General features: G+C 41.6%; 3 protein-coding genes and 1 long non-coding RNA gene across 14 annotated transcripts in view; 1 reads left to right on the forward strand and 3 right to left on the reverse strand.

Moving 5' to 3' along the window:
• Positions 1-5,315: 5,315 nt before the first annotated feature.
• On the reverse strand, positions 5,316-37,187 carry chrne (cholinergic receptor, nicotinic, epsilon). 2 transcript variants are annotated; one of them, XM_043683434.2, is made up of 12 exons: positions 37,039-37,187; positions 35,394-35,527; positions 34,664-34,708; positions 34,315-34,424; positions 34,033-34,188; positions 29,004-29,101; positions 28,069-28,269; positions 25,839-25,953; positions 20,970-21,084; positions 17,908-18,115; positions 7,650-7,783; positions 5,316-5,972 (listed from the first exon to the last, which is right to left on the reverse strand). In XM_043683434.2, exons 1-12 carry the CDS (start codon positions 37,079-37,081, stop codon positions 5,805-5,807), a joined length of 1,527 nt encoding a protein of 508 aa, XP_043539369.1. In that variant the 5' UTR covers positions 37,082-37,187; the 3' UTR covers positions 5,316-5,804. The 2 variants fall into 2 exon arrangements, with proteins under 2 accessions (XP_043539369.1, XP_043539370.1); XM_043683435.2 differs by having other exon boundaries at positions 5,819-5,986.
• Positions 37,188-41,586: 4,399 nt separating this feature from the next.
• On the reverse strand, positions 41,587-51,471 carry LOC122544303 (sperm-egg fusion protein TMEM95-like). Of its 9 annotated transcripts, none has more exons than XM_087982981.1 (7): positions 51,332-51,471; positions 48,416-48,472; positions 48,240-48,320; positions 46,991-47,011; positions 45,327-45,407; positions 44,050-44,137; positions 41,587-41,926 (listed from the first exon to the last, which is right to left on the reverse strand). In XM_087982981.1, the coding sequence occupies exons 2-7, from the start codon at positions 48,453-48,455 to the stop codon at positions 41,884-41,886; spliced, it is 354 nt and encodes a 117-aa protein (XP_087839107.1). In that variant the 5' UTR covers positions 48,456-48,472; positions 51,332-51,471; the 3' UTR covers positions 41,587-41,883. The 9 variants fall into 9 exon arrangements, with proteins under 9 accessions (XP_087839107.1, XP_087839106.1, XP_087839112.1 ...); XM_087982980.1 differs by lacking the exon at positions 51,332-51,471 and adding an exon at positions 51,163-51,301; XM_087982986.1 differs by lacking the exon at positions 51,332-51,471 and adding an exon at positions 51,159-51,274.
• LOC122544302 (RPA-related protein RADX-like) lies at positions 51,164-92,639 on the forward strand. Its single transcript, XM_043683436.2, has 15 exons — positions 51,164-51,797; positions 56,069-56,214; positions 57,253-57,436; positions 61,767-61,875; positions 68,842-68,933; positions 69,332-69,475; positions 70,523-70,639; positions 72,315-72,488; positions 73,815-73,951; positions 74,779-74,894; positions 75,711-75,797; positions 78,379-78,479; positions 79,719-80,033; positions 82,250-82,435; positions 84,768-92,639. The coding sequence occupies exons 1-15, from the start codon at positions 51,203-51,205 to the stop codon at positions 84,896-84,898; spliced, it is 2,634 nt and encodes an 877-aa protein (XP_043539371.2). The 5' UTR covers positions 51,164-51,202; the 3' UTR covers positions 84,899-92,639.
• An 18,101-nt stretch (positions 92,640-110,740) lies between these two features.
• LOC148136871 (uncharacterized) overlaps positions 110,741-144,179 on the reverse strand; it is a 45,828-nt gene continuing 12,389 nt past the window's right edge. The window contains exons 1-3 of one of the 2 annotated variants that reach the window (XR_015754360.1): positions 113,517-113,848; positions 111,965-111,996; positions 110,741-110,885 (exon numbers count right to left, since the gene is read on the reverse strand). This is a non-coding gene — a long non-coding RNA (uncharacterized LOC148136871). Of the gene's footprint in view, positions 110,886-111,964; positions 111,997-113,516; positions 113,849-144,179 lie in introns of those variants that run through there. The other variant, XR_015754359.1, reaches the window with a different exon arrangement.

Below are 144,179 nucleotides of genomic sequence, written 5' to 3' on the forward strand. Positions count from 1 at the left end.
TGTGTTTGTTGATAGAGTTCCAGTTGAAATGCATGCTTGTAGGAATTCTCGTGCGTGTCTCTGTTTGGCTTGTTCTAGGATGGACGTGTTGTCCCATTGAAGTGGTGTCCTTCATCCATATGTAAGGATTCTAGTGAGAGTGGGTCATACCGTTTTGTGGTAAGATGATGTTAATGTGTCCTGGTGGCTAGTTTTCTGCCTGTTTGTCCAATGTAGTGTTTGTTACAGATCTTGCAAGGTATTTTGTAGATGACATTAATTTTGTTTGTTGTCTGTATAACGTCTTTCAAGTTCATTAGCTGCTGTTTTAATGTGTTGATGGGTTTATGGGCTACCATGATGCCAAGAGGTCTGAGTAGTGTGGCAGTCATTTCCGAGATGTCTTTGATGTAGGTGAGAGGGGCTAGGGTTTCTGGACATGTTTTGTCTGCTTGTTTGGGTTTGTTGCTCAGAAATCGGCGGACTGTGTTCATTGGATACCTGTTCTTTTTGAATACACTGTGTAGGTGGTTTTCCTCTGCTTTGCGTAGTTCCTCTGTGGTGCAGTGTGTGGGGGTTCATTGAAATGATGTTCTAATGCAGCTTCGTTTGTGGATGATGGGATGATTGCTTCTGTAGTTCAATATATGGTTTGTATATGTTGTTTTCCTGTAGATGCTAGTTTGAAGTTCCCCATTGGCTGTTCATTCTACTGCGACATCTAGGAATGGCAGTTGGTTGTTGTTTTCCTCCTCTTTAGTGAATTTTATGCCAGTAAGGGTATTATTGATGGTCTTGAAGGCTTTGTTTCGTTTAGTGATGACAAACATGTCATCCATGTAGCAGACCCAAAATTTGGGTTTGATGTTTGATAGAAGAGGATGAAATAATGGTCTCCTTTGACATAACAGCCCTGTTCACATCCATCAACATCAACTGGCCAAGGAAACACTGACTATATTATTAGAAGAACCAAAGACACATACCCAAACACCACCAACTTCAGTAAGGACAGTATCGTCAAGCTAGTGGACCTATGCCTTACCACCCACTTCACCTTCAACAACAAAACCTACAGACAAACCAACGGACCACCCGGGATCTCCGATATCAGGGTTCTTAGCAGAGGCAGTAATGCAGAGACTCGAACAAACAGCTCTGCTAACCATCCAACCCAAACTTTGGGTCCGCTACGTGGATGACACCTTTGTCATCAGTAAACGGAATAAATTAGAGTAAACCTTCAAGACCCTTACTGATATAAAAAGGGGCCTCAGATTTATTAGAGAGAGTCATATATCCATGATTACTGATAATATTATGCTTGGGGTGTAAGTCATACAGAGAGAAGCATTAAATTACAAAGATTGTTAGAGTAAGTGGGTGGACAAAGCTATGGATTTCAATGCAAGTGGATGATCAGAGTAATATTTAAATGGGTAAGAGCTAGAAACAAAGGATAAAGAAACTTGTCGGACCATGTCCTCAAATAATAAGATGTAGTTGTACAAAATGCAAACCTATTGGAATGATACCTTTTATGTAAAGGTGTTAATGATGGAATGGCGTTTACTACGAATGGTTAGGTCACATCGAGAGGCTGCTGTACACTAAAGGGAACTGCAACTTAAAAAGGATATTTAACATGGAATTGGGTATAACACAGACTCATGAGAATGTAAAAAGGGCTCCCCTGATTAGATTGTGAGAAGAAAGTACATAAACTGCCTATATTCCCTGTCATTTTGAAGATCAAACAATGATTTTATTGAGGTTTATAAGATTTTGAAGATGATTAGTGGGCTAAAGAGAAATTTTTCCATTGGTATTAGAATCTAGTATTAAATTCACGCCAGGTCATTTACAAATTAGGTTGGGAGAATTTCCATGCAAATCTTGGTGCAAGCATTGAAATTTTTTCTCATAAACAACAAGCAAGACAGAAATTCATTGACACTTGGTTCCAATAGATGTGAGCTGGGTGCAGTGATCATTCATTGACAGTAGATTTGCTGTTCCACATAAGGCAAGTGGTCCCTGTTAGTCACCAGAAGCAAATGCAGCTTTTTGTTTTGTTTTGTTTGTTTCCTGTTTGCTTTTGCTGGCATTCAATTAATGTTGATACTTCAACCCATTGAGTCTGTGCTGGTCAAAATCAAGAACTTAACTATTCTAATTCTGTTTTCTAGCACTTGGCCCATAGCCTTGTATATCCTGACTTCTTAAATGTTGTTTCTGCCCCTATCGCCTGTGCAGACAATTATTTCTAGATTCCCACCATGCCCTGGGTGAAAAAACTTTTCCCCACATCCCTCTCAACCTGTAAATCTATGCCTCCGTGCCATTGATTCCTCCACCAAAGAGAAAGGTCGTTTCAAGTCTTCCCCACCTATACCTCCTCACAATTTTATTCATCTCAATCATGTCCCCCTTGAGCCTTCTGTGCTCCAAGGAAAACAACCCACTTTATCCAATCCCTCTTCGTAATTAAAACTTTGCAGCCCAGGCAACATCCAAGTGAACCTCCTCTGCACCCTCTCCAGTGCAATCATATCTCTCCTCCAATGTGGATTCCAGACTCCACAAAATACTGTCACCGCACCCTAACCAACATTTTATATAGTTCTAGCATAACCTCTGTGCTGTTAAATTCCATGCCTTAGTTAATAAAGTCAAAATGTCCCGTATGTCTTCTTAGCCTTGCTCCTACTACTGTAAGGTTACTTTGATCCTCAGTGCTTCCCAGGACCTAACTGTTCATCCTGTGTTCTCTTGCTTTGTTTGTCCTTCCCATGTTCATCACCTCATATGCTTTGGACTGAATTCCATTTGCCACTGATCAGTCTATCTGTCCATCTGTATTCTCCTATAACCTAAGGCTATCCTCCTCACTGTCTGCCAACCTAAGAATTTAATGATTAACCTTCCTACATTAAAGTCTAAATTGCTCTTAAATGGTACAAATAAATGAGGGCCCCAATTCTAGTCCTTGCTGAATCCCATTGGACAAGGGTTCCAGTCATAGTCCTTGACCATCACTCTCTGCTTTCTGCTAGTCACCCAGTTCTGGATCCAATTAATCAAGTTTCCTTGGATCCCATGGGCTCTTACCTTTGCTGTCATTCCCCCATGAGGGATCTTATCAGAAGCCTTCCTGAAGTCAAAGTAGATTATGTCAAATGTATTGCCTTCATCTACATGTCATTGTCTCTTTGAAAAATTCAGTCAAGTATATCAGACATGACCTCCCCTTAACAAAACCGTGCTGACTGTTCTTGATTAATCCCTGCCTCTCCTGTCCTTCAGAGTCACTTTCAATAGTCTCCTGACCACTGAGATTAGACAGATTGGCCCATAGTCTCCTTGTTTATCACTTCTTCCTTCTTGAGTAATGGTATCACATTAGCTGTCCTCTAGTCCAGTGCCACCTAGCCTATTGTCTGAGAAGAATTGAAAATTACTGCCAACACTCCTGTTACTTCCTCCCTTGCCTCATTCAACAACCAGAGATACATTTCACCCAGCCCTGGAAATTTATCTACTTATAATTCTTCCAGACCATTCAGAACTTATTGCTAATTTCTTTAATTATGTCACTGTCCTCCCCCCAGTTTCTGTACTCACATTGTCCCCCCTCACTAGTAGTAATTTTAAATCCTATGTCCTCTGCCTCCACGCATAAATAACCATGTAGTCTTTCTCTAGTTATCCTCTTACTGTAAATATATTTGTAAAATAACTTAGGATTTTCCTTTATTTTATCTGCTATTAATCTTTCATGTCTCCCTCCCCCACTCTGTTTTGCTGTCCTGATTTTCTTTTTCAGTTCCTCTCATGCACATTCTTTGAGGGCTTATGCTGTCAGTGTCTGCCATAAGCCTCCCTTTCTGTCTTTATCCAATTCTGTATATCCCTCACTATCCAGGAGTTACTGGATTTGTTGGACCCTACATTTATTGGAATGTGTTGGCCCTCTGCTCTCCCTATTCAATCTTGAATGCATCCCACTACACTGACTCATATTTACCCACAAGTAAATTTGGCAAAATGATATCTCATGGTATTAAAACAGCCTTCCCCCTAGCCTTTCCGACTGTGACTGCATTTCAAAGGTTGAAAGTTGTCACAACCTTTGGTGAGAATTGAGAGAGTAGGGTGGGAGTGATGGAGATCACTGATGAGAGCAGCTGTTGTGGGATAGAAGATTAGTAAGGCTGGGCAGGAGGTGATGCAAAGCCCTGTGGTGGCCATGTGCTGCCTAGAGTTTACAACTTTAAAATCTCAGCTTGTGACCCACTTTAGGTCCCAATCTCCAGTTAGGAAGCCTTGACATAAAATATACACCATTTGGCCCCACCAATCAATGCTAATTTCTTCTGAATAGTGAATTTCCTCACCTCAATCTTTTATCAATAGTTATGCTTTTTCCCACAAGTGGAAGCATTCTTTGTATCCACTCAGTCAAAATATTTTGTCATTTTAAACATCTCTATTAGGTCTCTCCTCTCCTGCTTTATTCAAGAATAAGAAACCTAGCCTGTCATCTTTTCTAATATACAATTGTAACTTCTGGCTGCCAAACCATCTGCCAGTGGAAACAGTTTCTCATCTACTCAGAAACAGAAATCCCCTTATAGAGTCATACAGCATGGAAACAGAACCTTCAATCCAACCAGTCCATGCCAAACTAAGTGAGTCCCACCTGCCTGCTCCTGGCCCATATCCCTCCAAACCTTTCCTATTCATGTACTTATCCAAATGTCCTTTAAACATTGCAATTGTACCCTCATGCCTTTTTTAAAACCTTTCTTCTCTCACTTTAAAAATGTGTCCCCTAATCTTGAAATTCCCCACTCCAGGGAAAAGACAACTACCATTAACTCTATCCGTACCCCTCATTATTTTATCAACTTCTATCAAACTGCCTCTCAAGCTCTGATGCTCCAGTGAAAAAGGTCCCAGCCTTTCTTTATAACTCAAATTTTCCATACCTTGCAACATCCTGGTGAATCTCTTCTGAAGCCTCTCCAGCTTGATGATATCCTTCCTACAACTGGCAACCAGAACTGGACACAGTATTCCAGAAGAGACCTCACCAACATCCTGTACAACTTCAACATGATATCCCAACTCCTATACTCAAACGACTGAAGGCAAGTGTGCCGAATGCCTTTTGAATCACCCTGTCGAGATGTGACGTAAACTTCAAAGAATTATGTCCCTGCACCCCTAGATCCCTCTGTTCCACAACACCACCCAAGCCCTTACCATTAATTGTATAAGCCCTGCTCTTGTTTGTTGTTACTTTTGAGTATAATCAGAAAAATAAATGAAGAGACGGTTGTTAAAATCTTTATTACAAGTAAGATGTCTTAAAAGAAAGTTCATGCATTTTGAAATCACACAACACCAGGTTATAGTCCAACAGATTTAATTGGAAGCACACTAGCTTTCGGAGCGCCACTCCTTCATCAGGTAATCCTGGACTATAACCTGGTGTTGTGTAATTTTTAACTTTGTACACCCCAGTCCAACACCAACATCTCCAAATCATGCATTTTGACTTCTGGAAAAAAGAACACTTATGCAACACAGTGCAGTCTTGGGGATTTTAACAACACCGGCATTAAAAAAGTCTTAATATTACATTCACATGAATTGTAGTGCTTCTTTGGGTCCCCTTGACTTTTCATTTGGGCTTAGCACTGCTGAACATATGTAAGAGTATTGGTTCATTTTAAAACGATTAAAAATGAAACGGATCAAAAACATTTGAGGTTTCCAACTAGTTAGAGGAAGGAAATTGAATCAAAGTGTGCTGTACATTAATCTGGTGTGTATTTCCTAGGATCTCCTGGAAACGGGAATTCTGGTGCTTGGTTGAAGTGCCCTGTGAGAAAAATCGTCACAGTGCCGATGGTAAAGAGGAGAAGCGCAATCCAGAAACAAGCCTTGTCGATAACCTTTCCGATCAGAATCCAGTTTTCATTCTCCTGAAAGAACAGAACTTACATTTTGTTGTTATAATTTCAACTGTTCTGGGGCATAAGTTCAGCTGTAACTAAACGCTAAAACATTGATTTAGTTATATGAAAAATAGACATCCCTTACCAGAAGCATTAAGGGATGGTACTTGCTTTTCAGGAATCAGATAGTGTATGTTGCAGACTACTGACACATACACTAGATGAAAAAGTACAAGCACAATCATTCAAAATTTACAGCTAAACTGTCCGAAATGGAAAATACTGATGACACAAAGTTGACAGGTATTTTATTGACCTGTTTTTGAACTCATTCAGTACTTGCTTAAATCAATTTGTACCTTTGTAGTTTTAAACAGATACTTTGGCAGCAGGATTCCAACTTATGTAATAAGTTCCTATTCTTCAACATCATAACCCCTTTAAAAGTATTTAATTGGATTGGAATCACTTTGAGACATCCTCAAGTTATGGAAGGTACTACATGAATGTAAGTTCTTTTGATGTTAAGAACAATTGACAGGATTGACAAGTGGCGAGTAACATTTGCGTCATACAATGGCAGTCAATCACCACCTGAAACAGCGAATTTAATCATCATCCCTTGACATTCAATAGCATTACCATCATTATTGATCGTTGACTATTCATTACTGAATCCTCTACTATCCAGAACCTGGAGGTCACCATTGACCAGAAGCTGAACCATACTACCCATGTCAGTACTGTAGCTACAAGAGCAGTCAAATGCTTGACATTTTGCAGCGCCTAAACTCCTTCCTGATTCCCCAAAGCCTGTCTATTGTCTACAAGACACAAGTTAGGATTGTGATGGAATACTTGCATGGATGAGGGAAACTATAACAACAGTTAAGAAGCTTGATACCATCCAGGGACCAGGGAAAAGCAACCTGCTTGACTGATACCACGTCCACAAGCATTCATACCCTCCAAGACCGATGTTCAGTGTGTACAAGATGCACTGCAGAAATTCACCAAGGCACCTTCAAACCCCCACAACCACCATACTGAACGTGGAAGTATATCACTGTTCCTTCAGTATCACTCAAAATCCTGGAACTCCCTCCCAAATGGCATTGAGAGTTTATCTACAGCAAATGGACTGCAATGGTTCAAGTAGGCAGCTCACTACCACCTTCTCAAAGGCAGCTAGGGATGGGCATGAAATACTGGTCAAGTCAGTAATGCTCACATTTCCATCAGTGAATTAAAAAAAAGCTCACTTAGCAATGTCAGATCTGGAAGAATGTGTAGGCTTCAGGATCAAATCACATTTGAAGCATCAGAGTAGCATGTGGAAATTCACAAGACTAAATTACAGCAACAACAATAATTTGCAGTTATGAAGCATCTGTAGCAAGTTGTCCAGTCTGCTGCATGGATACATTACCAATTTGACACCAAGCCACACGAGGAGATATTAAGATAGATCAGAGATAATTCTTAAATAAAGTCTTAAAAGATAAAGGAAGAAGCAGACAGGTGGAGTTTAGGAAGGCAATTTCGATAGGTAGCAGGACTTTAGTTTAACAGCTCATCTAAAAGATGACACATCCAACAATGTAGCATTCCTCAGTACATGCACAGGGAATGTTTGATTAGTTTGGTTTCTAGAAACCTATAATTACAAGCTTATAACCAATTGACATCCCTGCATATACTCACAGATTCAAAATCATTCTGTTCTTTTGTGCTTTTGGCAATAAAGTTACAGGCATCAACGCAGGTTTTTATGTCTGGGCCAAAGTGAGCCAGGTTTCTGTATAGATCAACTGTGGTTCCAATATCAATGTCTGAACCTGAGTGAAATGGAAATACAAAACTTATTATCTAAAAACTGCAGAATAAAAATCACTTTTTTTTTCACCTTGTATTCTCCCTCCACTGCCTCGAATGTGCAGCAGTGAAAATAATGTTTCAGCAATTTGCTAGGAAATATTTATTTACAGTATTTAGAGAATCATAACGATTTTGATCTGACACTTGAGAGGTGAATTTGAGCAAACAGGATATCCTCAGAGAGGCCCCACTCTAGCAAATTCTAGGCGAATGACTTGTGAGAAACAGAATATAGAGTCATCCCATCCCGCTCCAGATGACATCCTGGAAAATATAGAGTGCAGAGGTTCATCAGACTCTTCAGACAGTGTTGGAAGAGCTGCAGACAGAATTCAACATGGGGTTGTGGGATTTTTGGAAGGTTCTTATTGAACCATGACCTTACATGATGTGTATACACTTGCATTCAGTCATGCTGTCACTCTCAGGCATTGTAGAGCTACATGCGATGGCTGAAATTTTCTCTCCCTCTTTGCTCAATTCTCCAATATTTCAGCCAAGGCAATGCTTTGAAAGTGAAAGCCACTACTGTAATATAGAAAACACTGGAGGCATATCCTGCACAGTAAACTCCCCTCCAACAGTGATGTTACAATGTTTTGGTAATCAAGGGATTTAAGGGGAATTAGTTTGAGGGATTAAATATAAACTGGGTAGAATTCATCTGCATTCCTGAAAAATACCCCCTTTGGATGTTTAATTTCTGCATGAGTGAACAGAGGGGCCTCAGTTTAACATTTCATCTAAAAGGAAGATCTAGCAGCACAGCACTGTTTCAGCATCATACTAGAATGTTACTCTAGAATGGGATTTGACGTACAATCTCCTGAAGCAAGGGAAGCATTGAACCCCAGCTGAAACCAGCAACTAACACAATGCTGACCAGCAGCTGAAGCTTTGCAATTTGCATAACTATAAAGTAGAAACTGTTGGTATAGCTCCTAATAAGTAATACAAACAATATTTACTGACAAACATGTAGCATTTGATGTAAAACTGCTAAAAGATTTATATCTTGATTATGTTTCAGAACAAGGAGAAATTTCCTGAAGTTCCCTCATTTTGGCATTTTTCCATGTGGTCATTCACCTCTTGCTAGACATTAGATTGCAACCAATAATAAATTATTTGATTTAAATAGTGGACTATTGTGCTGAGTTAGCTTGACATGTTTCAGACGTTTCCAAGGCAAAATGCTCAGAACATTTAGGAATCCTAGCATGCTCTCGAGGAGAACAAATCTCAGCCTAGATAAAAACTGAAAGAAATGTGGATGCTGTAAATCAGAAACAAAAACAGAAGTTGCTGGAAAAGCTCAGCACGTCTGGCAGTATCTGTGAAGAGAAATCGAGTTAACTTTTTGGGTCAGGTTCCGAGGATGGGTCAACAGAGCTGATTTATCAGCAACTTCTGTTTTTGTTTCAAATTTCAGTTTAGGCCTTGTTAGATTACTGTACTGGTGTTAGTTCCCTTTCTCTACCGAAATGGAAATTGTCTTCTGCAATAATATTACTTCACTTCAGTTAGGTCACATTATCTTATGGAGAACAAGATAAAACTTCTTCAAGAGTGTTTGAGAATTTGCTGTGTTTACTCAGAATATACTGATATTTCCATAATATGCTTGAGAGAAGTGTTGGTATTCTCAGGAGTTTGATAATAACCCGCAGCACATCCCTGGAAATCTGTTAATACTCGCAGTGAGACCTTTGTAGTGTCTAGGAATGAAGTGTCTAGGAATGTATCAGTTTCTACAGGATATTCTGCAGGTGTAGACTTGGAGTCCCACAAATGGGCATTTTAAAATCATGTTTCTTTATTATGGTAGATAGCCAGTGCTGGCAAGCCCAGCACTTGCTACCCATCCAGAATTGCCCTTCATTTGAGTAACTTTTCCAATTATTCCAGGAAGGGTGTGTGGTAAGATGGGTTAGAATCAGACATGAGGGATGTCATAAGATAGGGTAGGTAGTCAAAGAAGCGCTTTTGATAAGAATTCTTGCTGGGTTTCATGGTGACAATCCTTCCAAAAAGATTCAGCGCAACTCGCACTTAACTGAAATAATGCAAGATTTGGCCCAATATTATTGTCTTTGGTTCAGGTTCATTTTTGCTTTGTTACATTCCTGGGAAATGCCTTGGGATAGCGAACTGGGTTGAAAGTTCTAAATGTAGGTAATTGTACCCATTTTCTCTCAATTATTGTGTCCTACTGCAGTCACCCTTCCAGCGTGTAATTAAGTAGGTTTCCCTCTATGTCACATGCATGTAGGCTATAGCCCCACTGCAGCAGAAATGTATCCATGATATGACCATGATGCCCTTTACAGCATCCTTTACTCATGACACTGAGAAGAGTTGCTGTTCTTTGTGACTAGATGCATTGGGCCCAGTTTCACTCTTCCGCTGTAGAAAGCGAGGGACTGTATTGGAATTTGGAATAGCCATGCCAGTGAGCAAGTAGTCCCTCTCTGCAGAAGGTCTTTCATGCCCCAGGCTGAAATACTCTCAGTTGCTTCATCAATGACCTTCCCTCCGTCCTGAGATCAGAAGTGTTCACTGATGACTGTGCAATATTCAGCACCACTGACAACTGTTCAGCAGCTGAGAAATCATGCAAGGCCCTCACGATATCCAGATTTGGACTGACAAGTGGAAGTCACAGAAAGTGAGCACTGCAGTGGCTGGAAATCAGAGTCGAGAGTGTGGTGCTGGAAAAGCATTCGAGGAGCAGGAGAATCAAAGTTTCAGGCAGAAGCCCTTCATCGGGAAAGTGGAAGTCACATTTGTGCCACACGTGCCAGGCAATCGGCATCTCCAACAAGAGACAACCATCAACATTTGACATTCAATGGCATTACCATTGCTGAATTCCCCCACTACAAACATCCCAGGGCTTACTATTGATCAGAAACTGAACTGGACCAGCACATAAATACTGTAGCTACAACAGCAAGTCAGATGCAAGGAACCCTGCAGTAAGTAACATGTCTGCTGACTCCCTTAAGCCTGTGCATCACCTACAAAATACAAATGAGGAGTATGATAGAGTACTTCTCACTTAACTGACTGAGTGGATCCAACAACATACAAGAAGCTTGACACCATCCAGGAAAAAGCAGTTTGCTTGATTAGCCCCATGTTTGTGTTCCCTCCCTCGACCACCAGTGCTCAGTAGCAAAAGTGTGTACCATCTACCATCTAAGGCTCCTTAGGCAGCAACTTCTAACTTATGACTGCTATTATCTAGATGGATAAGGGAAATAGCTACATGGGAACATTACCACCTGCAAGTTCTCCTTCAAACCAACCAACACCAATCTGACTTGGAATTTGCTGGGTCAATTTCCTGGAACTCCCTCCCTGATGGCTGTAAAGATCATATTTCTTGCTTTTTATTTTCTTGATTATGGATAAAATGGGATAAGGACCGATCCGAAACCAAGAACTATGGGAAAGAGTTGTTGCACTTTCAAAATGACTGTACCGAAACTCATTATCAGCTGTGCTTACATTTTGCTTTGCAAGCAGTTGGGTAAGAGAGATAAGGTGCCGCACCAGGGGTGTGTGTGCAGAGTGAGATTGTTCCAGAAATACATTGCTGATTGGTTTATGCAGCTGTGACCAGAGCTGGATTCCAGAAGTCATCTGCCTGATGACAATTGTCTGTCTGACTGCTGGGCACATAAACAGCTTGAGTGTTTAGGAGGGAATTAGGATGTTCAACTGTGCTATAATTTAATATTGGACAATTCACAATAGACACCGCCCAAGACTCTGACCTTAAACAGGATGTCACAAACTCTGAAGTTTAGAAGGATGAGAGGGAATCTGATTGAGACGTATAAAATTATTAATGGATTGGACACTCTGGAGGCAGAAAGCATGTTTCTGCTGATGGGTGAGTGCAGAAACAGAGGTCACAGTTTAAAAATAAGGGGTAGGCCATTTAGAACAGAGTTGAGGAGAAACTTCTTCACCCAGAGAGTGGTGGTTATATGGGATGCTCTGCCCCAGAAGGCAGTGGAGGTCAAGTCTGGATACATTCAAGAAAGAGATGGATAGAGGTGTTAAAGATAGTGGAATCAAGGATTATGGGGATAAGGCAGGAACAGGATACTGATTGTGGATGATCAGCCATGATCATAATGCATGGTGGTGCTGGCTCGAAGGGCAGAATGGCCTACTCCTGCACCTATTGTCTATTGAAATAAAGAACCAAAGATGCTGAGGATCAGAAAAAAGACAGAAATTGCTGGAGAAACTCAGCAGGCATGGTGGCACAGTGATCAGTATTGCTGCCTCAACGTACCAGGCACCTAGGTCTGATTCCAGCCTTGGGTGACTGTCTTTGTGGCGTTTGCATGTTCTCCCTGTGTCTGCTCAGGTTCCCTCCAGTGATCTGGTTTCTTCCCACAATTCAATGAGGTGCAGGTTAGCTGTGTTAGCCATGGTTTAATTATGGTGCAGGAGGTGAGGTGGATCTGGGTGAAATGCTCTTCATAGGGTCAGTGCATTCTCAGTGAACTGAATAATCTCTTTCTGCTCTGTAGGAGTTTATGATTCTGGGCTGCATTTGTGAACAGAAAGCAGAGTTAATATTTCAGGTCAGAACAAGACAAGCGACATTAGACTCGAAATGTTAACTCTGCTTTCTCTCCACATATTCTGCCAGACTTACTGAGTTTCTCAGCAATTTCTGATCTAATTTCACTTTTATACATCAATGGGCAGTTCAGTTTATGACTTTTACAGGAGCAAGTGGGAGCTATTCAGTTTCGAGCCTGTTTTCCCGTAATAGGTTAGATTATGACTGTTCCTTATGAAAGCCTTTACATTCTTATCTAATAAAATATATCACTCATTATTTTGAAACATTCAAGTAGTCCACATAGAGTCATGGGGGATGTACAGCACAGAAGCAGACCCTTCAGTCCAACACATCCATGCCAACCAGATATCCTAAGTTAATCTAGTCCCATTTGCCAGCACTTGGCCCACATCCCTCTAAACCATAAGACCATAAGACATAGGAGTGGAAGTAAGGCCATTCGGCCCATCGTGTCCACTCCGCCATTCAATCATGGCTGATGCGCATTTCAGCTCCACTTACCAGCGTTCTCCCCGTAGCCCTTAATTCCTCTAGACAACAAGAATCTATCAATCTCGGCCTTGAAGACATTTAGCGTCCCGGCTTCCACTGCACTCCGCGGCAATGAATTCCACAGGCCCACCACTCTCTGGCTGAAGAAATGTCTCCGCATTTCTGTTCTGAAATGACCCCCTCTAATTCTAAGGCTGTGTCCACGGGTCCTAGTCTCCTCGTCTAACAGAAACAATTTCCTAGCATCCACCTTTTCCAAGCCATGTATTATTTTGTACGTCTCTATTAAGTCTCCCCTTAATCTTCTAAACTCCAACGAATACAATCCCAGTATCCTCAGCCGTTCCTCATATGTTAGACCTATCATTCCAGGGATCATCTGTGTGAATCTCCGCTGGACACATTCCAGTGCCAGTATGTCCTTCCTGAGGTGTGGGGACCAAAACTGGACACAGTACTCCAAATGGGGCCTAACCAGAGCTTTATAAAGTCTTAGTAGTACATCTCTGCTTTTATATTCCAACCCTCTTGAGATAAGAGACAACATTGCATTCGCTTTCTTAATCACGGACTCAACCTGCATGTTTACCTTTAGAGAATCCTCGACTAGCACTCCCAGATCCCTTTGTGCTTTGGCTTTATTAATTTTCTCACCATTTAGAAAGTAGTCTATGCTTTTATTCTTTTTGCCAAAGTGCAAGACCTCGCACTTGCTCACGTTAAATTCCATCAGCCATTTCCTGGACCACTCTCCCAACCTGTCTAGATCCTTCTGTAGCCTCCCCACTTCCTCAGTACTACCTGCCTGTCCACCTAACTTCGTATCATCGGCAAACTTCGCTAGAATGCCCCCGGTTCCCTCATCCAAATCATTAATATATAATGCGAACAACTGTGGCCCCAGCACCGAACCCTGCGGGACACCGCTCGTCACCGGCTGCCATTCTGAAAAAGAACCTTTTATCCCAACTCTCTGCCTTCTGTTAGACAGCCAATCCTCAATCCATCCCAGCAGCTCACCTCGAACACCATGGGCCCTCACCTTGCTCAGCAGCCTCCCGTGTGGCACCTTATCAAAGGCCTTTTGAAAGTCTAGATAGACCACATCCACTGGGTTTCCCTGGTCTAACCTACTTGTTACCTCTTCAAAAAATTCCAACAGGTTTGTCAGGCATGACCTCCCTCTACTAAATCCATGTTGACTTGTTCTAATCAGACTCTGCTCTTCCAAGAATTTAGAAACCTCATCCTTAATGATGGATTCTAGAATTTTACCAACAACCGAGGTTAAGCTGATTGGCCTATAATTTTCCATCTTTTGCCTTGATCCTTTCTTGAACAAGGGGGTTACAACAGCCATCTTCCAATCATCCGGGACCTTTCCTGATTCCAGTGACTCTTGAAAGATCTCAACCAATGCCTCTGCTATTTCCTCAGCCACCTCTCTCTGAACTCTAGGGTGTATCCCATCGGGGCCAGGAGATTTATCAATTTTAAGACTTTTTAACTTTTCTAGCACTATCTCTTTCGTAACCATACTCAACTCAGCCCCGTGACACCCTTTAATTTTTGGGATATTACTCATGTCTTCCACTGTGAAAACTGACGCAAAGTACTTGTTAAGTTCTCCTGCTATTTCCTTATCTCCCATCACTAGGCTTCCTGCATCAGTTTGAAGTGGCCCAATGTCTACTTTTGCCTGTCGTTTGTTTCTTATGTACTGAAAGAAACTTTTACTATTATTTCTAATATTACTGGCTAGCCTACCTTCATATTTGATCCTCTCATTTCTTATTACACTCTTTGTTATCCTCTGTTTGCTTTTGTATCCTTCCCAATCTTCTGATTTCCCACTGTTCTTAGCCACTTTATAGGATCTCTCTTTTTCTTTAATACATTCCCTGACTTCCTTTGTCAGCCAAGGTTGTCTAATCCCTCCCCGGTTAATCTTTCTTTTTTTGGGAATGAACCTCTGTACAGTGTCCTCAATTATACCTACAAACTCCTGCCATTTTTGCTCTACTGTCTTCCCGGTTAGCCTCTGCTTCCAGTCTATTTTAGTCAGTTCCTCTCTCATGCCCTCATAATTACCTTTATTCAAATGTAACACCATTACATCCGATTTTGCCTTCTCCCTTTCAAACTCCAGACTGAACTCTACCATATTATGGTCGCTACTTCCTAAGGGTTCCCTTACTTTAAGATCTTTTATAGAGTCTGGTTCATTGCAAAGCACTAGGTCCAGAATAGCCTGCTCTCTTGTGGGCTCCATGACAAGCTGTTCCAAAAAGCCATCCTGTAAGCATTCCATGAATTCCCTTTCTTTAGATCCACTAGCAACATTATTTACCCAGTCCACCTGCATATTGAAGTCTCCCATGATCAATGTAACCTTGCCTTTCTGACATGCCTTCTCTATTTCCCGGTACATGTTGCGTCCCTGGTCCTGACCACTGTTAGGAGGTCTATACACAACTCCAATTATGTTTTTTTTGCCTTTGTGGTTCCTCAATTCCACCCACACAGACTCCACATCATCCGACGCTATGTCATTCAATACCATAGATTTAATTTTGTTCTTAACTAACAAGGCAACCCCACCCCCTCTGCCCACCTCTATGTCTTTTCGATAAGTTGAAAAACCATGGAGGTTTAACTGCCAGTCCTGACCCCCCTGTAACCAAGTCTCTGTGATGCCTACTACATCATAATCATTCACTATTATCTGTGCCATTAGTTCATCGGCTTTGTTATGAATGCTACGAGCATTCAGGTAAAGTGCCTTAATGCTAACTTCCTTATCATTAGAGATGTTGGAAGTCATATGTCCTAAGTTATCCTTGCTTTTTACTGCATTCTCAGTCTGCCTCAATTTTAAATCCGCCTGGAAACATGCTATCCTGCTGCTTAAACCTTTCCTATTAATATACCCATCCAGATGCCTTTTAAATGCTGTAATTGTACCAGCCTCCACCACTTCCTCTAGCAGTTCATTCCATACATGCACTACCCTTTGCTTGAAAAAGTTGCCCCTTAGGTTCCTTTTTGGCATTTATTTCAATGCAAGAGGCTTAACAAGGAAGGCAGATGAACTCTGGGTATGGTTAGGATCATGGGACTGGGATATCATAGCAATTACAGAAATGTGGCTCAGGGGTGGCCAGGACTGGCAGCTTAATGTTCCAGGAAACAAATGCTACAAGAAGGACAGAAAGGGAGGTAAGAGAGGAGGGGGAGTGGCATTTTTGATAAGGGATACCACTGCAGCTGTACTGAGGGAGGATATTTCTGGAAATACATCTAGGGAAGTTATTTGGGTGGAACTGAGATAAGAAAGGGGTGATCACCTGATTGGGATTGTATTATAGACCCCCTAATTGTCAGAGAGAAATTGAGAAACAAATTTGTATGGAGATTCCAGTTATCTGTAAGAATAATAAGGTGGTAATGGTAGGGGATTTTAACTTTCCAAACATAGACTGGGACTGCCATGGTGTTAAGAGTGTACAAGGAAATTTTCTGATTCAGTATGTGGATGTACCTGCTAGAGAAGGTGCAAAACCTGAGCTACTCTTGGGAAATAAGGCAGGGCAGGTGACTGAGGTGTCAGTGGGGGAGCACTTAGGGGCCAGCGACCATAATTCTTTTAGTTTTAAAATAGTGATGGAAAAAGATAGGCCAGATCTAAAAGTTGAAGTTCTAAATTGGAGGAAGGCTAGAACGGTATTAGGCAAGAACTTTCAAAAGCTGATTGGGGGCAGATGTTCGCAGGTAAAGGGATGGCTGGAAATGGGAAGCCTTCAGAAATGAAATAATGACAGTACAGAGACAGTATATTCCTGTTAGGGTGAAAGGAAAGGCTGGTAGGTGTAGGAAACGCTGGATGACTAGAAAAATTGAGGGTTTGGTTAAGAAAAAGAAGGAAGCATATGTCAGGTGTAGACAGGATAGATCAAGTGAATCCTTAGAAGAGTATAAAAGCAGTAGGGGTATACTCAAGAGGGAAATCAGGAGGGCAAAATGGGGACATGAGATAGCTTTGGAAAATACAGTTAAAGAAAATTCAAAGAAATTTACAAATACATTAAGGACAAAAGGACATGGATAGAATAAATAGACAAAGTCTTTTCCTTGGGTGGGGAAGTCCAGAACTAGAGGGCAGACGTTTAGGGTGAGAAGATATAAAAGGGACCTAAGGGGCAACTTTTTCAAGCAGAGATTGGTATGTGTATGGAATGAGCTACCAGAGGAAGTGGTGGAGGCTGGTACAATTGCAACATTTAAAAGACATTTGGATGGGTATATGAACAGGAAGGGTTTGGAGGGATATGTGCCAGATGCTGGCAAGTGGGACTAGATTAGGTTGGGATATCTGGTCAGCATGGACGGGCTGGACCGCTGGGTATGTTTCCGTGGTGTACTTCTCTATGGCTCTATGACTCTAAACCTTTCCCCTCTCACCTTAAACCCATGCCCTCTAGTTCTGGACTCCCCCACCCTAGGGAAAAGACTTTGTCCATTTATCCTATCCATGCCCCTCATAATTTTATAAACCTCTGTAAGGTCACTCATCAGCCTCCAATGCTCCAGGGAAAACAGCCCCAGCCTATTCAGCTCTCCTGACAGTTCAAACCCTCAACCTTGGCAACATCCTTGTAAATCTTTTCTGAACCCTTTCAAGCTTCACAGCATCCTTCCTGTAGGAGGGACACCAAAATTTCAAAATATCATCTGCTAATTATACCTCCTATGTTCACATCCAAATCATTTATAAAAATGACATAAAGCAGTGGACCCAGCACCGATCCTTGTGGCACACTAGTGGTCATCTTAATGACAATTTAGGTAGAACATGTTCCAGATTTTGACAACCCCTTTGTGTGAATAAATGTTTCTTCATTGACATCACTCAGTGTGACGAAATGTCCTGTGGAACTTGAAAGCCTTAGAATCCAAAAACAGACTCGTCAGCATCATTACCTGCAGTCGGCTTGTTCACTCTCTTTAGTCCATGCCTATCTCGCTGTCGTTCAAACATCAGTTCACTCCGTGGTTTTTTGAGAATATATTCCTCCGCTTTTATCATAATCCCAAAGGAGCTCCTGCGCCTTGGTTGATGTGTGTCCAAGGGATCCTCAGAAGATTCCAAGTGCATGCCCAGATAATGAGGCAGGAACTCCAGGAATACCTACAAGTAAAGCATGTAAATTAGTGAGTTTCACCTATTAATTATAAGCAGCTCCCTGTCGACTGAGACAGTGTAGCCGAAAGCCTTCAGCCTTCCAGACAATCTTCACCATCTATTTTTTTCCCCTCAGATGAACTCTCATTTGGAGTAGATTAGATTAGATTCCCTACAGTATGGAAACAGGCCCTTCGGCCCAATAAGTCCACATCGACCCTCCGAAGAGCAACCGACCCAGACCCAATCACCTACATTTACCCCGACTGATGTACCTAACACTATGGGTAATTTAGCATCGCCAATTCACCTATCCTGCACATCTTTGGATAGTGGGAGGAAACCCACACAGACACGGGGAGAATGTGCAAACTCCACAGACAGTCACCCAAGGTGGGAATTGAACCTGGGTCCCTGGCACTGCGAGGCAGCAGTGCTAACCACTGAGCCACCATGCCGCCCTAATACTAATCCAGTACTAATCCAGCACTTCAACACTTTTGCCCAAATAGCTTTCACTCTGTTCTGCACTCCCTCCTGGCCTGACGAAATGCTGAAATACATACAGTCACTGATTAGTGATTAGGAAAGAGAAGCTTCACTACATTTTACACTCTACCCCACTCTCCAATTTAAAAGCTGGATGGTTTCTTCCCTTGGGTCTGGCTAAAATAGCCATCAACAGTTTCAGGCAGTGGGACGTGGAGGGGGTCAAAATTCCCATCTGGCTTCTCTTCCACAACTACACCAATGCCCAGATGCTCTTGGAGAGAGAGAGCACATGGTGTCCACCAGCATCCTCAAAGCATTTCGCAAGAGATTACTATTGCAGGAGTTAGAGTGTGTAATCTCCCCTTCTAATACTATTTTGATTTAGTCTACCTTCATTGTTTCCTCACCTTTTTTTTTGTTTTTAATCATAGAATCCCTACAGTGCAGAAAAAGTCCATTCAGTCTGCATTGATCCTCTGAAGAACATCCCATTCAGAACCACTGCCCCCCATCCCTGTAACACTACACTTCCCATGGTTAAGCCACTTAGGCTGCACATCCCTGGGCACTATGGGACAAGTTAGCACGGCCAATCCATCCCAACCTGCACATTCCTGGGCACTATGGGACAATTTAGCACGGCCAATCCACCCTAACCTGCACATCTCTGGGCACTATGGTACAATTTAGCACGGCCAATCCACCCTAACCTGCACATCTCTGGGCACTATGGGGCAATTTAGCACGGCCAATCCACCCTAACCTGCACATCTCTGGGCACTATGGGATAATTTAGCACGGCCAATCCACTCTAACCTGCACATCTTTGGATGGTGGGGGGAAAACGGAGCACCCAAAGAAAACCCACACAGACATGGGGAGAACATACAAACTCCATACAGACAGTCACCCAAGGCTGAAATTGAATCTGGGTACTTGGCGCTGTGAGGCAACAGTGCTAACTAAATGCCCTGCTTGTCAGTGCTCATAATTTGTAATTTGGTTAATTAGGCAAATGGGTGATGTGGGGAGGGGGGGTTCTTTAAAAACAAAGAGCTAATTAAATCTGGGATCATCCCTGACTTCATTGTGCTCTACCATACCGGGAGAATCCCAGTGAATGGTTGTGTGGGCTGCAGCCACCTGGAGGTGCAGGGAAAGAATGGCCTGGGGGAATGGGTGGTACACAACTCCTTTATGGAGGTAGGACAGATTGAAAATACAGTTTCAAAAGAGTTAATAAAGAGAGGCATAAAGGCAAGCAAGCTTCGCTTGTCAAAATCATCTTACCACATGTTAGGAAACATGTCAATACCACAGAGAGGATGCAGGGAAGATATGCTGGAATGCTACAGCATTCCAGTTATGTGGAGCGGCTGGAAAAGATGGGATCATTCTCTTCAGACCTGGGAAGATGGGAATTTAATCACAGTGTTCAAAATCATGATCACCTTAAAAATAAGGCAGGATGGTGGGTGATCAAAGGACACAGATTTAAAATCATCACTATATAAAAAAAAAGAGGGATGACGTAAAATTTTTAAGTGCAGTGAGTTCCTGTGAAAGGGCAATGGAACCGGATTCAATAATATCTTCCAAAAAGGCATTGAATACGTATGTGAGGGAGATTTGTGCAATGGTTAAGAGCAGGGGTTGTAGAGCTAGTTAGACAGAGTTGAACCAAAATGCTTTCTCTTGTGCTGTAAGATTCTGTGGTATTTTAACATATCTACATGCCTGGTTGTTTTATTCAGGCTGTAAATCAGAAATTTCACTTAGAAAGGAGAGTGCTGCAGGAGGGAGCCATCATGCCCCTACTAGGATTCATAAAATCATGAGGGACATGGATAAGGTGAGGAGCAAAGATCTTTTCCTGAGGGCAGAGGTTCATAAGTAGAGGGTGTACTTTTAAGGTGAGGGGACAAAGATTTCAAAAGGACCTGAGGGGCAACTTTTTCACACAGAAGGTGGTTTGTACATGCAATAAACTGTCAGAGGAAATGGTAGATGCAGGTACAGTTACAACATTAAAAGGACATTTGGACAGGTACATGAATAGGAAAGATTTGGAGAGATATGGACCAAATACAGGTAAATGGAACTACTTTAGTTTGGGAAACGTGGTCAGCATGGATGAGTTGGACCGAGCGGTCTATTTCTATTCTGTATGACTCTATAATTAGAAAGTGGAAGTGGAATATGTGGCTGTTTATGTAGTACAGCTCCAAATGTTGGACACAGGCCGCTTGCGAGTGTGAAAAGAGTTAATGTGTTAAGTAAAACATGCAAAAAAAAGACACTCAGAGAGAAGGATATATGAAAACCCCCATTCATATTCTGTAAGAAAAACAGTTGCAAATGCTCTTACTTGTTTGATCTTCTCAGACATGCTGTGGGTGTTCGGTGTCCTCAAAGAGACATTTAGGACTATGACACAGTTTGTTACAATCAATGTACAAACAACCATTACAAATATTAAATATCTGCAAGAGAAACAAATGGTTTCGTTATCACATTACAGGTCTTGGGAGCTGGCAGTGTACAAAATGTCTGCCGCGTTTCCTACATTTCAAAGCTGACCACAGTTCGAAAGTATTTCATGAGCTGTGAAGCACCTTTAGCTATTCAATGATTGTGACAAGCTCCATATAAACACATGAAGAAAATCAGTCCAATAGTCCATAAGACCATAGTGGAAGTAAGGCCATTTGGCCCATCAAGGTCACTCCGCCATTCAATCATGACTGATCGGTATTTCAACTCCACTTACCCGCACTCTCCCCATATCCCTTAATTCCTTGCGCGATCAAGAATTTATCAATCTCTGCCTTGAAGACATTTAACATCCCGGCCTCCACTGCGCTCCGTGGCAATGAATTCCACAGGCCCACTACTCTCTGGCTGAAGAAATGTCTCCTCATTTCCGTTCTAAATTGACACCCTCTAATTTTAAGGCTGTGCCCATGGGTCCTTGTCTCCCCGCCTAATGGAAACAACCTCCCGGCGTCCATCCTTTCTGAGCTATGCATTATTTTGTAAGTTTCTATTAGTTCCTCCCTCAACCTTCTAAATTCTAATGAATACAATCCCAGGATCCTCAGCCATTCATCATATGTTAGGTCTACCATTCCAGGGACCATCCATGTGAATCTCCAGTGTTCTTTTTTTCCAAAGTGCGAGACAAGTTTTGAGAAGATTTGTAGCTCAAAGTGCAAGACCTCACATTTGCTCACGTTGAATTTCATCAGTCATTTCCTGGACCACTCTCCTAAACTGTCTAAATCTTTCTACAGCCTCTCCACCTCCTCAGTACTACCTACCTGTCCATCTAACTTTATATCATCAGCAAACTTCACCAGAATGCCCCAAGTCCCTTCATCCAGATCATTAGTATACTAAGTGAACAGCTCCAGCCCCAACACTAAACCCTGCGGGACACCACTTGTCACTGGCTGCCATTCTGAAATAGAACCTTTTATCCCAATTCTCTGCCTTCTGTCAGACAGCTAATCCTCAATCCATGCCAGCAGCTCACCTCGAATACCATGGGTCTTCACTTTACTCAACAGCCTCCCATGAGGCACCTTTTCAAAGGCCTTTTGGAAGTCTTTGGAAGATAGATGGCATCCACTGGCTTTCCCTGGTCTAACCTACTTGTTACCTCTTCAAAGAATTCTAACAGGTTTGTCAGGCACAACCTTCCCTTACTAAATCCATGCTGATTTGTTCTAATCCAACCCTGCACTTCCATGAATTTAGAAATTTCATCCTTAACGATGGATTCTAGAATTTTACCAACAACCGAGGTTAGGCTAATCGGCCTATAATTTTCCATCTTTTGTCTTGATCCTTTCTTGAACAAGGGGGTTACAACAGTGATTTTCCAATCATCTGGGACTTTACCTGACTCCAGTGACTTTTGAAAGATCACAACCAATGCCTCAGCTATTTATTTAGCCACCTCCCTCAGAACTCTAGGATGTAGTCCATCGGGGTAAAAACGAGGTAAAATTTCAACAGTTTCCTCATTTCCCCTTCCCCCACCTCATCCTAGTTTCTAACCTCCAGCAACTCGACTTGTCCGGACTTGTCCGACCTGCCCAGCTCCTTTTCCACCTATCCACTCCACCCTCTCTTCCCTGACCTATCACCTTCATCTCCTTCCCCACTGAACTATTGTACTCTATGCTACCCTCTCCCCACCCCCACCCTCCTCTAGCTTATCTCTCCACGCTTCAGGCTCTCTGCCTTTATTCCTGATGAAGGGCTTTTGCCCGAAACGTCGATTTTGCCTGTCCTCGGATGCTGCCTGAATTGCTGTGCTCTTCCAGCACCACTAATCCAGAATGTAGTCCATCGGGGCCAGGAGATTTATCAATTTTTAGACCTTTTAGCTTTGCTAGCACTTTCTCTTTTGTAATGCTGACCATACTTAACTCTGATCCTGACTCTCCATAATTGTTGGGATATTACTTCATGTCTTTCACTACGAAGACTGATGCAAAATACTTATTAAGTTCTTCAGTTATTTCCTTATCTCCCATCACCAGCCTTCTAGCATCAGTCAACCTGATTTTGCAGAACATTGCTGAAGGAGAGAGTAGTGATGCTGTCCACTATTGTCATAAGATGGGATATCTATTCCTAAACACTATGACTCCTACATGGATATTGAATGAAGATGGGATGGGATTCGGCTGAGATCTGCCATATGTTGGAACATTGTGCTCTGTGAGTCATCTCCCTCTTCATTTCAGTTTAGGGCTAATTCAGGGGAGGTGCTCAGGTTGGGGAATGCAGGTGCTAAGCAGACAGGATCTCAAGCTAGTTCAAAGTTTTCTCAAACGAGAAACATCATGAAAATATTTACAAGGATGTTGCCAGGGTTTGAGGGTTTGGGCTATAGGGAGAGGCTGAATAGGCTGGGGCTATTTTCCCTGGAGCGTCGAAATCTGAGGTAAACTTCAGAAGTTTATAAAATCATGAGGGGCGTGGATAGGGTGAATAGCCGAGGTTTTTTTTTCCCCCAGCGAAGGGGAGTCCAAAACTAGAGGTTTAAGGTGAGAGAGGAAAGGTTTAAAAGGGACCCAAGGGGCAACCTTTTTCACACACAGGTTGATGTGTGTATGGAATGAGCTGTTGAGGAAGGTACAATTACAACATTTAAAAGGCATCTGGTTGGGCACATGGATAAAAAGGACTTTGAGGCGATATGGGCCAAATGGTGGCAAATGGGACTAGATTAATTTAGAATACATGGTCGGCATGGACGAGTTGGTATGAAGAGTCTGCCTTTGTGTTGTTCATCTCTATGGCTCTGTATTTCTTTTGATTTATTATGCCAACTAGGACTCAGTGGGTAGTGCTCTGTCAAGGTCATAAAGAGTCAAGAATCCAGAAACAATCCCATTGCCAGTAATGGGTTCTGCACTGTCAAATGGATTCTCTTTCAGATGATACATGAAACAGTGTCACCAAATCTATAATTATACTGTGGTGTCATAGTGAAGCGAATAACTAGTGGATTTGAAATCCACAGAACATTAATTCAAATCCAGCTCAGGCATTTATTAATTTTATTGTTGATGGTTGAAGAATGAATATTGACCAAGAACAAAGATACCCTGCTGTACTTTAAACTCGTGCCACAGGATTTTTTGCATCTCCCTCAGGGGGCAGATGGGGGCCTTGGCTTAACATTGTCTGATGGACAGCATGTGTGCACTCCCTCAGACTGGACACTGAAGTGCTGTCCTGAAATTTCTTGCAAATCCCTGGAGTGGCACTTGAAACCATGAGCGGACTCATAGGGGTGATTGCTGCTATTACAAATAACCCTGGTTTCCTTAAAATAGGAAGGAGAGAAATCAGTTATGTGACTTCATGTGTAATATATCTGCTAGGGACAGGAAGTGATATTTTATTTTTCTTCCTGCCCCGTAAACAGGCTGCTGACATTCACTATCGAGACTTAGTTATGTAAATACAAGGAGGCTTAAGATTTAGGATCAGTGCCAAACTGCTTACTTAGGTAAGTGGAGGATGACATCTAAATCCTTTTCAGATGGGATCAGCTGTCCATTCCCAATGCTTGATACTGTATAGAGTTGACACTATTAATAAGTTCTTAAATATAATAAGGCACTGGAAATTGAACAGTTGTCTTTCCCCTTTGAGACTGGCCGTTTGTAACCTGCAATGGAAACAATTTGATTTCCAAAAGTGCTGGTTTGAAAGGGAAGAATATTAGTTTGCACAGTTCCTATCCTTCACCTTCTGCTTTACAATGCACACGACTGGATTGCTAAATCACTTCAGAGGGAATTAACAGAAAATTAAGAGGCAATTTCCTACTCTGTTAAAAGGTCGTAGCTCCAGCAGCTTTACAAAGTCATGTTCTGAGGTTAGCTCCCTGGGTACCAGATTTATTGAATTCAGGTTTATAGCATGGTGAGAATATCAAATGCCTCAAATCCTTTCATGACCTTGCAGCCCTTCCCTATCGCTGTAACCTCCTCTATCACTGCAACTTTGTTATATCTCCATTCCTTCGATTCTGATTTAGCTAGCTTGGACCCTCGTTCGGAAATTACTTCACTAAACCTCTTTGCAACTCTCTCCCCATTCGAGACTCTGCTTAAAACCAACCTCTGTGTCCAAGCCTTTGGTCACCTGTCCTAATATCTGCCTATCCTAAAATCTGAATCATATTGGCATTTCTACAACATTAAAGTAGCCATAGAAATGCAAGTTGTTTTTTTCTGTAATCTGGCATTCTCTCCTTCAAAAGGCCATGGAGCTTGGGGTACAAGTGGGAATTGCAAGACAGATTTTTGTTGGCTAACAGTACAGATGTTATATATAGTAGAGAAAAGTTGCAGAACTGTTATTATCTAGTATAAGGCCCGAAGTCTAGACAGCTCTCCTCCTATTTCTAAAGTTCCAATACAACTATGAACCTTAAGCTGTCATTGCCCTGTCAATTTACATGACTATCCCAGCAGGATCAGAAGAAAACTCTTTATTCATCCCTTACAATCCCATGGCTACAAAGACTCATTATTATGCGTAATCTGTGATTGACTGTTTCAACCAGGTTAGAACTTGATTCGTGGTTCTAACCTGTGTGTTTCGATCTGTAGCCAGACCATACCGATTGGGACTTCTGGGGAGGAAATGGTGAGGGAACCAACTCTTAACAAATTACTACCTGAAACATTACACCTGCATCACTTACTTTCCAATGAGTGGAACATTCAGTGATGTTTCTGGAATTTTCTGTGCAATCAGGAACAGAAAGATAGTCTGGGCCAGCAGGACAGAAATGGAAAGTGTACATTTTTGACAGCCAGCTATGTATAAATAAAAGGAAAATGTAATTAAATACAATATATTTCACTTATTTTTCACCAGAATTTCACACATTTGCCCATACTCTGTCTCCATGTTCCTTTATTCTTTCTTAAGCCACTTAACTAATAAAATACTAAACGATGACATGGCCTCGATTCTGTCATTAAAATTCACTGTGAATTCTACATCCCCACCCTTGGTTAAATGCAATCCTGCACTCCACCTTAAATCTCTTACACTTGTACATTGAGGAGTATCACAAGGGGAGTTTGTTTATTTCATAGAATCCTGACAGTGCAGAATGCTGGCCATTTGGCCAATAGAGTCCGCACTGACCCTCCAAAAAGCATCCCACTCACACTTACCCCCTCATCCTCCAACCTTATTCCCCATAATCCTGTCTTTCCTGTGACTAGTCCACCTAACCTACACATCCCTGGACACTACTGGCAATTTAGCATAGCCAATCCACCCAACCCTGTAAAGCTTTGAACTGTGGGAGGAAACCAGAGCACCTGGAGGAAATCCATGCAGACACGGGGAGAATATGCAAACTCCACACACATCTGAGGCTGGAATCAGACCCAAGTCCCTGGCACTGTGAAGCAGCAGTGCTAACCACTGAGCCACTGTGTAATAAGGATTTTTGAGATGCATGAATACAACCCCCTTTCCAAGAAGGTTGAAGCTTTCATTCCTTAAAATTGTCAAGTGATCATCTTGGCAACTGGTCTGTCCAGTTTGAGGCCGGTCACTTTAATTTCAGCAGCTCACTGACTTCCACACCAGAGCTGAGGGCCCAGTGAGAGTGTACGGGAACTAGGAATTTGTACATTCTGCACTAGAGAGGATCTTTTAATGGTTGTAACGCTTTCTGAACAGATGAAAGAACTGGCTTTGACTTGGCAACTATGGAAATAGGTGAAACACTGGAGTTCAGTCCACTACCACTCATCCCCTCCCCCCCCCCCCCCCCCCCCCCGACACATACGCAAACACTGAGGCTGTATCCTAGGGAGTGTTGCTGAAAAAAGAGACCTTGGAGTGCAGGTTCATAGCTCCTTGAATGTGGAGTCGCAGGTAGATAGGATAGTGAAGAAGGCGTTTGGTATGCTTTCCTTTATTGGTCAGAGTATTGAGTACAGGAGTCGGGAGGTCATGTTGTGGCTGTACAGGACATTGGTTAGGCCACTGTTGGAATATTGCGTGCAATTCTGGTCTCCTTCCTATCGGAAAGATGTTGTGAAACTTGAAAGGGTTCAGAAAAGATTTACAAGGATGTTGCCAAGGTTGGAGGATTTGAGCTATAGGGAGAGGCTGAACAGGCTGGGGCTGTTTTCCCTGGAGTGTCGGAGGCTGAGGGGTGACCTTATAGAGGTTTACAAAATGATGAGGGGCATGGATAGGGTAAATAGGCAAAGTCTTTTCCCTCGGGTCAGGGAGTCCAGAACTAGAGGGCATAGGTTTAAAGTGAAAGGGGAAAGATATAAAAGAGATCTAAAGGGCAACTTTTTCACGCAGAGGGTGGTGCTTGTATGGAATGAGTTGCCAGAGGATGTGGTGGAGGCTAGTACAATTGCAACATTTAAGAGGCATTTGGATGGGTATATTAATAGGAAGGGTTTGGAGGGATAGGGGCCGGGTGCTGGCAGGTGGGACTAGATTGGGTTGGGATATCTGGTCGGCATGGACGGGTTGGACCGAAGGGTCTGTTTCCATGCTGTACATCTCTATGACTCTATGACTGTGAAACCATTGGAACATACACAAACAGTAAAGGTTGTGGATGCTTCTGGACAGTTACAGCTTACAAGACGAGAATCAACAGATTTTGTTGGGGAAGGGTTCCAATCTCCCTGGAAGGTATTGCTTCATGATGGGATAGAGCATCGTCCAGAACAATCAACCCCTGGCCAGAGGGAGAAGGTGGGAGAAGCTTTATTTGGCTATTCTCCTGGGAAAGCATCATTTTGAAACTTGATTCTGAAATCTTCCCTGAAACTCTCACTCAGCCAGTAGGAATGAGGGCCTGTCAGTTATGAGGTTTCAATCTCAAGCCACTCATTTCCTGCCCACCAATTCTGTACGTCCACGTGGGCAGTTTGTCTCCTTACCTTGTGCTGGGAGGAAGTAGACCAGAACTACCAGCGATGAGATGAGAACACAGGGAATGATGATGTTGATGACGTAGAACAGTGGTTTCCTCTGAATGATCAAGAAGAAAATGATCTCCTGGTACTCAATATCATCCATTGAAAACTGGCTGTTAATGTGCTTCTTAGCTGGTTTGTGTTTTATCGTCCACTCCCCGTTTTCTGATGAAAGGAAGTAGATACTTGGCAGTGAGTTTTGTTTTAGATTAGATTCTCTATAGTGTGGCAACAGGCCCTTCGGCCCACCAAGTCCACACCGACCCTCCGAAGAGTAACCTGAGTATCAGATATTGAGGTATACAGAGAGCGATGGGAACTTCAGAAAGAATTATGCAAGCATTAACTTATACCTAAGAGCGAATTAAATAACAAACATTAGGTACCTGGGAGTGAATTATGTAAACAGGATAGGAGATTGTGGAATGACTAAATCTGATTTAATCAAGTACAGCAGAGGACCACAGGATGGTAATGGTCAGAATATCTGGACAGATCATGGACAGGAGGGGAAAGTGCCAAAACAGGATGATGTAAGGATCAGACCATGGGACCTTCAAGATCAGACTCTGCACTTTCTGAAAATAAATACAGACCTCACATGACACCAAGTTATACTCCAACAGGTTTATTTGAAATCACAAGCTTTCAGAACACTGCTCCTTCGACAAATTAAGTCACCTGAAGAAGCAGCACACTGAAAGCTCGTGATTTCAAATAAATCTGTCGGACTATCACCTGGTGTCACCTCACTTCGGACTTTATGCATCCCAGTCCAACACCAGCACCCCCACATCAAAATAAATAAATTAATATTTGAGGGCAGTGAACAGATAACACTAATTGGAGCGAGCATCCCAAAGACTAAAATTTAAAAATATATAGTTATTTAACAGTACCAGTGAAATCTTCAGGATCGATATGGATCCACTCAATCAGCGTTCCCTCATCTGTTGATAACTCCAAGTTAATTTCATGGGCATTGTATGCTTGGGACCTGAAAAAAAAGAATTCAACGATTTTTCTGATCAAACCATTTCTTCTTCTTTCTCCTTTCCCAATAGCCTTATAACCCTAGTTCATTTGCATACATCCGTAAAGACAGTTGAGAAATAATCCTGTACCCCATCTCTGGCCATTTCAATATTGAACCGACCATGCCAGCATGTCGACCTCAAACACAAGCCTCCCAAACCACAAGTAACAGTCATTCCTGCAGATAATAAAGACAAAGGTTCTGCACAATTGGGAAAGTCAGACTTTGCAGTTCAAAAGTACACAGATGGTAATCTTTGTTCATTTTCAGTAAGTGGGCATCACTGACAGGTCTGAGATTTATTGCCCATCCTACTTGTGATGATGTGGCTTACTTGGCCATTTCAGAGGGCTGTAATGAATGAACCATGTTGGTGTGAGACTGGAGCCTAAAGTAGGTTGCACCATGCAGGGACAACAGAGTTCCTTCTGCGAAGGGCAAGATGAATTTTCATATCAATCCCACAGCTTCATGGTCACTTCCACTGAGATCAGCTACTTCCAGATTTTCATGTTGGGAAATGAATTCTCATCCTCTGCATTCTAAATCCAAATGTCTGGATCACTCACCTGATAACATAACCACAACACCACTGTGGCAAAACAGAGTCCTTTGCAGGATAGTAAAATTAAATGTTTAGTTATTACATCAGGGATGGTGAATGCAGAATTCACCATCCAAAATATCCTGGATTATCCCTTGAGAATCTGTCTCCTTCTGATGTTTAACATCAAAGCCTTACTATCCTACATTTTAGTTCCAATTTGAGTTTTATTCACTCGTGGAATGTGAGTGTGACTGGCTGGGACAGCCTTTATTGTCTATCCCAAGTGCCATTGAGAAAGTGGTAAGTGAGCTGCCTTCTTGAACCACTGTAATCCATTTGCTGTGGGTAGACCCACAAAGCTGTTCAGAGAATGTTTCAGGATTTTTACCCAGTGACACTGAAGGAACAGCAACATTTTTCCAAGATAAGATGCTTAATGGCTTGGAGGGGAACTTATGTTCCCATGTATCCCTCTGAATGGTAGTGGTTGTAGGTTTGGAGGGTGAAGTCATATAATAATAGAAATGTACAGCATGAAAACAGACCCTTCGGTCCAACTCGTCCATGCCGACCAGATATCTTGAATTAATCTAGTCCCACTTTCCAGGACTTGGCCCATTTCCCTCTAAACCTTTCCTGTTCATATACCCATCCACATGCCTTTTAACTGTTGTAATTGTACCAGCCTCCACCATTTCCTTTGGCAGCTTATTCTGTATGTGCACCACTCTTTGGGTGAAAAAGTTGCCCCTTAGTTCCCTTTTAAACCTTTCTCCTCTCACCCTTAACCTATCCCTTTGAGTTTTGGACTCCCCCAACCCAAGGAAAATACCTTATCGATTTACCCTATTCATGCTCCTCAACAGCCCCAGCCTATTCAGCCTCTCCTGACAGCTCAAACCCTCCAACCCTGGCAACATCCTTGTAGATCCTTTCTGAACTCTTTCAAGTTTAACAACATCTTCCCCATTCCTGATGAAGGGTTTTTTTCCGAAACATCGATTTTCCTGCTCCTTGGATGCTGCCTGACCTGCTGTGCTTTTCCAGCACCACTCTGATCTAGACTCTGATCTCCAGCATCTGCGGTCCTCACTTTCGCCTAACATCCTCCCTATATCAGGGAGACCAAAATTGCACAAAGTATTCCAAAAGTGGCCTAACCAATGTCCTGCACAGCTGCAAATGATCTCTCAACTCCTGTACTCAATACTCTGACCAATAAAGGAAAGCATACCAAACGCCTTCTTCACTATCCTATCTACCTGAGACTCCACTTTCAAGTAACTATGAACCTGCACTCAAAAGTCTCTTTGCTCAGCAACACTCCTCAGGACCTTACCATTAAGTGTATAAGTACTGCCCTGATTTGCCTTTCCAAAATGCAGCACCTCACATTTATCTATATTAAACTCCATCTGCCATTGGCCCATTTGATCAAGATCCCATTGTACTCTTGGGTAACCTTCTTTGCTGTCCACTACACCACCAATTTTGGTGTCATCTGTAAACCTCCTATGTTTACATCTAAATTGTTTACATAAATGACGAAAAGTAGTGGACTCAGCACCGATCCTGTGGCGCACCACTGGTCACAGGCCTCCAGTCTGAAAATCAACCCTCCACCACCACCCTCTGTCTTCTACCTTCAAGCTAGTTCTGTATTCAAGTGGCTGGCTCAGTGATGAGTCACAGACTAGGACAGATCCCATTTCTATCCCTGAACTAATCTCAGAGGAGGGGCAGGGCAGGTGTTGTTATGGTATTACAAATTATATTGTTTTCATAAGAACGCAATAAGTTAACAAGAAGAGCAGGCATTTGAGGGAAAGAGTTAAATTCATGCCGAACGCTCCTTTGGCAGCTGCATTAGTGCATAGCAAATCCAAAATGTTGGAAGGCTTTCAATCACCAGTGACCTATCTCTCTCTGACTCCTCTGGACTGCCACAGAATCATATTGCACATACAGCATTGACATTGGCTATTTATCAAGAATGATTTGTATTCATATAACATTTAGAGTCATACTGTACAGAAACAGACCTTTCAGTCCAACCCGTCCATGCCAATCAGATATCCAAATGAAATTTGTCCCATTTGCCAGCATTTGGCTCATATCCCTCCAATTTGAAAAAGTGTGTTGCTGGAAAAGCACAGCAGGTCAGGCAGCATCCGAGGAGCAGGAGAATCGACGTTTCAGGCATAAGCCCTTCACCAGGAATGTGGAAGGGGAAGGGGTCTGAGAGATATCCTTGTGGAGGGAGAAGGAAAACGTCTTCAAGGTGGGCATCCTTGGAGGAGACTTCGCAGTGACCAGGAGATCACGACGATGTCTCTCAGTAGTGAATACTGAAGCAAAGTATTCATTTAGGTCCTCCCCTACTTCCTCCATCTACCTTCCCTGATCAGCCCAACCCTCACTCTGGCCATCCTCTTGTTCCTCACATAAGTGTAGAATGCCTGAGGGTTTCCCTGAATCCTACCTGCTAAAGTTTTTTCTAGCTCTCCTAAGTTCATTCTTCAGTTCCTTCCTGGCTACTTTGTAACCCTCTAGAGCCCTGTCTGATCCTTGCCTCCTCAACATTAAGTAAGCTTCCTTCTTCCTCTTGACTGGATGCTCCACATGCCTTGCCACCCAAGATTTCTTAATCCTACTGTCCTTACCTTGCTTCAGTGGGACAAACCTGTCCAGCACTATCAGCAAGTCCTCCCTAAATAACCTCCTGTCAACAAAACTGGTATTCCTTCTCTCACATGTGTTTATCCAGCTTCCCCTTATACGTATCTGTATTATTCATCCAAGCAACACACCATTGTGGTGAATTCTTATTACTGTCTGGGTAAAATGTTTTTCTTCTGACGTTCCTAAATGGTATCACGTTGACTATCTTTTAACGATGATCTCCAGCTTTGCTTTTCTCAACAAATATAAACACTGTGTGTACTGTATTACGGCCTTCCAAATTTTAAAGATCTGTATTTTCAAGCCTCCATGTTCTTTCCTCAAATGGAGAATGAACCTATCCTGTTCACCCTTCCCTGGCTCATGTAATCCTACATCATCTTTGTAAATCTTTATTGCCTCCTCTCCAGAATTTTGATATCACAGTTTTCTAAGTGTGGTCTAACCATGTTTCTCATCCAGTGATCTAGCAGCTGTATTCAGTTACATGTAATTGAAGACATTTATATGAACAGTGTTTCAGAACATCTTGTCAGTCTCTCCAATGCCTGTTCACTGTCTGCAAGGCACAGGTCAGTAAGAATCTCCACTTGGCTGGTATCTCCAACACCACAAGATGCATAGCAACAACTCCCCACGGCTCTTTAAACTGCATCTTCCAAACCTACAAATTTGTCACATAAAAGGACAAGCAGATGCATGGGAACACTTCCACCAGCAAGTTCACAGCTAAGCTGCACACCACCTTAGCTTGTAATTATATCAATATTCCTTCACTATCATGGAGTCAAAATCCTGGAATTCCTTAACTGTTTGTCCAACAGCCCAGGATTGTACCAGTTCCAGACCTCACCCTCTCGAGGATAATTAGAGACCTGCAATAATTACTGTCAAAGGCAGCAATGCCCACATTCCTGAATGACTTTCGTTTAAGAAAAGGAATGCCCTTTTCCAAACCACCAAGCCTATCTTTATCCTGGACCAGATCTGAGGTTGCACCGCACTGCCTCAACACCACCTCTGCACAGGTTCAGGACCCATCAACCCATCCAGCCGACAGGGAGTCAAGCGTATCAATCAGACTGGTTTCTGGGCTGGGAACCTGCTCCAAATAAAACAACAGATGCCTCGAAAGCGGACCTGCTTTAAACTGAGACATGGAAGCAGGATTAGATTAGATTAGATTAGATTAGATTAGATTAGATTACAGTGTGGAAACAGGCCCTTCGGCCCAACAAGTCCACACCGACCCGCCGAAGCGTAACCCACCCATACCTCTACATTTACCCTTTACCTAACACTACGGACAATTTAGCATGGCCAATTCACCTGACCTGCACATCTTTGGACTGTGGGAGGAAACCGGAGCACCCGGAGGAAACCCACGCAGACACGGGGAGAACGTGCAAACTCCACACAGTCAGTCGCCTGAGGCGGGAATCGAACCCGGGTCTCTGGCGCTGTGAGGCAGCAGTGCTAACCACTGTGCCACCGTGCCGCCCACTAAATGGCACATCTGCGATCATGGGCTCTTCCCCATTAAATATCAGGACCCATGTTCCAGGAGCAGCTTGGACGGGAATGGGTTTGGAAGAGGAGTTCTGTCTGTGGTATGTACTGGAGAAATGAAGTGCTTCCTCTATACTTGGAATCTGAATCTTACCTGAAGACAAGGGAACAGTTTTGCCAGTCGAATGGAAAATATGTCACAGCTATTGCACAGGCACTCCGGTATATTGCAGGTGGCAGCCAATAGATACTGCCGTCATTGGAGACAAGAACGTTAGCATAGTAAGCAATTTCAAAACCACCGTCAATGCTACAGAGAGGGAGAGAAAGAAGAATCAACAGTCAGGACATTACAAAATGTGACATCGTTCTGATAGAATCAGACAGCTGCAAATGAACGACGCAGAGGAATTGACTGCAGATTGGAAACACCTACTTGTTTTCAAGGACAATTTCCGGCAGCCAGACCATCCGGGAAGGGATTCTGACCAGCTCAATACCTGCATAATCAGAACTGTTCCAAGATAATCGATAATCTGTCCATTGCTGTTTTTTTAAAAGAAAGGGAAATGTAAAACCGTGTTTATCCAGCCTTCCTGCTGGACAATCTGTGCGCATTATAGACTGGAACTTGACCCTCAGTGAGTGTCATTGAAATGCCCAGCTTGAAAAATGGTCTCACTTCTGATTCTCACCTGAATCTCTGTTCCTCCAAGATTAACAATAGGCACAGTCAGTACTTTCTACATTGTTACTGCCACAGATCTGGTCAAAGTAATACTTACAATTTCAATCCATACATTTGTGGTAAGTGTTTCCTCTTTTTCTTTCTGTTTAGGAATTTAAAAAAAAAAAGCAGATGTCACTGTGTGTGTTACTATTTGGTAGAACATCTAATGTTTGCAAAGTTGGAAACTGAGTACATAGAATCCCTACAGTATGAAAGCAAGTCATTTGGCCTCTCAAGTTCACTCTCTAGGCAGCGGCCTACCCCATCTGAGTAACCCAGCATTTCCCATGGATAACCCACCTAGCCTGCACATAATGGGTCATTTAGCATGGCCAATCCACCTAGCCTGCATATTCTTTTGACTGCAGGAAGAGGCTGGAGCACCTACAGGAAACCCGGGCAGGATATGGGGAGAATGTACAAACTCCACGCAGACAGTCACCCAAGGGTGGAATTGAAACCGGGCCTCTGGCACTGAGGCAGCAGTGCTAGCCACTGTGCTGTTCACAAGGTCTCATGTTTTCCTAGTAATGTCAAGGACATTGTGTATCATCCTTTTATGTCAGGGATTCCAACACTTCATATCACTTGAATCCCATTTAGTAAGTGATAGGGTAAAATAGATTATCAAATTGGATTTGAGCCAATCACATTGGACAAGTTAGGTGAGTTGACGGCAGACAAATCTGTACTGAAGAGACCTCACATTGGTCATACAAAGAGCTGGGATTCTTAGATTCATTCAAAGGCACTGACAATGTTGATATTTTTAAGAGTTTCCTTACCAATGAGATGAGATTGGTTAATGTAAGTTTCAGAGTCACATCAATGACATCCCCATAAAACCTGGCTGGTCGAATTCTCGCATCATAGTTGTCGAACAATACATTCAGCAGTTTCTCCTCTTCATTTGATCGAGCTGTATGTTAATTAGAAATTAGTTTAGGTCACATTTCCAGCAGTTGCAGTGTTTTGCTTGTATATTACAGATTAATGGATGATAAAACTGTGGTCCAATAGTAACACCAGAAGCTACTTGAGTGAACCTAGTGCCATTTGCTAATTCCAATTATTTAGCAATCTGATCTAGTAAAGTCCCAAGGACTGAACTTGCCCTCACAGGCTGGAAAACAAGAGTCAAGGCTGCTTTTGAATTTTAAAGTCACTCCTCCAGGCAAACTTTGGAGTGTTTATGATGGTGCCTGCCTTACATTGGCATTGAGACAGGTTTGAGGATGACAGCTGGAGGGCCAACTCAATTCAAGAATTCATTTACCGCACAGAAAATCTGTCTCCTTGGATGCTAAGTCACAGTGATCTTGCCTGTATCTCTGGGCTAGAAGGTTCAGGTTCAAGACTCATCTGCCCCAGACGTATGTCAGAGCTTGTCTGAGCAGATTGATTAAAAAATAATGAGATAGTAAACACTCAGAGAGGGCCCTTCATTTTTGAAGACCCACTCTTACAAATATTTTATCCGAAACGCAGATTCATCGATAGAGCAACTCCTAATTGCATCCATACTCAGGGATATAATCTTAAAACTGGAGCTGGCCCATTCACAGGCAATGTCAGGAAGGATCTATATTTATGTTCATAATACTTGGGACTCTTCAGGAGAGTTCTTCCTCTGTCTGGAGCCAAGGCAAGGGCATAATTTTTAAGTGAAACATTTGAGTTTGATTCATTGTTGTCACATGTACTGAGATACAGTGAATAGTTTTGCATGCTACCTAAGGCAGATCATACCACACAGAGTGCATCATATCATACAGAGCCACGCGGTCAGCCAATGTCGGTGCAGCATGGGGTCCCTAACCTATAGTCTTCAACTAACAACCTGATTCAAGAAAAAAAAATCAATGGAAAACAGGCAAAAGCGTGAGTTTTTGTCTGCCTCATTGTTTCTAACTGTGATCGTTTCTAAGTCAAACCTTCATTACTAAGCAGAATGTATTTTCACATTTTTGTATGTGGGATCTTGCTGTGCGCAAATTGGTTGATTTAGAACCATGGGTTACATTTCAAAAGTGGCTTTCTGACTGTAGAGCACTTTGCGGTGTACGGAGACGGTGAAATGTGGCTTTGTAAACAAAGTCTTTCTTATTTTTCTAGTCAAGTTTAGACACTATTTCTGATTTTCTCTCTCTCCTAACACTGCTGGTAGGCAAGACAAGCATACCTTAGCAGCGAAGTCACAAAACCTACCAGCAACCAATCTGTGCATAATCATGGCATTTTCATTTCTGTTTTAGGCATACTTCAGATTAAAAGCTTCAAATATACAAATTATAAAATCCACCTGGAAACGGACCTGAAAATCTCATTTCCAATGTTGATTAAGACCAGTGAGAATAACACATAAGTAAGCTAGTTCACCTTAAGCCTTCGGGTTTCCTTTTATTTTAACTGATTGACAGTGAGTCTTACCTTCAAGCACCAAGCAGAGGATCAGGAGAAGTGTTAGGGCCATAGTGGTCTTTTCCAGTCCTTCGCACGAGTGTGCTGCTCTGCTTGCGAGGGGCTATTTTTGGGTTTCTGGGAAGGGTTTCACCCATCCTCTCGATTGAGTCCCAGCTGTTGGCTAGGTCTCTGGAAGTTTCTGGGATTGGCAGCTGGTGAGTTAACCCTGCCCACCACAGTAACTCTATCTGTCAGAGCGACAGCAGGCCTAAGTGTCCCAGGAAGAGTAGTGAAGCTGGAAGAGTAGAATTTACTCTTTGTCTGCCTGTGGGAGGAAATCAGAGCAGCCGGCAGAAACCCACGCAGACATGGAGAGAATGTGCAAACTCCATACAGACAGCCCACCCGAGGCTGGAATCGAACCCTATGGCTGTGAGGCAGCAGTGCTGCTGACAACTGAGCCACCGTGCTGCCCCTATAGCTCAGACCCTCCAACCCCGGTAACATCCTTGTAAATCTTCTCTGCACCCTTTCAAGTTTAACAACACCTTTCTGATACCACAAAGACAAGAATTGAACACATAACACTTTTCCCGACCTCAGGACATTCCAGAACACATTACAGCCAGTGCAGTATTCCTGGCATGGAGTCACTGGTACTATGCTGGTAACACGACATCCTATTTACATCCTAGAAAATAATAGGATCATGGACAAATTATATGCTATTTAATGATGCTGACAGAGGGACAGATATGGGTCACCACATTATTACACATCTCTTATCTTGACTATCCATCAGGACCTTGGCACTCATGACACTGCAGCACTGAGGTGTCAGCTTTGATTTTTGCACCTAGTCGTCTGAAGTTAAGCTGAAACACACATGGGAAAAGTGGCATTGAGACAGATGATAGATTGTGATATCATGGAATAAAAGGCTGTCTCCACTTGTATTGTGGAGGATAGGCACAGATTTTACAAAACCTGCAAGAGAGGAAAATGCACCTTTGGGGGAATAAATGTATCTTGTCATGCATTGAGTAGTTGTGTCCTGGAAGACAGTGCCTAGAAATGTGGTCGGGAGAGAATCCAATTGTTGCAGGGATGGGAATTGCAGGTTTTCTGATGAGCAGCAGAGGGCGCCTGTGGCTCAGCCTGGGGAGGCCATTCAGCCTCATGTTGATCGCCAGTCTCTAGCCCAGCCTTGTGGCTGCAGTGGGGATTGCAGATTCCCCCCAAACCACCACTGCCACTTCGTATTTCTCAGTGGAATTTTACACTTTTAGGAAATTCTCTGTCACAAGTAACATTAAATTTTGCCAGTATGCTTTTGTGGGAGTCTTTGCACAATGAATATTTGATGCCTGGTTTCACAAGGATACTTCAAGGTTCTTCAAGGACCGCAATTTCCCCCCCGACGTGGTTGACGATGCCCTCCACCGCATCTCTTCCACTTCCCGCTCCTCCGCCCTTGAGCCCCGCCCCTCCAACCGCCACCAGGACAGAACCCCACTGGTCCTCACCTACCACCCCACCAATCTCCATGTACAGCGCATCATCCGCCGTCATTTCCGCCACCTCCAAATGGACCCCACCACCAAGGATATATTTCCCTCCCCTCCCCTATCAGCATTCCGTAAAGACCACTCCCTCCGTGACTCCCTCGTCAGATCCACACCCCCCACCAACCCAATCTCCACTCCCGGCACCTTCCCCTGCAACCGCAGGAGGTGCAAGACTTGCGCCCACACCTCCCCCCTCACCTCCCTCCAAGGCCCCAAAGGAAACTTCCATATCCACCACAGATTCACCTGCACCTCCACACACATCATCTATTGCATCCTCTGCACCCGATGTGGCCTCCTCTATATTGGGGAGACAGGCCGGCTACTTGCGGAGCGGTTCAGAGAACACCTCTGGGACACCCGGACCAACCAACCCAACCACCCTGTGGCTCAACACTTCAACTCCCCCTCCCACTCCACCAAGGATATGCAGGTCTTTGGACTCCTCCATCGTCAGACCACAACAAAACGACGGTTGGAGGAAGAACGCCTCATCTTCCGGCTAGGAACCCTCCAACCACAAGGGATGAACTCGGATTTCACCAGTTTCCTCATTTCCCCTCCCCCCACCCTGTCTCAGTCAAATCCATCGAATTCAGCACCGCCTTCCTAACCTGCAATCTTCTTCCCGACCTCTCTGCCCCCACCCCAGTCTGACCTATCACCTTCACCTTGACCTCTTTCCACCTATCACATTTCCGACGCCCCTCCCCCAAGTCCCTCCTCCCTACCTTTTATCTTAGCCTGCTGGACAAACTTTCCTCATTCCTGAAGAAGGGCTTATGCCCGAAACGTCGATTCTCCTGTTCCCTGGATGCTGCCTGACCTGCTGCGCTTTTCCAGCAACACATTTCCAGCCCTTCACAAGGATACCCAAAACATGGCAAATAAAACTAAAAGATTTATCCCCTGGTTCCAGGTGAAGGTACCTGTGGGTTTGTGGGTGGGGTAGGGGGTCGGTGGGGAGAGTGGCACAAGCCAAGAACTCTCGAAGGGAACGGTCTTTGCGGAAGGCAGAGAGGGTTGGGGAGGGGAAGATGGTATTGGTGGTGGGGTCTTGTTGAAGTTGGCAGAAGTGTTTCAGGATGATGCGTTGGATGCGGAGCCTGGTTGGGTGGTAGGTGAGGACCAGGGGGTCTCTGTCTTTATTGTGTTGGGAGGGGGTGGTTTAGAGCAGTGGAGTAGGCTATGGAGGTGGTGCAGCGGAGGGCTCTCTGGATGACAGAAGGGGGGACAAGCACATTGTTCAAAATAGGTGGACATCTGGGATACTCGCGAGTAGAATGGAATTGAGAGAATAGATGGAGTTCTTGTAGGATACTGGGTGGGAGGAGGTGTAGTCCAGGTAGTTATGAGAGTCCGTAGGTTTGTAGTAACATCCGCCTGGAGACTGTCATTGGAGATAGAAATGGTGAAGTCAAGAAAGGGGAGGGAGGTGTCCAAGATGGACCAAATGAATTTAAGGGTGGGGTGGTCGTTGTAGGTGAAGTTGGTGAACTGCTCCATGTTAGCCTGGGTGCAGGATGCTACACTGATGCAATCATCAATGTGACGGAGGAAGAGTCGGGGCACAGTGCCTGTGTAGGCACTGAAGAGGCACTGCTCGATATACCCAACAAAGAGGCAGATGTATTGGGACCCATCAGGGTGCCCATGGCCACCCCCTTGTGTGGGGCCATGGAAGGGTATCAGGGACGAGCAGTCTACATTGGGAAGGGGATTCAGTGAGGGGCCTTTCACAGGCAAATCCTGAAGGAAGCCAGGGTGGCAGGACATAGGACATTTAATAGGAGGGGGGTAGACACGATGGGCTGAAATCTTGTTGTGAAGTGAGAGTGGCAGTCCACGCAGACTCAGGTACCCTCCCTCCCCTGGCATGGGGTGTAAGGGCTGGGTGGATTGGCTGTGGGATGTGCAGGGTTACAGGGAAAGGGTGGGTCAGTGTGGACTCAACGGGCTGAATGGCCTGCTTCCAGACAGTAGGGAATCTATGATTCCCTCTGTCGCTGTATTCTTTAAAGTTGTATTATTTAGTTTATCGTTCACCAAGCCACATGAGGAGATATTAGAGTGTGTGACCAGATGTTTGGTCAAACAGCATTCTAAAAAGGAGAGAGAGAGACATACAAAGGAACCTCAATTATCTGGCATTCAATTAACCAAATTTCGGATTATCCCAACAAGATTGCAAGGTCATCTGGCATTCGATTATCCGGTATTCAATTAACCGAACAAAATACTCCCCTCCCGTGTCCTTCGGATAACCGAGGTTCCTCTGTACACACAGAAACAAACAGTTTGAGAAGGAAATTCCTTAAGACCTTGGCAGCTAAAGGCAAGGCTGTCAATGATGGTGCAGTGAAAATCGAGGTAGGATAATAGATCAGAACAGGACGTCAGCAGAGATCTCTGGAGGCTTGTGCGTGATGGGGAAAGGGACGAGTGGACGTGTTTGAAAAACGCCAAACTAGCAAGCGAAAGGGGGAACGCGACTAGGTGTGAGTTAGGATAAGGCAGCCAAGTTTTGGATGAGCTGAAGTTTTACAGAGGGTGGAAGGTGGAAACCAGGCAGAAGTCTATTGGAATAGTGGAGCCAAAATGTGGCAAAACAAAGAGTTTCTCTTCAATCTGACCCAAATTGGCTGTTGTGTTTTCTAAATTACAACAGTTCAAAAATAATTTGTTGAGCCATGATGCACTTTGGGACATCCTGAGATAATTCAAGGTACTATAAAAACACAATATTTTTCTCCCTTATCCAGCCTAATTCTCTCTCCAATCCCCCTCGGATAATATGAGCCATGACACTTACACTCCACACCCATCTCCTCTGATGAAGGGTTTTTGCCCGAAACGTCGATTCTCCATACTCCTCGGATGCTGCCTGACCCACTGTGCTTTTTCAGCACCACACTCTCGACTGTAATCTCCAGCATCTGCAGTCCTCACTTTCGCCATCTCCTCTGAGTAGTCACATATCACAAGTAAAACACGACCAACAAACATGTCGTATCATTTCATTTATTGTGGAGTTTGGAGGTTATGGTCGGTAAAGATCAGCAGAAGTACATTATTAAGCAACAGCAGTTCTCGAGCACATGTTCTTTACAGTAATGTGAATAAATTAAAAGCAACGACAATTGAATCGGTTTTCAAGTAGGACTAACTTTTCTTTGAATATACAGCTTGATTTAACGAAGGTTAATTTGGATTTATACAACAAGGCAGCATCGGAACCTGTCTGTAGGCTTCATGTTCACATTACAATTTGATTCTGAGGTGTGCATTCTCTAAACTCCGTCCTCTACTCAAACTGATGGTCTGCCTCAGCTCGGAACTTCCTTGATCTGTTGGGAAAGATTTCACAAAATTTTGGACATTTTTTGTGGAAAGGAAGAGAAACGCACTGGATTCTTAAACTGCGAAACAAAAACATGAAATTATGGAAACTGCCAGTGAGGCAGCAACTGTGGGGAGAGAGAGAGAGAAAAAAACAGTGAACGTTTTAGGTTGATGAACTTTCATCGGAAAAACTTGTTTTCCCATAGCACCTTGCATGATCTTAAAAAACCAACAGTCCCTTACAGCTAATGAAGCATCTTTTGTCAATTGTAATCCCGTTGTAAAGCTAGAGGCACATGTGCACTGAGTGGTATAATGGTAATGTTAATGTTACTTTATCAGTGATCCAGAGGCCCAACCTAATGTTCTGGACACATGAATTTGCATCCCACCACAGTGAAGCATGAAAATTTAATTCTAGAAAAAGCTGGAGCTGCAAGGTAGGTTAATGGTGTCACATTCAATTGTGAATGGTGGTGGTCAATTAACAATTAACGGGAGGAGGGGGAAAGGTTGTTGTAATTGACCCCATCCCAAATCCATTCCCTTCACCAGCAATGACAGAGGAGCCCAGCACATAAAATCAAAAGACAACACTGATGCATTTATAATCCATCTTGGCCCCATGCGATGGTCCCAAGCATCGCAGGCACCAGTCTTCAATCAGTTTGGTTGAATGTGATGTTGAGAAACAGCTGATGTGTGGATATTGCAAAGGCTATGGACCCTGACACATTCCAGCTATGGTACTGAAGACTTGTCCTTCAGAACTATCTGCAGACCTAGCCAAGCCAATCCAGTACAACTACAACATAGACATCATGTGGAAGGTTGCTCAGGTGAAAAGCAGGGGCAAATCCAGCCCAGCCAATTACTGCCATATCAATTTACTCCCTATCGTTAGTAAAGCAATGGAATGGGTCATTGACAGTGCTATCAAGCAGCACTTTGAAAGGAAATAGAGTGCTCACTGATGCTCAGTTTGACTCCCACCAGAGCTATGATTTCACCTGACTTCATTATAGCCCTGGTCAGTAAAGATGAATTCCAAAAGTAACATGTACAGGACTGCCACTGAAATCAAGGCAGTATTCACTCTATCCACGCCCCTCTTGATTTTATAAACTTCTAAACGGTCACCTCACAGCCTCGGAGACTCCAGGGAAAATAGCAGTCCTACCCTGGAAACATCCTTGTAAATCTTTTCTGCACCTTTTTAAGTTTCACATCTTTCCTACAGCAGGGAGACCAGAACTGAACGCAGTATTCCAAAAGTGGCCCAACCAATGTCCTGCTGGGGAAGAGTGAGGCCACTGCTTGGGGGGGGGGCAGAGGAGAACACTTTAAGAATGAGATAAGTGTCCTGAAAGCTGTTTATTTTTATAACATTCCAACCAGGATCAGGCAGCTCAGCAGACGGTGGGGACTGAGCCTAGAACTATCCCATTTGTTTGGCCAGTTTGAGTCACCATCAGGCAGGCTGCTTGACAGAGAATTTATTTTAATATTACCAACTTCTTCCCTTGCTCATTTGTGTCAGGTTTAAACTGAACAATGGTTACAAATGCTGTAACCTTTCCACTCTGGAAATACATGGTTCAGAAACTCCAGCTATCGGGAAATACATGTTGCAGGCTGCAAAGACTCATGGCACAATTTTAGGACAGTGCTTTGGGTGTAGAAACAGTTAAGATGCTTGGATAAGTAAAACTATTTTTATTACTGTTTTGTAATGTTTGTGCTTCCAATAAGTGTCTTATATCTGCAGCGTTTACTGGTACATGTATTTGTGGTTAGGCATTCTGATTTCATTTTATAACCGAGAAAACTCCAAAATTTGGAAATAGCTCAATCCCAAGCATTCTGGACTAGGGAGGTTACAGCGTATAGTAGAGAGAAAGACATGTTACAAAGGCTGTTAATCACATTTACTGGGAAGCTTGATAAACACTTCGAGGAGAAATGAATAGAAGGTTCTGTTAGAGGGAATTGAAGAGTCGGGGGGGGGGGGGGGGTGACAGGAGGCTTGTTTGAAGCATTAACGTTAGCACAGACTATATGGACTAGAACGGCCTGTTTTGTTGCTTTAAGTTACAGGCAATTTGGTCGTAATCTCTCATTAACTTACTCGAAAATGAGCGTTATGCAACCAATCAATATCGAGCCGGTTGATAGGCCAACTATCAGATAAATGGATTCTTTCAGATCTAGCCTGTCTGTTGGAAGATCAAGGTGAAACGTTAGAATCTTGCAATGTAGACGGAGGCTATTCAGCCCATCATGCAAGTGAAAGCTCTTTCAGAGAGCTATGCTATTCATCCCTCTGTTCCCATGTCACACCCTCCCCACAGCCTTGTTACTTTGGTCAGTTTGATCCCGGTGATGAGCACTGAACTGTCCAGCTGAGCGAGATGTGGCACCCACCCTATAGAGTGTTGGGCAGCTGCAGCCCAAATTATTATCCTACTTGCTGCCCTAAAACCCCATCCTATCCCACTGCTGTCCTTCCATTCTCCCAATGTACAATGGCAACACAAGACCAGATCATGAGCTTGGTGGTTTCTCAGGGGTTAGTGGTGGTGGTGTTCTATTTTATTTATTCACGGGATGAGGGTATTGCTGGCTAGGCCAGCATTTATTGCCTACCCCTAATTGCCCAGAGTGCAGTTCAAGAGTTAAGCACATTGCTATGGGTGTGGGGTCACATATAGGTCAAACCACATAATGATGCTAGTTTCCTTCACTTAAGGAGATTAGTAAACCAGGTGGGTTCATGGATTTGTGGATTCATGGTCATCATTAGACTCTTAATTCCAGATCTTCTATTGAATTCAAATTCCACTATTTACCGTGGTGGGATTTGAACCCAGGTGCCCAGGCATTATCTGGGTCCCTGGATTAACAGTTACAAATACAGGAGGGATTTGAGAGGGAAGTGGGGAGGTAGAGGTAAGAATACCTGTTGGGAGTTGGACATTGGGCTGGAAGGTGAGTTTCGGTTTCTTTGCGGCTCAGTGGATAATCTTCTAGCCCTTGAGCATCTACTGTGTCAGGTTTCATGTCCCCTTTACGATCCGTGCTCAGAATGGTCTCCCCTTCAACTTCACTACCTATCCATCCAAGGAGTGTCTTCTCAAGCCTCCCAATCTGCATCAGCTCTCAATTATTCCACAGGCCTCCCTCCTCCAATAAAGGTACATTCACACAGGCCTCCCCTCACTCCCAGAAGGCCCTGACCCTGTCCATTCATTGGGTGGGCCCCTGTGAAAGTTGACTGAAATGAAGTTGCCCCATATCCTTCTGACTGTCCCTGAAAACTCAGGCCCTCAGTGTTTGGAGACATTGTGGCCCTGCGTCTCGTTCAACATTGAGGGTGGTGTGATGGTGGTGAGAGGCTTTACTCACTAGGCCAGCAGGTCTTCAGACTCCAGCAGTTGACCTCCACCTCCAGGCACGTGGTGCAGTTTATAACAGTCGTGGAGTCCCCTGGACAGACAAGGAGAGCAGGACCAGCTCAGCAACAACCAGAAGCCATACCAGGATATTCCAACGATGAGTTGCTAGACACCTTTCCCACCTCCCCCCCCCCCCCCCCCCCCACCCGCCTTGATTGTTCAAGCAACAGGAAAGTGCAGAGCAGGTCAGGAGACATCTGTGAAGGGGAAATAACTGTTAGATTAGTTGGGGGGGGGGCATTTCAAACCCCAGTAGCTGATGTTATCTTCTGTTGGGGCTTGAGTTCAATTTCCATCTGATGTCATGGGATTCCAACCTGGCTAAAACTGCCACTCATTCACCATTCCTCTTTCTCCTACCACCCTGCAACTCTTGGCGAACTCTTTCCCCCTCTTATCTCTCTCTCTCTCTCTCTCTCCACTGATGTTCCATGATAAAATGCTTCCCACTGAGGTTCCAGTTCTGCTTAGATGTATTCTGAGGCTTAGTGAAGCAACATGAAGAAAATGTGCTGCAACTTTTTTTTAGGCTTCTTTTATTCCAACTCAGCTTTTCTTGCCCACATCAGTGTCCAAGAGATTAGCCCTTAATTCCTGGAGACCACAGAACTATATAAGCAGCGCTAGAAGGATTCCTAAAGAAGGGCCTGTGCCCGAAACGTCGAATCTCCTGTTCCCTGGATGCTGCCTGACCTGCTGTGCTGTTCCAGCAATAAAGTTTCAACTTTGATCTCCAGCATCTGCAGACCTCACTTTCTCCGCGCTAGAAGGTTGGCCAACCTGATTACTCTAACATTTCACATATTTACACCGTTCAGCCTTCTGTTTAAATAGGAAGGTGAGGCATTTTGACAAGTGTTAGCTTTCACCAGCAGGTGAAGCTTCTATTTCCAGGGTGGCACAGTGGCTAGCACTGCTGCCTCACAGCACCAGGGTCCCAAGTTCAATTCCACCCTTGGGCAACTGTCTGCATAGAGTTTGCACATTCTCCCCGTGACTGTGTAGGTTTCCTCCAAGTGCTCTGGTTTCCCTCCAAAGATGTGCAGGCTATTTGGTCTGGCCATGGGAAATGCGGGGTTACAGGGATAGGTTAGGGGGTGTCGATCTGGAATGGGATGCTCTTTGGACGGTTGGTGTGGACTTGATAGGCCAAATAGATGCTTCCACACTGCTGGGATTCAATGGTTTCCACTCTATAGGAGCCAAGGGGTCAAAGTCTCTCTCTGTCTGTCCTGAAGTCACATGACACCAGATTATTGTCCAAAAGGTGAAACAACAGTGCTCCGAAAGCTTGTGATTTCAAATAAACCTTTTGGACTATAAGCTGGTGTTGTGTGACTTCTGAATTTGTCCAACCCCGTCCAACACCCGCACCTCCATATTATCTCTCTCTCTCTCTCTCTCTCTAAGATGCTCTGAACAGGTTCGGGATTAAGCCAAGGAGACTTCCTGATCTGTGAGACTCAAGACATGATTACACACACTGAATTTCCAATGGAGTGCATTTTGGTGATATTTCCATAGTGGGGCTTTGAATTCCAGGCTGTCCATCCCAGATCTGATAGCTTGCTGTACCCTAACCCTAATTTTAAGGAGGCTGTAGGCTATACTCACTGCATTTGGGGGCACACATGGCTGCAGAGAAAAAAAAGAAGAGTTTAATCAATTATCAAGAAGTAGCACTTCTATCACACCTTTAATGCATTGAAATGCCCCAAGACAACAGCATTGTTATCAGAACAAAATTTACATGGGCAAATATTGGATCACGAGACTAAAATCCTGGGCAAATAAATAGGCTTTAAGAGGCACTTTAAAGGAGGAATAGGCAAAGATGTTGAAGGAGAAACCTTCGGTGTTAGAGCACTACAGGCACAGCTACCAATGGAAGAGTAAAGGTAACGTGATATATGAGAGGGTGGAAGTAAGGAGATACAGATGTCACAGCACAGGGAGGAGCGAAGCCATGGAGAGATATGGACGAGCTATTGGACTGGGTTAGCAAGTACAGGCATAATGAGTGACCAGCAAGTCAGGATACAGGTTACAGAGCTTTGGATTCACCAATAGCTTTCTGACCTGGCCTGACTGACAGCAAGTCTGATGCTGCCACAAAACCATACAGGAAACAAGTAGAAAATGTCTGACCTAATTTTTCATCTGAAAAAACAATGAGATTCTCCTGTGGTTTGCTCAAGAGTTTTCATAGATTTGCAATGATAGAGTGTCTTTCTCAATCTTGGGATGTCCCAGAATGCTTTGCAGCAAACTCCTATAAATACCAATGGGATAAGATGATGAGATAATCTATTTTTGGTGGTGCTGGCTAAGGGATAAATATTTTTCAGGATGCCAGCGATAACATGTCTGCTCTTTAAGAGTATCTCTTTACATCCACCTGAGAGAGCACAGGAGGGGCCTTTGTTAAACTTTTCCACTTAAAAATGACACTTCCAACAGTGTGGCACACTCTCTCTGTACTACAGTAGGAGTACAATGCTAGACTTTGTGATCAGGTTTCTACAACATGATTTGAACCAACAATTTTCTGACACAGAGACGACCCACAGTTACGCCACAGTCAACTCTATTAATATCCAGTAGTGGGAGAGTTATTATCCAGAGCACTGTCTCTGAGGCAGAAGGTGAGAGAAATTAGCATAACTCCAAACAGCCCCATAATGGAGCAACAGCTCTCACTGTTAGATGAACATCTAGTGTTGACAGTTGTCTCTGATGAATGTGGGTGCCTACCATCCACTTTTGCCAACTGAGTGTTGCTCATGTTTGATGTTTGAGTGAGGATCTGTCTTCTGGACGGCAACAATTATTTTAAAAGTATGAACAACAAATGTCTTCTCACCCTCTTGGGTCAATTTTGGAAGCTTTACTTCATAGAGCCAGTTCCAAAAGATAGGCAAGTCTGTTAGGGTCTGGTTGATCTCTGTGGAGACAGATGCACATGCAGAGATTGTGATGGTCATTCTCAAGACTAGCATCTATAGTATAGTATACAGGTAGAAGAATAATCCTGCCTACCTATCACTCGTAGAACACGGTGGACCTTTTCTGAGATCATATCAACCAACACTTCATCTGGGTAGAAAAATAGCAGTATCATATTTTTACCATTATTGAATAAAATTGATCTCTTATATATTAGAGTTGATCTTTCTCTGCACGGTCTTTACAGCTGTAACACTATATTCTGCACTGTGCTCTATTACCCGGATGTAGTTATGTGTTTGTCTGGTTAGCAGCAATATGATATTTTTCACCGCATCTCGGTACATGGACAGCAGTAAATCAAATCAAAATTCCATCCCACAGAATCTCAGTGAAGCCCCTTCTTATTCATTTCCACTGGACAGAATTCCACTGCACTCAAACTACTTCCTTTCCATTACCATTACAGAGAACTCAAACATAATCTCCCCCCCCCCCCCAATTTATAGGAAGACTTAGGAACCAAATGCCTTCCTGTGCCTTCTCATTGCTCATGGACAGGTTTCTCTGATTGAGGAGAGACCTCAACAAATGAATGGTCTGTTCCTGTACTGTAAATACTTGCTAATTAATGTTTCCACAACTGGAAATCTGATAATACTTAGAGGTAACAATAATGATCTTGATTTAAAGTACCTCTATTTGTCTGATTTAGCCAATTGCAAACAGTCTTTCCTAAAAATAAGGCAGTGGTGATTCTAACAAATAAAAATAAATGTATAAGAAATAGGGCAGGGATGACAGAAGCAAGACAGCGAATGTTTTAATTGCAAGGAGGAAGCAGTGTTAAAGTTTCAGGCCTGATCGGGTGGTGGATACAGACCAAATAGTAGTTTTCAAAGGAGAAGAAGAAACACAGGAAGGAGAAAAAATAGTTGAAGGGATATGTGGAAAGGACACAAAAGTGGAACTAACTGGACTGGCATTCAAAACTGCTGCCAAATAGCTGCTGGTGAACTGCATCACACAATGATTCTATTCTGTAATAGGTCACCTCACCAAATAGAAATTTATTCAGGTCTGCATCTGTGTACTTTGTGCAGTTTGTAGTCTCTGTCAGTGCCTTGTACTCCCCACACAGCTTCTCGAATCTGTCTCTTACTCTTTTGTGTGGAAAAGCACAGAACATACAGGCTTCAGCCTTCAATGAAACTCCCAGCCAGAAGCTGGCCACCATCACAGTGCTGGCTGTCTTCATTTGAAACCTCACGAAGGACAGTTCAGTAAAGAGGGTGCAGGCTAGTGTAACTGCTCAGTCTAACAGCTGTTGGTTGTATGTGTTTGAAATAAACCAGTTAATTTCAGGTTTATTGGGCAATTAACAGAGTTCTACATTCTATGCTGTCATAAAGATAGCAGAGAGAGCTGTTGGTGTCAGTAACATCGCTTGGCTACTTCTGGTGATTCTATATTTATTCTATGGATGTAGGCTTGCTCGCTGAGCTAGAAGGTTCATTTCCAGATGTGTTGTCACCATATTAGGTAATATCATCCATGAGCCTCCAGCTTTACTGATGATGTTACCTCGTATGGTGACAAAACATCTGAAAATGAACCTTCCAGCTCAGTGAGCAAACTTACACCCAGAACCTCAACCTGAGCTACAAATCTTCTCAAAACTCATTAATATACTTCTTGTGATTCCTCGTGATTTAGAATAATTGAATTTGTTGTCCATTTGAATTTGGCCAGATTTTCCAAAGGTCTTAAATTGTACATTGGGGACAGAGAGAGAGAGTGAGAGTGAGAGTGTGTGTATGTGGTTTGTTTGTGTGTTTGTTTTGGTTAGCAGGATGGCTGACATACAATGCAGAGTTCGTCAACAGCATGGGTTCAATTCCTGCACTTAATGAGGTTACCATGAAGGACTCACCTTCTCAACATTGTCCTCGCCTGAGGTGTGGTGACCCTATCTTTAATGAGACAGCAGACCTTTGGTCTGGTCGGACTAAAGTGACTTTACCTTTTAAACAGTACATTACAAATACTGGCAGGCATTTGAGATACAAATGACTGGAGTTGTCGTATCTTAGCAATACGAAACAAATCAAACTGCCATCCCTCCTCTGTATGTACTATGCCTTGTGAGAAAGGGTTTCTCTGATTTTCATTTCTGGTTAGATATTGGAATTTGATTGACAAATTTTAAAAAAGACAAGGGTTATTGTATCTTTCCCTACCTCAGGATACCCCCAAAGGCAGCCAACATCATCAATGACTCCTCCCAACCTGGTAATACTCTCTTCCGTTAAACAAAAGATACAGAAGCTGAGACGCACAGCTTCAAAAATGGCTTTTTCCCTGCTGTTGTCGATGAAAGGACCACTCCAATTTCAAATCTAACGATCTTGCTTTCGTGCACCTCCTGTGCACCCATGACCTTGCCTGTCTCACTCTGTCCAAACAATTTTTGTTCTATATGACCTTGTTTGTTGTGATCTGCCTGCGCTGCGTGCAAAACAAAACTTTTCACTGTACAATGGTACATGCGACAACAGTAAACCAAAGGAAATGGTTTCACGGTCATCATTGGTCTCTGTATTAATTATAATTGCCTGCCCTTTGAACTGTCAGGAGGTCAGAGTGCTTTTGTTTTCAAATCAACCTGTTTTGTGATGGGTCACCTGCTCCACAGGTAAGGACACACCTGCAGCACCAGAAGGGGCCTCAGAAGCAGAGAAAGTGCTGCCACCTGCTGGGGAACGACCGCCAAACCCGCCCCGTGACGCCATCACGTCGCCCCCCCCCCCCCCCATTGTGTCGCGGGTCGGCGCACTGACGTCACGGCGCCGCCGGCCGTTTCCTTCAGCCTGCACCAAGATGGAAGTGGGCGAGCGGGACAAGTGCGCCTTCAAGGCGATGTTCCCGGCCTTCGGCGCCGGCCGCGGGCCCGTCCGCTCGTCGCTGGTGTGCCAGCAGCCGGTCGTCGTGCTGTCGGTGGAGAGGTACCCGCGGGATCCGGGGAGCGGCGGCGGCGGCGGCCTGTGGGAGGCGCCGGGCGAGGGCGACCTGTACGACCTGAGCCTGTCGGAGGGCCACTGCCGCCTGCGGGTGGTGCTGCGGCCGTCCCTCAACTGGACGGTCCGCCGCAACCTGCTGAGCAGCGGCTGCGAGCTGAGCAACGTCCGCCTCGCCCTGGAGTACGACGAGAGGCGCCTGGGAGTCGGCTTGCTTGTCTTCGTGCTGCTGGAGGCCCAGGTGGTTGCCTGGGGAGACGGCAAGGCGCCCCCTGCCGTCCGGAGGCTGAGACTGCAGAAGCTGCACGTGTTCAACGAGGGCACTGAGCTGCCCATTGGCCCAGAGCTGCCCATCAAAGCCAAGAGGCGCTACTACCTTTCTCTGTGGGATGCTGCCAATTACTATGGGGAGGCTTGGCACCGACACCCGCCTGGGCAACCCACTCAGCGATTTGAAGGTGAACTGGCAGTGCTCAGACCCGAAGAACGGTCGCAGCAGGCGTAAACCGCTGAAAGAACTGCGGTTGCCGTAAATCGGAAACAAAAGTAAAAGCAATTGCGGGGGAAAGCTCAGTAGGTCTGGCAGCATCTGTGGAGAAGAGAAATCAAGAGTTCGCGTTTCAGGTTGAGTGGCCCTGCCTGGTGACTGCAGCGGACTCAAGACATTAACCCTCTCTCTGTCTCTCCCTTTGCAGATCCTGTCAGAAATCACAGGACACCAAGTTATAGTCCCAACAGGTTTCTTTGAGATCACAAGATTTCAGAGCACTGCCCCTTCGCCAGGTGAAATGTCAGATTAGGAGTGTGGTGGCTCAGTGGTTAGCACTGCTGCCTCACAAAGCCAGGAACGCAGGTTCGATTCCAGCCTCAGGGCGACTGTAGAGTTTGTACATGGGATTCCTTCCACAATCTGGGTGGATTGGCCATGTTAAATTGCCCACGAATGGGAATCCATAGCATTACAGTGTCTGGGTGGTGGAATGCAGTTTAGAGTGTTGGTATGGACTCGATGGGCTGAATGGCCGCCTTCCATACTGTAAGGATTCTATCGTTCCATGTTTATATCTCTGCAGAGAACAGTGCATCTCAAAGCACTTCCACAGTTGGTGGTCTTTTTCCTTGAAGCATAGCCCAGACCCCACAGCAAGATCCCAGTCCAACTCCGAAACAAAACCGAAAACTGCAGGTGCTGGACATCTGAAACAAAAACAGAAATTGCTGGAGAAATTGACCTAGTCCGGAAGCATTTGTGGAGAGAAAGCAGAGTTAACGTTTCAATTCCAGATGGGTGGCATGGTGGCTCAGTGGTTAGCACTGCTGCCTTACAGCACCAGGGACCCAAGTTCAATTCCATCCTCTGGCAACTGTTTGTGTGGAGTTTGCACATTCTCCCGAGTGTCTGCATGGGTTTCCTCCCACAGTCCAGAGATGTGCAGGCTAGGTGAATTGGCTATGCTAAATTATCCATAGTGTTCAGGGACGTGTATGTTCGGTGCCTTAGAGGGAAATGGGTCTGGGTGAGGGTCGGTGTGGACTTGTTGAGCTGAATGGCCAGTTTCGATTCTATGATCTGCTGAGTTTCTCCAGCAGTTTCTAGTTTTGTCCAGACCTACCTGGGATCTTTCAAATCTGCAGCCAAATCAAATCACTAATGTTTTTCCTTCAACCACCCGCCCCTGACAAATTCATCCATCCCAATCTCTTCCCCTCCAACCCCTTACTCCCACCACGATGCTTTGCTGGGCTATTATTCTAAACCGAACAAGCTCCCAGTCGACAGCAACGTAATGATGACCATTCAGGGTGAATGTTTGTGAAATAGAGCCAAATATTGGGTAGGCTGCCAGGAAAACTCTCCTGTGCCTCCTCAAACCACGTAGCCTCAGTATCCTTTACTTCAAACCCAAGAGGGCAGGTGGAGGGAACAGAATCTATGGCATCGTCAACAGTGCAGCACTGTGTCTGAAGTGCATTTGGAATAGTGGCTTGATTGTTCACATGCAAACTGCATTTAAGAGGACAGAGTCATTGATTATCCTGATTAGCTGAACGATACAAAATGAAGATTACTCAATCACCTAATATTATAGCTTACTGATGAGATACCAATGAGACGTTCTTCAATATCAGAGAGGTTAGCACTGCTGCATGAAATAGTGGGCACTAAATGTAATGTGAATGTAGCCCCTCACAACAGCAACAGAAAATTTGGGATATTGATGATAACTTGATGGATATTACTGATATAAATTCTCTATAACACTTTTTACATTGTTAATAGAATTACAACCCCAATGTCCCAAAGCGCTTTACAGTCATTGAAGTAGTGTGCTATTAGCAATCCCACTAGCTGTACTGCTTCAGCTTTAAACTGTTGTTCAGGGTACTGCACAAATGCAAGTTTGTCATTCTTTCACTACTGTACTATGACCATCTGCATGGAATTTATGCTCATGTCTCTGAATAGGGTGTGAATCCACAAATCTCTCTCAAGCAAGAATTCTATTCAGTGATCGGTTGCTGATGGTGAGGATCAGTAGGCTAGATTCCAATCCTAAAAGATCTCTTTTACCTTGTGCATAAATCTTCATGTTGAGGAACCAGTAGCAATTATTGTTGGCAGATAGTTTGCAAACAGGTAATGCAGATCAACCACGATTACCATCAAGCTAGCAGTATCGACATTTATAACAAGACTATTAGATAAATATAAGGTAAAAACAATGACTGCAGATGCTGGAAACCAGATTCTGGATCAGTGGTGCTGGAAGAGCGCAGCGGTTCAGGCAGCATCCGACGAGCAGCAAAATCGACGAGCAGCTGCTCGTCGGATGCTGCCTGAATTGCTGTGCTCTTCCAGCACCACTGATCCAGAATATTAGATAAATATAGCTGTCTAAGTAAAAGACTATTAGATAAATATAGCTGTCTAAATAAAAATGAAAGCTTATGGTGCTACCGAATAAATCTTGCTAACTTGTGTGGATGGTGACAGTTAGAGGCAGACCAGGATTTGCAGTGATTGTTGAGGAGCTGCACAAGTTAGGGGATGGCGAGCATTAAAAGGTGTTTATCTGTCATTTCTGCTACTCACCTTGAGCTATAATTCTTTTATTTTTAAGAGTATCTTAAAGGCATTGAGTAGAATTGTTGCTGAGTAATGGTTGTTTACTTTGATCAACTTCAAGAGTATGAATTCAAATCCACTATAGAAAGGTGTACAATTCATAGATTGACCTCAGAAATTTACATGATGTATTAAAAACTCAACTGATTCATTAATGTTCTACAGGAAAGAGCTGGCATCGTCCTTACTTATGACATAATTTCATTTGATAGCTAACTGTGTCATCTGAAGTAACTTAGTAAAGCACGCAGTAGTCAAAACAATTGCTGGCATGTCCATCACCTACACAGGACAAGGGATGGCCATTAAAACTGATCACATCCCAGTCACACATGTTGATATCAGTAGCTGATTGGTGCTATATAGGGTAATTTGATTTTTTAAAAATTAATTGATGGGATGTGGGTGTTAGTGGCAAAGTGAGCATTTATTCTCGTCCAATGCTCTTCTGAGAGGAGGTGAGCTGCTGCCTTGAGTCACTGCAGTGTGTTTAGCATATGTAGATTACATATTTCCAAGTGAGGTTGGTGAGTGGCTTGGAGGGTAACTTGTTAATGGTGTTGTTTCCATATATCTTCTGCCCTTGTCTTTTTAGAGTGTAATGGTTGTGGGTTTTGAAATTGTTATCAAAGGATCTTTGTGGAATTCCTGCAGTGTACCTTATAGATAATCTACAATTCTGCAACTGAGCGGCAATGGAGGGAGTGGATGTTTGTGGATATGATGCCAGTCAAATTAATTACTTTGTCTTGGATGATGTCGAACATCTTGAGTGTTGGAGCTACACACATCCAGTGCTGTTTTTCTTCAAAGGGAAAGGGAAGAGTCAGACTTGCTTGCAGGTTTTATGGAGAGCTGAGATCCCAACTGGTGTCTTTTCTCTCAGTTCTGTGACAAACTGCTACTTAAAACCAATCCAAACACCATCGCTGGACATGTTCAATTTTTTCAATTCAAACGTACCCGATGCTAGTTTGTGTCTCAAAAATATCAAATCCAGCGTCATTAAAAAAAACATGTCTTCACATAACTAATAAGTGATTGCATGTTTGTTTTAATTATTTTAAAAAGCTGGTAATCCAGACTTTCATATTCCAGTTTAGATTTCAAACCAAAATATATTTAGTCCTTACAGTGGAGAGATTAGTGAAGTTGCAATTCTTCACCTTCGAGTAAAGAAGGTTCGGGGAAAAAAAATTAATAGAAGTATTTAAAATCACGATGGCTTTAAAAGAGTAGAAACTGTTTCCACTGAATGAACATGGTATTTGAGGGATATTGATTAAAGTTAATTGGCAAAATTCCTGGGCGCCTTTGTGAGTACAGTTTTCTTAAGCAGTGAGATGTGGGCTAGAATGTTCTACCTGATAGGGTGGTGCAAGAAGATGCACCAGTAACTTTCAAAAGGGAATTGCATCAGTATTTGTTTGGGATTAATTGGATAACTCCTACAAAGGGCTGGCACAGATGTGATACTGAGCACCTTCTATGCTGTATGATACTGTAATGCGCACAGGATGAAGGAGCGGGGACATAGCATAATGTGTGTGGCGGGAGCAGATATTCACCTGGATCTGACTTGTTTCTGCTGGATGTACACAGGATCTTATAGCATTGATGTAAGACAGCTGGAAGGTTACACCCAGAAAAAGAAAAAGGATCTTCCACCAGTGATTGTTCGTGTCCTCCGCAAGTTCAGACTTTGTCATTTTGGACGGCCTGACAGATATTCAGAATGTCCATTTCAGGTAAACACTATTATTGTTATTTTCTCATTGCAGTTCTGTGTACACATGGAATTCTTCAGCACATGACCAAGTGGACATTCTCAAATAAGACCCCAGAGAGTGCCAGCAGACTGAGACATTGAGGAAACTAGGTTTGCTCCTACAGAACTGACAAGAATTATCACTTTCTGTGTTAGTTCTCTCGAGCTTGGTTGTACGTTCCCTCTGAACTGTTTCTTATTGATCTTTGACAGCATCTCCATATTCTCTGGCTGATTTATTTGAAGGCCTATGGATCTAATTTGCAAATCACTCCATGGTTTTCCTTCACTTTGCCTCAGTGTGGTGTTCAGCCTCCTGTTCCAATGTGCACTCACTCTTCTCATTCCTTTACTTGGCTCAAGTCATTCTACATTCCCTCTTCCTTCTTGGAGCATCAAACTCCATTAAAATCTTTCTTTTTCATTCTACTAACTTCTTTGTGTTCTTCCGGCCTGGCACTTAACTACTCAGAGTCAAAAAGGGTGGCACTGGAAAAGCACAGCAGGTCAGGCAGTATCCAAGGAGCGGGATTCCTGATGAAGGGCTTATGCCCAAAATATCGATTTTCCTGCTCATTGGATGCTGCCTGACCTGCTGTGCTTTTCCAGTGCCACCCTTTTTGACTCTGACTCTCCAGCATGTGCACTCCTCAGTTTCTCCTACTTATCCACTCACTGCTGATTTGGTGTAAATTTTCAATTTGGGGCAAGAAGATTGGCATTGTACTCCTCTCTAGTCCAATAGCTCCGGAGCTAGTTCCTCACCTTGTTGTTTCTCATGGTCAGGAACCTGCTGAAAAATACATATATATAGATGTCAGAATTGGTTGGCTGTAATGGGCCACTCAGACAATTGATTGTTCAGACTTAGTCCAAGCTAACAATGAGCTGTTGAGGGAGGAGGAGAAAAGACTATAGCAGTAAAACTTGCAATTAAGTGGTTTCCGTGCACTTGAAAACTATTTAAAGTAGGAATGCTTTTATTTTAGTGAACATGTTCTCAATTTCTATCCTTTAGGCCAAATTTCTAGTAGCTGATAAGTCAGGCTCAGCAACAGTTGTGCTGTGGAACTCCCTGTGTATGGATTGGTACAGACATCTAGAACCAGGGATGGTGGTGCATCTGCGCAACTATGTTGTGAAGAAAAGTTACACCACACGTATGGGGCAAAACCCTGAAGTTTCAAAGGAGCCAGCCCTAGGTACTGTAATAATGCAGCTGTCTTGTTTTGTCTGTTTAAGACACTGAAGCTTTCCGTTCTGCATTTGTAGTTTTAGAGTAATGTTCCCTCTATACTGCTCCACCAAACGCTTGCTAGATAAGTCCATGTGGGTTAGACACAAATAAAATACTATTACCTCAAACACTTAGTGTTACAGCAAGATAGATCTCAGAAGGAATCCAAGCTTGACAGATAATATGTTTAATTATTGCATAGAACTGGAAAACGTGGAGAATAGGAACGGGTGTAAGCCATTTGGCATGTTCCAGTATTCAGCATGATAATGTCTGATCCTCTTTCTCAATGCCCATACTCCTGCCTTCTGCCTACACTCTGTTTCCTTTGGTCAATAGAAATCTGTTTCTTTATAAACGTATTCAGTGAATTGGCTTCCATAGCCTTCTGTGATCAAGCATTCTAAAGGTTCACCACCATCCGAGTGTAGGAATGTCTCGTCATCTCAACAGAAGTAGCCTGTTCTGCTTCCTCAAGGGCTGAAGATTGTCGTTACACCTGCCTCAGGAGAGAAGAGCCCTGGGACCAATGCAAGACACACGGAATTGGATTCACCATCAAGAACAAACTTGTCACTGACTCTGAGGTTCCTGAGGGCATCAGCGATCACATCATGACTGTCTACAACTTGCCAAGAACCGCTAAACAACAGTCGTGAGTGTCTGCTCCAACTCTTTATGCCATAGATGAATCCAAAGAAGGCTTCTATTCTACCTTGGATACCATAGTCATCAACCTCCTTTGGGAAGATAAAATTATCTTTCTTGGAACTTCACTGCCAGGGTTGGAAAGGACTTGCAATCCTGGAAAGGAGCCATCAGAAAGGAAGGAGTTCAGAATTGCAACTGCAGCATGATTCTTCTGCTCACCAAATGTGTGGAACACCAAATACGTTGGCCGTCTCCAACACACTGTTCTGCCAAAACGACCATTTCGGGGCTTTGGGGAGGCATACGTGGTCTAAGTATTGGGACATGATCAAAGACATCATCATTTGATCCCGAGACCAAGGTGCTGTCCTCGTTACTGAAGTGGTCACCAAAGCAGACAACTGCTGCACAGGCCGCTGTCTCATTCGTACCTCTGTGTCCATCACATGCCATCAGAAACAGCTGAAAACTAGGAAACAGTTCAGGGAAAGGCTCAAAGCTGAGTGGCTTCAAGAGTGACTTTCTAATAATGTCTTCACCAAAATCCCCAAAGAGTTGACTGTAAGGGAGTGAAGGAAAGAACTGAAGATGGTCATCAACCTATGCTGTGAAGAAACCATCAGCTACAAGACCAGGTAAGACCAAGGCTGTTTTGATGAGAATGGCCCCATTATTCATCCAGAAGAAGTGAAAAGCTATCCGGGCCTGGCAAATCAATGTCATCAGTGGGGCAATGAGGAGAGCTCAACAAAGGCAGACCTACAAGGAAAAACTAGGGAAATAAAGAACCACTGGCAGACTGGAAAAGCTAAAGAGCTGCAATTCCTTGCCAAGAAGCACAACATGGGAGACTTCTTCAGTGCCACCAAGGAAATTATTAGATCCAGCAGCATTGGCATCAAATCAGTACTGAGTCAGGATAGAACTATTTTGAGAGGCAGAGGAAAATATCAGCCTCTGGTAAAAACATTTAATGGAACTCCTAAATCACGATGCAATAGTAGGTGAGGAAGTGTTTGATGAACTCCCCAACTCCCCATCGAAGGTTATCTTAGACTCCCACCTAGTGTGGCAGAAATCAAAGCCACCATTAAACACAAAGAATGGGAAAGCTGTTGGAGTGGATGGGATACCAGTGGACATTTTAAAACTTGGAGCAGAGCTTACCTGTCATCCCCATCGAATGTTCCTGAAAATTTGGGACAAAGAAGAAATCCCTGCCAATCTCAGGCACGCTGCCAATGCCACTGTCTTCAAGCAAGGAGTCAAAGTGGACTATAGGAACTACTAGGAATCTCTCTACTCTCCATCATCAGGAAGATCAATGTCCGATTTCCTTCTGAGGAAATCCTTTCTGAAAGCCAATGTGACTTCTGACCAAACTATGCAAGTATGGACATGATTTCACTGCTCAGCAACTCGAAGAGAAATTCCATGAGCAATCCAACTAGATGGCATTCATTGATCTGACCAAGACTTTTGATTCAGTTAATCAGGAAGTGCTATAAAGACCTAGTCAAAGGTCGGCTCTCCAGAGAAATTCGTATCATCATCCATGTCATCCATAGTAAGATGTGGTGACAGTCCTCACTGACAAAATATAATAATCCTTCTGAGGTCAAGACAGGGGTCAAGCAGGGATGTGGCATTTCCGCACCCTTTTCTCCATCTTCATCATTACTCTTTTTCATCTTGTCAAGAGTAAGCTTCTGATGTGGACATTGTCGTCACGATGGACAGAAACTTTTTCAACCTCACTGGATTGAAATCTAAGGAGGCAACTCTGACCTTGTTTGTGAAATTTCAGTATGCGGATGACAATGTCTCCGAAGACAATCTTTAAGCCTGGCTCAACACCTTTGTGGAAGCATACTGAAGAATTGGTCTCTGTGTCAACCTGAAGGAAACTCAAAACCTTTATCAACCTATCTTAGTCAAGTTCAGTGGACAAAAACTTTCAAATGTGGATTGTTTCCCATTCCTGGGAAGTTACCTCTCGTCTAAGGTAGGCATTAATGTGGAGATTCAACATCACATCCAATCTGTGAGCGCTGCCTTCAGACGCCTAAGGATGAGAGTCTTTGACAATCGTGACTTCAGTGCTGATAGCAGGATTCTTGTGTATAAGGCAGTCAGCTTTTTGACACTCCTACATAGCTCCAAAACTTGGACTATGTATATACATAACCTCAAGGACCTGGAGACCACATCAGCTGAGAGTTTAGGCATACTAATGTCAGTATCCTTGGAGCAGCCAGTAGCACTACCGACAAGACCATATTCATTGAAACTAACACCACTGGGCCAGCCACAAGCTTAGGATGCCTGAGTTCCAACTGCCAAAGCAAATCTTCTTTGCCTAGCTCTGGGAAGATACTTAAATGAGAAGAGAACAAAGAAAGCACTTAAGAGACTTGCGAAAAGTTTCCCTCAAGAAGTGCAACATAGATATCAATGCATGAGGGACACTCTTTCAGGAGAAGCTGTCTTGGAGGAAGCATGTGTTTGAATGGACACAATTCTTTGAGAACACGCAACGGCAAGAGGAAATATGGAAAAGGAGCCAGGCATAGGAATGTCAGTGATCTCCAGGCCAACGAACAATTATACCTCGTGGAGGCACCTCTCAGATATGTGGTCGGGCTCATCAGCCACACAAGGATGCATAGAATCCATGACCTGTGACACGCAACTTCCTAGGGGTCCATTCCCGTTAGTGAGGGATTGCCAATGGCACCAATAGAGGGTAATGTGTATGAGATGCTATGTGGGAATAGATGGACATAGAGACCATGAAGGGCCGTGGGGATGGGTGTTAGAATAACTTGGCATGAGGAGCCATTGGTGTGGAGCATGAGGGGGTGTATACCCTGACATGGGTAGGCATGAGAAGAACCTTTTGCACTTGTTTTTCAAAAGATTCTCCCATTACCAATTCTGGTTCTAACGTCTTTGAATCGTGACTTTGAAAAAGTTATCCAACTCCATTAAGATTGTGGAAGACCAGGACTTGCTTCTCTGTGCACTGGAGCGAGCCATATTGGGAGTGGAAGGTGCATGCTTACCATCTGAAACAATCCCCACTCTTGAAAGGCTGTGGTGAAAATTCATAACTGGGAAATAGGAGATGGGAATCCGAGAATATGGTTCTGGTCGCCTCTCCCTGATTTAATGAAAATCTTGGCCTTTATATCCACCTGAGAGAGCAGACAGGCTTTGGTATAAAGTTTTGTACGAAAGCTGCTCTTTTTCTGAACTTGAAGCAGTCCCTTAGTACTGTAGTGACGGCCTGTATTCTGTCTTGTGTATCAGGAGTAAGTTTCTCATCAATCATGGTGCCATGGCTCAAATGTATTGCTTTTCCAAGCTCCCCAGATGTGTTAGCCAATAGTAATTTGTACAATAAACCTTATACAAAATTATAAAATCAAGGCCTTAGATGGAGACAGGACAGAATAGCAGATCTTTAAATGGATGGATTATCACAGAATTACCTGCTCTGTATCACCACTTCAACCAAAAATGACAATTATTGTTGATTGCATGTATGTGTAACCACAGAAGATACATTTTTAATTAAGATAATGTCAATGACCTTTAGTACGTAATTGAACTTTGCTGTTTAACCTTTGCACTGTTTCCAGAGCTAAATTTAAACCCAAGGAATCCAGCAGCTGGAATTACCGTGATCAATGACAAGGATGTTAGAGAAGAGTGGCACTTACCAGCGCTGCAGTATTGCTTTGTCACCAGGTAGCACACACTTCCTGCTTTGTGCTAAATAACTCAAATAACCCTTAAGCAAAATAGCAGCCTTGAAGAAAAGAGTGGCCTTAAAGCGTGATCCAACCTCAGGACCAGATGTTTTCCATCCCGGGGTTTTAAATGAAGTAGGTGAGAATATTGCACATGCCCTAACTATAATCTTTTAGAGTCTCCCTGATTCTAGAACCATTCCTTTACATTGGAAAGTTTTGCACATTCCTTCACTGTTTAGGAAAGGTGAGAGGAGAACCAGGGGATTATAGACCAGTTAGCCAAATATCTGTTGCCATGAAATTGCTAGAGTCTTTAAAGGAAAATGAATTACAGCAGCAGAAAGCCTTGATCAGAGAGAGCAAATGTGGATTTGTAAAGGGTGGGCTGTGTCTGATTAATCAGATTGCATTTTTTTTTTAAGTTCTGACTGAAGTAGTGAATGGAGGATTGTTTTTGGTCGTTATTTGAATTGACTTCCAGAAGGAATTTTAGGAAGTTCCTAAAGAGACTGTTAACTACAATTGAAACTTATGAAGTTGATGGTCTGGTTAGGAAATTGGCTGGCAGTCAGGAAAAATGGAGAGGTTATTTAATTAGCAAAATGAAATCAGTGGTCATAGAGTCATAGTGATGTTCCTCATGTATTGGTACTGTGGACCTAAACAGTTCACCATATCTCTTAATAACTGAGCTGATGGGTTAGAAAGCCATGTAGCCAAATTTGCCAATGCAACAAAGATAGGTAAGCAGTGTAGGTGATAGTAACTACTGTCATGAACAGTTACAGAAAGTTATCAAAAAGAGTAATGGAAGTCTGACCTTTACATCGAGATGAAAACAATACAAGGTGGTAGAACCTGTATTTTAACTGTACAAAACATAGTTTAGACCATGTCTGGAGTGAGTGCAAGGAGTTTTGTCAACTGCATCTATCTATTGATCATGGACACAGTACAAATAATTTGCCTTAGGAGAAGGGAAATATTTTTAAAAGGACATGAGTGATACCTTGTTCACACAGAAGGTGGTGCATCTATGGAATGAGCTGCCAGAGGAAGTGGTTGAGGCTAATGCAATTACAACATATAAAAGGCATCTAGATGGGTATATGAATAGGAAGGGTTTAGAGGGATATGGGTCAAATGTTGGCAAATGGGACTAGGTCAGATTGGGATGTCTGGTAGTGGCGGACAAATTGACCTAAGGGTCTGTTTCCCTACTGTATAGCTCTGTGACTCTATATCTGGACGTCCAGGGTTATATTACAGTTTTTTAAAATTAGAATTTTATTATCACGTGTACTCAAGTATAGGAATATCTCAGTACAGTTTAAAAAAAAGTATAAAGTCTTACACAAATTAGGGATCTGTTTCTAAATTAGATGGTAAAGGGGTGATCTAAGTGAAAATTTTGCTACCTCCATGTTTTAGGGGATGAATATTCATAACTAGGCTGGAGAGGGCGCAAGAGGAATATCTTAGTTTTTCAGAAGTGTAATTAGGAAACACTTTTGTTCACTCTCAAAGTTGTTCTGAACTCACTGCACTGACATTTATTGGTAAATTTCAAACTGAGATTGATGCTTGTTAATTAAAAGGGCATTTTTGGGATATGAAGTAAGGTTGTAAATCAGTCATGGTTTTGTTGAATGATGAAACAAATAATTTTAATTAACCTGCCTTGACTTACATTCAGTTCAGGTGAAGCTTTAACTTAGGCTTTTAGGCCAAAAGATAGGGACACTACCACTGCCCCACAGGTACCCCTTAACATTTATGACACCTCTGGGACAGGTGGGAGTAGAACCTGGACCTTCTGGCCCAAAGGTAGGGACTGTACCATTGTACCTTAAGACTCCTGAATGGTGGATTAGGGTTGGATAGAATTCCATGTATGCCATGTTGAACTTTCTAATAACTAGCAAGGATAAGCACCTTGTGCATTGCATGATAAGTTGAAATGATGTAGTTACGTATTTTGCTAACACTGAAATGATTTGGGATTGAGTAATGTTTCACTTTCTTCGGTGTGCTAGTCATGGATGTTGGTCATTGTCTAGTTCCTTATCCCAGACTCCATTGAAACCATGGGCAGAGTCTTATTAAAAGGCTATACAACTGTAGAAAAACATTGATGATCCCTGACAAAGTTCATGATTTGGACATTGAATGTCAGAAAGATGGATCTTAGTTGTGACGGCCATCCATATTAGAATAACCTGTCGACATACTTTTAGAGTTCATTTTTTAAAAATTCGTCCATGGGGTGCTGAGATCACTGGCCAATTCCTCATTCATTTTCCTGGAAAAGGTGTGGTAAACCACATTCTTAAACTGCTGCAGTTCTTGGGTTCTGTAGACATCTACAGTGCTGCAGGAAGCATGTTTCAGGATTTTTGACCCTGTTATTATGAATGTAAGTTGATGTGGTATTTTCATCCATCTGCTGCCCTTGTCCTTCTAGATGGGGTGTTTGGAAGGTGATGGTTCTTAATTATATGCTATTTCTATAAACTTGACATGATCTTTAGCTAACTACGAACTCTCTTTTGAATCATTTTCTTTCTCATCGGGGTGTCTGATATTGTATCAATGTTGACCTCTCCTTTTTGTTTTTCACTCATTGGGACAATTCACAAGAATTGGAGGCGGTGGCAATCACTTGCTACCGAATATAGTTGTCTACCTTGGGAATAGTGTGTCATCAGTTCTGTGGGGTTTTTGCATGGCTGTTGAGCCCAATTCTAGAGCCACATCTCCAACCACACATTTGGCAGCTATTTCCAGGAGGTGGCATTGATCCTTGGCATTGAGGGTGTTTGCGTTTCTTTCTCTGCTTCCTTTTCTGTGCTTCCTCTTGCTGACTGTCATTCTCGAAGAATTCTATTCCTTCATACAAGAGCTCCCTCTGAGTTGGTTTCTTCTGAACGAGGATCTCCCATGCGTTGAAATCTGTGTTGCATTTCATAAGGGAAGCATTCAGGGAGTCTGTGACACTCTTCCTTTATCCTCCTCTTACTTGAGTATCTTCCTGGAGCTGGATGAAGATGATTTGCATTGGAGCTCAGGCATCCTACGCCAAAAGGTGTGGCACTGGAAAAGCACAGCAGGTCAGGCAGCATCCAAGGAGCTGGAGAGTCAGTGTATCGGGCATTAGCCCTTCCTCAGGAATGTAGGGGGGGGAGACACGGGGCTGAGAGACAAATGGGAGGGGGTTGGGACTGGGGGGAAAGTAGCTTGGAAGGCGATAGGTAGATAAAGGTGGGGGGGTGATAGGTCAGAGCAGAGGGTAGAGCGGATAGGTGGGAAGGAAGATGGACAAGTAGGATTGTTCAAGAGGGCAGGGTCAAAGAGGAGGGTTGGATCTGGAGTAAGGTGGGGGATGGGAAGATGAGGAAACTGGTGAAATCGACATTGATGCCATGTGGTTGCAGGGTCCCAAGGCAGACAATGAGGCATCCCTCTTCCAGGCATTGGTTGGCTTGGATTTGGTGATGGAGGAGGGCCAGGACTTGCATGTCCATGGGGGAGTGGGAGGTGGAGTTGAAGTGACCGGCCATAGGGCGATGGGGTTGTTGGGTGCGTTGCCCTATGCTTGTCCTCCTGGCTGATGTGGAAAATCCATCTCAAACAGCCTTAATGCTACCTCTCAGGGGCCTTGAGGCAGCATCTATACATAATCTCAAGTTTTGGAGCAATATAGAAGAGTCAGAAGAATAACCGTAGTCAGTTCTGATATCACACGATAGTTCCTTTTTCATCCAGTCTCGGGTTATAAGAAAATTGTGCAATAGCCACGCCATTTAAGCTAATGGGACTGAAATTGCATTCTAGACAATACTGGTAAAGAAAGTTCACATTTTGCAAATAATGGTATAAACTCTTCAATTGCGTTAAAGCCAATTCGAGTTGAAGAAATGCACGTTATTAGCAGAATCAGCTGTACTTTTGCATTGCAAGATCTTGGTACCAGCATGAAAGTTAAAGTCCATCATCCTTAGGCATCCAAAAGCGACACTCACAGATTGGACGCGATGTCAGATCTCCGCATTAATGTCAGTCATAGATGAGATTTAGCTTCCTTGGTAGAGGAAATGTTCGATGTTTGGACGGATTTCTTTGTTGATCTTAATGGAGGAATGGACTGAAATTTGACCTGGGACAGGAATGTAAAGGGTTTGTCTTCTTGAGATTGAGGCTGAGATTAATTCTTCGATATGCTTCCACAAAGGCATTAAGTAAGGTTTGAAGATTCAATTCCGAGAGCGCGGAGATGATCTCATCCGATTCCGAGAGCGCGGAGATGATCTCATCCGATTACCGAAATCAAGTGAGCTCTGTGTTGTCTTCGTGAATTTTGACTGGTTGAGGTGGAAACATTTTCTCTCTATTCTGTAGACGGTGGTGGTGATGAAGATGGAGCAAAGGGAGGGGTTGATGACACATCTTTACTTGACCACTGTCTTGCCCTCAAAGGATTCTGTTATATTACCATTGATGAGGACCGTCGCCAGTATCTAGCCATAGAGGAGACAGAGGATGTTAATTAATTTCTTTGACCAGCTGGTCTTTGACAGGGTCTTTCAAAGCACTTCTGGATTGACTGAGTCAAATACGGAACATTTTTACAGTATGAGTAGATTTGATTTGATGTATAATTGTCACGTACTGAGACACAGTGAAAACTATTGTTTTGTGTGCTAACCAGATACATCATACCTTACATAAGTGTACATTAGGGTAATAAAACATAATGTAGAATATAATGTTACAGCTACAGAGAAAAATCAACTCTAATATATGAGAGGTCCATTCATAAGTCTGATAACAGCAGGGAAGAATGAGTTCCTAAATCTGTTGGTACATGATTTCAAACTTTTGTATTTTCTGTCCGATGGAAGGTGGTGCAAGAGAATAGAACTGGGGTAAAAAGGGTTTTTGATTATGTTGACTGCTTTCCTGAGGCAGAGGAAGTGTAGACAGAGTCATAGAAGGAAGGCTGGTTCGTTTGATGGACTGGGCTGTTTTCATAACTCTTTATAATTTCTTCCAGTCTTGGGCAGAGTGCTGTGATGTATCCGGATAGGATGCTTTCTATGATAAGAGTAAGAGTCATGTGGATATACCAAATTTTTTTAGCCTTCTGAGAAAGTAGAGCCATTAGTGTGCCTTCTTGACTGTTGCATTGACGTGCACAGACATAGAATGGTGGGGGTATTACAATGGAGAATGCAACAAAGTAGATAAATCACCAGGGCCAGTTGAAATATTTCCCACGCTGTTGCGAGAGGCTGGGGTCAAAATAGCAGGAGCATTGGCAAGAATTTTCAATTCCTCTCAGGCCACAGGAGAGATGCCAGAAGCAAGAACAGACGTTTCTGGAAAAGCTCAGCAGGTCTGGCAGCGTCTGTGAACAGAAATCAGAGTTAATGTTTTGGGTCTAGTGACCCTTAGAACCTAAGAGATGTCAGAAGATTGGAGGGCAGCCAATATGGGGCTGTTATTAAAGAGGGAGCAAGGGATAAGTGAGGAAACTACAGGCTGGTTAGTTTAACCTTGGCACTGGGAAAACTGTTGGCCCTGCAAGTCATATCCACATCCCTCGAGTGAATTAAGGAAAACATTGCTGAACAATAAAATTAACCAACACTTAGAGAGGCAGGGATTAGTCAAAAACAGGAAAGTTATTTTTCGAAGAGGTAACCACGTGTGTAGATGAGGGCATCGACATAGTCAAGGCTTTCAATAAGGTGCTGCCTGGGAGACTGATAACGCAGGTAAGAACCCGTAGGATCCGAGGAAATTTGGCTAATTGGATCTGGAATTGGCTGAATGGCAGGAAGCAGACATGATGGTGGAGGGATGTTTCTGTGACTGGAATGCTGTGTTCATTGGGGCTACGCAGTGTTGGGCCCTTGCTGTTTGTAATATACATAAATGATACAAACTCGAATGTAGGAGTGTTGATCAGTAAGTTTGTAGATGATAACATTGATGGGGTGGTAAATAGTGAGGAGGATAGCCTTAGATTACAGGAGGGTATTGATGGGCTGGTCAGTGGTAAATGGAATTCAATCTGGATAAGTGTGAAATGATGCACTTGGGCAGGACAAAAAAGGCAAAGGAATTAATGATGTACAGTAAGATCCTGGAAACATGGAGGATTGGGGATCTTGATGTACATTACACTGGTCTCATATGTTGCAGGGAAAGTAGATAAAGTGATTAGGAACTCACATGGGGTATGGCCTTTATTAGCTGAGGCATAGAGTTTAAGATTGGAAGGTTGTGCTGAAAGTGTACAAAAAGTTGGTTAGGCCACAGCTGGAGAATTGTGTGAAGTTCTGGATTCCACACTGTGGAGAGATGTGATTGCACCAGTGAGATTACAGAGGAGATTTATTTACCAGGATGTTGTCTGGGCTGGCGAGTTAGTAATTACGAGCAATTGGATAGATACGCACGCACGCACACACACACCTTGGAGCAGACGAGACTGAGGAGGGACATGATTGAGATGTATAAAATTGAGGGGCATGGATAGCGTAGACAGGAAAAAACATTTTCCTTTTGTTGCAGGGCTCTGTGACCAGAATCATAGACTTACAGTAAAGGGCAGGGGGTTTAGAGGGAATGTGAGAAAACTTTCTTCATAAGGGGGTGGTGGCAATCTGGAACTCTCTGTCTGTAAGGTAGTACAGGCAGAAACCCTCATCACATTTAGAAGTATTTAAATGTGCTTTTACAATGTCAAGGCATTACAAGGTCATGGGCCAAGTGCTGGAAAGTGGGGTTAGAATAGTTAGGTGGTGGTTTTTGATCATTGCAGACTTGATGGGCCAAAGGGCATTTTCTGTGCTGTAAACCTCTGTATTCTCCAACTTAAGTTGAGCTTAAATGTGCTTGCTAAATTGTACATGGTAACAGATTGGTAATTGTATCTGTATCATTGTTGATGCAGGAAGGAACTATCAGAACTTTCCTCTGGCAATTTGTGCAGCATCATTGGCTATGTTACTTTTGTCGGTAGACAGGAACGCATTCGAATCAAAGGTATGTATCTCACTCTCCCAGGCATTTCTCACTTCCTGTACTTAATCATAGATTTGTATTACTCCCAAGGCCTGTCAAACTCTCTACCTCATTCCCAGGCATCTGTCATTCACTGTACCTCACTCCCAGGGTGCCTGTTACTTCCTTTTCCTCTCTCTCAAGCATCTTTCTCTCTCTCTATCTCAGTTCTTAGATTGGTCAGCTTCTCCTAGCATTGGTCATGCTGTGTACCTTACAGATTTGTGAAAGTAATGGCCAGCTGTACTGTAAAGTTCTATGACATAGATTATACAATGGTCTTTTAACGGTCTTCCTTAATATCTCATCACATATGAGGGCACGCACATTGGGTTAAGGGAACTCAGTCCAGCTGTTTCATGTTCAGTTGATCTTTGCAGAGCGACCTGACGAATTCCTGGTTTACCGCTGGCTGCACCTAATTGATGGAACAGCCTCAGAACCTTTTGTCCTGAAGCTTTTCTCAACCTCTCAGCCCGAGATTCAGAGTCAGATATCCCCGTGCAGCATAGCAGACAATACCGGTAAGAGGCTTCACATCACTTGGTGTTTGTGGTCTTTGTGAAAAAGTGTGCTCCCATGGCTTACTCTGTAGCTTGACATGAAACTGGGGGGAAAAATAGAGATGCATCTCTGCCGCGTCTTTCACAATCTTGGCATGTGTAAAAGCAACCAGCTCTGCTAAAATATGGAACATGTGGCAGCCAGATTGTGCACAGCAAGGTTCCACAAACAGCAGCAGGATAATGACCAGATAGTAGACCTTGTTATAATTTTACCTGAAGGCTAAATATTGGCTCATGACACTAGGGAAAGCAATCCTTTTTGTCTTTGAAATAGTGACTGTGGGGGGATGGATGTTTTACATTCATCTGAGAGGGTTTAGCCACTTTTGGAATATTGCATCCAGTTCTGGTCTCCCTCCCGATCAGAAGGATGTTGTGAAACTTGAAAGGGTTCAGAAAAGATTTACCAGGATGTTTCCAGGTTTGGAAGATTTGAGCTACAGGGAGAGGCTTAATAGGCTGGGGCTGTTTTCCCTGGAGAGTTAGAGGCTGAGGGGTGACCTTGTACAGGTCTATAAAACCATGAGGGGCATGGATATCGGGTCTTTTCCCTGGTGTCCAAGGATGTGTAGGCTATGTGGTTTAGCCATGGGAAATTCGGTGGGAGGATCTGGATGAGATGCTCTTCAATGGGCTATTGGGGACATGATGGGCCAAATAGCCTTCTCCATTCTGTAGGGATTCTATGATTCAACAAGGATGAAAAATTATTGGGAGTATGCAGGAATGTAGATTGGAGGTTAAAATTAGCCATGATCTTATTGAATGGCAGAGCAGGCTTGAAGGAATGAGGGGCCTTAACTTGTACTTTGTTCATACCGTTCAGTAAGGAATATTCTTAAAGGGACTCACCAGTGTGTTGGTTGTGCATTATTACCAATTTCCGGATTCCAAACTGCTCAGGAACATTAGCAGAGGAGGGCCTCAACTTAGATGATGCCAAGATAAACAGAATGATTCAATGAAAACCCATGCTCAAAAGTGTTTCTTTTTTTTTGATTTAAGTGACCTTGCTTGTGTGTACGAATGTCACACTGGAATGCAAAACGATCAATACCAGTGGGAAAAAAAAAGCATTTCCTTACCTGCAAAGCACAACATACAGCCAGGTATATGTCAATGGTATGTATATGGCGAGAGGACGTCTAGTGCATGTATTGTTGGGAAACTGTGAAGGAAGGGGCCCTGTTTTCTTGGACTTCCTCATGACTATAGGGATGGGAATGAATAGAGTGTGGGGTGAAGCCTAAATATAGAGGGTAGGTAAGAAAATAGAAAATATTGTAATCTGTAGAATTTTGTTGGGTAAACATTTTGAGTGTCTTGGACAGAAGGCAGATTGATGAAGTTAAGATATAGATCAATCTAAGAGTTAGACAGAATGATCTCCCGTTCTATGTCAGTCTCCTGATGGAGGTTACTTGGAGGGGAGAGAGACTTGAATTTGGTTCAGCTGACACTTTTTAACGAAAGCCTGATCAGATGAAAAAAAGTTTAGTGCTTTGTTGGAGATGCAGAGGACCCTTAACAGAATTGTTCACATTCTGTGAATGAAGTTAAACTAATCCTCTGCAGTGCATTATGTTTGATTGCTAGAGGCACATATGCCATCGCAAAACTGTCCAATAAAACAGAATAAGGGGTCGCCCTTTTAAGATGGAGATGAGAATTTTTTTAGTTATAGAAGCTCATGAGACTTTGGACCTCTACTTTGGAAGTAGAATCTTTAAGTAGTTTTGAAGGAGGAATAAATATATTCTTGATATTAAAGCAGGTGAAAGGTTATTGAGGGTAGGTGGGAAAACGGCATAATCACATGATTTTATTGAATGGTACAGCAGGCTTGCGGGACTGAGTGATCCCCTCCTGAACCTGATTGATACTTCTGTAAACTTAAGAGCAATTTGAGGCCCTAAGAACAGCTGAGGATTTGTCCTTGTCTTTTAGACCAATTGAGGTAGGATGTTTTGGTCACTGCATTGAGTATAGGAGTTGGGATGTCATGTTGCAGCTGTACAGGACATTGGTTAGGCCACTTTCAGAATATTGCGTTCAGTTCTGGGTCTCCCTTCTATAGGAAAGATGTTGTTAAACTTGAAGGGGTTCAGAAAAAAAATTACAAGGATGTTGCCAGGGTTTGAGCTATGGGGAGAGGCTGAATAGGCCCAGGCTTTTTTTTCCCTGGAGTGTCAGAGGCTGAGGGGTGATCTTATAGAGGTGTATAAAATCCTGAGGGGCATGGATAGGGTGAGTATCCATGGTCTTTTTCCTTGGGTAGGGGAGTCCAAAACTAGAGGGCATATAGTTTAAGGTGAGAGGAGAAAGATATAAAAAGGGCCTAAGGGGCAACTTTTTCATGCAGAGGGTGGTGCGTGTGTGGAATGAGCTGCCAGAGGAAGTGGTGGGGGCTGGTACAATTCCAACATTTAAAAGGCATCTGGATGGGTATATGAGTAGGAAGGGTTTAGAGGAATATTGTCCAAATTTTGGCAAATAGGACTAGATTAATTAAGGATATCTGGTCGGCATGGACAAGTTGGACTGAAGGAAATGCTGTACAGTTCTGACTCTATGTAGACAACTAGTGCCCCAACTCATTATAAGTTCAGAATGGTAAATGAGCCTGGAATTTGGTGGGCCTGCCACTGCACCAGGCACTTACAGTTATCTGTCCAGGAGGCAGGAAGTGGTGTGTGACATTATGAGCAGTTCCCCTAGCCTCTGAGCATTGAAGTAATTCACTGCAATAATTCTTAACTTAGGTCTTAATGTTTTTACCTCCACCTGTCCCCTTTAGGCCATCATCAAGGGAAATTATATGTGAAAAACCCAAAGGTAAAGGAGTTTATTAATTGGATACAATCTGCCAAGGATCAAGAAAGGGACACATTAAGTCACACTCAGATTGGTGGATGTTACACCTATCCTCCCCTTCCTTCAAGTGAGCGGGATTATCGACGTGAAATACTTGGTGAGGAAGCTGGAACTGGTCTCTTGCTTAACATTGGTGTTGCATATTTCTTTTATCTGTTTTAGTCTTCTCTGCTCCGCTGCTGTCTGCCTTCCCTCTTAGAAGGCTGTGGCCTTCACTACCACTGCAGAATGTTGGGACATGATCAAAGCTGATACCTCCATTGCAGCCAATGCTGACCAAGTGCTTTGCTGTAGGAGTTGCAGTCTGTCTGTTGCTCTGCCTGTCCTTATGGTGGATATAAAAGATTTCAAGGCCACTATTCAGAGATCTCCCTGGTGTCCTGCAATTATTCAACATGACTGTCAAAACATTGTTACTTTAAGGTAGGTTGCCCTCCTTTCTATGCTATAAAAGTTAGATTCACAAAGACCTACAGCATGGAGACAGGCCCTCTAGCCCGAACAGGTCCATGCTGACCAAAAGGTCCATTAACACTAACCGCATTTCCTTGCACTTGGCCAAATGCCTTTTAAATGTTACTAAGATACCTGTCACAACCACTTGGCAGCTCATTCCACATGCTTACCACTCTTTGTGTAAAAAAAAAATGCCTCTTGGGTTCCCTTTTATTCTTTCCCCTCTAACCTAAACTGATGCCCTCGAGTCCTTGATTCCTCAATCCTGGGAAAAAGAAGCATGCACCTGAACTCCAAGGTCTCTGTGTTCCACTACACTCCTTATATAAGGCTCTACCATTCATCATGAAACTCCTACTTTGATTTGACTTTCCAAAATGCAAGACCTCACCCTTATCTATATTAAACTCTATTTGCTATTTCTCAGCCCACTTTCCCCAGCTAATCAAGGTCGTTCTGCAATTACTGATAACCTTTCTCAAGGTCCACGAGATCTCCTATTTTAGGGTCACCTGCAAACTTACTAATCATGCCTTGTATATTCTCATCCAAATCATTGATATAAATAACAAACAGCAATGGGCCCATCACCAACTCCTGAGGCACTCCACCACTAGCAGGCCTCCAGTCTGACTAGCATCCTTCTACTGTTACCCTCTGCTTTGTACCATCAAGCTATTTGTGAATCCAATTTGCCAGCTTCTCCTGGATTCCATGTGATCTAACCTTCCAGAGCAGCATACCACGTGGAACCTTATGAGAGGCCTTATTGAAATCCATATAGCCTACGTCTCCTGTCCTGCCCTTGTCAACCTTCCTGGTCACTTCATTAAAGAACTCTAACAAGTTCTGTGCTGCTTACTGTGATCTAATGTAATCTTGTCGAGCGTATGATATAGAAACCAGCAGTGCCTACAGGAACATTTCTACCTTTGATTTTAAGGAAAGTCAAATCTATCTTTCTTAGGTATGTCTCCCTTGACTACGATGTCTGAGCTGAAGCAGTATATGAATCAGCTGGAGTACCGAGAATATAGGCAGGTCACCATCCAGGGACGAATCAAATCTGTAAAATACAAGTTACTGGGCAAAATGGATGAGGAGGTAACAGAGATGTCTAAACAGTTTTACATTGGGGTTGGTGGCAAAGGGAATAGGCTAAGAGTGGAATATTGTACGAACACAATGACTCAAGTAGTGTTGGGAAAGTAAAAAATTGTATTTGTTTGTGTACTTCCAGACATGCCAGGTGGATTCACCAGGGCAGCATTACCTTACTCAGAGACACCTTGTGTCATCTGTGCTCAGAGATTGCACTTTAACGTCTGTGGGTTCAGATCCCACTGCAGAAAATTGTGCATTATATCCAAACAGATTCTCAAAAAGTGGAATACGGATGAAGGTAACAGATGAAACATCAAATGAAGGCCCTCTCTGAATTCTGGTTAACATAAAAGAACCTAAGGGATTCTTTGAAGAAGACTGGGAGGGGTGTTTGCCTAGTCACGTGGCCGATGTGTATACGTGACATAATGTTACGAGAAAACAAGTTTTCTGACCATTATCTGATGACAGCTTGCTGAACACAAATTGCTACCGTGCTTCCTACATCGTGACAAAGACATTACAGCCAAGTGATTATTTTTAAAGTTGTTTTAAAATGTTCCAGTGTCATTTTGCACGGAAACATGTTTTCAAATTTTTTTCATGTCAGTGCACCAATATTACAAGATACCCTCCCTATCTTACAAGGCTTTAATATGATTCTTGCCACCTTTCACCATATCAGTGGTTTGTGCTGGGTAAAGAAGACACTGACGTAGGCTTTTGTGACGTTACATCTTGGCAGTAAACAGGAAGTTTCTGTCATTATCAAATTTCCAGCCTATCAGGTAGCCAATTGATTTATCTGGCAAGTTCTTGTCTTACAGTTCACTGAAGTCTATAATGCTGTTGGAGGAACTGAGGAGTATGAAGAATTGCTTGACGCTGACCAGCCATTTCAGGGCACAAGAGGAAACAAAAGTCCTGTAATTCCTATCGTGAGGTGAGACTTATTTTCCATATGTGGAATTATTTTCTGTTGTTGGAAATTCGTGTTTGTGAAGGCAAGATATATTTATTTCTAAGGTCTCTAGTTGGAGATTCGTTCAGGCAATTCGAAGTCAGTTATTTTGCTGGGTAGGAAAATCAGCTACTTTGAATTACTCTGTGCTGGAGATCTCCTGCCCCCTGGTGAAGGCAATGACCAACATATGGGGTCTGAATTCAGACCTCGCTCTGCCTGTTTCACATTCATGAATTTGAACAGAGTGTGTCAATAAGCTAGTTGACTGCAAAGAGCTTTGTGATGTCACCTGGTGTTCAGACAGTTACATTTCTAGGTGGGTGGGAGTTGGTCGTTGGGATGATTATCAGAAGTAGAAATCTTGGTTGATGTTCTCCCCCATCTTCCAGAAACCTCTTGTTTTTGCTGCCAGGGCTAATGCCAGATAATTCACTGCAGACTAGAGAATGGATCAGAGGGTATTCCTCATCTTGTTGGGCAAGTTACTGTGTCAAACAACAATCAAAAGACATAATTAGCAGCAGTAATCCAGGAGAGTGAAACCAAGATTGGAAAGGTAGTCAAAAGGTTGTGATCAGGTGACAAGCTTGGCTTTTAGTTCCTCTGTGTTGAGATGTAACTGAAGGAGCTAACAATTCACACGGTTTAGAGATATTGGTGGGGCAGAGGAGGGAGAATGAGGCATACAGTAGGAGGCAATGCAGTGAGACCTAACCTCAGCAGAAAGGAAGACCCCACCTTCTCTGTGTTGGAAATGTGACTGAATTAATATACTGGAACTTTATGTTTCACCAGTGGACCTCCTCCGAAGAAACAAGCTGGCTTATCACAGAAAAGAAAAAGAAAAAGTGCATTCTGCGAGAAAAAATGTACACCAATGAGGTAACTGAAACATTCACTCACTCTGAATGTCTTGCTGCTCAGTGCTGCACATCTAACGACTGAACTCCAATTCTTTTATCAGGTTGCTGACTAATTCTAAGATACCTACTAAGTGAAAGAGGGAATTTGTGACAAACCTTTTAGCCCAGCCAATAGTGAGAATGTGAACTTGCTACAATAGTGACTGAGGTGAATTGTATCGATATATTTAAGGGAAATCTGGATAAATACATGATGCAGAAAGGAATAGAAGACTATGCTGGTGGGGTCTGGTTAAGAGGAAGCTTGTACAGAGCATAAAGTTTACCATGGGCCAAAAGGGGTGTTTCTATGCTGTAAACACTGTGTAATTCTTGTAGCTCTGCATTTGAATTCTCCATGAGCTCACATTGTCTTCACAGCCCAGCAATGCCTCGCCTTTAGGCTGGAGTTTTTCTCTATGTTCCCTTGCTTAGCTCCACTGTGCACAATTTCCAAATTGTTCAGAACTCGAGAACAGTGTTGTAACTTGTCCAGAATTAGGCGCATTCAGAAACATCATCCTTTTAAACATCACAAGCTGCATTTCTTTTAATGCACTGACACCATGTTCCATGTTCTATTGTTTAGATCCTCTGCTCTCCAACTCCTGACAGCTCCATATTTTCCTTGCTCTACTGCAAATGTGGTGATAATGCCCAAGGATACCTTTTAAATCTGTTTACTGAATTAAAGTTCTCCACTTAAAAATAGATTGACAAGGTTATTTAGTGTAGAACATAAAGAGTGGGAATGGACGTTAGCCCCTTGAACTGACTCTGACATTAATTAAGATCACAGCTAATCTGATTATGGCCTTACCCCCACTTTTGATTTCTGCCCACCATAACCTGTGACTGTTTTGTCGATCAAAAGTATGTCTCAGCCTTGAACATAGTCAGTGGCCAGGAGAAAGTGAGGACTGCAGATACTGGAGATCAAAGTCGAGAGTGTGTTGCTGGAAAAGCACTACAGGTCAGGCATCAGGCAGCATCAGAGGAGCAGGAGAATCCACGTTTCGGGCATAAGCCCTTCATCAGGAATGAGCCGGGGGCTGAAAGATAAATGGGAGGGATTAGGGCTTGGGGAAGGATTATCCCAGTCCCAAGCCTCCATCTCGGCACCACCCTCCTGACCTGTCCATCACCTTTCCCATCTATCTGCTCCAACCCCCCCCCCCCCCCCCCGACCTCTCCCTCACCTTCATCTACCTATCGCTTTCTCAGCTACCTTCCCCCAACCCCATCCCCCATCTCTCAGCCCCCTGTCCACAAGCCTCATTCCTGATGAAGGGCTTATACCCGAAATGTCGATTCTCCTCCTTGGATGCTGCCTGACCTGCTGTGCCTTTCCACTGACACACTCTCACCCCATATTCAGTGGCCGTCTTTCACTGCTCTCTGTTGGAGAAAATTTCAGAGATTGACAATCCTATGAGAGAAGGAATTTCTCTTTTGCTTCTGTCTTAATGGGAGCTCCTTTATTATTAAACTCTGTCGCGTAGTTTCAGATTCTTCCATGAAAGGAACCTCCTTTTAGAATTTTGTAATTCAACAAGATCACCTCTTCTACTTGCTGTTTAGCCCCAGTTTGATTAATGTTTCTTCATAAGGTAGCTGCTTCGTCTTAGGTGGAGAAAGTGAGGTCTGCAGACGCTGGAGATCAAAGCTGAAACTTTATTGCTGGAACAGCACAGCAGGTCAGGCAGCATCTAGGGAACAGAAGAAGGGCATGTGCCCGAAACGTCGAATCTTCTGTTCCCTAGATGCTGCCTGACCTGCTGTGCTGTTCCAGCAATAAAGTTTCAGCTTCGTCTTAGGTGTCAACCTGGTGAACTTTCTGTGAACTGCCTCCTTAAATAAGGAAACCGAAAGTGCACACCGTACTCTGAGTGGCATCTCGCCAATTCCCTATATACTTGTAGCAAGACTTCCTACATTTATGTTTAAAAAGAAGTACCCTGGACTTGAGGCACAGAATACAAATTCAAAGCATCTGTGTGAAAGTTTGGTAAACTACTGGTTGGGCCTCAGCTGGAGTGTTGCTTCAAATATTAAGTTTCACATTTTCAAAAGATATTGAGGCCTGGAGAGAGTGGAGAAGAAATTTACGAGGATGGGGGACTTCAGTTATCAGACAAAATTGAGCAGCTGAGATTGTTCTCCCTAAGGTTTAAAGGGATATTGGCAGAACGAGAGGGGGAAATGAGGAGAATTGCTTTCTATCGGTTGAATTGGAGAGATCTGAAACATGCTGCCTAAAAGGATAGTAGAAATCCATTTAAAAACAGCTTTCAAAAGGGAGTTATTTGCAGGGCTATACGGAAAAAGCAAAGAAATTGGGCTAATGGGAAGACTGTGTTTTAAAGAGGCACAATAGGCACAGTGGGCTGAACGGCCTCCTCTGCCATATCATTTCGTAAAACTGTATCTCCTCGACTCTGATTTCTGCCACCTTTTAGTACATGTGACAATAAATTCTGATTCTCACTTAACCTCTCTCCAGTTTAGAACATTAGCATGTGAAAGCACCACATAATATAATTGGTTCCTTTTTAACCTAGACTCTGTAAGGATACAGGATCAACTAGGGTGGGAGAGAATGCAGCTCACCATCTACGAAGTCACGAGAAGGACGTGAACCGTGATGCAAGTCCTGGGAAAGGTTCGAACAAACTGAGCTTCCTTGTAGCATTTTGTGTTTTGTTCTGTTGTTAGGATGTGGCATGGGGGTTATCATCCCAAAAGTGATTGGTCCATAGCCTTCTGTGCCTTGGCATCACAAATGCACAGCTATTTCTTCTGTGTCCTCCTGAATGAAGTCTGTTATTTTGTTCAGTTTACTACCTTTGATTTTTGTGTTATCTTAAGTTATGCCTGAGGTGATCAATATATTTCAGTAATAACTTTTCATGTTTATAGATAAAGATGTATATGCATTTCCAGATAGTAGATTAATCTGGGCTTGATACAGGGCGAGAAGGGAGAGTGGAGTAATGAGGTTAGTCAGGGATTGAATCAGGTTATGTAGAGAAAATCAGGGATTAGTGTGGGAATGATGATAAAGAACAATGGGGAAGGAGGAGAGCAGTATGATTAGTTTGGGATATACACAAGGCTACATGGAGACAGTGTGTCAATGGAATTAGTTTGGGGATTGATATAGGGTGTAGGAAAGGCAAGAGTCAACAGAATTAATTTGGGTATTGCTAAAAAGTTGTAAGGAGAGCAAGGCACTTGGATTATTTTTGCATTGGTATAAGGATTTGGGGAGATAAGGCAATGGGAATATTCAGGATTGATCTGCAAAGCAAAATATAGGATGGGCTGAATGGCCATCTCTTGAGCTTTAAATTTCTATGACTCTCTCTTGTGGATTCACACTATATCTAATGTTTAAGATAAGGTTTCCTCCCACAATCCAAAGGTGTGCAGGTCAGGTGAATTGGCCATGCTAAATTGCCCATAGTGTTAGGTGCATTAGTCAGGGGGAATGGGTCTGGGTGGGTTACTGTTCGGAAGGTCAGTGTGGACTTGTTGGGCCGAAGGGCCTGTTTCCATACTGTAAGAAATCTAATCTAATCTAATCTAAAAAAATCAATATAGCGTGGCTGGTTGAGATGTTAAATATCATTGCTGTCCAACTGTTCAAATTAAGGTATTATACAATTGAGTTGAAGAGCAGAGATTTTTCTTAGTCTCATTCCTAAAGCAATACCATTTAAAAGTAAATTCATAACCATCAATCTAATCAGTGCATGTGAATTGTACTCTGCACAAAATGGCTGCTGCATTCACTTACATAATAGTGGCAGTACTGTAAAAGTAAACTTTTGTATAAAGTAGATTTGGGTGTAAAGTTTGAAATGGTATGAATGCAGTACAGCATTTCTTTCTTTTGAAGCCCTCAACTTCATAAAAGCATGTGAGGAGTTCTACACAGACTCTGATGATGTGGAGGAGACTCCAAGTGCAATGAGCTTAGCCCAGCCCATCTTCTCTCGGATTGACTGCTCATCACAGCGAGAGCACATTGCCCATCGGGGAAACGTTTCCCAAATGGTAGCTCGTTGCTTCCACTTCAGAGACAAGTCCTTCCTCCTCAAAACCTTTGGTCTCCAGCCGTCCAATTTTTCTGGAATCCCAGCAGGTCAGACTGAGGATCTGGAACAATGTGAACCAGCATGTTGCTATGGATACTACACTGTGACCATTTTAGGTAAAGTGAGTTTGGTTAACAAGATCTGGAAGTTTTAACGTTTTGCTATTATCAGCACGTATTGGCAATTTGTGCAGGAGCTTCTGTATCTTAGGACTAGCCTGTACATAACAGTTTTTAATTGTTACGAGGCTTTTGGGAAAGCGTGGACAGAGGTTAGTTTGACATACAAATCTATAAGGGGAGTGTAACTGCTTTGAAATTGATACAGGGAGAATATGAGGACTGCAGATGCTAGAGATCAGAGTTGAAAAGTGTGGCACTGGAAAAGCAGAGCAGGTCCGATAGGAAAGTCTGTTATTTTGTTCAGTTTACTACCTTTGAATTTTGTGTTATCTGAAGTTATGCCCAAGGTCATCAAAATATTTCAGTAATAACTTTTCATCTTTATAGATAAAGATCTATATGCATTTCCGGAGAGTAGATTAGTCTGGGCTTGATACAGGGCTAGAAGGGGAGATCAATTCCACTCCAGGACATGCCAGATGGCCTCCTAATCAAGGACCGCAATTTCCCCTCCCACATGATCAACCATGCCCTCCAGAGTATCTCCTCCACTTCCTTCCCCTCTGCCCTTGAACCCCATCCTTCCAACTGCAAGAAGGATAGAACCGCGCCCCCCCCTCCCCCGTCCTCACCTTCCACCACACTAATCTCCAGATACAGTGCATCATCTCCTGCCATTTCTGTCACCTACAGTCAGACCCACCACCAGGGATATATTTCCCTCAACCTCCATCTGTGTTCCGTTCGTGGCTCCCTCGTTAGGTCCACATCCCCCACCAACCCACCCTCCACTCCCTGCACCTTCCCTTGCCACCGCAAGAGGTGTATAACCTGCACACACACCACCCCCCCTTTCCCTGTATCCAAGATCCCAAAGGATCCTTCCATATCTGGGAGAGATTTTCCTGCACATCCACCCACTTCACCTACTGTGTGCATTGCTCTCAATGTGGTCTCCTGTACATTGGGGATACAGGATGCCAACTCACGGAACATTTAGGGAACATCTCTGAGACACACACACCAAACAACCCCACTGCCCTGTGGCTGACAATTTCAACTCCCCCTCCCACTCTGCCAAGGACATGCAAGTCCTGGCCCCCTCCCCTGCCAAATCCTATCCACCTTACGCCTGGAGGAAGAACGCCTCACCTTCCACCTTGGGCCCCACCAACCAGATGGCATCAACGTCGATTTCACCATTTTCCTCTTCTCCCCTCCCCCACCTCATATCAGATCCAACTCGGCACCACCCTCTTGAACTGTCCTACCTGTCCATCTTCCTTCCCACCTATCTACTCCATCCTCCCCATTGACCTATCACTATCACCCCCCACCACCATCGACCTATTGCCTTCCCAGCTACCTCGCCCCCACCCGCATTCTCTGATTGATCTCTCAGTCCTCCTCCTCCCCCCCACCACCACATTCCTGATGAAGAGCTTATGCCCAAAACATTAGTTCTCCTGCTTCTTGGATGCTGCCTGGCTTGCTGTGCTTTTCCAGTCCCACACTCTTCGACATTGAAATTGATACACCTGTGGTGAGAGAATAGAGCAGTGGGATTAATTTGGGATTGTATTCTATACAGGGAGATATTGGGACAAAGAGAATTAGTATTGGATCCCTCTTACAAGGAGTTGATAAACACAGTGGGCCAAATGGCCATCTGTGGACTCTAGACCTGCTTGGTTCTAGTGCTGTAGATTGCAATTTTGGTCCCTTTTCTTTGTAAGGTGTTCTGTGTTACTGGAATATAATGTCTCTGATACTAATGCCCTTCTGAAGGCTTCTCCAAGAGTTGTTCATATGTGACCTATGCGTCAGCCCTTTTAAGATCTCCCAGGGATATGAACAGCAATCAGGTAAAAGTTACTTGTTTTCAAATCATTCCCATGAATGGAGGCTTTATTGGCATTGCTGCCATATATTGTCTATCCCCAGTTGCCTTAAGGTTGTTGTGTGGACCTTCTATTTGTCTGATCACATCTTTTTTGCCTTGTTTGAAATTTGCACCCCTAATGTTTGGTGGGAGGGATGGTTTTGATGGTGATCTAGAGCAGGAATTCTGTGTTCCTTAATCTAAGGGTGTAACCAATCAGCAGATGAGATTATTACAGCAAAGACTGGAAACACCCAGTCTTTGAGATAGGACAAAAGGGGAATATGAAACAGGAATCTTACTTGTTTTGTCCTCTCTCCCGTTCCAGGACTGAATGAAGAATTGTCTTTAGATGCCATCTTTCTCCCTATCGTTTCCAGGTTGGATCACCGAGCTATACATCCTGCCAAGCACAGCAACACTCTGATCTCCATTTTGGCTCATGGAGGGCTAGCATTTAGCCAGACCTGCCACACTGGCACAGATGGTGCAGATTGCTCAACACCTTCCCCTGGTAAATGTCTACTATCACCTTCTTTCTATTTTCCTGAATGTACTGACTGACTGAGTTCCAACTGCCTATTGATATCTCGACTCAGTCCCCACTCTTCATTTGTAAACTGAAACAGCATAGATTGTACAGCAGATAAACAAGCCATGCTAGCCATATAACCTTTGCTGATGGTTATGCTGCACTTATTTGTATTCCCATTCTTCTTCATCTCACCCTTCATTAGCACATCCTTCTGTTCCCTTATCCTTTGATGTTGAAGGCATGACATAATTTTTCCCAGCAGGCAGAGTGGTGCTGAATTCAAAGAGGCCCTATTTTGACTGTTACAAGAGCCTTCATTTTGCTATGTTGGAGTTTTGAATTAGACAACAGACAATAGGTGCAGGAGTAGGCCATTCGACCCAGCACCACCATCCATTATGGTCATGGCTGATCATCCACAATCAGTATCCTGTTACTACCTTATCTCCATAACCCTTGATTCCACATTGGAATATTTTGTAAACTTTCTTGGAGTGGATAAAATTTGTATAATTTATAATCTGAAATTCTTTCATTGGTCTGCTTTTCAAATTTTAGATGCAACTTTCAAGGAGTTTAAAACTCTGCTAAACTACAGTACAGGTGTAAGTTAGAAAAAAGCAGCTGGCCACGCAGTTTCAGTAGAACTCTTTGTTAATATTTCCCCAAGGACTATAGGTATGTCATTGTGGATTCTTCACTGAGTTATCATTATCTCAGTAAGGGATAAATTCAGTTAATCAGCTTAAAAAGACTTTTAAAGGGTTGTCTTTGATGTTAAGTCTAAATAGACATTTGCTGAGCTTTGAGAGGTCTGAATGGATATGTTTAAATGGTAGTTTACAAACTCAAATGTGTATGCTACATACCTGTATTAGATTGTTTAGATGTTGAATTTTTTTATTCATCACTGTATAGCTGTTGAGGCCTGCCAATGGCAACTACTGGAAAGTGGTTATGGAGGAGGCATGGTGGGGGTACGAGTTAGTCGTGGGATTAGTCAGAGCTAAGAGGCACCAAGATATCACCATTGTAACATGATAACATCCAACAATGCACTTAGATTATGAGCTCATATCTCTGGAGTCAACCTTGCACCTTCTGCTTGTGTGTGTTCTGTATCCTTTGCAAATTAGGAGTAGGCCATTGGCCTTGCACTGCCATTGATCAAATAATACTTGATCTGATTTTGCCTTTAGCTTCACTTTTTACTATTTCTATCCTTTGACTCAAACAAGCATCCATTTAACTCATGGTGGTACAAAGCACAGTGGTTATCACTGCTGCCTCACAGTGCCAGGGACCTGGTTTTGATTCCATTCTCAGGTGACTATCTGCGTGGGTTTCCACTGAGTGCTCCGGTTTCCTCCCACAGTCCAAAGATGTGCAGGTTAGGGGGAATCGGTCGTGCTAAATTGCCCATGATGTCCAGGGATACGCAGATGGATTAACTGTGCAAAATACAGAGAGGGTGGGGTAGGGGTGGACTTGATGGGCCAAATAACCTGCTTCCATGTTCTAGGGATTCTATGATTCACCCTTTAAAATATTCAATGATCCAGCTTTCATTGCGAGGAAGATAACAACAGACAATAAGCCTGTAAGACCATTTTCCTCACTTCTAACCTAAACGAGGCATTTGTTCTTAAAATGTCCCACAGTTTGTTTTTTGCCATAAAGGGAAAATGCTCCCATCAAGTCATGTTTTTGTTTCAATAAGATCACCTTTCATTCTTCTAAACTCTAATGAATAAATTTTGAAAACCAAGCAGTACAAAGAAGTGAAAATTGACGTGAGAGTTGTTATTTAGCCTACACATCACTGATTTGCTGTGGTTCTGTTCGCCGAGCTGGAAGTTTTTGTTGCAAACGTTTCGTCCCCTGTCTAGGTGACATCCTCAGTGCTTGGGAGCCTCCTGTGAAGCGCTTCTTTGATGTTTCCTCCGGCATTTATAGTGGCCTGTCCCTGCCGCTTCCGGTTGTCAGTTTCAGCTGTCCGCTGTAGTGGCCGGTATATTGGGTCCAGGTCGATGTGTGTGTCCACATCGACCTGGACCCAATATACCGGCCACTACAGCGGACAGCTGGAACTGACAACCGGAAGCAGCAGGGACAGGCCACTATAAAAGCCGGAGGAAACACCACAGAAGCGCTTCACAGGAGGCTCCCAAGCACTGAGAATGTCACCTAGACAGGGGACAAAACGTTTGTAACGAAAACTTCCAGCTCGGCGAACAGAACCACAGCAACGAGCACCCGAGCTACAAATCTTCTCACAAACCTTGAACATCACTGATTTGTTTATTGACAGGTGACATTCTCAGATCTGCAGCCGGTCTGGAGGAAATGCTGTTCATCTTTATCCTCGATATCTGCAATCAGGGAGGCACCAATGTTGAAGTCGTTCTCAATCGTGCCTATGTCCAGCACAGAGCTCTCTGAACCATTCAGGCTTTGTTGTTTCGTTTGAATCCCCCAACAATATTTGCTCAGACTGGATCAAATATGCAGTTCTGAGTTTACGTTGGAATTTTAGTTTTTTGTTTTTTTTGTACTTAAAAGAAAAAAGCTTTGTTCCTATGGAACTGTATCAATTTCTGTCATCTCTTGCCATTGCTGCGAGTTAAGACTCTATTGGTGAACAAAGACCTTTCTCTTAACCTCCCCCCTCAAAATGTATACTCAAATGTTTGATGGCAACCTTATTCATTACTAAAGGTATCCTGTACCTATCCCTCACTAACTCAGAGATGTTCATTCACCAGCAGTTCAGTGATGGAAAAGATTTTTCATAATTCCTCTGCCTGCGACCTGCTGCGTGAAGATTTATTTCTATGTATTGACATTCTGACTAAAGGCTCAGGTTTCATTCCTGTCAAATTCTGAGTTGGCTGATTTGAACCATTGACCCAGGTAAGGTCCAGCATCACAGTGGCATGGGGAAGATGGTAAGGAGAGAGCAAGAGAAAAATAATGTATCTTTTAAGCAAGTTGTTTATTATCAACATGCTGGGAATTCTTTTCGTAAATGCATGTTTGGTTTATATGTATTTACAGGACATGTTAAAACAACTCGGAGTGGGGGGGGGGGGGGGGAGGAAGAGAGAGAAATTGAAAAAAATTGTTAATACTAATTCAATTTTTAACAGGGCTGAGAGCAGAATGTTTAAGTGTCTTTTCCCCCTGTTGCCAGGGAATGCAATCATAAGCTTTTTATGTAAATTTGACATTACTTTTTCTATAAATATTGTCTCCAGCTGAGCAGTTAATTTTAAATTTATTGGAACATGCACCAACAGTCAGATAGCTTATAGAAAATAAGATGGTCAGAAAATAAATTATTAGGCTGAGAGCAACCTCTCAGACTGTGGAGTCTTTACTATGTGCACAATTTATATTGAGTGAGTAGCTAGTCCAAGGTTGGGTACTGTGTTATATTTGTAGGTGGTTTTCCTAATTCTTCTGTGATTTAAAGCAACTAATTTTACTGATCAAATTAGCAAACTGTCTTCTGGCACAGTATTTGCAGCATCTTAGTCCTTTCACCCTATTGACAGTATCTGGAATATACATTATCCAATGTGATTTGTTTTTATTTGTGTACAATATGAAAGGGTGTTTAATCAAACTATTTTGGTAAAGGATTATACCTAAGCTCTGCACTCTTCAGGTAATCTTTCATGTTTCATTTTAGATCGAGGAGGGAAGCAGGTTTGGGTGAAGCAGCTTTTTTAAAAAGTTATCTAGGATTGATCTACATGAACAGGAAGAGAAATGGGAATTGGTGCTGGGTGACTTCTGAGGCCCAAATGGGTGAGAAAGTCGTCAACTGGCACAAATTCTATTCGAAGCATTAACAAATGACATGGTGAAAGCATTGTGGTTGTTGGCACTTCTTGAGGACAAGCTATCAGGCGATGCTAATTAAGAAATAGCTAATAGTTGCTAATCAGCTGTCACACAGCAGGAGACTTCTAACTCATTTAAACTTAATAGTTACCCAGGAAAAAATAGATTAAAATCTACTCTAACTTGTGGTTAACTGTCAAGCTCTAGTTCATCCCAACATTTCCAGGCTTGACCCTTTGATACCGATCCATCTACTTACCCAACCTTTACCGTATTACACAATGAAAGCAAATATAGTGAAAAAGTCACAATGGGAGAGTTTGGGAAGCACTGTCCCCAAAAAAGTTGCAAAACCTTAAATGAGTTTTGAATTGCAATATTCAGTGCACTGAGAATTCAAAAGAACAGTAAGTCAAAAAAAAAGTCAGCAGTGTTAATGAAGTTCTTTAACTTTTATTTTTCACATTTGGAATTCAATGTAGAGCAAACAAACCAGGCCATTACGGTTTTATGATTCTTGCACAGCAGGAGTCTTCAAATTTACCATGTGCTCCTGCAATTTGCTGCAAGTGTCGAGCCATATTGGAGCAGCACACGCAATATTGGCAAAATAGTATTGGAACCTGCCAATATTTATGTGCTGCTAAAGTAGAGTCGACAGAATGCTCCATGATTCCCTTGTTCCAGCACTCTGGTTGTTGAATCTCTCCATCCAGGGAACTGACAGCATAAATTACAACTAATCCCACATCTAAGATACGCATTATAACAGATAATGTGAAACAAAAAGTTAAACTGAGCTATTAGTTAAAAATTATTATTTGTTCCTCACTTCTCAATTTTTGCTTGATTAGTGTTTCATTAGAGTTTACTGGGTCACTAGGGGAGAGAGGTGATTGAGTCCAGAATATTCAAAGTTTATTTAAAGCGATTATTTCAGGCAGGTCAGAACTGGCTTCAACCTACAGTATTCAGTTATGGATGGATACACAATAAATTGGTGATTATTAAGGATCAAAGGACATTATGTAACTATCACCAAAACAAAAGATTTCTTATAGCCTTTAAAAACCCCCATTGATGGTTAACAGTGAAGACTACAAAATTGCCATACAATTTGGCTATATCTTATACTTATAATTCAAGAGTTTTCCAATGCACATTTTAATATAAAAGTTTGTTTCTCAAAATCCCATGAAACTGGTCATTATTTAGAGGAACCTCAATTGTCTGGCATTCGATTATCCGAATGAAATACTCCCTGCCCACATACTTCGGATAATAGAGGTTCCTCTGTACTGCAAATCACGTCAGATTCAAGCTTCATCTTAGTTTTCTATTCTTTCCTTCAACCCCTGGTGAACCTCGCATTGTGCATTTTAGTGTTTCACCTGAAGAAACGTTTCAAACCACATTCACTGCACATACTGAGGTTCTACTGGAGTTGATCAAGGCACAGCATTTAGATAAAATGACTAGCAAAAATTATATAAAACAAATACAAATTCCAACAAATAGTTCCAGACACAGGGAAAAAGCCTGCTATCTATGGATATCTGTGCACGATATGGATACAAGTACCACTTTGGGATAAGCCTGTAAGTTTGATGCAGTGTAAACTAAAATAAGTAGAGTTCTATGTATACATATACCACTGCAGCTAGCACATTCCTCCAAGTGTAGTGTGCTGCATACGGTTTAAATAGAGTGGATATAAAGTTTAGTACATGTAGCACATTTGGATTTGCAAAAGGTACCACAACAAAGGTTATTATACAAGATAATTTCTTTATGGTATTTAAGGATGATATATTAGCCTGAACATTGGTGAACCAAAGGTAATTTTCAGGATAGCAAACTAACTAGAGTCAAGAGTCATATAGTACAAAAATGGACCCTTCGGTCCAATTCATCCATGCTGACCAACTTTGCCAAATACGTTGATTTGCTGGCATTTGGCCCATATCCCTCTGAATCTGTCCTATTCAGATACAACATTTAAAATATTTTGATAGGTACATGTATCTACCACTTCCTCTGGCAGCTGATTCTAAATATGAACCCCTCAGATCAGTGTTGTGCCACAATTATTTACGATTTTATTAATGGCTTTGAATAAGGGATCATCATTGTATTCTCAGCAAGTTTGGGTACATTAGAGGAGAATCAAAGAGCCTGCAAAGGGATACAGATAACTTACAGGGAAGTGATGGCTAATGGTCTTATCACTAGACTATTAATCCAGACCTGGGTTCAAATCTTGCAATGGCAGTTAATGAAATTTGAATTCAGTAAAGGTTTGGGATCAAGAGATCAACAATATCCATGAAAATCATTGTTAATTGTCAGGAAGAACCCATCTGGCCCATCTTTACCTAGTCTGGCCTACACATGACCTGAAGAAGGGTCACACCCAAAATGTCAACTTTTCCACCTCCTGATGCTGCAGGCTTGCTGTGTTCTTCCAGCCATGTACCTGTCTACGTTGGATTCCAGCATCTGCAGGTTTTTGTCTCTACGTATGACTCCAGCAATGTGGCTGACTCTTAACTGCCATCTGGGTAATTGGGTTATTAATAATACTGGACTAACATGTCAAAACCCACATACCATGACTGAATATATTTTTAAGAAGTAGACTTTTTAAAGTTGGGGGAAAAAAAACAATCAATAGATGGACGATGTCCACATTGGAAGAAAGAATAGAACAGGAGAATATTATTTGAGAGAAGCACTGCATTACAAAATGATCTGGAGTCCTTGAGTCATAAAATGTCAGCATTCAAATACAAGGAAATTAGGAAGGCAAATAGAATATTAATTTCTGTAAAGAGATTGAAGCAGAAAATTAGGGATGTCTTGCACATTGGTGACACCACAGCTTGAATGCTGCAGTGTTTTGGTCATATTACTTTTGGTGGCCCATATTTGTGTTGAAGGTGCACTAGACTGAATCCTGAGATGAAGGATTTATCTTAGGAGGAAGGGCTGAGTTAATTGAGCCTATACCAATTGGAGATAAGAACAAAAGATTATTTTATTAAAACAAGATTCTGAGCAGGTTTGAAAATAGGGGGTCTCCAATTTAAGACAGGTGAAAAGGAATTTCTTCTCTCATTGGGTCATTTGTCTTTAGAAATCACTTCTCCAGCCAGCAACAAAATCTTGTCGCTGAATATATCCATAGCAAAGTTGGACAGATGTTTATGTGACAAGGAAATCAATGGGAAACAGACAAGAAAGTAGATTCAGGGTCTTAATCAGATTACCTAAGATCTTACTGAATAGCAGAGCTTGAGAATCTAAATAGGCAATTCGAGCTCCTATTTCAAATGTTATGAAGAACTATGTTTTTACATAGATATGCAAGTTAAAATTATTGTTCACATAATTCCATCCATCCTGTGGGATGGATCTTCAATTGCTTCATCAAGGACTTGCCCTTGCATATAGTGAGAAGTGGGTTGTTCACTGATGATTTGAAAGTGTTTGGTATCATCTGTAATGACTCAGGTACTGAAGCAATCCAAAAATGCCCACAAAGGTGTGGTAAACACCATCGCCAAGAGAATCTAACTATTGGCCCTTGATGTTCAACAGTATTACCAATGAACTTCCCATCATCAACATCCTAAAGATTACGGTTGGCCAGAAACTGAACTGGACCAGCCACTTAAAAATTCTGGCTCCAAAGAGCAGGTCAGAGGCTAGAAATTCTGAAGTAATTCACCTCTCAACTCACCAAAGAATATCTGCCCACAAGGTACAAATCAGAAATGTGATGAAATATTCTCCACTTGCCTGATGAGTGCAGCTCCCAAGCATAACACCAACCAGGAGTAATCCACTGAATTGGCATCATATCCACAAACCTTCACCAGTGAGGCACCATTCCACAAGATGCAGTGCAAAAGTTTACCAAGGCTACATAGAAAGCACTTTGAAAACCCAAGACCACCACCACCCAGAAAAACAAGGGCAGCACATACATGGAAATACCGCTACTTGCAATTTCCCCTTCAAACCCCACACCACCCTGACTTGAAAAGATACTGCCATTCTTTCAATTACTGAATCAAAATCCTGGAACTCTCTTTTAACAGCACTGTTGACTTTAGCAGTCAAGGCGAAGCTCACCACCATCTTCTTAAGGGCAATGAGGCAGTGAATCCCGCATCCCATGAATGAAGAAAAACATTCAAGACTGAGGAGGAGGAGGAATGTCTTCTCAGAGCATTGAGAGTCTTTGTAACTCCTTGCCACAGAGACTTGGAGAGGATTAGGTCCTTATGTATACTTAAGCATTAGGATACACAAATTCTTGATCATTAGGGGAAAATAAATGGTTCAATGGAAAAGACAGCAAAGTGGACATGAAGAATGTTGGATCAACCATGATCCTGTTCAATGGCAGAGCAGGTTCTAAGGCCAAAAAAGCCTATCCTGTTCCTATTTCTTATGGTCTAAGACTGGATAAAAATCTTCATCCTGAAGTGTATTGTTGCAGATATGCGTTCCTCAGTGGGATGCAGCGTAATAAACAAGGAGGAACAAACCTTTTCCAGAAGGCTTACTATCAGTGACTGTGTCCATCAGCACTGATTGCTAATACTAATCCACCCCAATTCTGCTGCTTGATTTGCAATGTTAATTTTTACTCCTATCAAAATTTAGACATTTTGTATTATAGTTGTAAATGAAATGGTACACTGAATTCTATGCAAATAAACACATTCACAAAGTTAGCTTGATTCTGGACATTCTCAAGACACTGTTTACACATCAAATCTAGGTTTTCCGTTCTACTGCAGAGAAGTTGAAATATACCACAATTGTGAAATAGAAATAGTTTTTATTTTCATAGAGGGAGGAATGAACAGCACCTGCCTTCTGAAGCAATTAATAGTTGGGTGCTAACAATATAATTTGGGAAACACTTTCACAATAGTCTGTTTCTTTTAGAGTGTTAAGAGTACCCCTGTATTGTGTTTCTGGAAATAATTCATAAAACCTGATGCAGGCTTTTAAAGCAATACAATATTGATTTAAAAACACAGAATTTTTGCTGAATTATAGTGATCTAACAACTCTGAAAAGATACCAAATTCAGAAGCAGGATCAAGGTACTGTCACTTGCATGGCCACACAGAAAAGGAAGAAACATTAAATCATAAGCATTACATATGGGATTTGAAAATCTATCAATTGTGTAATTCAGAAATGATAATCTACAGTTAGGAGATTCCAAGAAAGAAAACTAAAAATTGATCCAATAATCTTTATGTGGGGACTATTAAATTCCTGGAAGTTGCATATTTACAACCAAAGAAAAATAACAAGGTGGTCAGAGGAGTTACTAATCATTTTTTTTAAAATTCACTCAGAGGATGTCAGGCCATTATTTATCACCCAAACATAAATGCCATCATGAACCTTTCTGAATACAATTGAGTGGTTTGCTAGGCTATTTCAGTTAAAAGTCACTGTCATTGCTCTGGAGTTACATGCAGGCCAGACCAGATAAGGATGGCAGATTACCTTAAAAAGAATTACCGAACTGGGTAGGTACAAGTCACAAAGATTAATTTTATTTTGGTCCAGTTCGTTATATTTAATTAATTGAAGAGTTCTCCTGCTGTTTGCTTCTGGATACATAGTGAAGGTCACTAGATTTATGTACGAGTCTTGTACCTAATATAGTTCATACAACAGCGATGAAACAACAGATGTAGAGAGGAAAGGATCTAAAGCAGATGTGGAATCACAATGTACATCTAATCACAAACTGGGCATAGTACAGCCAGAATCAATTTTGGTGAAACCTGTCTAAATCTCTGGAGGCATTTACTCGGCTATGATTAGGTTATGTGTGTGTGGTGTGGTTGGGGAGGGGGGCAAGAACCATTTATAAGGAGTAAACTATTTCAATTGCATACAAACCCCCAAAATACTGAAGACAGCCCTTTTATCCCACTCTTACCCAGACTTCCCTGAACTCTCCATAACAGCACAAAATGATTTGGATATTCAGTACATGCAAACCATGGTGTGCTGCTGTGGTGAATACAGGTATTTTGGGATGAAGGGTATGTGGAGATTGAGAGAAGCCAGCAATTTCCTTTAGCACATCGCTCTGAAACAAATAGTGAAAATAACATTTAGCGACAGATAAGGCATCATCCACAATTATTTGTCTCCCTGTAGAACCAGCCAGTCTTTGCCACAAAACCTTTTCATTCTACATACAGTACCATGTTGCAAAAGTCTGATTCATTGTCTAATTCCAAAACTAAGTTATATTGTAAAATACAGTTTTAACTCTAGAAAAATTGGGGTATCTGGAGAAACTGGGAAAAACAAGTGCAACTCAAGCAAACTTGGAGTTAATTACAATCAAAAGGCAAGCTTTATTTCTCTTCAAAGTCAGATTAACATGAAAGTCATAAACAATAGGGGGTCTTCACTCAAGATCTACCCTTCCTTCAGTAAAAGGTTTTGAACATATACACAGTTTACATATGGAAGAACTTTGTAAACGTGGGAGTTTACGGACCAAAGAAGTCTGGAGAAAGAGTCATTAAACGCTATTGGCAATATTAATCATTCATATGGGTTGAAGAATCTAACAGTAGCACTGAAGTAATTTGTTTACATTTTGTATTTGAGAAAATCCAAAAGATTGCCTTAGGCCTGGGCTTTTTATTTAAAATGGGAGATTGCTAACAGGAACAAGTAATTCAGTTAGAAAGACAGTTGCAGTTTTGGTTTGGAGTGCTGTTCAGATTTGGGAGAGCCAAAGGAAATAATCTGCGTCAAGACTACATTTTGAGCAAAGAAAATACTAACTTTATCACTTAATAAGCAGAATGAGTGAGGCTCACATTCAGTCTGGAATTCATAGGAGAGAAAACACTGGAAAATTGACTAGCTTGAAACTTGAGGAAGAAACCACCCCATGAAGTTTACTGCTCCTTCCAGCAGAAGCCAGTTTGGTTGAAACCAGTCAGCTTGATCAATTTCGAACAGGCAGACATATTATCTGCTCAGAACGGAGATACAGCTCTGGAATCAACAGCTCTCCAGAAGCTGAGGAACACAGAGGAAGTTCCTGACATTTAAGTTATTAATAGGACTTTGAAGCCTATCCTTCACTAGACTCTAGAACTAGAGTTTACAGTCATGAAGTCTTTCAAGAAAATGACATCTCTTACCCAAAAGCATATGAAAGAATTCCAATGAAATTTCATAACTGAGAAAAGTTAGAATATTTAGGAGAATTAAAAATAAATCCAGAGGGCTGCAGCTAACCTTGTATATTGATCCCTAAAGCAGAGAATGAGCACAAGATTCTTGTGCAAAGAAACTCACGGTGGAAAAGATAGAACTTTGTTTTAGTCTTTATGGCTACAGTGTAAAGATAGTGCTGCTTGTTTAATTTTCCTTTATATAAAATAAAATTTATTTTGTTTAAAAAAATTATATCACTATTTCACCTTTTTAAATAGAGTGCTCAAATTTCTCTTTAAACGTGTACAGTCATAACTCCTTTTACAGAGCCAAAAGGTGGACTGACCAGAAATAAAGACACATTTTTCACATTGAATCTATCCATAATCTTTACTCCTCCTTTCTCCAAAGGTAAGGTGTTTTATTTTTGAAGGAATAAGAAAAGAAATCACATCATATTTATACAAATATCTAAAAATCTAGAATGGAATGCATCTCCATTTGTAATTTTATGTTTTTAAAATTACAGCACAGACTTTAATCCATTAATATTGCACTATGTACAGCAGTTTCCAAAATATTTGCCAGGTGACTTTACCAATGAAGGCATGCCCGTACTGGGTTTCTTGTGTAGTTTTCAGTAGACACTCCCTATAAGGCCATAAGATGTAAGTGCAGAATTAGGCCATTTGGCCCACTGCGTCGGCTGTGCCATTTGATCAAAGTTGATATGATTATCAACCCCATTCTCCTGCCTTCTCCCTGTAACCCTTGATCCCCTCACCAGACAAGAACTTCTGTTTTAAAGTCACTCAATGACTTTGCCATAAAGGGCTGTGGAGGCTGCATGTTACACATATTCACCATCCTCTAGCTGAAGAAAATTCCTCATCTCAGTTCTAAAGGATTCTCCCTTCACTTCAGAGCTGTACCCTTGGGTCCTGGTCTCTCCTACTTATGGAAACATCTTCTCCATGTCCAATCTACCCAGGTGCCTCAGCACTTTCTAAGTTTCAATTAGGATTCCCCCTAATCCTCCTAAACTTCAAGTACAGAGTCTTCAACACCTCATATGACACCGCTTCATCCTGAGCATCATTCTCGAGAACCTCCTCTGGACCCCCACCAAAGCCAGCACACCCTTCCTTAGAAATGGGACCCAACCTGCTCACATTATTCCAAATGCAGTCTGACGAGAGCCTTACACAGTCTCAGCAGTACATTCCTGCTTTTGTATTCTAGCCCTCTTGAAATGAATACTAACACTGCATTTTCCTTCGCAATTGCTAACTGAACCTGCATGTAAACCTTGAGAATTCTGAACTAGGACTCCTGAAGCACTCCTTTGTGCTTCAGATTTCCGAGGGCTATCCCAATTTAGAAAACGGTCTATGCCTCTATTCTTCCTAGCAAGTGCATAACCTCACACTTTCCTACAGTGTATTCCACTGCAACGTCCTTGCCCACTCTCCCAGCCTGTCCAAATTCTTCTGCAGCCTCCCGGTTATTCAATACTACCTGTCCCTCCACCTATGTTTGTGCCCAATTCGTTTTGACTGCTCACGGTGAAATCAACAAAGAAGGTAACAGGTCATAAAAGGTCGATCATTTTTTATTTAACATACTGCTCGATATTTTCTGATCCTCCATTCACTGCTCAGACAGTTTTGGGAAGTCAACCCAGTTGAAATTTATTTTCTGTATCTTGCTGACAACCAAAAGTAGTCAACAGAATGTCATTAGGAATGCAGCATTCCCAATTTACTTGGAGCTATTGAAAAGATCCCACCAAAACAAAACTACAGCTCCCCCTTTTCCAAACGTGGTTTCATTAGGCAAATGCTCATAATACCATCATTGAAATCAGGGGCTCACTGCGTTCATAAATCGGAGACCCTAAACCATTTTCCATTCACCACACCGAGTAGCAGATATCCCAAGAGTTTATCTTTGAGTTAGCTACAGGTTGGTATTGTGGCACAATACTTACCTTTCCAACAAAACAAATCACTAGTGATAATCTGCACACTTCACAAGCTACAGCATTGGAGCGGAGGACACATTACTCTGTAAAGCAAGATGCCAGAAATAATTAATAAACAGAAAATGTAAAACATTCAGCACATATGTTGTAGAAACATCAAAACAGAGAACTTCTCATTTAATTCGAAATAAAACAGAAAATGCTGGAGAAATTCAGTATGTCTGCTAGCATCTGTGAAGAGACACAGAGTTAATGTTGGGCTCTATCCACTTTGATAACTCTTCATACCTTTACCAAAATGACATTTTAAATTTGAATAAATGAAGAACAGTTAAAAGATTCTGCTGTATGACTCCCATTGGCAAAAAGCTGTATGAAGTGAGATATATTTTCTATCACATGGCTCTACTTTAGTTTTCAGAGTGAAGCCCGACAGAATTCGCACACTGAATAGCAACAGAGATTAATCAGCAACAAGTTTAATTGTTTTTGTGCAACAGCTATCAAGATGTGAATGTGTAGCAAAAAAATCTTTCAGCCTTCTAACCCATATTTCCATGCTCAATGAGACTGGTAAATACCTGAACCTCAATGTTAAGTCACATGGATGTGTTATAGGATGACACAGAACAGATTGCTAAAATAATCAGTCATCCATTTTAAGTAGGATTGCACAAAACAGCAACATTGAATGTTTAAACAACCCTCAAAAACTGCCCTATTATACATTTAAACAAAATTACTTTTAAAAAATTATACAAAGAGTGCAAAATAAAACATTCGTAGAAGATCTGAAACAACCTCAAACATTGAATAGGAAGAGAGAGCACTATATTTCCATATCAAACTAAAACCTGAAGGCATCAAATAATAGGCCAATACCTATTCCATTGATTAAAATAACCACACAACAGAATGCCAAGTATAAAGTTTTAGAATAATGTAGCCTAATTTTTTTTTCTCTTTCCTTAATTCCAGGTTATAAAATTTACATCGCACATGCTCCCTCAATACATAGCCTCAAGGAGCTTTCCCAACAAAGGGTAAAAACAATGATTGCAGATGCTGGAAACTAGATTCTGGATTAGAGTGGTGATGGAAAAGGCAGCATCCGAAGTTCTTTTCCAGCACCACTCTAATCCACTTTCCCAACAATACCAACTGGCCAGGAGTCATACCTTGCAATCAAAGGCATACATGCCTCAGAACCTTATTTCACCTTTTGGAGGCTTTCCTACTTGCAATAAAATGTTTGAGAAACTACTGTTAAGCCATTCTGTTTCTTTATTCCATTGTGGAATACACTGTTTAGGATATATTCAGTATTATTTTTTCCCAAAAATGCCCTAATTAATATAAATCTATATTAAGCCACATTTGCCTCATGTCATATCATTCCATTGTCCTCTTGCTTTCCCCTAATTTGATGTTCCTCTAGAGCAACCATGGGAGAAGAACAAAATCATTGTTTGAGAGAATTCTTAAGCAAGCCAAGGAATCAGCTGAATGACTATTCCTGAAAGCAAGTCCCCAATGGTTACACTTAAAAATATTTCTTCAATGCCAATGTTAGCCAAAACTAATCAATAATCTTTTACAATATATTAGTGACCAAACAAGATTATTTTGTTTGGAGGAAATATGACAACAGAAACAAGAGAGAGACTTGAGATCATATCAAGGATGACAAAAAGCTGAGAGAGAGATCACAGTGATTCCACTTTTGGGAAATAGCATTCCTGTACTGCTGAATCTCTGCTCCTGTATACCTTTAAAATTTTCACCATTTACGGCATAGCATTTAGTTCCATCTCTTAACTGCACGAGAATTGAACAAATGAGGAAACATCTAATCAATCTTTATTTGTTCACCTTGAAGTTAACCCAAGTAGCAATGACGATTTGGTTGAAAACCTGACAACTTCAAATCAAGTTAAACAAGCAATGCTTAAGTACTTTAAACAGAAGAACATAAAACTTTGCAGATGGCCTTGAGAGGAATCCTTCATAGATTTTCTCTGGTAGACAATACAAAAGTACAAATGATCTCTAACTTTCCTCATAGTTACTGCTAGAGTTGAGAGCGTGATGCTGGAAAAGTATAACAGGTCAGGTAGCATCCAAGAAGCAGGAGAATCAACATTTCAGGCATAGGCCCTTCATCAGGAAAGATCCTGCTTCTGCTCCTCGGATGCTGCCTGACCGACTGTGCTTTTCCAGCACCACACTCTTGACTCTGATCTCCAGCATCTGCAGTCCTCACTTTCTCCACCATAGTTACTGCTAAAGACTAGCATGAGGAAATAGGTTATGTGACTCAATGAACAAAGCTCTATTCAGCGAGAAGTTGCCGAAAATATTGCTCCCAACATAGTTCAGCTATTGGGATCATCTACTGTTATCTGCATTAGAAATGTATACCCTTTCAGTTGAAAAAAATACAGTGGCAAATAACAAGAAAATTATCTAAGTGACTTTGACATAAGCGTAATTCAGTCTTGGATAAAAACAAAGCAAATAAGGTAAACATGATCCATTACCAATGGTACAATTAAGCTGCCTTTTAAAACAAACATAACCTTATAGGAAGCCAAAGATTTAAAAGATTTTAACTCCAGCTGTGGTGATATATGCTCTCAAGATCCACTTAGAAATTCTGAAATAATCAACGGAATGAAACATCATATTTTTAGATCATGAACACAGATTTTGAAGATACCACTTGTTACAATATTTCTTCTCAGCAGGCCAACTCGGTAGGCATATCATCACTTGTAACATCTATCTTTCTCAGGCTGGTGATGAAAGTGGTCTCAAGTTCCTTTAAAAAGAATCTGAACTACTGACGCAAAGAACAACAGGAAGCAAAATAGGGACAAGTATAATGTTCCTATTGGTGTCATCTGAAGACCCATTTTACAAGCAGAAACCATGGAAAAATATACACAAGTCTTTTCCAATAACCAGTGAAGTAACAGAATTTCTGATTGCTACAAAAACATTTCAAAACTCGTAGAACTAGTTATTTCCAAGTAATTCCCTCAATTTTTGAAACCAAATATTTCCAGATTCCAATTTGAAATGTGCATCTCGCAGATCCACTATAGCTTACTAGTCTCCTGGCTATAGTACTTGACTATGTTCCATTATTTCTTCAAGAGTTCTACAGTCATGATAAACTTAGTACTTTCAAAAACATGGAAAGTTCTTAGTACAAATCTCTTGAAGATAGTCGACACGACAGAGTTGGATTGAAGTATCTATTTCCATGCTGTATGACTCTATGAAGTCATTTATATCTTCAGCATCCCCTGCAAATGAATGTTTCTAATGCTCATAGTGAGCCATTTCAATGCACTATTGAAGAAGTTGAGATTTAAGCTGAACGATTAGGCTGAAAACCATCAGCAATTCAGTATGTGACTAATGAACAATATCCAATCAAGAAAGCTAATGAGCGCTGGCCTTTATACCTAGAGGACTGGAGTGAAAGTTATGCTACAGTTATTCAAAACGCTGGTTATACCCAACATGGGAGCACAGAGCAGATCTGCACACCACACCTTGGGAAAAATATATTGGCCTTGTAAGAAGTACAACATAGATTACAAGAATGATACATAGACTTCAGAGGTTAAATTTGAGGAGAAATTATACAAATTAGGCCTGTTTTCTCTAGAATTTCTCTAGAAGATTAAGGGGGTGATCTGATTAAAGTCTTCAAGGTATTAACAGAAAAAACAGGACAAAGATAAACTATTTCCTCTGACTGGGGATTCTAGAACTAGAGACATAGTCTGAGAATTCGGGCCAGGTGCTGAGGAAACACATTAGGAAGCACTTCAACAGACAAAAAGAATGGTAAATGTTTGGAATGGCAGCAGATGCTGAGTCAGTTTTTAATTTTAAATCAGAGATAAATAAAATTTTGTTAAGTATTAAGAGATATGGGCCAGAGGCAAGTATATGTGGTTTGGCCACAGATCAGCCCTGATCTTACCGAATGGTAAAACAGTCTCAAAGGCTAAATGGTCCACTCTAGTTCAACGTTCTTCTGCTCCACATCAGACATTTCATCAGACCTGACTGCTGCCACTAACTAGGAAAACTATCTTTTTGTAGTGAAAAATTGTTGACAGATTCCACAGACAGTAAACTATGTTGTAGTAGCCTGTAGTGAATACTGCTTCGATTACTGCTTTTGACCGTGCATTAATATCTGCTAGATTATTTTTCTTTCCCTTTTTCCCAAACTCTTATATGGGCAGCATAGTGGCTCAGTGGGTAGCCACTGCTGTCTCAAAGCATCAGGGACCCAGGTTAAATTTCGACCTCCAGCAATTGTCAGTGTGGTGTTTGCATATTATCCCCGTGTCTACATGGGCTTTCTCCCACAGCCCAAAGAAGTGCATGTAGATGGACTGGCCATACTTAAATTGTCCACAGTACTCAGGGATGCATAGGTTATATGCATTATCCATGAGGTTACAGGATATGGTAGAGGGCTGGGTCTCAGTGGGATGCTCTTCAGAGGGTTGGTGCAGATTTTATGGGCCGAGGGGCCTCCTGCTACGGTAGGGGTGCTATGATTACAATTGTAGTGATAGGCCCTCTAGTGTATCTATGCCTGGAAGGAATTATCTGACTTTCTGGAAAGTGAAATTGCCTTTTAGGCAATGCTGGTCATACCCTTCATAATATAGCTGAAAAAGACTGAAGACATCAGAAACAAAGGCTCAAGCATAGTCACTGAAAACTTAAACCAGAATTGAGGTCCACTCTTCACATTTTTGACAGGTGATTTACTTTCTCCTTTTTAGGATCATCACTAACTGAAAAGACTATTAAGGCAACTAAAGGCATTACAGAAATGAAGGTACAATTAAACAGGAAATGAGTAAAGAGAAAAAGCCTCAAATGCATTACAAGAAAGATCGCCAGATTCCCAAAATGGCATAAAGACAAAATAACAAGATCTACTTAAGTATAGAAAAAGGAAGCATGGGGGCAAAAAGTCATATAAAGCTCTTTACAAAATCTCACTGACAGCTGCATTTATACAATGCCTTTAACATAATAAAAAGGCCCAATGAGCTTCACAAGAACATTATTAAAGGAATTTTGCACCAAGTCCAGATGACCTAAATCTTGGTCAGACATAAATTTTAAAGATTGTCAAGTGTATTCAAGACAATGCATACATTAAAAAAAGTCAAGTTTTACAAGGTCACATCGAATCCCATTCGTGATTTTGATAAGCATAATTTTGATATGTAAACCTGATATAACAATTCAGGGGAAATGCATACACTATCAGAAGGAACTGCTATACAGAAGTGACCCCAGGTGATTTTAAATGCAAACAGTGCAATATTGCCAATCAAAAGTGTATGCAGGATCCAAGGAGATCATGGCACAGATTCAGATTAGACAATATAGGCACATGAGGATAAGAATCTTGAAATTCATTTGTTGGCAACAGGGAACTTGTGGAAGCTAATGAGGATCTGAGTCACAGAACTGCAAGTCTTTGAGCAGGTGAAGATAACAAAGAATAACAGCATTCCATGTTAATTGCAGTTTGTGGAGAGTGAAGGAGGCCAGCTAGCATAGCAAAGAAGAAATATAAAGCATTAATAATGACATTGGTTAAAGCGTTAGCTGCAGTGGTTTAAAAAAAAAAGTGTTGTAGAGACAGACAATGCTAGCAAGCTTGAAGGAATAAACATGGAGGACAGCAATTCAGCTTGTGGTCAAACAAAGACCTATGATCTACATCAATATCAGGAATGTTCCAAGGTGGTATGCAGGAGATTAAGTTAAAAGCACTGACCAAAGAAAATCAAAATGACTTCTCCCAGTTTTATTTAAATTTAACTAGATTCAGTTTAAAGTCAAATGATGGGCATGAAATTAAGTCAAAAGAAGAAAAGATTATGTTCTTGACTTCATCAAGCTGCACAAAACTAGGAAAAAGGATAGGAAATAGATCATTGATGGGATAAAGTAATGCTGCCATTTTATAACTAAAATCAGGGGAGATAATTACAAGGAGTGGGAATGCAGGGCTTTTGAAGAATAGAATCAAAGGAGGATAAGGAGATACAAAAATCACAAAGCATGGCAAGTCTGAAAGAAGCAATGTCTGTGTTTTGGCAGAACAGACATGAGATTATTGAGTGAGAGTGATAAGGCAGATAGATCAACAGGTGAGACGAGGGCAATATTTAATGGTAGTAAAGGAGGGCACAATATACAATTTTGAAGCAGCAGGATATTGACAGCTGTCTTGAAGGAGTTACAGATTAAGAAAGAGGACAGAAAACAATGGTTTAGAATTGACACTACTTGGTAAGATGCTCTTCAGAGTGTCAGTGTGGACATGTTGGGCCAAATTGCCCCTTTCCACACTATAGAGGTTCTAGGTAGGCTGAAATAGATATCAATGCAGAAAATAGGTTGAGGCAAAGGAGGACACAAAGAAATTAGTGGATGTAAAGACAACAAGACTAAGTCACTAAAAGTCACTTTGTGAAGCAACTAAAGGAACAAGAAAGAAGATTTCATTGTAGAGCACAACCATAATCTTAGGCCAAGGTTCTACAAGGACTTTGAAGACATGGCAGTTTTATAGGACAAGTTGTTCAAATGTGAACAAACATCAGCAGGAATAGGAGATGGGACAAGGCAGACAACCACACCAACATCTTTACCATTTCCCTGTGGTGTTAAAAGGAATAAGGCAGCTTGCACATGACATTGCTAATTAGTTTTATTTGACAGAAATGGGTGCTTTGGAAGCAAGACTTCTACAATTTGATAGAGATAAAAAAAAATTACAGGGCAACAGGAAAAAAGGCAGATAAAATGGGACTGGGTGAATTGCTCTTGCAGAGACCTTGACAATGGCCTCATGCTGAATTCGTTTAATGATTTTGGACTCAAAATAGATAAAAGACCCATTACAGGTTTATGAACGAGTTGTGAGAGGTAGAAATGTGTCCATGGAGGATCAGGGAGGAGGAGGAGTTGGAACTAATCCTTTTCCAGTCTATCTCACGGTAATTCTGTAGCCAGAAGTTGCCTATTCTAAAGATCTTCTCTCAATTCATTATTTCCTCTTATTCTCCAATCCATTGGGAGGTCTACACTCAATGGCACCACGGGCTAGACCAAGCTATATATAAAGCTTTTATTACAGACCAAGTACAAAATTAGGACAGTTAACAAGGCAATATACAGTCGGTTTGGCTACAACGCAGTAATTCTGTCCTCACACAATCCTGTGTTATAAGAAAATCGTATAATAGCAGCACCATTTAAACTAATGGGGTCAGAATCCCACTTTAACAGTTTCCACTTCAGAAACAGTGCCCCCAATTCATCAATCGTGGTATAGCTAATTCGCATAAATGAAATACGTGTTATAGCAGAACGACCTGTAACTCATTTTTGTATTCAATATCAGAATTAAAAGTCCGATAATAAAGTGAAATTTGTTTTCAAATTTTTGACTTTCAATGAATTTGAGAGTTGTAAATAATATGGTAGAGCATTGTATTCTGCCATCAACTAAAAAGGTTGAAACAAGGAAAGTTGAGTCAATTCAGCAAGTAGAATGCAGCAACAAGAATGTTCTTTTCACATCAAGACAATAAATTGTCAGACATTGTAGGGCTCTCATTTGTGCAAAGTAGAAGAGAAATCCTGAAATTAATAAATTGCTGTATAAGTTAGGAAATTTAAATACAATTTGCAAAACTAGAACTTCAAAAACTTTTTAAAAATCAATCCCACTCTAGAAAATGTAGCTTTCTGAAATAGTAATTGTGAATAAAGCCTGAGTTCGGAGTAATTCAGTGGTATTAGATTTTACTTTGAGCCATGATTTTGAAACCTGACCTTGCAGCAGTTAGTCGGCTTTGTTCGTACTGTTTGTTTTATAACTCATTAACCCAAAGAAGCCTATCTAAGTTGACCAAGCCTCAAAATCAGTGTTGGAACTATAATTTCTCTAATGTTGTCCTTTTTTGAGCCTTTTCTAGCATTGTGTCTCAGTGTAGATGTTCCACAGGCAGCTGAAAAGACCATAAGACATAGAAGTAGTTTATTCAGCTCTGAGTCTGCCTCACAATTCAATCAAATCATGGATGATCTGATAATCCTCAACTCCACTTTCCTGTCTTTTCCCTTACTGCCTGAAAATCAAAGACAGCCTTAAATATTTTTAATGACCCAGTTTTGACAGCAATTCATAGATACATTAACCTGAGAGAAGAAATTCATCATCAGTCTTAAATGGCAACCCCTTCCTCTGCAATTATGCCATCTGATCCCAGACTCTCCCACAACGAAAAACAACTTTTCCTCATCAACCTGTCAAGTCCACTAAGAATTTTATATGTTCCAAAAGGGTATCCTTTCATTCTTCAAAAACCCAAAGAGTTCAGGCCCAAATTACACAATCTCTCCTCATAAGAAAATTGCTCATGCCCAGGATCAACCTAGTGAACCTTCTGACAACTGCCCTCAATGCCAGTGTGTCTTTCCTCAGATAAAAGGCCCCAAACCATTCAAAACATTCAGATGGAATGGACTACAATTTACTTAATTTTAGCAAGACTTCCTTTTTATACTCAATTTCCCTTGAAATAAAAGCCAACATTGCATTTGCCTTCTCAATTAACTAAATTGGTATGCTAGCTTTTGTGATTTATGTACAACTACTCCTGAATCCCTCTGTGCTATAGCTTTGAGTGTTCCTCCATTTAGAGGTGGTTCACCTGTATTCTTCATGCTAACCTCAATTCCCCATATTAAATTCAATCTATCAAAGATTTTTCTTACCCCCATCACTCAATCGGTCTACAACTTTCTACTCTGTCATTTCACCACTTGCCTTCTCACCTATTTTGTGTTGTCAGTAAACTTGGTTACAATACATTCACTTCCCTCAACTAAGTCAATAATATATGCAAAGTAAAAAATGTGGCACAGGTACTGATCCCCATTGCACTCCACTAGTTTCAGGATGTCATCCTGAAAATGCTCCTTAATACAACTCTGTCTTACATTAGTCAGCCAATCCTCTATCCATGCTAATATACTACCTCCAGTACCATGGCCTCTTATCAAATGCCTTCTGGAAATTCAAATATGTTACATCTATTGGTTTCCCTTTATCCAACCTGCTTGTTACCATCTCAAAAGAATTCTAATAAATGTGTCAGGTACGAGTTCCCCTTGACGTCATGCTGATTCTGCTTGATCATATTATATATTTATAAATGCTGTTATTGCATCCTTTATAACAGATTCTTAACATTTTCCCAATGACAGGTGTTAAACAAAACTGACCTATAGTTACCTGTTTTTGTCTCATTCCCTTTTTAGATAAAGATGTTAAATTGGCAGTTTTCCAGTCCTCTGGGACTTTCCCAGAATCCAAGAATTCTTGGAAAATTACCACCAGTGTATCCACTATCTGTGTAGCTACTACTATTAATATCCTAGTATGCATTCCATCAGGTCCAGGGGATTTAGCAATCCTTAGACCCAATCAACTTCAAATGGAGATCATCTTAGATTTTGCATCCTGAAACGGAGGAAAGAGAACACACAATGGTCAAAGTTTGTGAGAAGATTCGTAGCTCGGGTGCTCGTTGTTGTGGTTCTGTTCGCCAAGCTGGGAATTTGTGTTGCAGACATTTCGTCCCCTGTCTAGGTGACATCCTCAGTGTTTAGGAGCCTCCTGTGAAGCGCTTCTGTAATCTTTCCTCCGGCATTTGTAGTGGTTTGAATCTGCCGCTTCCGGTTGTCAGTTCCAGCTGTCTGTTGCAGTGGCCGGTATACTGGGTCCAGATCGATGTGCTTATTGATTGAATCTGTGGATGAGTGCCATGCCTCTAGGAATTCCCTGGCTGTCGAATTCGACTGGGACAACACTACTATTAGAGGACAAGCCAAACAGAGAACAGCCAGGGAATTCCTACAGGCATGGCACTCATCCACAGATTCAATCAATAAGCACAAGGATCTGGACCCAGTAAACCGGCCACTGCAACGGACAACTGGAACTGACAACCAGAAGCGGCAGATTCAAACCACTACAAATGCCGGAGGAAAGATCACAGAAGCGCTTCACAGGAGGCTCCTAAGCACTGAGGATGTCACCTAGACAGGGGACGAAACGTCTGCAACACAAATTCCCAGCTCGGCGAACAGAACCACAACACACAGTGGTCTGCAAGTCTCAAGCATCTGATTTGGTAAAGCAGCTAAAGAACAATCAAAATACATTGTTCTTACAGCCCTAAGCAATGGCAAGGCATAGCCATTAGAGAACAGCCAGAGATTTGACTTTTATTCAGTAGCGATTTATACCAAAGAACTGCACTTGGTTCTTTGTACAACTCCTTCTAGAAACGGCTGTGCAGTTTCCAAATTTTAAGAAGCTTAATGGAATTACTAAATCATTACTGGCTTTGGCCACATCAGAAATGGTTGAAACTAACCATATTTCCTCAACTTTGCACTTTGTCTGAAAATTTGGCCAAAAGCAAATGGCACATCAAGATGAAGGAACTGGTTTTGAATGTGGATAACACAAATTGTTACGACAGAACTTAGTATAAAAACATAATGACAAAAATGGCTGTAGCTGCACAGGAACAAAGATCAAAGCTCATAACATGATGGAGATCTGTGTTCACGTGTTAAAAGTATTTAGATAAAAATCTCAAAAATAAATGACAATTTAAGAAAACAAGTGACTGCAAATATATACTATATATAATATAATCAATTGTGCTACAAGAAAAGCGATCTAGCAAACATTCTGTAACTCAAATCGCTCTGAAATCTCATTCCAAATACACAGGAACAATGAAAAACATTGGGGACTGCAACTGCCATTTCAGAGAATTAAATCAGGTTTACAGTCTTGTGATCATATTAAATATGTTAGTCCGAATTACAAAAGGGATTGGAGTAAAAGAGCAAAGATGTCTTTCTGCAATTGTGCAGGGCCTTGAGGAGACCACATTTGGAATGCAGTGTAAGAATACACTTAGAGGTAGTGCAACAAAAGATTACCAAATTGATTCCTGAGATGACATCATCCTCTGGGAAGAGATCGAATACAAATTGGCTCACATTCCTTATACTTTAGAAGAATCAGATGTGATCTTATTAAAATATTTAAATTTTGGGCTTGACAGTATAGATAGTAGAGGGCTGTTTTAACTGGCTGAAGCACAAAACATTAAGGGTCACAATTTCAGATCAAGGTGTTTAAGTACTTAGGATTGAGGCAGGAAGAAATTTCTTTACCCAGAAAGTTAAGAATGTTTCAAATTCTGTACTCAGTACATTCAAAGCATTAAGTGTGTTTTGGGTACAAAGGAAATCGAAGGGTATGGGGGTAAATCAGGAAGAACATTGAGGATAATGATCAGCCTTTATCTTATCAAGCATCAAAGCAGGGTAGAAGAATTTTATGGCCCAATCTTGCTCCTATTTCTTACACTCTTATGTTTAAACAATTTAATATTCTGCAAATGAAATCAAAGTCAAGAAGGAGAGCAATCAAAAATCTAACCTGAGTGGATTTTTTGAAAATTAAAATTACAATGGAAGCAAATTTAAAACAGTTGTAAACAACTTATTCTTCAAATTCTTGACAGAAATTTGCCCAGAGACTCAAACTGCATTTAAAAAAGTCATGGATGGACCTGACAGTAAAAGGAGAGATTTCCAATAAATCAGTTAATTTCAAATGACAATTCTGAGGTATAATAACATGGAAGCTTTCATTGAGGATTCTGCAGTCCTAATGGGCTGGTTTAAACACAATTTTAGAAAAACATTTACTTACTCAAACACGTTTTCAGTCTGAAGTGCAATGAATTGCTATTTTATGAATAGCGGTTTACCACAAAATTATATTTGCAAGATCAGGAATTTATTTCATGAGTTAAGTGAGGACTTCCAACTACAAACCCTCTTACATAATTATAAGGGAGTACTTCAAAATATAAACTGCTCTGTATAATTATTATTTTTAATTTACTGTGATTTGGTAGAATATAGTTTCCAAGAATATGCAAGGCATTGAAGAAAATTGGTCAAATGGCTGCATTAACTCGGGAGCAAAATAAAAATGGAGTTTTCTATCCCATTCCAAATTCAACATTCCTGTAAAGCAATTTTTTTTAAATTGACTCAATAAAAGATTACATAACAGGTTGGTGGAAGTTTGGGTTAAGAAACAGAGGAAGGGTGTCAATATCTGGTGGTACAGACATCAAGAGTGTGGAGCAAGCTTAATGAACTGGTTGCTTTTTCTTACTGCCAGATGATCATAACTGGGGAAAAGTCCATTGTAAATGTTTGTATTGAGGCCTGCTTTTGGTACACAGGTAGTGTCCCTAACCCTGGAATGGGAGGCCTGGGTTCAAGTCCCACCTGCTCCAGGAGTTGTGTATGAACATTTCTGAAATGGCTGATTAGAAAATAAAAGCTTGAAAAAGCAGTAAAACTGGATTTCATTTGTAACGTTCTGAAGAAATTGAGAGGTAATTTAATCAATGATTAAAAGGGTGGGTTTGTCTTAATTAAGACTTTTCTTATTCATAAATCATTTCAATTTACATCATGCCACAGATCACACAACAAACCAACCATACAAAAGTGGATGCCTGTTGATTCTAGATGTTTTGGAATGTGCCATATTTCTGATAAAGGAATTTTCACTTGGCACTTGAAGCAATGTATTAGGGTACCAACTCAGTGAGCAGGCTATTCTGGATTGTTTACTCCTACTCCTGGTCCCTACATTCTTATTAACTTACATTCAACTTTGAAGATAACAAATGCAGGTACTCCAACATCATTGAGTGCCAATTAGTATTGCCACTATCAATGACCCACACAGTAAGTTTTCAATCTCAATCATATATTTTTAGGTGATATAAAACAAGATTAGACGAGAGGCTAGGAGACCTAGGGATAGGATAGGACAAAATCAGCAAAAGCATGAAGTAAACCAATCCATTATTATGTACCACCTAAATGAGAAACTTAAAAGTCCAGGAAGCCTGATTTGCTCACTCCCTTGGTGAAATAATAAGACACTTTGCTAAGAGATATTCGTGAATGTGAAGCACAAAAATTCAAAATATACTTGATATTTACTGAGTTGAGTTAACTGAAATTTAACGATTAAATGCTATCCTTTCCAAATATTTAATAGAAATACATGACTTTGAAATCTCCAGGTGTAATAAAACTCCATGTTTTGGCAAAAGAACCATCTCCAAAAAAGTTTAATGCATATGGATTTGTGCATTCACTGCGGATATCAAGGCCACCTCATCAAAAATCTCTATTCCTAACACCAATCGCCTGACAGAAACCTCCAAATCACTCATGTATTCAATCAGTCGGGGAACAAATTTCATGTACTGACAGGTGGCACGGTGGCTCAGTGGTTAGCACTGCTGCCTCACGGCACCAGGGTCCCAGATTCAATTCCAGCCTCGGGCGACTCTGTCTGTGTGGAGTTTGCACATGTCTGCATGGGTTTCCTCCCACAGTCCAAAGATGTGCAGGCCAGGTGAATTGGCTATGTTAAATTGCCCGGTGTTAGGTACATTAGTCAGAGGGAAATGGGTCTGGGTGGCTAGCTCTTCGGAGGATCGGTGTGGACTTGTTGGGTCAAAGGGCCTGTTTCCACACTGTAGGGAATCTAATCTAATATTGTGGAGAAAACATATAGAATGATTACTTCAGGTACACAAATAAGGCTCAAGGTCATACTGTAATCAAACTATAAATGACAAAGCTTCACAAACCTGTGTGTTATGAATGGAAGCATTAGGTAGGAAGCATCTTTTATTACAAATGAATTAAGGCCAATATGCCAGTGAACTACTGAGGGAATAGTTAGAAGTACCATCTTTCAGATGAGACATTAAATGACGATCCCATCTGCTCTCTGATGATAATGTAAAATACTGCACCACAGCACCATGAAGAAAGGTGGAGAAGTTCTCCCCAGTAACCTGAACAATAGTTGTCACTTGGCCAACACCATCACAACAAATAACCTGATCATCACATCGTTTTTCATGGGAGCGTGTTTGTGCACTAAATAGCTGCTGTGAACCCTCTAGTACATCAATGACCACACTTCATAAGTATGTCATTTACAGTAAAGTGCTCTGGAATATCCAACTGCCATGCAAAGCAATAGAAATGCAAGTCTTTCTTCTTCTGCCCTTCTCCATGAAAATTTAAAACAGCCTGTAATATTCTTGCTTCTATCAAATACAGATCCATACATTTATGCTTACCAGTACCTGCAAATTACATCTTCCAGTTACCCAAGTCTTCAAGGCCCCATCAGACACAATGATAGGCAAAAAAAGTTTCACAAGAATGAGTTCTTCACAAAGCAAGGCTAATCAATGGAATTGGTTTTCTTTTTAAGTGCCCTTAATTAGACTTTAAAATTTTCATGGACATTATCTTTACAATAACCCTATGGAGCTTGCCAGTAAAACTCCCAAGCAATCAGTAAACCATGTTGCATGTTCATAAAGATAAAGTATTCACAAATCCTGTTTTAAATTGATCATACATATTTCCGAATCATAGATTTTTCAGAGAAAGTATAAGTAATAGAAAAAGGCCTTTTTCTTTACAGCAATAAGCTAAATGGAGTTAATATTTCTTCACAAATATGATTTACATAACAAATGCATTGTATAACTTTTAAAACACTAAATTGGTTTTGTTGGCAAATACTGCCCACTTGAAATAACTACATTAAGTATGAGTGTCAGTAAAATTTCACTATGGAAAGCACAGAAGAAACAACTTACATTCTCATTATTGCTACTGCAAAAATGTCCTGTAAAGTGAGTAAATGTTTATTCCTACAGCTTTTGAGCATTTTAGGATGATCTTACCAGAATATTCCCCAATTGTATGGAAGATTCACTAAGTTCCCCACCTTAACTCACAGCAACCATCCCCAAATCACAGTTTCCAGATCTAACCACAGGATGTTAATAGGCTGGGTTTCATTGTTTTTGTTTCCTCTGCCTTCATGGTGTTTCAGGGGGTTTCTTTCCAAGAATCATAATACTAGAAAATAGTTAAGAATAATCTTCAAAGTTGTAATTTTCTAAAATAATTAAACAGCACTGATCACTACATGTGGAGACATGTTTATTCAAAATAAACAGAAATCCTCAACGGGACCGACTCCCCATCTTGCAATGCGCCTGGCTGCCCCCTTACAGCTGAAACCATGAGTAGGTGGCGAAGGGAGTCCCCCCTGGCTGTCTTGCTCATGTTGAAGGACTGGAAAAGAAGGAAGTGATACATATACATATATTCACATCCATACATTCTCACCAACATTCCCTGTAGACTGTGCAGCTGCTGGCAAACCTATACACAGTTGGTCATCTCTGTTATATGAATTATGGTTCCAATGAAACATACCACGCAAGAAGGAAAAAATTAGAGGGAACATTGAGGTACACAATGCTGCTGCAATATTTAAATAGAGGCAAGTGATGAACAATGCAAGGCAAGCAATGGAAACAAGTGAATTGTTGGCTTCAGAACTTCAGCAAAACCAAATCAGCGAGGGGGTTTTGACCAAAATAGATTAGTGGCTAATGATAAAATCTTAGTGGTAGGTTCTATATGCAGAATGAGTTTACTTATAAATTCAAAACAAAAAAAATTGTTCAAAACAGTTGAGATCTGAGTAATGTGGTGATAACTAGCATTGAGATAAGTAATTTTTATTGGTTTTGATAATACAGAAACAAATTCTGGGTGCATTTCAATGTTCAATTTTACGAAATTTTGCCTGAAAAAAGCTACAAATTGATTTGTTCAGTGAAGAATAATTGCACCAATTCTCCAGCAGCACAAAAAGGTACAAGATATTGATTTTCGCCAGAATACAATCGAGCATATACTTTTAGAATGTAGAACGAGATTTTTTTGTTTTAAGTTTGTCAAATGTTACAAGCTGAACAAAACTACGAGTGCTCACAGGGAGTAAACAGGCTTTGGTTGGTTAAGATTTGTGAACCACAGAATTCAAAAACAAATGAACATCGATATAATTGCTCAGTTAAGCCATAAATATTACACCAGGTTTAGAAACCAAAGCAGTGAGTACAAATAATGTATTTATCTCTTTAAAAGGAATACTTTTGACCTATTTTAATGGAACATTAACATAAGGGAACAGGATAAGATGCCATGACAAGGGAGAAAAATATTGTACTCTAAAGATGATCCAGTTTTGACAATGATTACAAAACAGCATCAACTGTCAATTGCAAATATGGGTGAAGGTGTTGACAAATAATTCACTTATTTAATAAATTGCAGACAAGAGAAAGATAGAATGGACCCACCTGCAAGTCAAACAGTAAGGTCCTGCAAAGCACTAGGAGAAAGAGAAAAACAGCTGTTACTTTTCAGTCATTGTGTTACCTAAAATCAATTTGAAATATCAATTAAAATCAAGAATTAAGGTTTAAACGAACTTTAAGCACCACACAAATTGAAAATCAAATTCGGCCACAATTATACTTTTCCACCTATCAAAACAAAATAGACTAAGAGCAACAAAGAAATTTAGTGTAATTATTTATCAACATTTATCAATCAGACAATTTTTCGACTTGAAATAAATTGAACCAATGTGAAATATACCCCAATAGTGAAACAGAAAGAAATCGGACGAGGGTCACTTTCAGGATTAAAATCAATTCTTTAAAAAAAACTTACAAATTAAAAAATAACGGCTAAGTAAAGCAATGTCCTAATCTCGTGCATTAACAGGGTAGAGCTAGAGGTCTGCTGAACCTGGCAGATCTGCTGGTTTAGACAAAATGGCGGTTCAGCAAATGTCTGCCTTATCATAAGTCACTTTATGCATCCAATAGTCCAGCCAAAAATATAACCTCGAAACACCTCTAAAAGAACTTTAAGTGACTACTTGCTAGGCGACTGCATTATTTAGCTGTTTTAAAATTACTAGTTAAGAATAAATACAGAAAAAAGCTTCAAAACTAGTTTCCATTGGTAAAAATCGAAAATAATAAGTTAGGGGAAAAGCAAAAAAATTATTCTCTTGAAAACGATCAATATGTATTAATGCAGGTACTATAAATGAAATTATTTGTTAAAAAACAACCCTACACCACAAGTCTACTGGTTAGAATGTAGTATTTAAGGGATTGCCACGCCCTGACAAAATTCTGCAATTTTTAGCTCATTTCCAACCTTAAACAACTATTCAAAAAAAGCTATATCTATTTATTGGTTTCAAACTTTTCTTTTCCATGCATATATCAAAAATCTATTCCTATTCGATTTTTGCTTTACACCAGGCAACTCTCAATTTTGCTCCTTAAAAAAGGCTCTACATTCTAGGTATATTAATGTTATGCTTCTAACAGAATTTAGAAATGCATCAAAAACGTATATTAATTTTAATTTAATTCAACGAAAATTTAACATGTTTTTTTCAAAAACAGGTTTTTTTTCAGAAGTCTTCTCAAATAAGATACTGCAATAAAAAGTAAATTTTCTTCCTTCTAATACTTTTTTTTAATTAATCTGTTAAAATAAACCCCCTATGAATTATTCTGATTATTTTCGGAAAAAAAAATCTTGAAACGTCAGCAGCAATGGAGCTAGTGAGTTGCATCAGGCTGCACAGTAAGGGTGCAAAAACAGTGAGGATCCGAAAAAGCTTGAAATATCATCAATTATTGAAAAAATACGCTTCTTTTCGTACAGATAATCTACTTTATAGATCAAAAATCATAAACATGGCAAAAAGAAATTATTTTTGAACCCGAAAATAGCCTTTCTCCCCCTTCTTAAACCCTGATGCGGATGGCCCTGAGCATGCACTGTGACCACTACCAAAAGACTCTGATATAAAAAACAACTCACTCTGCCTGTAACCTCGTCGAACTCCAACATTTCAAAGCCAAAAATCATTGAAAAGCATTTTCCCCACCTCGGAAAAGTCTACCTGGCAAATTCGAACCCTTTTTTGTTCCTGATTCGCCCCCCAGAAACCTTCCTACCTAAAATCCTTAGCTCAACCTCTGAGCAATTGTAAAGGGTGAAAAAAAAGACTGCTCAGTTCCCCCTGCGCAACTTTCTACACTCAAATTGCACATTTTCTAGGGCAAGGAAAAATCTGAAAAAAATTCAGTGTAAGCCTCTATGCCTAAGGAAAACATGTGCAAAGTCTCAAGTCTGGGAGATTTGTTGTTGAAGAATAAAAAATTTGTATTTGCATGTATTAAAATTGCGCCAAAGCTAACGTCTCTGACTGCCTTGTAACCTTGCCAAGTGGCTGCTATCCTGGTTAGTACAGTAAACTGCCGACCTAGATTTTCTTCCTCTGTAGCTCCTTGGCACAGGGTCAATTTTTAAACATCTGCTTTCTTTTTTCTCACCATATTTAGAAAATATAGCAATCAAATGCTTACTTCAATGATTTTGTTTTAATTTTTCTGATTTCTCACCACCCCCCCCCCCCCCCCAAAATGGTGTTAAAATAAGCAGTGGCACCATGCTGCTTGGTGAATCTGCTGCTGCCAATGCAAAACTACATTTTTTTGAATCAAGGGGAGACAGAGGAGGCTGAATGCACATCCTCCCCTCTTTCACCCAAAGATTGAAAAACAAAGCAACACAACACAAAACTACTAGAAGGTGTCGAACATCAAGGAATATATAAAAGGTCAAAGAGAAACACTGATCTTCCTTTACAATCATAAAATCATGCATTACGGTGAAATGTAATGGAACTTGTTCATTTTAAAACTCTCCTATACAAAAACTCTGCATTGACTTCCACATACCCATTCAACTTTCTCAGAAATATAGTTGAGAACATAGTCAGGCAACTTCACATTCAACCAAACACAAACAGTCCAAGGTCTTAAACTGTGTAATTGTGAACCATTCTATGATTCTCTGGTAACCGTTAGATAGCAATGGTCACCACCAGCCTACTTCTCAGCAAACGAAGCTAACACATGAAACATATGCTGCCATCATTTTCTAAAGCAAAAGACTGCTACATTTCCAAGGCTAAGTCCATTGTTATCAGTTTTGGATAGATGTGCTGCAGTAATTCTTGGCAAGATGCAATCTCATCTCAAAAGTTAACTTTCTTTTATATGATCAAAGCTCACCTAGCTTCGAAAGCCTTCTTAAAAAACAGATTTATATTTTCTTAACTCTATTTTGAAATAATCATTCTACAAATACAGTCACTGACTCAACTGAAAGAGGAGAGCAAGTGACCTATTCTGAAACTTCAGTATCAGTCGATAATCATCAAGGCTTATATATGGCAATTGGATCTCCAATTTCTCCACTCTACTTTCCTCAATATCCCCTCGCCTCCTTCCAATGCATCATGACTAAAATTAGAAGATTGCCCTTTTGTCCAGATTTCTGCTCAATCAATCTAAGATACTTACTGTACAATGGAGTACACTGCAAACTTGTCGATTGAAGTTTCTCTATGTCTTTAATAATTATAAACTTGTTTCAGTTAAATCTGTTCTATACCTAATCAACAAATCTTAGCCATTAACTTTGCTACCATTCCCTCCAAACCTTCACAACGCGGTCTAAAATATCAGGTCTCAATTACTGTATGCTCTATTTACCTTGTATGATAATCTAAATGCAACAGGAATTGACTACTCAAGGTACATGCAAAGTGAAAAGGTTGATTATGGATACATAAAATTGACTAGAGTGCCTTACTTGAAGAACTTGCTGCAGAATGATTAACTTGCAACTAGTTGTCGAAGTAGGTCTTTCAGCTAAACAGTCATTGCATTACTACATGGTTACTTGGGGATAGCTATCTTAAAAACAGAAAGGAAAGTCTGTTAATGTTGCTCAGGGAAACTATTCAACATTTATTCCAGTTATTCTTCAACTTTCCTCCTCTGAAAGGAGCCTTTCTCAAAAATGCATATTCCCACCTGACCTTGTGCAACCAGTACAATAAAGTTTGTTGGTTATTAAAATCAAATTGCATTCAAGAGAGACTGGGTGCTTAACTATGACCAAATCAATTATTCAACTAAGGCTACCATTTTCTTTTTGGGGCAGTATTTTTGAGAATGATAGGCTTTAAAAACAAACATTCACTCAACCAGTAACGTTATAGAGTCATAGAGATGTGCAACATACCCTTCGGTCCAACTCCTCCATACCCACCAGAAATTAACTCAATCCTATTTGCCAGCAGCTGGCCCATATCGCTCTGAACACTTCCAATTGTACCAGCTTCCACCAGTTCTACTGGCAGCTCATTCCAAACACGCACCACCCTCTGCATGAAAAAGTTGCCCATCAGGTCCCTCTTAAATCTTTATCCTCTCACTCTAAATCTATGCCCTCCAGTTCTGGACTCCCCCATTCTAAGGAAAAGACCTTGTCTAATTACCCTATCCATGCCCCTCATGATTTTATAAACCTCTATAAAGATCACTCCCTCAGCCTCCAACACTCCAGGGAAAAACAGCCCCAGCCTATTCAGTCTTTCCCTATAGCTGAAACCCTCCAAGCCTCGTGAGTTATTTATAAAATGATTTCCACTGGATAAATTCAATTAGACAATTAAGTTTGACAAAGCTGATACACTTTGAGGATTTTGTTAGCAGTATGGATACAGTGCATTTGAATTTTCAGAATACTTTTTGTTAAATTTCCACACAGGTGGTCAGTAAACAAAAAGCTCATGTAATTGTGTTTTTTTAAAAATATAAATCATTATCAATGATTTGGATGTGGAAACCAATTATAATTCAAATTTAGAAAAGGAGACAAAACATGAGCAAATCTCTGTTCAGAGGTGGATGCAAAGAGGTTTTAAGGCCACTTAGACATGCTGAACACGCAAGAGCAAGGCAGGTGGAATGTAATGTCGATATATGAAACGTTATCCACTTATGTAGGAGTAATGAAGATACATGGTATTTCTCAAACAGTGAAAGATTGGAAAATGTTGATCTTCAAAGAGCCCTAGATGTCCTCATTTATAAGTCAGTAAAAGCTAGCAAACATGCAGAAAGCAATTCTGAAGGCAAACCTTTTTTTTAAAACAAACTTTATCGCATGTGGATTGAGTACAGGAGCAAAATCATCTTGGTTCATTGAAAGGAACAATGGTGAGACGCCACCTGGAATATTATGTGCCGTTCTAGACCCTTGCCTAAAGGAAAGATATACTCATCACAGAGGGAACGCAGATGTTTGACAGACCGAGTCCTGAGATGGTGAATCTATTCTGTGTGGAGAATGGGATTGTATCTTCTGCAGTCTGATCTCAGAAACTTACAAAATTTGTAAAGGGTCAGATAATAGTTATCGTAGTATGTATGTTTCCCCTGGATGTGGGATTTCGAACCGGGGACAGTGTCTCAAAATGAAAGTAGAGAGTGTGGTGCTGGAAAAGCACAGCAGCTCAGGCAGCACCTGAGGAGCAGGAGAATCGATGTTTCGGGCATTCCTACATCAGGAATGCAGCTTGATAGTCAAGGTGATGGAGACATACAAGGTTGGGGGGGTGGGGAAACTAGCTGACAATGCTATTCCCCTGTTCCTTGGATACTGCCTGACCTGCTGCGCTTTTCCAGCACCATACCCTCGACTCCGATCTCAGCATCTGCAGTCCTCACTTTCTCCTAGTCTCAAAATGAATGAAAGGCAAGCCATTTAGAACTGAGACAAAGCGGAGCTTCTTCACACAAGTGATAGTTTCTAACAGATGAAAGGCTTAACAGACAATCAATTCTTCAATGTATAATTTCAGTTACATCACATTGCAAATTTTTGCTATAAATTCTGTGTTACGATCGAGCCCTCTACAATCACCTGAAGGAGCGTCGCTCCGAAAGCTAGTGTGCTTCCAATTAAACCTGTTGGACTACAACCTTGTGTTATGTGATTTTTAACAAGGTAATGGGAGGTATGGATAGAGTCGCTAGCCAGAGACTTTTCCCCAGGGCAGGACTGACTGGCACGAGGGATCATAGTTTTAAGATATTAAGAGGAAGGAAGAGAGTTGTAAATGCATGGAACGCATTGCTAGCGGTGGTGGTGGAAGCAGTCATTAGGGACATTTAAGCGACTGCTGGACATGCACATGGACAGAAGTGAATTGAGGGGAGCGTAGGTTAGGTTATTTTATTATAGATTAGGATTAATCCTCGACACAACATTGTGGACGAAAAGGCCTGTACTGCGCTGTACTTTTCTATGTTCCATATTCTATGGAAGAACAGCCAGGATATCAAACAGCAGAGTAAGTTTGGTGGGCTGAATAGTATACTCCTGCTCTTATATTGGATAAAATGCAGATCAATGTTATTTTCTTTGGTTATTCCTTAGAAATATTTTGAATTTGCCTTGGAAAATTTCCAGAAAGGTATAATCTGGTGGAAGACACCAAATTTAACTTGCCATTCCTTTTACCAGTGGTTTTTAAAGCTCTTCTTTGACCCAAGAGCATTTCTCAAAAATATAAAAATGAAGTGCAAGTTTGTACTGGAAAATTAGCGCACTCTTTTACAAGAAAAACACATTAAAAGATTTCTGTTGAGCTTGCCCGGAAGTCACAATAAGTGGGGGCGGGAAGACAATGTTGGAATTCTTTTTAGGGATAAAACACTTTTAGGAGTGGAAATATAAAAGTCTCTAGGTTTCTGCAGAAAGGCTTTGTAAACCAACAAGTTGATGTCTGATCTACAAAGAATGTTTGTAGCATGCAAGCAAATAAAAAACCAAGCAACACACTGAAGCTGTCAAATTTCAATCCATGAGCAGTGGCCTGCCATCTCCAGCATTACCACATTTTCAATTTGGCAAGCAGAATGTCATATTAGTCAGATTCTGTAAAGGAATAATTCACATCAACACAATTTGGAAGACCTGTCCACTCTCAGTCTCTCTAAATAAAGATTGACGCCATTTGGATACAGAACTGGCTCATTCCCCTACCCTATATTTACCCTTGACTAATGCACCTGACACAATGGACCATTTGGCATGGTCAATTCACCTGACCTGCACACCTTTGGACTGTGGGAGGAAACCGGATCACCCAGAAGAAACCCAAGCAAACACGGGGACAATGTGCAAACACCACACAGTCGCCCAAGGCCGGAATCAAACCCGGATCCCTGGTGCTAAGAGGAAGCAGTGCTAACCACTGAGCCACCATGTCATCAGTTCTGCTATGACACGGTATGTACGTTCTCGTGTAATCCTATGTTATAAGAAAATCGCACAATAGTAGCATCATTTAAACTAATGGGAATCACATTATAACTAATAATACGTTTTAAAAGTTCGTCCGATAGAAACAGTGTCCCCAGCTCTTCAAACACGTTATTGCAGAGCGACCTGTATATCATCTACTGTGGGTTGTGTCACAAAATAAAATCCCAATACAATTCCAGTCATATCACACATTGCGTCACTGTTGCTTGGCAGGTTGAACCCTATTCAAGGTAGATTGTCCACTTTTCAAATTCAAGTATAAAAAATACCACATTCCAATCACTGTAAATGGGAAAAGTGTTGAAAAGGAATGTTTAAAATTCATGAATTATAAATAGATACAGACTGGGCTATGTTTCAAAGGAATGACAAACTAAGGTTGAGATGACATTGAAGTCAAAATTGTTGAAGCAAAAACTGAAGTATATCTCCTATAATTTCATTTCAACCTCCTTCCTCTCTCTTCTATCTACACCTCTAAAAAATCTTTAGTTCTTCGTAAAATGTAAAAATAATTCTGCGCCTCAACCCGAAATAGCAAGTGAATGATGTATTGTAAAATTTCATTTACACAACTAAATGATACGTTTACAGATTTCACATTGTTAGGAATATATCTCAGTTCATCAGCTAAGCAAAGTGGAATGCCTCATTACAAAATCTCAATGAGTTTTGCCTACTAGCTATCCCTCCATCCATTTCACTCATGATTGCAGACGGGTGAAGAATAGCATTGCATATATTGGATTCTCCTGAGGGTAAAGTATCACAAAGTGGACTTCAGAAATTAATTTCAAACAAAAATTACAATGCAACATTCAATGTTTTTAGGATTCCTACATTTTACATTTGAGTGTTGGTGCCACAAAGGTCTGCCAGAGTATAACATATCCAAGGTGGGACAAAAATTACTTCCTTTTCACAGGCACGATATCAACCTGCTTCAATTTCAAAAGTATAAAATTATTCCAGGTCTTTAAATTCAATTCTTAAACTAAAATAAAAATATAGAATTCAAACACTAACAAATGAAATGTAAAAACTTATGGTTGAAATTGAATGCATAAAGTCACCTGATATATAAAACAATCCACAATGTAGAATCGCTTTCTTGAATTTACATTCTGTAAAAGAAACTATCAAGCACTCCAACCTGGTTCAGGTAGTGCTCTCATAAGAAGTGCAAAAACATCAGTCACTGTGACAATCATGATTACTCAAAGGCCAATTTGCTGAAGACCCTCTGGCTGCAGGTTTCAGGGATTTGTTGGCTTTTTCAAATGGATTTTGTCAAATCATGCCATTATCCATGTGCTGCGCTGTTGTTTTACAAGACCAAATGATTCCCAACACTATCAAGTAGGGTTGCAAGTTTAATCATCCATCAAGGTAAGAACAAGTGAAAAGTTTTCTGTGTCATAAAATCATATCAGTAAGATCATGAAAAAGGTTTGTAAAAAAAAAACATTGAAATGATTCCATAAAGAAACAAATGAGATGATTTTAGATCAACCCACAGAGAAAGACAGTCATTCAAGCAAATCTCAAAATGGGTCAGAGAAAACATTATTTCAAAATCAAAATTTAACTTCAAATAGCTTAAAATCACCTGCAGTCAGTAATCTCTTTAAAAGATGTATTGTATACTGCACTACTGCCAGATTTCCAAAACCTTGCAACTTGTCGCAAGCCAAATTGTAAAGCTGCAGGAATTCATCAAAGCAAAAGAGTATACCGCCCCAGAAGGTTTTGAACTTACTGAAGTTATCAAACATTTGAAGAAAAGGTGTTTAACGTGTCGACTCCAAATGTAGTTATCAATTTGACAATAATGACAACATAAAAGAAATAATTAACTTGTTTAAAAGTAAATGATTTGGCTGATGTCTGAATTGAAGATTCAAGTGATATGTCAGTTGAAGCAATTGCAAGCCCAGAGTTCAGAGCATGACAAACTGCTAATTATCAAAGAATACAAGTAGCTACCATTTTTTGAACATGACAGCTCATTATTCAGCAACCAAAAACGAGCTCAAAATGGATAAAATAGTCAAAGAACAACACAACACAGGAACAGTCCCAATGGCCCTCCAAACTTGTGCAGACACATTTTGCCCTTTCATACTAAAACTGTCTTCACTTACAGGATCGTAACCCTCTATTGCCTTCCAATTCAAGTATTCATTCAGATCTTTCTTAAAATGCTACTATTGTATATTCTTCCATCACCACCTCTGGCAGCCCATTCCAGACACTCACCACCATGCGAGAGAAAAGCTTGCCTTGAACTCCATACCTTGAAACTGTGTCCCCCTAGTAACTGACACCTCCAGGTAAAAACAAGGACTGCAGATGCTGGAAACCAGAGTCTAGATTAGAGTGGCGGTGGAGAAGCACAGCAGGTCAGGCAGCATCCGAGGAGCAGGAAAATCTCCTCGGCTGCTGCCTGACCTGCTGTGCTTTTCAAGCACCAATCTAAACTGACCCCTCCACCCTGGGAAAAAGTCTAATAACTTTTCACTCTATCCATGCCATTCACAATCTTATAAATTTCTATCAGGTCACCCCTCAACCTTCTGCGTTCCAGTGAAAACAAACCCAGTCTAATGAAGCCTTTCTTCGTAGCTAAATTTCTCCATACCAAGCAACATTCTGGTAAACCTTTTCTGTGCTTGCTTCAAAGCATACACATCCTTCTAAGCAGTGTGGTGACCAGAACTGGACACAATATTCCAAGTGTTGCCTAACTAAAGTTAGGACAAGGATGATTAGCAACAAGAACAGAACCCCTGGTTCTCACCTTCCACCCCACCAACCTCGGGAAACATCGCATCATCCTCCGCCATTTCTGCCACTTACAAACAGACCCAACCACCAGGGATATGGTCCCACCCGACAAATCCGCCCCCCCTCCCCTCCCAGCACCTTCCCCTGCCACTGCAAGTAGTACAAAACCTGCACCCACACCTCCTCCCTTATATCTGTCCAAGGGCCCAAAGGATCCTTCCACATCCGACAGAGATTTATCTGTACTTGCACGCGCACACACACACTATTCTGACCATTGCTCCCGATGTGGTCTCAACATTGGGGAGACAGGACGCCAACTTGCGGAATATTTCAGAGAACATCTCTGGGACACATGCACTAAAGAACCCCACCACCCAGGAAATAAGAAAGAAGGTTGGTTCTTTTAAGGACAAAGAAGGAAATCTGTGTGGGGACAGAAGACGCAAGTGAGGAACAAAACTTATACTTTGTGTCAGTGCTCAACAAAGAGAAGGAATTGGTGGACCATGATCTCAGGAAGGGAGTGTCAAATTTCTAAGCCAAGTTGCTGTTAAAAAGGAAGAGGTGTTGGGCATCTTAAAAAGTATTAAGGTAGATAAATCCCCAGATCCAGATGAGATCTATCTCAGAGTATTGAGGGAGGCAAGAGAACAAATTGCTGGAGCATTGACAGACATCTTTGTATTCTGTTTGGCCACAGATGAGGTCCCAGAGGACAGGAGACTAGCCAATGTTGTCCCATTGTTTAAGAAGGGTAACAGGATAATCTAGGAAAGTATAGATCTGTGACCCTCATGTTGATGGTAGGGAAATTATTAGAAAGGATTCTCTGGGACAAGATCCATACGCATTTAGAAACAAATTGACTTATCAGCATTAGACAACATGGTTTTGTGCGGGAAGGTCATGTCTCATTAACTTGATCGAGTTTTTTTAAGGAGTTGAAGATGATTGAGGAAAAATCGTTTGATGTTGTCTACACGGACTTCAGTAAAGCCTTTGACAAGGTCCCTCATGGCAAATTGGTACACAAGGTGAAATCACATGGTATCGGGGTGAGTTGGCAAGATCGATGCAGAACTGGCGTAGTCATTGGAGACAGAGGGTAGCGGTGGAAGTATGCTTTTCAGAATGGAGTGTTGTGACTAGCAGTGTTCCACAGGGATCAGTGCTGGGACCTCTGCTGTTCATGGTCTACGTAAATGATTTGGGGGAAAATGTAACTGGTCTAATTAGTAAGTTTGCGGATGATACAAAGATTGGAGGAGTTGTGAATAGTGAGGTGCGTTGTTAGAGTGGATATAGCAGGATATAGATCAGTTAGAGGCATAGGCAGAAAAATGGCAGATGGAGTTTAATCTGGGCAAACGAGAGGTGATGCATTTTGGAAGATCAAGTGGAAATTATAGTGTGAATGGCAGAACCATTGGGCGTTTTGATATGCAGGGGATCTGGGTCCACAGATCACTGAAGGTGGCACTGCAGGTAGGTAAGGTAGTAAAAAAAAAAATCTATGGCATGCTTGATTCATTAGAAAGGGCATTGAGTACAAGGATAGAGAAGTAATGCTGCAGCTTTACAGAATTGGGGGGGGATGAGGCTGGGGAGCAAGGTAGCTGGAAATGCAATAAGTAGTGAAGGAAGGGGTAAAGGTGATAGGTCAGACAGGAGAGTGGAGCCGATAGGTGGGAAGGAAGAGGGACAGGTAGGACAGTTCAAGAGGACCATGCCGAGTTGGGAGGTTGGATGTGGGATAAGGTGGGGGGAGGTGAAATGAGGAAACTGGTGAAATTCACATTGACCCAGTGTGGTTAGAGGATCCCAAGGCGGAACATGAGGCTTTCTTCCTCCAGATGTCAGGTGGTTAGGGTTTGGTGGTGGAAGAGGCCCAGGACTTGCATGTCCTTGGCAGAGTGGGAGGGGGATTTGGTGTTTGGCTACTGGGTGGTGGGGTTCTTTAGTGCATGTGTCCCAAAGATGTCCTCTGAAATATTCCGCAAGTTGGCATCCTGTCTCCCCAGTGTTGAGACCACATCAGGAGCAATGGTCAGAATAGTGTGTGTGCGCAAGTACAGATAAATCTCCATCGGATGTAGAAGGATCCTTTGGGCCCTTGGACAGATATAAGGGAGGTGGTGTGGGTGTAGGTTTTGTACTTCTTGCAGTGGCAGGGGAAGCTGCTGGGAGTGGAGGGTGGGTTGGGGGGATTGTGGGGGGGGATTTGCCAGGGAGGGACTATATCCCTGGTGGTTGGGTCTGTTTGTAGGTGGCAGAAATGGCGGAGGATGATGCGATGTTCTTTAGTTAGGCAACACTTGGAATTTTGTGTCCAGTTCTGGTCACCACACTACTAGAAGGATGTGGATGCTTTGAAGCAAGCACAGAAAAGGTTTACCAGAATGTTGCTTGGTATGGAGAAATTTAGCTACGAAGGAAGGCTTCATTAGACTGGGTTTGCTTTCACTGGAACGCAGAAGGTTGAGGGGTGACCTGATAGAAGTTTATCCATGCGAATGGCATGGATAGAGTGAAATGTTATTAGGCTTTTAAAAATAAGGTGGCACGGTGGCACAGTGGTTAGCACTGCTGCCTCACAGCGCCAGAGACCGGGTTCAATTCCTACCTCGGGCAACTGTGTGGAGTTTGCATATTCTCCCCGTGTCTGCATGGGTTTCCTCTGGGTGCTCCGGTTTCCTCCCACAGTCCAAAGATGTGCAGGTTAGGTGAATTGGCCATGCTAAATTGCCCATAGTGTTGGTGAAAGGGTAAATGTAGGGGAATGGGGCTGGGTGGGCTGCTCTTCGGAAGGTTGGTGTGGACTTGTTGGGCCGAAGGGCCTGTTTCCACACAGTAAGTAATCTAAAAAGAAAGCATTAGGATGCTCCTTAACCCTGTTTGCTAATAACTTTTCATTACACCTTTTAGCCATAATTCCTTGTTTAGGTTCTTTCCTATTTTCTTTATATACTTAAAGGGCTTTGTCTGTTGCCAACTCAGACCTTGCACAGACTTCCTTTTTCTTTTTGACCAAGGTCATAACATCCCTGGTCATCCAAGGTTTGCGTAACTTGCCATACTTGTCCTTCATTCTCGCAGGAACGTGCCACTCGTGAACTCTTATCAACTGCCACATGTCTGATGTGGATTTACCCTCAAACAGCCACCTCCAATCAACATTCTCCAGTTCCTGCCTAATATTGTTGTAGTTATCCTTTCCCCCAATTTAACATCTTCATCCAAAAACTGCTATTATCCCTATCCACAAGTATCTTAAAACTCATGGTATCATGGTCACTACTCCCAAAACACTCCTCCACTGAAACTTCAGTCATCTGGCCAGGCTCATTTCCCAAAACCAGGTCCAGTAAAATGCTTTCCCTGGCTGGACTGTTTACATAATGTGACAAGAATCCCTCCTGAATGGTCCTTTCAAATTCTGCCCCATTCAAGCCCTGAGCATGAAGTGAGTCCCAATCAATAAAGGGGAAATTAAAATCACCCACCACAACAACTCTTTTTACATCTTTCCAAAATCTGTCTACATGTACTATCCTGTCTCCTGCTGGCTGTTGGGAGGAGTGCAGTAGATTGACCCCCAGAATTGTGATTTCACCTTTCCTATTCCAGAGTTCTACCCATATTGCCTCATTGCATGAGTCCTCTGATGTATTCTCCCTCAGTACAACTGAGAGCTATTCCTTTACCAGTAATGCAACTTACCCCACCCTTTTTACCTTCCTTTTGATCAAACCTCAAACATCTAAATCCTGGAATATTCAGCAATCAGCCCTGGACCCTCTTTCAGCCAACGCTTCATAATCACAATAATGTCATAGTTCCAAGTACTAACCAAAGCTCTGAAGTTCATCTTCCTTACCTATTATACTTCCCACTTTGAAATACATGCATTGCAGATCACCTCCTAATGTTTCCTAAGGCATTCTACAAAAAGAATTAAATCATTCATCAAGTGAAATGTGAAAGGTGAGAATAAACAATTTGGTTTTCATTAGCTTCAAGGTTAATGTTGTTTCTGAATTTTGCATAGAACTGAACTTTAAAATCTGGTTGAATTTGCCCCTCATATCCTCTGACAACACCCTCCCCACCGCCCCCGTCCTCCACACCTCTTCTGCACCCTCTCTAAAGCCCCCACATCCTTCCTGTAATGTGGCAACCAGACTTGAATGCAATATTCTAAATGCAGCCTAACCAAAGTTTTGTAAGGTGCAACATGTTATCCTGAGTCTCGTACTCAATTCCTCAACCAATTAAGGCAATCGTGCCATATGCCTTCTTTATCATCCTATCTCCTTGTGTAGCCATTTTCAGGGAACTATGGATCTGAACCCCAGAGCCCTCTGTACATCAAAACTAAAAATCACAACACCAGGTTGTAGTTCAACAGGTTATTTGGAGGTACAATGGTATGCTGCTCCTTCGTAAGGGAGCTAGTGGGACAGGATCATTGGACACAGAATTTATAGCAAAAGATCAAAGTGTCCTACAACTGATGTGATGTATTGAACAAATGTAGACTGTTGTAAAGCCTTTAATCACTTAGAATGGGGATGCAGTTTCGATTGATTAATATGTACATCCACAACTTCGTTCCAGTATTAGTCCCAAGATAACTTAACATTTTTAAAAAAAGGTAACATCTCAGCTCAGACAATATATTAAAGATAGGAGGCGAGAGTCAGTCTATATCCCAACCTTGAGTCAGTCTGATTCTATTCCCAAAGTAGGAATTCATAAAATGTCACATGGACTGACTTGCCTATAGTTTGCATGGTTTTTGAACAAAATAGAAAAGAATCTGCAAATACAAACATGCAAATTCACCTCAGACTTGTGTGTACACACATTTGTGTTGGGGGTGGGGGGGGGGGGGGGGGGGGGGGAGAGAGAGAGAGAGAGAGAGAGAGAGAGAGACACACACACACAGACAAATAGAGAGAAAGAATAATAATAGTGCCCACATGAGTGTGACAGACTACATGCCTGCAAGAGGGTATGAGCATGAATATGCACATGTTTGAGAGGGGTGTGGGTGTGCATGTATGCATGCTTGTGTGCAGGGTGGAGTCGTGTCACCTACAGTGTGACATGAATCCAAGATCCCAATTGAGCCATTCTGATGGGTACCGAACTTGGCTATCAGCCTCTGTTCAGTGACTCTGCATTGTTGTGTATCCTGAAGTCCACCTTGAAGGACGGTCAGCTGAAGATCCAAGGCCGAAGGTTCCCCGACAGACAGACTCTAACCTCATACCTTTAATGCACTGTCTGAGCAGAGATGTCATTTTTAAAAAAAAATAAAACCTTAAGTTATCTCAAGACTGCGACTTGAAAGAAGTTCTGGGATTTACATATTAATCAATCGAAACCTGCATCCCCATTCTAAGCGATTAAAGACTTAACAGTAATCTAGGTTTGTTTAATACATTGCGTTAGTTGTATGACACTGATCTTTTGCTATAAATTCTGTGCCCTATGTTCCTGTCCCACTAACTATCTGATGAAGGAGCAGAACTCCGAAAACTTGTTCTTTCAAATAAACCTGTTGGATTATCACCTGGTATTGTGAGATTTTTAAACCTTGTCCACCCCAGTCCAACATTAGCACCTCCACATCAATGATGTTCAGGGTCCTGCCATTAACTTTTCCCTAGCATTTGATTTTCCCTAGCATTTGATTTTCCAACTTGCAGCACCTCACACTTAGCTGGATTAAACTCCATCTGCCATATCTGCAACTGATCTATATTCCACTAGATCCTTTGATAATCTTCTACACTATCTGCAACTCCATCAATTTGAGTGATGGCGCAAACTTTCTAACCCATCTATCCACGTTTTCATCCAAGTCATTTATATATATCTCAAACAGAGATCCCAGTATGGATCCCTGCAGAACACAATTAGTCGTGGACCTCCAGCCAGAAGAACTCATTTCCATTACTACCCTTAGTCTTCTAAGGGCAGGTGAATTCTGACTCCAAGCGACAGTCACTGTGGATCCCATGCATCTTCAACCTCTGGTTGAGCGTCCAGTGAGAGACTTGTCGAAAACCTTACTAAAAATCATGTAGTCAACATCCAGTGCTCTACTCTCATTGATCCCCTTTATCACCATTTGAGATGTGGAGAAATTCTTCAAAGGACAGCAAATCTTTGGAATTCTCTACACTGGAGGGCTGAGAAAGATCAATTATTCAGTATATTTAAGGGAAATTGAAAAAAATTTATATGCTAATAATAGCCATGGGATGAGGAAAGCATGGAAAAGTTACATAAAAGTTTAAAATTAACCATGATTATCTGAATAGCAAAGTTGGCTCAATGGACTGAATATCTAAAGAACATAACTGCTAGATTGAATCTGCCAGAAAGCAGAGAGAGTACAAGTGGAAAACAACTTACTTGATCTCATTCTCATCAATTTACCTTTCACAAATGCCTATTCATTACAGTACCAGAAGAGGTGGCCACAACAATAATTTCCAACATGTTGCGTGGCACTACGACTGTGATCATTGGGACAGATTGCGAACAGATCCATCAACTCAAAACTGGGCATTCATGACCACCTGATTGGTATTCTACCACAATCTGTAATCCCATGGCCTGGCCTTTCCCTATTATCACCAAGCTAAGTGGTCAACCGTAACACAATTAAGGGTACTGGAAGACATGCCGAAAAATGTGCGCATCAACCCAGCGATGCTATAGCAGACTACTTGAATGCCATACAGTGGAAGCAGGAAGCAATAGCCAAGTTAAGCTATTCTACAATCAAGAAATCATACTCAAACTTCATAGCCTTGCCTCTTCCAGTAACAAATGCTGGTGGACAATTAAACAACTAAAGGGCAAAATATCTCCTAAAATATCACCATCCTCGACAATGAGGAAACCAAGCACATCACTACAAAAGACAAAGCTGAAACACTTGCACCCATCTTCAGCCAGTAGTGCCAAGTGGACGATCCATTTCAGCCTCATAGATGCCAGTCTTCAACCTAATGGATTCACATGTGATATCACGAAACCAATGAAGTCACTGGTTAAGGGCCTAACAACAATCCAACAATAGTACTGCACATCAGTACTCCAATATAAAAAAAGCATCCCTTGCCAAGCTGTTCCAGTACATCTACATTTCCAAATGAATGACAATAGGGAAAGTTGTTCATCAACAAAAAGGCAACATTTGATACGGGAGGATAGCATGGAGCCCTAATGAAACTGGAGTTATTGGGAACTGAGGGGAAAATTCTGCAGGATAATTATGTCAGGTCTGAGATATCATTTTCGATGCTCTAATGTCCTCAGCCCAACCATCCTCAGTTGCTTTATGAAGGGCCCATCTTTCATTGAGAGATTAGAAATTGGGATGTTTACTGACATTCAGTGCCACAGATACGGAATCAGGCTGCATCCATTTGCAAAATCTGAACCAGATCTAGGTTTGGGTTGACAAGGAACACTCGCCACACAAGTGCCGGGCAATGACCATCGCCAACAAGAGCAAATTTAACTATTGTCCCTTGATGTTGAATAGCAATTTCATTGCTGAAACACCCACTATCAGCAACTTGAGGGATATCATTGACCAGAAACTGAATTGTACCAGCCATATAAATACTGTGGCTATAAGAGTAGACAAGAAGATAGGAATGCTGCAGCAAATAACATACATCCCACCTCCCAAAGCCAGCACACCATCTAAAGGCAGAGGTCAAGCGTGTGTTGTAATACTATCCACTTGCGTGAATGGGATCAGCTGAAAACACTCAAGAAGCTTGACAGCATCAGGACAAAGTAGTCTATCCAATGTCTTCAACGTTCTCTCCTTCTACTACTGATGCAAAGCGGCAGCAGCGTATACCATCTACAAAATGTATTGCTGTAACTTAACAAGGCTCCTTCAACAGCCCTTCCACACCCACAGCCTTTACCATTTAGAAGAACAAGGGCCACAGATAAGTGGGAGTACCACAATGGGCAGCACAGTGGTTAGCACTGCTGCCTCACAGCGCCAGAGACCCGGGTTCAATTCCCGCCTCAGGCGACTGACTGTGTGGAGTTTGCATATTCTCCCCGGGTCTGCGTGGGTTTCCTCCGGGTGCTTCGGTTTCCTCCCACAGTCCAAAAATGTGCAGGTTAGGTGAATTGGCCATGCTAAATTGCCCGTAGTGTTAGGGGCAGGAGTAAATGTAGGGAAATGGGTCTGGGTGGGTTGCGCTTCGACGGGTCGGTGTGGACTTGTTGGGCCGAAGGGCCTGTTTCCACACTGTAAGAAATCTAATCTAATCATCTGTAAGCTTCCTGCCAAGCCACATTCCATCCTAACTTGGCCTTATCAATGCTCTTTTAACGTTGGTGGGTGAAAGCCTGAGAAATTCCTTCCCAACAATACTGTTCATGTCAATACTTCTCAAGGACTGCAGCAGTTTAAGAAAGACATTGGACTGAAGTGCCTTCCTCTGCACTGCAAACATCAGAGTTCAAGAATAAAGCAGTCCAATTATTAATTGGAGGTTATTGCTATCTGGGCACAGAAAATCAAGAAAATCAGTGTAGCATCCTCAGAAAGCATCTGATCTTCATTGTACAACTTGTGGCATTATCATCTGTTCAAGAGTTGCACTGATTTGCTTCAAGCAAAAAGGTAAACTAGAAGTAGCGCTTTCAAAATCCAAGTTGGTATGCAAAACAATGGTTTGAAATGTGTTCCTATTACTCTGAGCTCGCCATCAAAAGGCAGACCACATAAAAGTTATGCTGAAGCTCAATTTGCATGTGCCATCTGGAGCAAAGATGATTTATTGGAAAATCACCCTCAAGTTTCATAAACTACAAGGACCTTATGAACTGCTTTACATTGGGAGTAGTTTTCCACTGTTATATGTTACACTTCCTGCAAAAGAAACTGTTAACCTGAATAGGTTTCAGCAAGTTAGCACAAGTAAATATGTTATCTTTTTCCCCTGTAGAATAGAAAATCAACTATCAAAACTACAAGAAGGAATGTCAAAAATACTATTGGGCACCAATTTGCTTGTTTTTTTTAGAAAACAAGGACGAGGAGTCCATGTTTAAAAATTATTCATCGTAGGCCAAATTATTCAGGGTGCAAGTAGGACATGAATTTGAACAGCATCATTAAGCAGGTTTTCCAAGATGCAAATACATGTGTAAAACAGAAATTCTAATTTTTAGTCACTTACTTCAATGCAAACTGTTCAAAGTTTCTGAAAAAAAATCTTATTAATTTAAATAGATTCCATGTGGTCAACATTTAAATACTGTAATTGTGGAAAGTAAATACTGACAAACACCTGAAGTCAAACCATTTAAGTGTGAAGTATGATCCCATTTCCTTGGGATCTGCATACCTAGGTACACCAAACACGAACATCATGTTCTGATCCTGCAGTGTGTTGGCCTGCTTCTTCATTCTGTGTAGAATCTGACATATTTACCCAGGCCTGATAAAAACATCAGGATAAAATTTTAACCTATTCTCTGTAGAAACATACACACAATTAGGGCAACTGTGATTATTTTACTTTTTAATCTGAAAACTGAACTTCTGTAATTTATTAACCTAGGATGTGTTGTTAGCGTTTACTACATAGTTGTTGGACACAGAAAATTAGTTTAACCACCTCTACCAGGTAAAAATGGTGCTTTGCACAAAAGATCAAAAAATAGCTGAACATTTAATTTATGCTTCTGCTCATCATTAATTTCACAGCCATTACTAAACAGAGTCTAAGCATGATGCATAAGTGAATTTTAGCTAAGATTTTAAATACAAAGGCTTTCTGATGATAGACTTGCTGAAAATCAACTTCAGACTAAAATGAAGTTGCTTATCTCAGTGGCTACAACAACCTAACGTAGATTTAATATAAGACCAAGAGAGATATTTTTCCATTCTGGTCTGATCAAGTTTAAGGAAGCAAATATTGAAGGATAAACTAATTTTCTTTAGAGACCACTGACATTTTATTTAAGCAATTTGGTTTTACTGGAGAATTTACAAAACAGCAACACTGATTTAATCTACTGTTAAGGTAAAACTAACTTCAGTTCAAAATCAATTGTTACACATTAATAGTTTCCTTTCAAAGGAAGGAAAGAAAGGCAGAAATTCAAAATTTCTTTTTGAAATTAAGCTAAAGATATTAAATCAATTCTCAATGGTAGACTTGGTAATTTGAAACTGGTAGGCTGGCAATTTAATTGTTCTGCTGATATTGGACCTTCCATATCAAGAAAAGCTAGATCATCATTGGGTGACATAACCGGCAGGATCCCAAGAAAACTGTACAGAAGCTGCAGTAATACCCTGGAACAATCGGGCTTAGCTGGTTTACCTCTCGTGCTGTTTAGTGTTCTACCCTTCTCCATTTCCCTAGCTGTTGCGCTCACTTCTGATTCCACTTTTTATTTCAACCTGCTGTCCAGGCAGGAGAATAAAATTCCAGTTAAAGATTTGAGACCAGTCTAAAATCATCAACAATTTCTGTGTTAATCCCCATATTGGGCATTAGCAATCATGGCACAGGAAGTGAAGAAAGGTTGACAAAGATAAGCATAAGATCAAACAGGAAATAAGGCAGGAAAAGCAGAGACCAGCTGTAAAAAGACAAAAGTTGAAAGATAATTATGGGCAGACCTTTCTGATGCATTGCTTTTGGAATGCCAAAATCAGTTTGGAACCACTATCTTAGAGAATCAGAGATGTACAGCATGGAAAAAAAACTCTTTGATCCAACTTGTCCATGCTGACCAGATATCCAAAATTAATCTAGTCCCATTTGCCAGCACTTGGCACATATCCCTCTAAACCCTTCCCTTCCTATTCATATACCCATCTAGATGCCTTTTAAATGTTCTAACTGTACCAGCCTCCATCATTTTCTCTGGCAGCTTAATCGAGACATGCACCACCCTCTGCATGAAAACGTTGCCAGTTATGTCCTTTTAAATCTTTCCCCCTCACCTTAAACCTGTGCCATCTAGTTTTGACTCCCCACGCTGGAGAAAAGACTTTGTCTATTTACCCTATCCATGCCCTTCATGATTTTATAAACCTCTACAAGGTCATCCCTCAGCCTCTGACACTCCAGGGAAAACAGCCCCAGCCTATGCAGCCTCTCCCAAATCACTCATACCCTCCAACTCTGGCAAATCCTTGCAAATCTTTTCTGACCCTTTCAAGATGCACAACATCCTTCTTACAACAGGGAGACCAGAATTGCTTGCAGTATTCCAAAAGTGGCCTAACCAACATCTTGCACAGCAGCAACATGACGTCTCAACTCCTATACTCAATGCACTGACCAAAAAAGGCAAGCATACCAAATACCTTCTTCGCTATCATATCTACCTGCAACTCAACTTTCAAGGAACAATGAATCTGCACTCCAAGGTCTCTGTTCAGCAACACTCCCCAGGACTTTACCATTAAGCGTACAAGTCCTGCCCGATTTGCCTTTCGGCACCTCATATATAATTAAATTAACCTTATGCGGATGGGAGGATGTGGTCAGCTTTAAAGTCAACACATTTCTAATATTTTCTCGACACAAACATGCAAATCGGAAGGAGGAGTGGACTACTTGGCCTGTTGAGTCTGCTCCACTATTCAATATCATCATGCCAGGTTACACTCAGGGGACAGAAAGGGAACAGGCAGATAGTTCAGGGATCCCCTGTGGCTGTTATCCTCAATAACAAGCATAACGTTTTGGACACTGCTGCAGGGGGGACTTGCCAGGGGTAAGCCATGGGGTACAGGTTTCTGTTCCTCAGAAGGGAAGGGGGAAAGAGAAGTAGAGCATAAGTCATTGGAAACTCCATAGTGAGGTGAGCTTGTTTGCCAAATTTCTTCATGAGGGTTTAAATCAATTCAGCATGGGGATAGGAACCTGAATTGTAGCTCCAGTGTAGAGGAGGCTGAGAGCAGTGAGGTCATAAATAAGGCTTCAAGGTCATAAGAGTGTGTACCGGCAGGCAGGAAGGTGGTTTGAAGTGTGTCCATTTCAACGCCAGGAACATCCAGAATAAGGTGGGTGTTCTTGCAGCATGGGTTGATATGTGGGACTTTGATGTTGTAGCCATTTCGGAGACATGGATGGAACAGGGACAGGAATGGTTGTTACAGATTCCAGGGTTTAAATACTTCAGTAAGAACAGGGAAGATGGTAAGAGGGGGAAGTGTGGCATTGTTAGTCAAGGACAGTATTATGGAGGCAGAAAGGATGCTTGAAGATGACACGTCTACTGAGGTAGTATGGACTGAGATTAGAAACAGAAAAGGAGAGGTTACTCTGTTGGGAGTTTTCTATAGGCCTCTGAATAGTTCCAGAGATGTACACAAAAGGATTGCAAAGATGATTCTGGATAGGAGCGAAAGTAGATGGTTAGTTGTTATGGGGGTCTTTAACTTTCCAAATATTGACCAGAAATACTATAGTTCGAGTACTTTAGATGGGTCAGTTTTTGTCCAATGCGTGCGGAAAGGTTTCCTAACACAGTATGTAGTTAGGCCAACGAGAGGCGAGGCCACATTGGATTTGGTACGGGGTAATGAACCAGGCCAGGTGTTAGATTTAATAGTGACCACAATTCAGTTACTTTTATTTTTAGCAATGGAAAGGGATAGGTATATACCGCAGGGCAAGAGTTATAGCTGGGGGAAAAGCAACTATGATGTGATTAAGCAAGATTTAGGATGCACAGGATGGTAAGGAAACTGCAGGGAATGGGCACAATTGAAATGTGGAGCTTGTTCAAGGTATAGCTACTGCGTGTCCTTCATAAGTACGTACCTGTCAGGCAGGGAGGAAGTGGTAGAGCAAGGGAGCCACAGTTTATGAAATAAGTTGAATGTCTTGTCAAGAGGAAGGAGGCGGCTTATGTAAAGATGAGACATGAAGGCTCAGGTAGGGCGTTTGAGAGGTACAAGTTAGCCAGGAAGGTCCTAAAGAGAGAGCTAAGAAGAACCAGGAGGGGATATGAGAAGTCATTGATAGGTAGGATCAAGGAAAATCCTAAAGCTTTCTATACATATGTTAAGAATAAAAATATGACTAGAGTAAGATTAGGCAAAAGTGAGGACTGCAGATGCTGGAGATCAGAGTTTAGATTAGAGTGGTGCTGGAAAAGCACAGCAGGTCAGGCAGCAGCCAAGCAGCAGGAAAATCGACGTTTCGGACAAAAGCCCTTCGTCAGGAAGATTAGGGTCAGTCAACGACAGTAGTAAATGTGGAGTCAAAGGAGAAGGGACAGGCATTAAATGAATATTTTTGTCCGTAATCACACAGGAAAAAGACAATGCTGTCAAGGAGAATACTGAGATACAGGCTACTAGCATAGACAGGATCGAGGTTCTAAACCTAAATACATAAATAGAAAGCCGGTCACTAACACCAGTGCATCGCTGGAAGCTCACTGATAATATTACCTGGTATGGTGACAAAACATCTGAAAATGAACCTTCCAGCTCAGCGAGAAACTTACATCCAGGATTGAGGTTCATAAGAAGGTGGTGTTAGCAATTCTACAAAGCGTGAAAATAGATAAGTCGTCTGGGCCGGATGGGATTTATCCTAGGATTCTCTGGGAATCCAGGGAGGAGATTACAGAGCCTTTGACATTTATGTTGTCATTGTCTACAGGAGTAGTGCCAGAAGTCTGGGGGACAGCAAATGTTGTCCACTTGTTCAAGAAGGGGAGTAGAGACAACGCTGGTAATTAAAGACAAGTGAGCCTTACTGCGGTCGTGGGCAAAGACCGTTCCCTCCATGACTACCTGGTCAGGTCCATGCCCCCCAACAAACCACCCACCCCGCCACCGCAGGAATTGCAAAACCTGGCCGACAGCTCCTCCCTCACCACCATCCAAGGCCCCAAAGAAACCTTCCATATCCAAAGTTTCACCTGCACATCCACCAATGTCATTTATTGTATCTGTTGCTCCCGATGCGGTCTCCTCTACATTGGGGAGACTGGACGCCTCCTTGCAGACCGCTTCAGGGAACATCTCCGGGACACCCACACCAATCAACCCCACCGCCTCGTGGCCCAATATTTCAATACCCCCACCCACTCTGCCAAGGACATGCAGGTCCATGGCCTCCTCCACCGCCGCTCCCTCACCACCCGACACCTGGAGGAAGAACTTATCTTCCGCCTCGGAACACTTCAACCCCAGGCATCAATGTGGACTTCACAAGTTTTCTCATTTCCCCTCTCCCCACCTTACTCCAGTTCCAACCTTCCAGCTCGGAACTGTCCTCATGACCTGTCCTACCTGCCAATCTCTCTTCCCGCCTACCTGCTCCACCCTCCCCTCTGACCTATCACCTCTATCCCCACCCCCATTCACCTATTGTGCTGATTAGATTAGATTATTTAGAGTGTGGAAACAGGCCCTTCGGCCCAACAAGTCCACACCGACCCGTCGAAGCGCAACCCACCCAGACCCATTCCCCTACATTTACCCCTGCACCTAACACTACGGGCAATTTAGCATGGCCAATTCACCTGACCTGCACATTTTTGGACTGTGGGAGGAAACTGGAGCACCCGGAGAAAACCCACGCAGACACGGGGAGAATGTGCAAACTCCACACAGTCAGTTGCCTGAGGCGGGAATTGAACCCGGGTCTCTGGCGCTGTGAGGCAGCAGTGCTAACCACTGTCCCACCGTGATCTTTGCTACCTTCTCTTCCCCCCCCCCCCCCCATTTATCTCTCCACCCTGAGGCTTCCTGCAGCTATTCCTGATGAAGGGCTTTTGCCCGAAACATCGATTTTCCTGCTCCTCAGATGCTGCCTGACCTGCTGTGCTTTTCCAGCAACACTGATCTAAACTCTGGTTTCCAGCATCTGCAGTCCTCACTTTTGCCTAGACAGATCTCGGTGTCCATGTGCATAGATTCCTGAAAGTTGCCACCCAGGTTGATCGTGTTGTTAAGTTGCAGTACCGTGTTAGCTTTTATTGGTAGAGGGATTGAGTTTTGGAAACATGAGGTTATGCTGCCACACTTGAAGTAGTGCATACAGTTCTGGTCATCACATTATACGAAGGATGTAGAACCTTGGAAAGGGTGCAGAGGAGATTTACCAGGATGTTGCCTGGTACGGAGGTAAGATCTTATGGAGGAAAGGCCAAGGGACTTGAGCATGTTTTCGTCAGAGAGGAGGTGGTTGAGAGGAGACTTAGAGACATAAAAGATGATCAGAGGATTAGATAGCGTGGACAGTAAGAGCCTTTTTCCTCAGACGGTGATAACTAGCAGAAGGTGGCATAGCTTTAAATTGAGGGGTGATAGATAAAGGATAGTTGTCAGAGGTAGGTTCTTTACTCAGAGTAGTAAGGGTGTTGAATGCCCTACCTGCAATAGTAGTAGATTCGCCAACTTTAAGGGCATTTATATGGTCATTGGATAGGCATAAGGATGATAATGGAATAGTGTAGTAGGTTAGATGGGCTTCAGATTGGTTTCATGGGTTGGCGCAACATCAAGGGACGAAGGGCTGCGCTGCACTGTAATGTTCTCTGCCCAATCAGATGACTCCATATTTCAACCTTCCACAAGAATCTGTCTTGAAAATATTCAAAGTTTCTACTTTTACTGATTGAGGGAAACAGCACTAAGAAAAATATTCTCATCTATGTCTTGAATGGGTGACCCTTTAAACAGCAAATTCTGATTCTAGATTCGCCCAGAAGAAACAATGTCTTCTCAGGTGTGAGAATACGTATAGGGTATAAGCTGGTAGGGAAAGAGTTAAGCTCTGAGTTTTGTGAAACAAGAGATTCACTGAACATAACTCAGATCAGATAAGAGCTTACAGTTAACCATGGGGTGTTGGAGGCAAGGGGAAGGAGTTAACAAGCATTCATTATGTAGAGCCACTTAACACAATATTGGAAGCATTCAGTCTGTAAGGTCAGTTTAACAAGGTGGAAAGTATTCATTGTGTGAAGCCAGTTAAGGCTAAGAATATTCATTGTGTAACAGCAGATGGCTTAATCTTTGCTATTGACGATTGTAACGGTCACCCAATCAATATGTATGTTGCCTTATCTGGATGCTCTTCTCTGTAAAATGACTATATAATTCACTAAGAAACTACTGTTCGAGAGAGAGGATCGAGAACTCATGTCCTTGTGCACATGGGCGATCGCTATCTCTCCCTCCAGGGCCCAGAATAAAAAATGGAGGTGGTAAAACTATACTCTGTCTCTGAGCATTTTCCTTCGACTGAGGGGAAAACAGGACGTTTCCACTGTCAAGAACCTTCAGGATCTTCCACGTTTCAGTTGCAATGTTTTGACTCTTCCAAACTCTAGCCTGTCCAATGTCTCCTCATAAGACAACCTGCCCATTTCAGGTATTGGCTGAGTAAACATTCTCTAAACCATATCAAGTGTATTTGCATATTTCTTAAATAATGAAACCAATACTTATCATTCCATATGTAGATTCATGAATATCCAGAATAACAGGCATAATATGCAGACCTTTGCATTCAATTCCCCAGTGAACAATCTTCTATTAGCTTTCCTAATTACTTTCAGTATTCTAACCTTCTACAATTCATGCACTGAAATACCCAGATCCCCCTTTACAGCTCAAGCTTCTGCAATCTCATCATTTAAGTGATCATGTGTTTTTGTTCTGCTGAGACAAACAATTGTACCTTATACTTCATCTGCTAGATCTTTGTTCACTCACTTAGCCTATCCATATCCCATTGAAGCCACTTCACTTTATTTTCCTATCTATCAGCAAACTGAACAACTATACAAAAGGTCTTTTGATCCAAATCCTTTATACAAGTTGTAGAAAGTGGAAACAGCAGCATTGATCTTAAGGTACATCACTTACTATATCTTGCTAACCAGAAAATGACTTATTTATGCTAGTCAGCTTCCTGTTAGCTATCCAATCTTCTATCCGTGCCAATGTTACCAACTACACTATTGTCTTTTATTTTCCACAATAACCTTTAACATGGTACCTCATCAAATGCCTTCTCAAAATCTGAATTGCCCATCGTGTTAGGTGCATTAGTCAGAGGGAAATGGGTCTGGGTGGGTTACTATTCAGAGGGTCGGTGTGGACTTGTTGGGCTGAAGGGCCTGTTTCTACACTGTAGGGAAAATAATCTAATCATGAATTCATTTGCCAACTCTTCCTTTAGGTATTCCCCAAACATACTTTCTATAAAAAGGGCCAAAGTTCCGTCTGTTAAGACTTTTAAAAGCATCTGTAGAAACACCTTTTTATATTTCTGCCTATCTTTCTCCTGTGCTGTAATTTCTCCCTCCTTAAGAAATCTTTCAGTGATTCCTTGCACGTTTCTAAAATAATCTGTCCATTCTTTTGATCTGTACCCTTTTTGCATAATTATACACATTTAATTTAAAAAACTTTTTGTCAAAACATTGTCTTGTACTCATCAGGACAACTTCTAAGAAATATGCAGTTTTTAAAAGTCACCAGGGGCATGTTGGCATAACTAGCTATCCAGAATTTATTGCTAATCCTTTGAGACGTAAAGTCGTAACACTAATACTGTGGGAGGGGGGCAACTACTGGTTGGTGATCAAGTAGCCATCTAACAGATGAAAGCCATAGAAATGCACCAGTTACAGTACAATTAGTTGCCAAGCTTTAGTCAAAATTTAAGTCAGAAAGGTTAACTCTGACTGGCCAAGGCAATGCCCTGAAAAATGAAGCAGAAAATGCTGGTCAACTATTCGGATGAAATAAAACAAATGTAGTCTGTGCACATGCTCTGTCAGCAAAAAGGGCTGTGCATTTTCTTGTTCCATGACCCCAAAGTGACCTTTCTTCAATATCTTAAAATTGAACTGGAAGTTCCATCATCAGGATGCCTTTTAAGAATTCATCCTTAGGAAGTAGTTTAGATACAATGTTCTGTGCACTTGAACTGTCAAGATGAAAACCCTATGCACTGGTTTAGAAAGTCACCTAGCTGGATCCGGGGTAGCTAATTAGTTTGTAACCTGGCTAAAATTTAGCTATGAGGGTTGTTGGTCTACTGTGCTGCATTTCAAAAGTAAAACTCTACCAGTTTCTGTAACAGACCATTAACACACACTGCCAGTTTGCATTTTGGAAGACAATTTCAGCTTGTTCCTGCCCCATTGAACTGACTTCTTCCCATCATGACTCCAATTTTTGTCCCTTTACCTAGTGTCTTCCTACCTACATCTGTGATTCTTCTGACATGCTATGTCATTTCAACATTTTCCAGCTTCTTGAGCATTATAGACATCCAAACTCTCAAAGGGCTGAAGAGCCTACTCCTGTTCCTAAGTATTATGCTCCTCTCTACATTCCAATCTTCAAGTGCTTGCAAGTACCTGTTTCTTCCTTGATCTAAGAAACTGGTGTTCCTTAGACCAATAGACCATCACCTTTCACCACTTGACTAAATACATCTAACTAAACAATTTCTCCTTTTATTTGTTTCATTTCTTCCAAATAAAGGTGCTGCCAAAGATCGTCCTAGTTATTCCTGCATTTTTGTGGAGCACACAGAAAATTCCTCATTACAGTCTAACTCAGGGCTTTCAACCAACTCTCTCTGGTACATTAATAACTACATCAATGCAATTTCCTGCTCTCATCAGGAAATGGAAAATGTTTCAAAATGGGCAATAGTGCATTGTGATGTCCACAGCCCATGAATCAATTTTTTTAAAACCCCAGACACCTTGACCAAGATTTTGTCCTTTTGCTTTAATGTAGCTGTTGTTAAATTTTGTTTGATAATGTTCCTCTGAAGGTGGTTGGAACATTATGCCACATTAAGAATACTCCTTAAATGTCAGTTGTTGTTAAACCTGCCTTTACCCAAGGTTTAGTCACCAATTTTCTTTCTGATTACTTTTACTTTTCACATGGCCCATCTCTAACACTTTTTGCCACTTCCTCAACCTCTGTGCCTCCACTTTAGGTGATAAGCTTCATACTAGTATTCATAATAATCCCACCAACCCCATACTTAACAGTTCTTCACACCATGCTGTTTGAAAGGTATCCAATTTAATAGTTCCAGTTTCCAAATCCACAATGATGCTTCTTTTCAAAACAGTACATCTCATAAGTCTTCCTGACAACTGACAATGAATTCATGGTCATCATTTGATTGTTAATTCCAGATTTTTTTTTATTGAATTCAATTTCCACCACCTGCCATGGCGGGATTTGAACAAGAGTCCCCAGAACATTTCTAAGTCTCTGGACTAATAGTCCAACGATAATATCACTAGGCCATTGCCTCCCTTGAGATGCTATGGAGATCCAAGCTTACTTTAATATCCTGACCAGGATGCAGTTTTCTGCAATGTCACTTCATATCTAACCTTTTTTAAACAGAAAATGTAGAAAATACAGTATGTGCCTATGGCAGTCATTGAAAACTGTTACTTTGTCAGCCAGTACTAGACTTATCCTAACGTCACAGTCATGCAGCACAGAAACAGATCCTCAATTTAACTCATCTGTGCCAACCAGACATCCCAATCTGACCTAGTCCATTTGCTAGCATTTGGCCCATATCCTTCTAAACCCTTCCTCTTCATATACCCATCCAGATGTTGTAATTTAAACGTTGTAATTGTACCAGCTTCCACCACTTCCTCTGGCAACTCATTCCATACATGCACCACCCTTTGCATGAACAAGTTAACCCTCGAGTCCTTTGAAAACGTTTCCCCACTCACCTCAAACCTACTGGTAGACTATGTCTCTTTTAGAGATTAATTTCCTGTGTGCTTTTTCAACAAACAATAAGACTGTCCTGACTTATTTTCACTGGAAGTAAATTCTTCCTTTCCTCAATCTTCTCTATTAAAGGAGCAGACACGACCTGCATGTGGATAGGTAATCATATTAGGGGAATTATATCCGACATACTTGAATGCCAGGACGCAAGCACTGGTAATTTGTTTTTTTAAAAAATCATCATAACTCCTTCGATTGATCATCAAACCACAAGCAAATAATTGCAAATTGTTGCAGCTCATCACTATGACCAAATGTTAAAGCCTCTCGACAAGTTTGGTGTGGCTCGCATAATTCCAGTGACAAAATTCCTGGTGCAGACTCTCACATCAGACTTTCTTGGGAGAATGACTGCTCAGCACTGAAGACACACTCCTAAATCAGAGACAGGTAATAATGTTACACCGAGTGCAGAAGCATTCCAGGCATTAAACATCTCTGATTGTAACTCATGTAAAGACACTTTCCCCACAATTGGTACAGAATACAGTACTCAGTGATTTAATGCATAGGAGTCCATTATAACATTGATGCTTGGATCTAAGGCTTAAAGTTACATTGTAGTTGGACTGCATTAAGAAGCCCCGTTTTCTTATGCCTTAACTAGCAAAATGAAGCCTTAAATAAAGACTGACCTCTTCTGCAAGCTGAAACATTCCTAAGTTTGAAGCAAAATCATAGAATTTTCAACCACATCATTATGGACTAAAAAAAGGGTAATCTCAATAAACATTTTCCAATACTTAAAAAAGGATGCTACTTATCAAAACTCTGTTTAGCATCATTCCAGACAGCTGCAGGAGTTTGCGAAAAGTGCATTGGCAGAATAAAGCTTGAAGGCTGGACACAAAATTCCACAAAAGAAAGTTGACAAAACAACTGTTTTGCATACTTTCAAACAGCTATTAATGACAATTGTATATCAGAATTTTCAGCTGAAATGTATTTCAGGGATTCCACTGAGCGCATGTTTGTCCAAGACTATCACAGTAGGAACATGCTGAGCATGTCGACAGAAGCATCTGGGGCAACAACCTGGAGATATCAATACCAAGCACAAGCAACCAAGTCTAGTCATTCTTTTTTAAATTCATTCTTGGGACATAGGAGTGGGTGTCACTGGCTATCCAGCATTTATTGCCCATCCCTAGCAGCCCTTGGGAAGTTCGTGGTGAGCTGTGTTCTTGAACTTATTGCAGTCCACTTGCTATGTGTTGACACACAATATTGTTAGGGAGTGAATTCTGACCCAGCGACTTGGAAGTAACAACGATATATTTCCAACTCAGGATGGCGGGTAGCTTGGAGGGGAACTTGCAGGTGGTGGTATTCTCAAGTCTACTGCTCGTCATGGGTTTGCAAAGTACATCTAAGGATATTTGGTAAATTTCTGCAGTGCATCTGGTAGATAGTACACACTGCTGCTATGCATCATGGAGGAGGAAATGGATGTTTGCAGATGTGGTGCCAATCAAGAGAGTTTCTTTGTCCTGGATGATCCCAAGCTTGAGTGTTGTTGGAGCTGCACCATCCAGGCAAATGGGGAGTACTCCATCACACTCCTGACTCATGCCTTGCAAACAATGTACAGTCTTTAAGATGTCAGGTGTTGAGTTACTCACAATGGTAGTCCGAGCTTCTGACATATAAATTTGAAGTCCAAAACCCACAAACATTTGTGCAAAAACATGATAGAAATTTTAGCCAATATTTTGAACAAAGAGGTTACGATCAGGAGCCAAAATCTTGGTTGATTACCAAATAGGAGAAACCAAGGCCCATTTAGTTTCCATACAACCCTTTTTCCATTTATTGGATTTAATCACCAACCAAATCACTTTCTTACAACAGTTCACATTTATATAGATACTTTAGTGCAGAATATCAAAGTGTTTCGCAGAGAATTAATCAGAGAAAAATTGGCATCAGCCAAAAGTAAATCAGTAAGAAAATTGGTGACTAAACCTTGGTTAACAACAATTTACATTTAAGGAGCATTCTTAATGTGACAAAATGTTCCAAGGACCTTCAAGAGGAGCATTATCAAACAAAATTCAACACCAAGCTACATTAAAGCAAAAAGACAAAATCTTGGTCAACATGGCTGGGTATTTTTAAAAAAAAGATTCATGGGCTGTGGACATTACAACGCCCTATTGCCCATTTCGAAATGCTTTGAAGTTGGTGAACTGCACAGGTCTTTGATCCAATTAGTGAAGAACCAGTGAAAAAGTTCCAAGTTAGAGATTTGGGGATTTGGAGAACTTGCAGGTGGTTTTGTTCTTATGCAGCTGCCGTATGCTCTTCCAAACTGTAACAATCGCACACTTGCAAGGTGTTGTCTGGAGAAGCCTCGGAGTTAGTAGTGCACCTTGTAGATGGTATACACAACTGCCACTGTACATCAGTGCCAAAGGAAGTCATTGTTGAAGGTGGTGCATCAAGTGTCAAGCAAATGCACAGCTTTGTTCTGGATGGTATCAAGTTTGAGTGTTGATGCTGCACTCATCCAGGTTAGTACAGCATATTCCATCTATAATAATTCAGGGAGCCTGACTGGAAAGGATAATTTATTGTTGAATGCCAAAATACAGTCAATGCTCATGACATATGTAAGTTAGTCCCAGCCAAGAACACAGTTCTGCAGACTC

The sequence above is a fragment of the Chiloscyllium plagiosum genome, unplaced genomic scaffold (genome assembly GCF_037043375.1).
Source record: "Chiloscyllium plagiosum isolate Xiang-an unplaced genomic scaffold, Cpla_swu_hap1 HiC_scaffold_44, whole genome shotgun sequence".
In the NCBI taxonomy this organism is placed as follows: Eukaryota; Metazoa; Chordata; class Chondrichthyes; order Orectolobiformes; family Hemiscylliidae; genus Chiloscyllium; species Chiloscyllium plagiosum.

Bases quoted from the DNA above. Each gene is read 5' to 3' on its own strand.
- LOC122544302 (XM_043683436.2), top strand. From the start codon at position 51,203: ATGGAAGTGGGCGAGCGGGACAAGTGCGCCTTCAAGGCGATGTTCCCG. The intron at 56,215-57,252 runs GTAAACACTATT...TCTATCCTTTAG, and splicing joins ATTCAGAATGTCCATTTCAG to GCCAAATTTCTAGTAGCTGA. The intron at 75,798-78,378 runs GTAACTGAAACA...TTTTTAACCTAG, and splicing joins AAAAAATGTACACCAATGAG to ACTCTGTAAGGATACAGGAT.
- chrne (XM_043683434.2), bottom strand. From the start codon at position 37,081: ATGGCCCTAACACTTCTCCTGATCCTCTGCTTGGTGCTTGAAG. The intron at 29,102-34,032 runs GTAAGATTCAGA...CTTTTTTTTCAG, and splicing joins AACTGTTCCCTTGTCTTCAG to GTCCCAAGCATACAATGCCC. The intron at 7,784-17,907 runs GTAATGATGCTG...CATTTCACTCAG, and splicing joins AGTGAACAAGCCGACTGCAG to GTTCAGACATTGATATTGGA.
- LOC122544303 (XM_043683442.2), bottom strand. From the start codon at position 51,114: ATGGCGTCACGGGGCGGGTTTGGCGGTCGTTCCCCAGCAGGTGGCAGC. The intron at 48,473-51,029 runs GTGTGTCCTTAC...TTTTCTACCCAG, and splicing joins GGCCCCTTCTGGTGCTGCAG to ATGAAGTGTTGGTTGATATG. The intron at 47,012-48,239 runs GTGAGAAGACAT...TTTTCTCTGCAG, and splicing joins TCCAAAATTGACCCAAGAGG to CCATGTGTGCCCCCAAATGC.